Source organism: Bos indicus x Bos taurus, chromosome 4 (assembly GCF_003369695.1).
Source record: "Bos indicus x Bos taurus breed Angus x Brahman F1 hybrid chromosome 4, Bos_hybrid_MaternalHap_v2.0, whole genome shotgun sequence".
In the NCBI taxonomy this organism is placed as follows: domain Eukaryota; kingdom Metazoa; phylum Chordata; class Mammalia; order Artiodactyla; family Bovidae; genus Bos; species Bos indicus x Bos taurus.
In genome coordinates this window covers 105,633,687-105,777,865 of record NC_040079.1, presented here as the reverse complement: position 1 = coordinate 105,777,865, position 144,179 = coordinate 105,633,687, and the positions used below count along the sequence as shown (strand labels likewise).

The 144,179-nt window shown below is 38.5% G+C and overlaps 1 protein-coding gene and 1 pseudogene across 2 annotated transcripts; one reads left to right on the top strand and one right to left on the bottom strand.

Annotated features, from left to right (window-relative positions):
* Positions 1–73,084: 73,084 nt before the first annotated feature.
* On the bottom strand, positions 73,085–98,095 carry SEM1 (SEM1, 26S proteasome complex subunit). Its single transcript, XM_027540104.1, has 3 exons — positions 97,889–98,095; positions 77,694–77,787; positions 73,085–73,282 (listed from the first exon to the last, which is right to left on the bottom strand). The coding sequence occupies exons 1-3, from the start codon at positions 97,962–97,964 to the stop codon at positions 73,240–73,242; spliced, it is 213 nt and encodes a 70-aa protein (XP_027395905.1). The 5' UTR covers positions 97,965–98,095; the 3' UTR covers positions 73,085–73,239.
* A 36,513-nt stretch (positions 98,096–134,608) lies between these two features.
* On the top strand, positions 134,609–135,355 carry LOC113891708 (annotated as a pseudogene). Its single transcript, XR_003510863.1, has one exon. The product of XR_003510863.1 is annotated as a high mobility group protein B2 pseudogene (transcript).
* Positions 135,356–144,179: the final 8,824 nt, after the last annotated feature.

Here is a 144,179-nt window from a genome sequence, read left to right as displayed (position 1 = left end):
AATGTGCAATGCAATGGTTTTTAGAATATTTACACAATTAGTGCAACCATTACCATGCTTTAATTTTAGAACATCTTCATCATTCCAAAAAGAAACCTCATACCCACCAAGAGTTACTCCCCATCTCCATCCCACGTACACAGTCCTAGACAACCATTAATCTACTTTCTGTCTCTAAAGATTTGGACCTTTTATATAAAGGGAATCATACCATATGTAGACTGGTTTCTTTCACTTGGTATAATGTTTTCAAAGTTTGTCCCTGTTGTAGCATGTATCAATCCCTCATTCTTTTTTACTGCAGAATAGTATTCCATTGCCCCACTCCAGTACTCTTGCCTGGAAAATCCCATGGACAGAGGAGCCTGGTGGGCTGCAGTCCATGGGGTCGCTAAGAGTCGGACACGACTGAGCAACTTCACTTTCACTTTTCACTTTCCTGCATTGGAGAAGGCAATGGCAACCCACTCCAGTGTTCTTGCCTGGAGAATCCCAGGGACAGAGGAGCCTGGTGGGCTGCCGTCTATGGGGTTGCACAGAGTCGGACACGACTGAAGCAACTTAGCAGCAGAAGCAGCAGTATTCCATTGTATGACTATAACACTTTCCTTCATCTGTTCATCAGTCTCTATTGACAGGTTGCTTCTACTTTTCACCTATTATGACTAATGCTGTATGAACACTGGTGTACAAGTTTTTTGTGCATTTTCATGTCCCTTGGGTACACACATAGGCGTAGAACTGCTGGTTCATATGGCAGCTCTGTTTAACTGTTTTGGATAACTGCCAAAGTATCTGTGAAAGTGACCACACCGTTTTACATTTCCATTAGTAATATACAAAGGTTCCTTTTCTTGACATCCTTGTTGGCACCTGTTGTTATTGTTTTAGTTATAGTCATCATGCTGCTGCTAAGTTGCTTCAGTTGTGCCCAACTTTTCACGACCCCATGGACTGCAGCCCACCAGGCTCCTCCATCCATGGGATTTCAGGCAAGAGTACTGGAAGAGGTTGCCATTGCCTTCTCCAAATAGTCATCCTAGTGAATGTAAAATGGCATACCATTGTCACTTCTCTCTATGTTTCCTTAATGGCTGATGAATTATTGGAAGTATAGTACCACAGCATTATGATATAGCATTTAACTCAAATTTTTGTACAAATATAATTGATAGCATAGGATGGAGGCAGGGGGGATCTTCTTGGAAGAGGGGACTCAAAACAGGAGGATAGAGTTGGAAGAAAGGATAGAGGCAGAAAGCAGTAAGGATTGTGAAGAAGCAATAAGGAGGCTTTAATGGTGAGAGTGAAAGTATGGTTGAAACCTGTTATTTTGTCTTTTGAAAAACAATATCCTCCACCCTTCTGTTGGGAATTTTTCTCCTTCCCCCCATTCCAATGCTTTCCACAGTTCAGATGGAAAAATCCATGTTTTAATGTGACTTCACCTTCACTCCTGACTAAAGTAGATTGGTCTAGGCATGATCACCTGCCCCAGGCTGGACCAACTAAACACTTTTTCCCAGTAGTTGTGAACTTGAGAAAGAAAAAAACCATGTCAATCCCTTCTCACTGTGATAACCTTAAGTTAAAAATTCCAGCAGCATTTGGCAATCAGTTATTTCACAATGTGAGAGTTAGACTATAAAGAAAGCTGAGTGCCAAATAATTGATGCTTTTGAACTGTGGTGTTGGAGAAGACTCATTTGAGAGTCCCTTGGATTGCAAGGAGATCCAACCGGTCCATCCTAAAGGAGATCAGTCCTGGGTGTTCATTGGAAAGACTGATGTTGAAGTTGAAACTCCAATATTTTGGCCACCTGATGTGAAGAGCTGACTCATTGGAAAAGACCCTGATGCTGGGAAGGATTGAAGGTAGGAGGAGAAGGGGAGGACAGAGAATAAGATGGTTGGATGTCATCAGTGACTCAATGGACATGGATTTGGGTGAACTCTAGGAGTTGGTGATGGACTGGGAGGCCTGGCGTGCTGCAGTTCATGGGGTCGCCAAGAGTTTGACAACACTGAGTGACTGGACTGAACTGAACTGATTTCACAACGTGGAGAACTGTCTGCTATGAAGGTGAATAATATGGATACCAAAGACAAGCCAGATCAGAGAGTACTGGTTGTGTTCAAATTTCTGGCTTAAACTGTTTTAAAGATTCAGCAACTTTTAGTGACAAGATTTTTTTTTAATATAAAAGATTATGTGAATTCCTAAAATTATGCCATAAACCTTGCAAAAATCATGTGTCTCATTGTCTTCCAGTGTAGAATTGGACTTTTTGAGTCTTGGCCAATGGTTCACATAATTTAGAGAGGTTGCCAGAGTCTGTTATCCTTTGTGTAAGATACTAGACTGGGAAACCCTAAGATGTATATGGCACTGCTGTTGCTTTAGGTTGCTTATTAACTGAGAAGGAAGAGACAAAATAGGTAAAAAGGACTGGCCAGTCATCTACAATAATCAGGCTATGGAATATGAGCCAAAAACCATTTAAGTGATGGAAACCAGGAGTGCTGCTTGGAGTTTAGAAGAGGCAGAAAGATTTGGGAGCTATAGCAGGAAGTTAAAGGCAGATTCACAGAGGAATAAAGTGGGTCTGGAAATTGAGTAGGATTCAGATAACCAAGGAAGAAGAAAACGAGACGCCATAGAGATGAGTTCAGTGAGTACTGTTTTTTAAGGATTTTCCTTGTTTATTCTCATAAGAGCTTTTGGGTCAGCCTAACCTGCAAAGCAATCACAGATTCTCCTGTTTAAATAATTTCATCCCATTCTACTCTTGAACAACTCCTATCAAGTGCGGAGATTTTCCATCCAGTGCTAGCTAACCCCAGTTCTATTTCTAAGAAATTACTACCTTGTTTACATTACTGGGCTCCTAAGTCGATCAGACATACTACCTAAAGGTCAATTTATGACTCAGAGATTTCATTAGATTTTTTCAAATACAACAGTTCCTCCCTGTCTGTATCGTGTAAGTTCTAAGACCCCTAGGTAATGCCTGAAACCATAGATACTACCAGACTCTATACATACTGTTTTTTCCTACATATACATCATTTGATAAAGTTTAATTTATTAATTACGCAGAGTAATACATTAACAACACCTAAAATTAAACAGACCAATTATAGCAATATAATGTAATAAAAGGTATGTGAATGTCTCTCACTCTAAAAATGTCTCCTTGTACAAATTTAATGCCTTTTCCATCTTAACTAAGCATTTATCATGACCAATGGTCATAATTTTTGCAGTCTGAGGTAAGAAAATAAAATAAGCACAAATTTCTTTTTCCCTCCCCACAATTTCAAGGACAGAAGATTCTTACTGTAGATCTTAGCAACCTCAGCATACAATTTTTTTCTTTCCTTATTAAGTCAAGAACGTTTCTCTTTTCATTTATAGGAAGCAGTATATGGCTTCTCTCCATCATATATGAATTGCCAGCATCACTGCCCTTGTGTTTTGTGTCCATTATAAATAGAGGTTACCTGAACACAGGCACTGCAATACCACAACAGTCGATCTGAGCAGCAAGGTAGCTACTAAGTGACTAAATGAAGGGATGCAAGGGACAAAGGGATGATTCACATCCCGGACGGGACAGAGCAGGACAGTGCAAAGATTTAATCATGCTACTCAGAACAGCACACAATTTAAAATTTATGAATTGCCCCCAAACCAAGAAACAAGGGCACAATATATAAATCTCAGAGTTGGAAGGAATGTTAGTTACCATCAAGTGAGAGGTGCCCAAACATGGCTGCACATCACAATAACCTGGGTTAGTTTTAAAAAATTTACAAAACCCCAGATCCATCTCCAGACCTATAGACTCAAAATCTTTTGAATTTTGGGCTGTGGACTAGGGAGTTGTAGGGAGCAGTGGTGAGGATATGGTCTTTTAACTTAAAAAAAATTGAACTGCTTTTAAATCAAGAAGAGTACAGAAAATAATATGAAAACTAAAATGAGATGATGTTAACAATTATGGCTGTATAGAGAAAAAGTTATAATTTGATAGAAAACTTTGCACTGGCTAGACTCTATAGAGGAGACCTCTCAGCGTTATCACATGCTGATTCTGCGGAAAGCTACTGTACAACTCTGTGTATTGCAGATAACTGATAGCAATGCAAAATAGTTCTTGTCTATAGACATACAAATTCTGTATCTTCTTTTACCTTGGATAAACAATTTTAATACATACTTCAATTTTCCTGATGTATAGATGTGTCTGTTCACTGAGTGTCTTTTGAATGTGTTATAACATCTGCCTAGTACACTCATTAAGTTAAAGAAAATCTATAATGTATTCATTTTATATCAATAGGAGAGTCAGGATTTTATAGTTTTTGAAAATCATCTTTTAATAGTTTCTTCAAAATTTTTTTAAAAGATTGATTAATCCTTACAGAAAATGTTAATATACACTAAATTTTCCCTTTTGGCCTCATTTCATTTCTCTCTTCCTTCTTTCCTCAGAGGCAGCTCCTTTCATGTATTTAGTGTAAATACAAGTCATGCCTTTATACTTTTCTTAAATATATAATATTCAAAAATAATGTATGGTATTAATTAATTTAAAAACATACTCTATATGACATTCTGCAAACTTTTTAACTTAGAAATAAATATCTGAGATATTTTCATGCCCATCTATGTAATTATGTCTTTAATGGCTAGTAGTGTACTTGGCTTTTTGACCACTTTTTGAGACTAACTTGATAATTTGTTTTTGTAGAAAAATATCTATTCATTTGCTTCCCAATTTTCTAGCCTCAGGTTTTTCATTTGTCTATACTCATTTTTCTTTACTATCTATTATGCCCACATTTTTTATTCCTTAAAGTGTTTACTTTTGCTTTTTCCTGTTTTTACTTGCTTATTTCTTTGTTTGCCTCGAAATAAATACTTGATTTTACTAATTGTTTCTGTTATTTCTGTTTTGGTGACTTGCTTTTTAAAGTTATTAACTTCTGTTATTATCTTGATTATTTCCTTCCTTCTACTCTTTCCTTGTTTACATACAACATGTTAATTACGCCTTCACATTTCAAAATGTATTGCTTCATTGTTGTTCAATTGTAATATTTTGCAATTGTTTTCTTTTAATTTCTTACTTAACCCCTTACATTCTTTAAGAGTTTATTTTTTAGTTTTCAAATATGTCAGTTGGGCTTTGTACTATTTTATATTAGAGTTCTAGTTTAATTGCATTATTGTTAGGAAATGTAATCCACATAAGATATTGATCTTTGGAATGCATAAGACATGAGTTTTAAGAATTTTTAATAAGTGTTTCATTTCATAAAAAGAATATATATTCTCTATGGACAAAATGTAGGCAGAAATATTTCTGTTTGCTTTGTACATTTGCGACAGAAGTAGTAAAATCTCTCACTATGGTTATGTTTCTTTGTGTAATTTTGTCAGTTTTCTGAGCTATGTTGTCAAATGTATACGCTTTCATGATTATTTTTTCTATTGGTGTACTGTTTTTTCTTGTTATATAATGCTTCTCTTTAATTAATACTATTATATGGATTGGTGCTTTTTCCTTAAATTCCATTGTGCCTAACATCATTATTTCTCTACTAGCTAGCTTTCTTTTGTTTAGTGTTTGAATACTTCTTTCTATGGTTTTATTTTCAATCTATGTCACTTTAAGTATAACTTTTGCAAATAGAACATAGATGGCTTTTTGTAAAATCCAATCATATAGTCCTTCTTTTTTGATGCATTTAATCCATTTACATTCACTATAATTCATAATATTTTTACTTACTAACACTAATTCATCTTGTGGTTTCTTCTATTATATTTTATCTTTGTGTCTCATTTCTTACCTTCTGTGGTATTTGTAAATATTCTTTATTTGACTTTTTCTTGGCTGGTTTTGAAGTTGTCAATTGTATTTCTATTGATTTGGCAATTACTCTTAAATTTTTCTAATGACTATGATATTGAGCATCTCTATTTTACTCTATAAAACTATCCATTAAATAGTCCCTTTTTCTCTACCACCCACACTGTTCCATCTTCCTTGTTACTCTTGTCTAGACCAGGCTTCAGCCAAATCTTGCCTGACACCTGATTTCGTATAGCTCATGAGTTAATAATGGTTTTCACATTAAACAGTTTTTTAAATCAAAAGAATATAGTTCATGACATCAACATTATATAAAATCCAAAATTCAGTGTCCACAATAAAGTTATATTGGAACACAGCCACTCTCATTTGTTTACATATTATCTAGGGCTGCTAAACTGACACAATGGCAAAGTTGAGTAGTTACAACAAAGATCAAATGCCCACAGAGTCTGAAATACTCTTTATATGGCCCTGTATGGAAAGCTCTCTCATTCCTAGTCTAGACATCAGAGTGTCATTTTACTTTAAAACTTTTACCTTAACAAATATAAACCAAAAATTATGGTTATTCCTCTCTTGAATAGATTAAAGTTAATAATATATAAAATATTATAAATATATATACATCCAACATAGGAGCACCGCAATATGTAAGACAAATGCTAACAAGTATGAAAGGGGAAATTAACAATAACACAATAATAGTGGGAGACTTCAGAGAAGGCAATGGCAAGCCACTCCAGTACTCTTGCCTAGAAAATCCCATGGATGGAGGAGCCTGGTAGGCTGCAGTCCATGGGGTCGCGAACAGTCGGACACGACTAAGCGACTTCACTTTCACTTTTCACTTTCCTGCATTGGAGAAGGAAATGGCAACCCACTCCAGTGTTCTTGCCTGGAGAATCCCAGGGACGGGGAAGCCTGGTGGGCTGCTGTCTATGGGGTCACACAGAGTCGGACACAACTGAAGTGACTTAGCAGCAGCACCCCACTCACACCTATGACTAGATCAACTAAACAGAAAATTAACAAGGAAACACAAATTTTAAATGATACAATAGACCAGTTAGACCTAATTGATATCTATAGGACATTTCACCCCAAAACAATGAATTTCACCTTTTTCTCAAGCGCACACGGAAACTTCTCCAGGATAGATCACATCCTGGGCCATAAATCTAGCCTTGGTAAATTTTAAAAAAAAACTGAAATCATTCCGAGCATCTTTTCTGACCACAATGCAGTAAGATTAGATCTCAATTACAGGGGAAAAACTATTAAAAATTCTAACATATGGAGGCTGAACAACACGCTGCTGAATAACCAACAAATCACAGAAGAAATCAAAAAAGAAATCAAAATTTGCATAGAAACAAGTGAAAATGAAAACACAACAACCCAAAACCTGTGGGACACGGTAAAAGCAGTCCTAAAGGGAAAGTTCATAGCAATACAGGCATACCTCAAGAAACAGGAAAAAAGTCAAATAAATAACCTAACTCTACACCTAAAGCAACTAGAAAAAGAAGAAATGAAGAACCCCAGGGTTAGTAGAAGGAAAGAAATCTTAAAAATTAGGGCAGAAATAAATGCAAAAGAAACAAAAGAGACCATAACAAAAATCAACAAAGCCAAAAACTGGTTCTTTGAAAGGATAAATAAAATTGACAAACCATTAGCCAGACTCATCAAGAAACAGGGAGAAATATCAAATCAATAAAATTAGAAATGAAAATGGAGAGATCACAACAGACAACACAGAAATACAAAGGATCATAAGAGACTACTATCAGCGATTATATGCCAATAAAATGGACAACGTGGAAGAAATGGACAAATTCTTAGAAAAGTACAACTATCCAAAACTGGACCAGGAAGAAATAGAAAATCTTAACAGACCCATCACAAGCACGGAAATTGAAACTGTAATCAGAAATCTTCTAGCAAACAAAAGCCCAGGTCTAGACAGCTTCACAGCTGAATTCTACCAAAAATTTAGAGAAGAGCTAACACCTATCCTACTCAAACTCTTCCAGAAAATTGCAGAGGAAGGTAAACTTCCAAACTCACTCTATGAGGCCACCATCACCCTAATACCAAAACCTGACAAAGATGCCACAAAAAAAAGAAAACTACAGGCCAATATCACTGATGAACATAGATGCAAAAATCCTTAACAAAATTCTAGCAATCAGAATCCAACAACACATTAAAAACATCATACACCATGACCAAGTGGGCTTTATCCCAGGGATGCAAGGGTTCTTCAATATCTGCAATCAATCAATGTAATACACCACATTAACAAATTTAAAAATAAAAACCATATGATTATCTCAATAAATGCAGAGAAAGCCTTTGACAAAATTCAACATCCATTTATGATAAAAACTCTCCAGAAAGCAGGAATAGAAGGAACATACCTCAACACAATAAAAGCTATATATGACAAACCCACAGCAAACATTATCCTCAATGGTGAAAAATTGAAAGCATTTCCCCTAAAGTCAGGAACAAGACAAGGGTGCCCACTTTCACCACTACTATTCAACATAGTTTTGGAAGTTTTGACCACAGCAATCAGAGCAGAAAGAGAAATAAAAGGAATCCAAATTGGAAAAGAAGAAGTAAAACTCTCACTGTTTGCAGATGACATGATCCTCTACATAGAAAACCCTAAAGAGTCCACCAGAAAATTACTAGAACTAATCAATGAATATAGTAAAGTTGCAGGATATAAAATCAACACACAGAAATCCCTTGCATTCCTATACACTAATAATGAGAAAATAGAAAGAGAAATTAAGGAAACAATTCCATTCACCATTGCAACGGAAAGAATAAAATACTTAGGAATATATCTACCTAAAGAAACTAAAGACCTATATAAAGAAAACTGTAAAACACTGGTGAAAGAAATCAAAGAGGACACTAATAGATGGAGAAATATACCATGTTCATGGATTGGAAGAATCAATATAGTGAAAATGAGTATACTACCCAAAGCAATTTATAGATTCAATGCAATCCCTATCAAGCTACCAACGGTATTATTCACAGAGCTAGAACAAATAATTTCACAATTTGTATGGAAATACAAAAAACCTTGAATAGCCAAAGCAATCTTGAGAAAGAAGAATGGAACTGGAGGAATCAACCTGCCTGACTTCAGGCTCTACTACAAAGCCACAGTCATCAAGACAGTATGGTACTGGCACAAAGACAGAAATATAGATCAACAGAACAAAACAAAAAGCCCAGAGATAAACCCACGCACCTATGGATACCTTATCTTTGACAAAGGAGGCAAGAATATACAATGGAGAAAAGACAATCTCTTTAACAAGTGGTGCTGGGAAAACTGGTCAACCACTTGTAAAAGAATGAAACTAGAACACTTTCTAACACCATACACAAAAATAAACTCAAAATGGATTAAAGATCTAAATGTAAGACCAGAAACTATAAAACTCCTAGAGGAGAACATAGGCAAAACACTCTCTGACATACATCACAGCAGGATCCTCTATGACCCACCTCCCAGAATATGGGAAATAAAAGCAAAAATAAACAAATGGGACCTAATTAAAATTAAAAGCTTCTGCATAACAAAGAAAACTATAAGCAAGGTGAAAAGACAGCCTTCAGAATGGGAGAAAATAATAGCAAGTGAAGCAACTGACAAACAACTAATCTCAAAAATATACAAGCAACTCCTACAGCTCAATTCCAGAAAAATAAATGACCCAATCAAAAATGGGCCAAAGAACTAAATAGACATTTCTCCAAAGAAGACATACAGATGGCTAACAAACACATGAAAAGATGCTCAACATCACTCATTATCAGAGAAATGCAAATCAAAACCACAATGAGGTACCATTTCACGCCAGTCAGAATGGCTGTGATCCAAAAGTCTACAAGCAATAAATGCTGGAGAGGGTGTGGAGAAAAGGGGACCCTCTTACACTGTTGGTGGGAATGCAAACTAGTACAGCTACTATGGAGAACAGCATGGAGATTCCTTAAAAAACTGGAAATAGAACTGCCTCATGACCCAGCAATCCCTCTGCTGGGCATACACACCAAGGAAACCAGAATGGAAAGAGACATGTGTACCCCAATGTTCATCGCAGCACTGTTTACAATAGCCAGGGCATGGAAGCAACCTAGATGTCCATCAGCGGATGAATGAATAAGAAAGCTGTGGTACATATACACCATGGAGTATTACTCAGCCATTAAAAAGAATACATTTGAATCAGTTCTAATGAGGTGGATGAAACTGGAGCCTATTATACAGAGTGAAGTAAGCCAGAAAGAAAAACACCAATACAGTATACTAACGCATATATATGGAATTTAGAAAGATGGTAACAATAACCCTGTGTACAAGACAGCAAAAGAGACATTGATGTATAGAACAGTCTTTTAGACTCTGTGGGAGAGGGAGAGGGTGGCATGATTTGGGAGAATGGCATTGAAATATGTATAATATCATATATGAAACGAGTCGCCAGTTCAGGTTTGATGCACGATACTGGATACTTGGGGCTGGTGCAATGGGATGACCCAGAGGGATGGTACGGGGAGGGAGGAGGTTTCAGGATGGGGAACTCATGTATACCTGTGGTGGATTCATGTTGATATATGGCAAAACCAATACAATATTGTAAAGTTAAAAAAAATAAAATAATTTAAAAAATTAAAAAAAATTTTAATATATAAAATATAGTTTATCAACTTATGTGTTTCCCATTGTTTCTTATATCACATTATATCTTATTCTTTCTAAGTTCACTTTTCTTTCTGCCAAAAAAAAAAAAAATGTTCCTTCTCTTATCAAGAGTTGCTGGATATTTCTGAAAATATCTTTAGTTTGTTTTCACGTCTGAAAGCAAATTTAGCTGGATATATAATTTCAGGTTAGTATTTTCCCTAAGCACTTTGGAGATATTACTCCATTGCTTCAAGTATTTGTTATTCTCATGAGAAATCTGCTTGTTGTCCAGTTGCCTTTCTTTGAAGTTTTGAACATTGTTTTACATCATTAGCTTTTGAGATTTTCTTCTTAAATATGTGAGATATCAGTACTTCTGTATAATAAATCAAGTTGGGTTTATTTTTGTTTTTAACCTCTGTCAGCATTTGGTGTGTACTTTTAATCTGAAAACTCATCCTTTTCTCACTGTTAGAACCCTTTTACCTGTGATATTTCAAATATTATTTCTCAATCATTCTCTCTTTTCTCTGTCCCTGAGATACCTACTATATATACATAGCATATATATACATATATATATGTGTGTGTATATATATATATATGTGTGTGTGTGTGTGTGTGTGTGTTGAAATCTTTCAGTGATTGTCTTTTAATGTATTTTTCATGTTTTTCATAGTTTTATTTCTCTATGTTTAACTTCAGGTGATTTTCTCTATACTATTTTTCAATTCCCTAATTCATTCTTTAACTAAGTCCAGTCTGGAAATCACTCTGCTTAGTGAGATTTTTGTGAGCTTCCCTGGTAGCTCAGTTGGTAAAAAAATCTACTTGCAATGCAGGAGACCCCAGTTTGGTTCCTGGATTAGGAAGATCCCCTGGAGAAGGAAACAGCTACTCATTCCAGTATTCTGGTCTGGAGAATTCCATGGACAGAGGAGCCTGGTAGGCTACAGTCCATGGGGTTACATTTATTCCAAGAACTATATTCTGCATTTTGAGAATTTCTAATTGGTTTTTTTGGCTCGTATCAATTTATTTTACTGCCATAATCTTCTCCCTGGGTAAAATTGTCTATAACTATTTGAGAATCTTAAACATATTTAAAGTCAAATTGAGTATTCTATTGTTTATATTTTGTCATGTATTTAACTCCTCTGTATTTTGTTTTGACTTCAAACTTGATGTCCAATTTTCTAACTCTGAAAATTTAATTTGCATGTTCACTTTGAATGGAAAGTGTTTTCATTGTTTTACGTTCCTGGTCTGTTGTCTGACGGAGAAGGAAATGGCAACCCACTCCAGTACTCTTGCCTGGAGAATCCCAGGGACAGAGGAGCCTGGTAGGCTGCCATCTATGGGGTCGCACAGAGTCGGACACGTCTAAAGTGACTTAGCAGCAGCAGCAGCCAGTACTCTTGCCTGGAAAATCCCATGGACAGAGGAGCCTGGTGGGCTACAGTCCATGGGGTCACTAGGAGTCGGACACTACTGAGCGACTTCACTTTCACTTTTCACTTTTATGCACTGGAGAAGGAAACAGCAACCCACTCCAGTGTTCTTGCCTGGAGAATCCCATGGATGGGGGAGCCTGGTGGGCTGCCGTCTCTGGGGTTGCACAGAGTCGGCACGACTGAAGCGACTTAGCAGCAGCAGCTGTGGTCTGACTCTGTAACATGTAGTTTTTATACTAAAGTTCTCTAGTCCAGTACCAGAACCAGGTCTTAAATAAATAGCTTGAAGCTCCAGTTTCAAGATGCACTATGAATATCAAGATCCATCCACTCAGATAGCAGGGAGTTCTGTCCAGACTCTAAAATTTCTGAATGACATTTTCTCTTTTTTCTTGACATAGCTCATATTTTATGCAAACAGTAGCCAAAGACAGTAGTATTGGTTTTCTCACCCTTTCTTTCTTTCCACCTTCTCTGCCCAGCTCCTGGTTTCAGGCAATGAAACCCAGATTAGGTCTCTCATAATGCATGGGGAGCTTTGGGCTCTCTACAATCTCATGACTACAGAACTTTGTCTCTCTCTTTCCGCACATAGGACCTAGTATATGGGCCTCAGCTCAACTTACAGCTCTAGGAGTCTGTTCCATTTCTGGTCCACAGAGATATTCAACTTGTCTTTTGTACAAGTATATGGCATACAAATACACACATACACACACACAATTGTTTCGTTTAGAAAGGAAGAGAATTTAAGGTATAAGCTCAAGATTTAATTGTTCCTTCTTATAAGCCTATATGATTCTGACCTCTAACACAAGGGTGAGCAAACTACAGCTCATAGACCAAATTTGGCCTGTTCGTGTTTCCATAAATAAAGTTTTATTGGAATATAGTCACATCCATTTCTTTTCATATTGCATATTGCTGTTTTCACTATAAATACAGAGTCGACTAATTATGACAAAGACCATACACCCTACAAAGCCTAAAATTTTTACAGAAAATGATTGCTGATCCTGCTGTAACAACAGAAAGTCTCTTCCCTTCTTTATCTACTCTTCCCCACATGGCTTGAAACATCAAGTACATGATGACAAGTCCCTGAACTTCCTCATTTACTTAGCTGAATATTTCAGTTTGGAGATATACAATAGGCTTCTTAAACTTAACATGTTCAAAACCAAATCCCTGACATTTCCTCTGTACCCTCCCTCCTCTGCATTGAAAGGCTTTCTTCAAGTAGTCTACTCCATGCAGGAAAAAAATTTAATCCTTCCCTTTGCTCAAGTCAAAAGTTTTAGAAACATATTTGACTTCTCTCCTTCTCTCACACTCCATATCTTTTCTACCAAAAACCTAAAAAAAAAAAAAAAAAAAAAGCACTGAAAATCCATGAGTAAGTCATGGAATAAGACCAGTTCCCTCCTCAGGGAATTAATTACGTGTCTCACTTGTGAACCAGGTACCAGGAGAAGAAAGCCAGCAAATGTTGAAGTCAGTCTCACTGGGAAGTTTGATATGGAATCTGTTCCATAACTCAGGCTCAGACAGTCTGCCTGTTGACGTTTTCTTATCTTTATGAGAAAAGGAAATATGCTAGCCTTCTAGTAAAGGCCTTTGGATTAAACTCTCAGAAGGAAACTGGCCTCACCTAATAAACTCACCAGAACATAAAAGGACATGGAAGAGAATAATAAAACTAATGTGCTAATCAGTTCAATAAATGCCTAAAGCAGACCTTAAATCAAATAATAGACAGGAAAGGATGCCTTATTTCAGTGCCTTGAGACACACAGTGATGAGAAAACATTGCCTCAGCTTTGAATTTCTGCAGGGAAAATAGTAACCGATTCAGGAGAAGTAGCCTGACTATCATGAGACACCAGTGGCAGTTTCTAAACAGAATCATTTTCCTTTGTGTCTTCTTCCGCAACTGATGGAAGATCTCATATGCCAAGAGGGTACCTTAGGCTTCCATCCCACTAGCTGCATGAGCAATGTGAAGCCTGTGTCCTTGGAATGAGCAATTCTCTCCAGTCCTCCAGTTCTAGACATCTAGCCATAGGCAAAACTAGAACATAGGTGAAGATTTTCTCTGTCAACCGTCCATCAGCCTCAAATATCCCTTGACCACCTGATCAGTAGGAAAGCCATGTGTATAAAACCAATTCATACCACTGTGTTAGCAACAGAATTCATTTTCCTGACTAGGAATGTGGTATTTTCAAAGGGAATAGGCAACATTCACATAATTGTAAGCATCTCAGAAGGTGGAATTCCAGCCTCGGTGTGCCCTATGTGGAATACAAATGCTTTGGGGTCAGTTCCAGTCGCGAAATTTTGAAAATGAAACTTCCTACTTCTCCTACTTTTTCTAGGCTGCCACAAATCAATTCCAGTTTAGTGGGAAAGAACCCTATTTCACCTTTCTCCAGCTGGAGCATCAACTTAGTATCTACTACAGAAAGGTTCTTAGCAGGTTAGAAGGGTCACTGTTAGCTAAGAGAAACACTATGAGGAAGGAGATGCAGAGGGCCCACAGTGTGTGTGTGTGTGTGTGTGTGTGTGTTTGGGAGTGGAGCAGGAAGGGGTACAGGGAGTAAGATACTTGAACAGGGCAGAGGACACGCCTGGGAGAAAAGTGAGGCATTGATTCTGAAAACAAGGACAACTCCTGGACACTCTCAGGCAATTCCCTAATAGCCATTGCTCAGGGCCTGATTTCTTAGCCTTGATGCTGAAGGACCTAATGCAAATTCTCAAAATACTAAGTGTATATAGGAAGCTGCTTCATGCTAAGTGACTATGACTCAACCTAAGTGGAAATGTTATTTCTCAATCCATGCTAAAACATTTATTTAAGACCAACTCTTTCTGTCTCACAAGGAGGTTGCTACTTGTGGACTTTGGAGGAGGCTCAGGTGTGGCCATGCGATTAGGAAACCCCATTGTTCCAAATGGGAGTGGAGCTCACCCCACTCAAGTGGAGTGCTGAGGCTGCCACCTTCTCCTCCCACATCTCAGGGTGTCTGTGCATCTCAAGGCAATTCACACTTCACATTCAGGGTGTCAGTTCATTTTTAGAGCAAGAGCATGAAGAGTTTTTCCTCTGTTACTTCTCACTTAGCATCATGCTTTCCCTCAACCTCTTGCAATCATCAAATACATGCAAGACTATATATTAGGAACAACAGAAATAAAGGAATTATACCAAAAACTTTAAGATAAAACCAGCTAGAGCAACAGGGATTAAATGCCAAGGAGACAGGGAGCTCCCTAAAAACATCCAGGTGTTTTTTGAAACAACTCTTTGGAACGACTCCACTGTGTTGTTACTTTCTACTCCCCACTCAGTTCAGATCAGTTCAGTCGCTCAGTCGTGTCCGACTCTTTGCAACCCCATGAACTGCAGCACGCCAGGCCTCCCTGTCCATCACCAATTCCTGGAGTTCACTCAAACTCACGTCCATTGAGTCGGTGATGCCATCCAGCCATCTCATCCTCTGTCATCCCCTTCTCCTCCTGCCCCCAATCCCTCCCAGCATCAGAGTCTTTTCCAATGAGTCAACTCTTCACATGAGGTGGCCAAAGTACTGGATTTTCAGCCTTAGTATCATTCCTTCCAAAGAACAGCCAGGACTGATCTCCTTTAGAATGGACTGGTTGGATCTCCTTGCAGGCCAGATCAGATCAGATCAGATCAGTCGCTCAGTTGTGTCCGACTCTTTGTGACCCCATGAATTGCAGCACGCCAGGCCTCCCTGTCCATCACCAACTCCCGGAGTTCAAGGGACTCTCAAGAATCTTCTCCAACACCACAGTTCAAAAGCATCAATTCTTCAGTGCTCAGCTGTCCTCACAGTCCAACTCTCACATCCATACATGACTATTGGAAAAACCATAGCCTTGACTAGATGGACCTTTGTTAGCAAAGTAATGTCTCTGCTTTTGAATATGCTGTCTACGTTGGTCATAACTTTCCTTCCAAGGAGTAAGCGTCTCTTAATTTCATGGCTGCAATCACCATCTGCAGTGATTTTGGAGCCCCCAAAAATAAAGTCTGACACTGTTTCCACCGTTTCCCCCCTAGATGAGTCAAAATGATGAACAAACTCACAAGTCTCAAAGTTCAGGTTCTAAGATGCAAGGCTGAAACCCTTGTCTAGAGAGTGCCACTAAAACTCTCACGTGACAAAAATCATCTACAGATACGGTAGACCTGAGACCCAACGTTACTAACAAGCTCCCAGGTGATGCCAAAGTTTTTGGACCACAAGCCGCACTTTGAGTTGCAACAATATAGAGCACACTGGTTCTCGAATTTGACTACACTTTGGACTTAACCTGGGGAGTATAAAACAAGACTAATGCGCCACAAATTCATATTTGTTCTTGAGTGTGACCTGGAAATTTGAACTTTTAAAAGCTCCCCAGTGTTTCTAGCCTTCAGCAAAGTGTGAGAACCAGTGGAATGGAGGTTGTTGATTTTCTTGAGGTCATGGAGGGCAAGACTCAAAGTGCTTTGCTCAACACCAAGTGATTCTACTGGTTCAACATTAATGTTTTCTGGAGAGCTTTTAAATAATACTGTTTGAGACCCATGCCTGGAAGTCCAGATTTAATTGGTTTAAGGAAGGGCCTAGACAGCAGAATATTTCAAGTCTCAGCTACATGCACCCAGGTTAAGAATCTGTGTCACAGGTGTTATAAGAATGAACTAAAAATCATCTTTAATTGTCATAGAATGAGTAGACATAGTTTAGAAGGAGAATGTATGTCAGTTATGAATACTATATACGTATATTACAGCAACTACTTGCTTTGTTATTTTGTAATAATAAATCTAACTTTTTAGTAGATAATAATGAGGTTAGAGAAGCATTAAACATGGGTTTAGATTTGTACATCAATATTGAAACCCTTATTTAATCTGCTTATTTGCAGAGTTCAATATTGAAACCCTCATTTAATCTGGCTTATTTGTAGAGTTAAAAACAGTACAATGGTTTACACATTAGTGGGTATAAAGTTAATATTTAATGGCCTATTAGAAGATAGGCAATATTATTACATTTTCTTGGGTGAATTCCATACTAAAACAATAAAAATATAGCAGTAATAAGGGTACATTATGCTGCCAAGCTATGAGGGGAAATCACAAGACAGGCTAGAAAATATTAAATGACATTGGGAGGCTTCAAAACTAGGTTTAGGCTGCAAAACTAGGTTTTGATCAGTATCCACATTCAGACTGGCAGAGTTCATCATGGGGATGAGCTGTGGATATGAGGTTTGGATAGGAGACATTACAGCTTCTGGCCTAAGTGCTCTTTGAATACATGTGGAAAAGACATATCCTGGACTTGGCTCTAAAACATGGACAGGAATGAGTGCAGGCAGAATTCCTGTCTAAACCACTTTCTAATCATGATCATTACATAATTAAGACCATAAGCACCAAATTCTAATGAGGCGAAAGCTTGAAACTTTCATCATGTCGTTACTCAACTTGGGACAGGCAAACTATGACAGAAGGTGGACATCAGGGGAATTTTCAAGAAATCCTTGAGACTATTTCAAAACAGTCTTAGTGTACGCCCCTCAAATAAGCATGCCTTAGCTGAAGAAGAGAAACACAGTATAGAAATACTGTTCATTTAACTGAGTGAATGGGGGCAATTGAGAGGACAACATGGAGCTCGACTTCATGAGAAAATAGTGGCTCAATGGAATTACAGATGAACACAAAAAGGTATGAGCAGAGAAGCTCACTTAAGCATTATGCATAATATCAATAAATTAGAAACAATCTAGGTGTCCAATAGGGTATTTAGTTAAGTTTGCTATTGTTTTGTTTTCTTTTTCCCCCTCAACTTCACTCAGGTATAACTGACAAATAAAATTATATACACTTAAAGTGTACTACATGATTTGATATTCATACACATTAAAAAAGATGGTCATAATCAAATTAATTAATATATTTATCAGAGATTTGGTTCCTTAAATTAGGGAGTATTGTATTCTGTGCAATCATTCATAACGGTAATGAAGTAGAATACTCATTACTATGAGAAAATATTAATGATGGTTGTTAAAAGAAAAGGAGATGTAAACATGTACAATATGATCCTAGTTGTCCTAATATATAGAAAAGTAGTTAGGAAGAATAAATTAAACAGCTAATAATAAATGGGGAGATTGTAGATGACTCTATGTCTCTTCACTGGAGCTTTTCTGTATTTTCTGAGTATATCACATGTGCATTTATTCTGTAATTAGAAAAAACATATTGTATAAAATGCAAACAGAGAGGAAAATAGGATGGTCAAATCTAAAGAATAAGAACATCTAAACAAGAATTCGTGGAGCATCTTACATGTTTCTCCAAACAGAGGAGGTTCTTTTTTGCCCTATAAGGGAGAGGTATTTGTGGTACCATCTGAGAATGATGGCGAGCAAGGAGAATGCCAAGGGAATAAAATTAGGTACAAATTAAGCATGAATTCTTAGCTTTGGCCTTCTCTGAAAGGGGCTAACATAATCTTGACCACAAACCATCTTGAAACAGGTAGATTAGAAAAATGTGGCTGAGCAGGACTCATTCATTGAAAATTGAATGTGGAAACAGTGCTATGTGAGAATATTTAAAGTTAGCAAATGATGAGGTGGCCAGGCCAGGCAACAGGTGCAGGCAGTGTCTGCTAATTTACTTTTCATTGGTAGCTGTAAGCTGAGGTCTCTGTGGCTGGTTTGCTAGAGAAGAAGCAAGTTGATGACTCTGCCATTCCTCTTGGAAGCTCAATAGTAATGTATGGATGTGAGAGTTGGACTATAAGGAAAGTTGAGCGCCAAAGAATTGATGCTTTTGAACTGTGGTGTTGGAGAAAACTCTTGAGAGTCCCTTGGACTGCAAGGAGATCCAACCAATCCATCCTAAAGGAGATCAGTCCTGAGTGTTCATTGGAAGGACTGATGTTGAAGCTGAAACTTTGGCCACCTGATGCAAAGAGCTGACTCATTTGAAAAGACCCTGATGCTGGGAAAGATTGAAGGCAGGAGGAGAAGGGGACGACAGAGGATGAGATTGTTGGATGGCATCACAGACTCAATGGACATGAGTTTGGGTAGGCTCCGGGAGTTGGTGATGGACAGGGAGGCCTGTGTGCTGCAGTTCATGGGGTCGCAAAGAGTCGGACACAACTGAGCAACTGAACTGAACTGAACTTGGAAGCTCAGGGAGGATGAGCGTAGAGGAAAAGGAAGGCTACTGACTGGAAGACAGTCTGAATTAATCCAGCAGAGACAGCCAGAGGTACACATCAAGAGTCAGAGTAAGAATGAGTCAGGGTGTTAAGAGAGAAGGAGACAATAGCCAGAGAAAGGGAGTGCTCAGGTCAAACAGGGGCTGTGAGCCCATGCCCAGCTGGTTCACAGGCCGAACCAGACTGAGGGCAGTCATAGGAGAGGCTTTCCTTTCATCTTATGCAAAAGCACACTATCCAGCACTTGAACTGAGAGTGAACTGGGCTGCTTACGATGCTTCACTAAGAACCTAACATCCTGAAATTAACCAGAAAATACAATCAAGCATGTAACCCACTGTCATCAAAATGAAGTTAAATGCTACTGCTAAGTTGCTTCAGTCGTGTCCGACTCTGTGCGACCCCATAGACGGCAGCCCACCAGGCTCCCCCGTCCCTGGGATTCTCCAGGCAAGAACACTGGAGTGGGTTGCCATTTCCTTCTCCAATGCAGGAAAGTGAAAAGTGAAAGTGAAGTCGCTCAGTCGTGTGTGACTCTTAGTGACCCCATGGACTGCAGCCTACCAGGCTCCTCCATCCTTGGGATTTTCCAGGCAAGAGTACTGGAGTGGGGTGCCATTGCATTCTCCGTAAAGTTAAATAAAGGGAAATACTTAAGTTCCAAACAAAGGGGACTTGCCAGCAATTAGAAGAACCTCAAAAGAAAATAGTTTACTTAATGAAAGTCCTAAGGACATAAACATACTAACAGCACCCAGACGACATCTTGCGTGTGTTGGCTTCAGGTTGTGAGTTGAGGATGATCACGAATGCTTGGGACACACAGTTCAATAGTTTGAAAGCTGAGATGAGAATTGCATCCTATATTTTGATCAGGGACAAGGGAAACACGCGCCAGTCTTTATATGAGGGTAAAGAACACACTGAGACAACCAGAAAAGGCATCTGAGTAATGACACTGACATTTAAAAATCTTCCTTTCCTGAGTGTAAGTACACCCTGGCGAGCTCATGGTTTCCTGATAGAAGCAGCACAGTCATACCCTCTCCACATCAGATCATTTTCTCTGTGGCACTTCCCTAGGGATGGTGGAGAGCCAGGGAAAGTAGCTAACAATAGCCTTAGACTCACTGAATCTGAGTCACAAATGAGTAGCATTTTGAATCATCTCTTGCTTACATACTTTTTTTTCCCCACTTTACTCCTCCATCCCACCCAGACAGTACTTATCTCAATTGCAAGGAGGCACCTCCATCCTCTGCTGAGTCAGATGCGGAAATCCGGATCCTTCTCATCTTTGTAACAAGCAGTATGAGGTGGACTTTAAAGTGAATGATGGACTAATCCAGCAGATTGCAAACCCACAGCAATCACAGCTACCATGTAAAACATAGAAAACTAGTGTCTCCACCCAACTCCAGTTCTGAGGTCTCCCTTTTGGGCCTCTTTCACTAACCACATTTCTTTAAACATAATCAGAGCTAACCCTTCTCTAATTAGACTCGGATAAGCTACTTGAGCCCTGGAAACAAGATCCAGGGGGAAAAAAAATCCAGGGCCTTTTGTGAACAGCTGATTATGATCTCCTGTGGTGACTAGAGACACACGTGTGTGTGCACACATTTTAGAGATCCTGGGTTATATATGCTACTTGCTTTTTCTCATTGAATTGGTGAACAAATATTCCTGAAGGAGGGGAACAAAAGGGAGACTTCTGGGTTTCTCCCCTGTCACTTAAATTGCCTTGACAAGCTCAGGGGGTAACCACTGGTTGGTGACCATGTCCTGTGAATTACTCCCACAGAGGTACTGAGGTACAAATTCTGCCCTCCCACCCCAGTGATGTTGCTCATAATGATCAAGTCACCATGATCTTCCCTTCATCAAGCCCTTCCATTTTCAGAGTTTTACTGGATGATCGGTAACCAAGAGTTTCAAGCCCTTGTTTTGACTTCTCTTAGGTGATTTTGTTCCATTTAGGACACTCACCTCACTTCACTTTTGTGTCATTAATCTTAACATTCTCAAAATTCACATCTTTTTAGATAGTAGGGTCATGATGCAATGCTAAAAGTCTACTGAACTGAGTGGATTTAATTTGGTTTGAAACCTTGGAGCCTGATAGAAGGGGCTTCTCTGCTGGCTCCACAGTAAAGAATCTGCCTGTGATACAGGAGACGATCCCTGGATCATGAAGATCTGGAGAAGGAAATGGCAACCCACTCCAGTATTCTTCCTGGGAAATCCCACGGACAGAGGAGCCTAGTAAGCTACAGTCCATGCACAAAAGAATCAGACACGATGTGACAACTAAAACCAAAAGCCTGCTAGAAATGGTTGGTTTTCAGGAAAAGACACTAATTCTTTGACTAAAAAAGAGTATGTACTATGGAAAAATTAAAATTAAAAATATAATTACCAAAGGAAAACACCCATTATCTTACCACTTAGAGATAAGGTATTATCCTTTTGAAGTTTACTTTGTAAAACACTGAAATTAAACTATTTAGTTTTTTTCCCAAATAAGTAAGAAATAATACCAAGATCATTTATAAAATAAGCCTCATTCTTCCAAGTGATTCAAACTGTCATCATATTGGAATGGTTGAAACGCTACTTTACTTATATTTAAAAAGTTGTCGGAAGTAGCAGTCTCCACTTAATCTTCCTATACTTTAATTTCTTCATCTGTAAAGGGGATACAGTAATGGAACACACCTCATTTATTGTTGTGAGAACTGAGTTAATACATGAGCAGATCTTAGAATATAACAGTTCTATGGAAGTTTTTGCAGTTGCTATTCAGTCCTAAAAGTAACCCTACTTTGTCATGTCCTCTTATATACAGCTAGGTTTTCTCATCTGTATTTAGAAGTGGAAATGATGTCCAGGTTTTTTCCCATTATTCAGTTTTTGTCAGGTTTAGTACCAAAATTATATGATCTTTATAGAATGAATTTTGAATTCCCCATCTTTCCCCTATGCTCTGAAACAACTTAGAAGAACTAAGAGTAATGTCTTCCTTAAAATTTTGAAAGAGCTCACTCAAAATTTCCAAGATCAGTTTTTCCGAGGTAACATTGTAAAAGCTTAAAATTTGTTTCTTCAGCTATCAAATTTTCTACTTCCTAATTTTGATAACATACTTTCCTGAAAAAAATTTCAAGATTTTATTTACTGGGCTTCCCTGGTGGCTCAGACGGTAAAGAATCTGCCTACAATGCAGGAGACCTGGGTTTGATCCTTGAGTCCAGAAGACCCCCTGAAGAAGAGAATGGCTACCCACTCCAGTATTCTTGCTTAGAGAAACCCGTGGACAAAGGAGCCTATTGGGCTACCATTCATGGGGTCACAAAGAGTCAGACATGACTGAGTGACTAACACTTTCTTATCCATCATATTTCCTTTCTTATTCTTAATTTTGGCTATTTCATTCAATTTTTCTTCGATTAAGCTAGCTAGAGATTTATTTATTAGTTTTTCCCTTCAAACAACCAATTCTCTACCATCTTTCTATTTAAGAATAATGGGAAAAGACCTGGACATCATTCCCACTTCTAAATACAGATGAGAAAACTCAGCAGTATATGAAGAGGGCATGACAGAGTAGGGTTTTTTTTTCCAGGTAGGAATGAGAGGCTAACAGAAGAACTAGGGAGCTTCTTCAGGAGTTCAGTGTAAGGTGATAAAGGTCTGGACTCAGGAAGCAGAGGTAGCATCTTTTCAGTCTAGCAGAATGCCATCTTTCATGGGTAGAGATGATGATACATCTATCTACTGATTCGTCCATATTTCACTGTCCCAGGAATACATCCCTCCCTATGGCACCCCACTCCAGTACTCTTGCTTGGAAAATCCCATGGATGGAGGAGCCTGGTAGGCTGTAGTCCATGGGGTCACATAGAGTCGGACACAACTGAGCAACTTCCCTTTCACTTTTCACTTTCATGCATTGGAGAAGGAAATGGCAATCCACTCCAGTGTTCTTGCCTGGAGAATCCCAGGGACAGGGAAGCCTGGTGGGCTGCTGTCTGTGGGGTCGCACAGAGTCGGACACGACTGAAATGACTAGCAGCAGCAGCAGCAGCAGGAATACATTCCTCCCTATACATTTGATCATGCCTCTTTCTTACAATGTCCTTCTCCATGGTCTAGACCAGGGGTCAGTAAACTACAGGCTGCATTCAAAACCTGGCCTGCTGTCTCTTTTTGTAAAATTTTGATAGAACACAACTCAGGCCATTCATTTGCCTATTTCTCTCTGGCTGCTTTTGTACTAAAGTGGAAGAGTTGAAGAGCTATAACAGAGACCACAAGTGGCCCACAAAGCACTCTAGCCCTTTACAAAAAAAAAAAAAAAAAAAACTGGTGATCTTTCATCTACTCTAGACTTATCTAAATCCTGCTCATCCCTAAAAGCTCAGTTCAAAGTGCTCTTGAGTCCTCAGACCATAATGACCTTTCTCTTTCCTCTGAATTAGTAGTTGCTACTGTCTGGGGCACATGTTATTTTAGTTCTCTTACAACGTATTTTCTTGAGTTTCTTCTCTTATAAAAAAAATTATAAGCATAGATTTTTTTACACCAATTACAAATATAAAATTTTTTTAAAGATTTTTTTATGTGGACCATTTTAAAAGCTTTTATTGAATTTTATTACAATATTGCTTCTGTTTTATGTTTTATGTTCTGTTTTATGTTTTTTTAATTTTAAATTTATTTTTTAATTCAAGGATAATTGCTTTACAGAATTTTGCTGGTTTCTGCCAAACATCAATGGAGAAGGCACTGGCAACCCACTCCAGTACTCTTGCCTGGAAAATCCCATGGGTGGAGAAGCCTGGTAGGCTGCAGTCCATGGGGTCGCTAAGAGTCGCACACGACTGAGCAACTTCACTTTCACTTTTCCTTTTCATGTACTGGAGAAGGAAATGGCAACCCACTCCAGTGTTCTTGCCTGGAGAGTCCCAGGGATGGGGGAGCCTGGTGGGCTGCCATCTATGGGGTCACACACAGTCGGACATGACTGAAGCGACTTAGCAGCAGCAGCAGCAGCAGCCAAACATCAACATGAATCAGCCATAGGTAAACATATATCCTCTCCCTCTTGAACCTCCCTCCCATCTCCTTCCCTACCCCATCCTTATAGGTTGTTACAGAGACCAGGTCTGAGTTCTGTTTTGGTTTCTTGGCCACAAGGCATGTGGAATCTTAACTCCCTGAGCAGGGATTGAACATACACTCCCTGCACTAGCAAGTGAAGACCTAACAAGCAGAGCACCAGGGAAGTCGTATAAATGTGAACTTTTTTGAAAACAAGGACCATATATACAAAATACTTGCTGGCTGTTTACGATATTCAAGGCACAGTTCTAGGTAATGTGGGGAATGCCATTGCCTACATAGACCCTCACCTCCAGCCTTGTCCCGGATGACATGGGCAATACGACTTTAGGATACTTCCACACAAAGGCAGATATACTTGGAAGATGGCTCTGTGGATTAGTGATGCAATTGGAGCCCTATCTAAGAACCTTGCAATTTATCTCTTTTTACTGTTAATGGCTTCTGAAAAGGTGAATTAATAGATATCTAAAAAGGCTAGTGTTCACTAGCATCATTACTCTCCAAAAATTAACTGCCTAGGTCAATTCTCCAACCTTCACTGACATTCAAGGGAGCTTCCTTTCAAGTAACAGCTGGGTGTTGACAAAAGCCACACATTAAGCACTGGCAGAAACTGGAAAAGTATACAGATAAAGCTCAGCATTCAGAAAACTAAGATCACGGCATCCAGGCTCATCACTTCATGGCAAATAGATGGGGAAACAGTGGAAACAGTGGCTGACTTTATTTTTCTGGGCTCCGAAATCACTGTAGATGGTGACTGAAGTCATGAAATTAAAAGACACTTCTTGGAAGGAAAGTTATGACCAACCTAGACAGCATATTGAAAAGCAGAGACATTACTTTGTCAACAAAGGTCCATCTAGTCAAGGCTATGGTTTTTACAGTGGTCATGTATGGATGTGAGAGTTGGACTATAGAGAAAGCTGAGCACCAAAGAATTGATGCTTTTGAACTGTGGTGTTGGAGAATACTATTGAGAGTGCCCTGGACTGCAAGGCAATCCAACGAGTCCATCCTAAAGGAGATCAGTCCTGGGTGTTCATTGGAAGGACTCATGTTGAAGCTGAAACCCCGATACTTGGGCCACCTGATGTGAAGAGCTGACTCATTTGAAAAGACCCTGATGCTGGGAAAGATTGAGGGCAGGAAGAGAAGGGGACGACAGCGGGTGAGATGGTGGATGGCATCACCGACTCAATGGACATGGGTTTGGGTGGACTCTGGGAGTTGGTGATGGACAGAGAGGCCTGGCGTGCAGCAGTTCATAGGGTCACAAAGAGTCGGACACGACTGAGCGACTGAACTGAACTGAACTAAACTCTTAACATATGTGTTTTAGGCCGTCATATGGAGACATTTACAAAGAAGTCACATATTTCAACTTCTTGTGTGGTGTTCTGCTTCCTCCCCTAATTCTTTGTTTTCATGCTCTCTCCGTCAAGTTTCCTCATGGACTAAATGGCAAACCCCACTAGGGGTATAAGGTATTCTCACTCTACACTCGCTTTATTTGTGAGACAGTTTTGCATACTAACAAAGAATGCAGGGTCTGGAACCAAACCAAGTTCTAAATCGCAGCTCATATGCTCACTAACTTGCCCAGCTTCCTTAACTTCCTTTAATACCTCATCTGAAAAATGGGGATAATGAAAAAATGGGAGAAGATTCATGAGAGTCCCTTGGACTGCAAAGAGGTCAAACCAGTCAATCCTAAAGGAAATCAACCCTGATTATTCATTGGAAGGACTGGTGCTAAAGCTGTAGCTCAAATACTTTGGCCACCAGATGTGAAGATCCAACTCACAGAAAAGACCCTGATGCTAGGAAAGACTGAAGGCAAAAAGGAGAAGGAGGGGCAGAGGATGAGATGGTTGGATAACATCACGGACTCAATGGACATGAATTTGAGCAAACTCTGGGAGATAGTGAAGGACAGGAAAATCTGGCATGCTGCAGTCCATGGGGTCACAGAGTCAGACATGACTTAGTGACTAAATAACAACAAATCTCAGAAGGTGGGTGTGAACTTCCATGAGATAATACAGGTCATGTTCTTAGAATAATGTCTGGAACATTCTATGTGTGTGTTCTTAGCCACTCAGTCATGTCCGACTCTTTGCAACCCCATGGACTGTACCCTGCCAGGCTCCTCTGTCCATGGAATTTTCCAGAAAGGAATACTGGAGTGGGTTGCCATTTCCTTCTCCAGGGGATCTTCTCAACCCAGGGATGGAACCCACATTTCTTGCAACTCCTGCATTGGCAGGTGGATTCTTTACCACTAGTGCCACCTGGGAAGCCCTAAACACTCTGAAACACTTTAAACAATCCATAAATAGCAGCCATTATTATTTTTGTTTTTATTATGAGACAAGTACTTTGTTTCTAGAAATATTCTGTGACTATTTAGTCATGTATGGTTTCTGCCAGATACCGATTTGATGGACTACTTGAAATAAAGCTGGGGATCCAGGATCCTAAATTTATCAGCAGTGAGACCATGACACTTTTTTTTTCTTTTGGAGGATGCACCAGAAAATAGGAAATAAGAGCTCTAATTTTGAAATCATTTGAATTCAGTTGAAATCCGTTGAAAAGCCTCTTGTAAGGACTGTAACCACTATTTTATTTTAAATAATGGGGAAAAAAATTAACAGCAAGGAAAAATAACTTTCCAGTACTGACATCACATCCCTTGAACACATTGTAATTGTTTTTCTTTTCTTTTGAATAAAATAACAAGTATTATGTTAATAAATCCAAAGCCAACCTGGAATGTGTGATCTATGCAGGGACGGAATTGCAAATGTTTGATCAGGATAGCAGGAAGCACACGTTCTGCCACTCTACTCCCAAAATAGAAAACCTATTTAGCACTTTGTAAAACACACTAAATGAAGTTTGCTCTCTCCTGCAGATAGAGATTTTACTTCATTTTGTGCCAGCAAAATTTTTGAAAATTGCATGAGGAGAGAGCAATTTTTGGCACTTTGGCTGGGAGTACAAAATGTTAGCAAATGGGGCTGAAAGGATCTTAAGTGTAATGTTGGAATAATATTCACACAACACTGGCTGCATCTTCATTTTTAACCTATTTACATATTCACAGGAAAAAATGCTTGGCAGTTATTTGTCTAAAGGGACCTATTTAAGGGGAAAACGGCATTCACAATTCTTGAATGCATTAGTCAAAAATTTTGCTGTGCATAACAATTCATAAAGAAAAATATCATTTCAGCTATCATGTAAGAATGTGGAAGGATATAGGTGGAAGAATGCTGGGTGTCAGTGTTAGCTTTGGACCCAGACAGAAGGAAAAAGGGAAGGAAGCGAAAACTACATCCTGAAAATTTCCAGAGTAAGAGGACACTGAGAGACTCAATAAAAAAGCTGAAAGGACTGACAGAAATTTCCGTGTTCCAACATGGCTCTATTAATTTGTGACCACTTCCTCAGTATAGACGGGTTTCAAAAAGAGAAGCATGCTGTCCACCTGAATAAAAAACGTATCATTTCATTCATAACATGTTTAACAGCTGTCTTCTTTGTCCATGGCACAACAGTAGAAACTGTGGCATAGATATAGAAGTCTCTATATAGTTCTTGCTCACAAAGAACTTACAATCAAAGAGAGAATGCAGTATTCATGATTACAGCCTAGATATTTAGGCGTAAAAAGAAGCTCCAGCCTCTGGCACAGACTAGCTTCTCCAGAAGCAGATGCTAAGATTTTGGAATCAATATCTGTAAAAAGGAGGTAAAGGGAGCAGGATTAAGCAAAGGTCAAATTGTTGTTGTTGTTCAGTTGCAAAGTCATGTCTGACTCTTTGCAAGCCCATGGACTGCAGCATGCTAGGCTTCCCGTCCTTTACTATCTCCTGGAATTTGCTCAAACTCATGTCCACTGTGTCAATGATGCCATCCACCCATCTCATCCTCTGTCACCGTCTTCTCTTGCCCTCAATCTTTCCCAGCATCAAGGTGCAAATGGCATTTTTTTTTTTTTTGCTGGTCAATTTTTTTTGCAGACCACTGCAGGTCCAGCTGCAATTCAGGCCTGACAAAGCCATGGCCCACCCAGCGAGGGGTGCTGAAGCACATATTGGCCAACAGAGCTATCTCATGTTGGACCAAAATGGGGAGCATTTTTACTTCTGCCTGGATCAGTCATTGGATGTGAACAATCCTGAGGAGGGTGTGACCTGAGGTGGGCAACTGAGGTGAATCCTTCAGGAGCTGAGAACTGAAGTCTCTGCAGATGGCCCTCCTAGATGCTGGGAAGCAGTGCACATTGTAAAGAGGCTATGAGTGGAGCAGCTCCATGCCTACCACAGTTCATTTGTAAGACTCTTTGAGAACTTCTAATTAAAGAATCTATTAATGGCAATAAATGGAAATGCAGCAGAAAGAGCTAGCAATGAACTCCTGAGGAGTTAACTATATACTGCTGGGTACCACGTGTATATAGAAAGTTTACTGTAGGGATAGTTCATACATGTATATGTATGCCTGAGTTCTTTTGCTGTTTACCGGAAATTATCACTACATTGTTAATTGGCTATACCTTGATACAAAACAAAAAGTTAAAAATTTTTTTGAAAAAAAAAAAAAAGACTATTTAAAAAATAATGTGTTTTTAAACTAGAGCTTAAAAAACTGAGATAATTTTTTGAGGTATGCCAAGATATTGAGATGAAAATATTCCCCCGGTCTATGAAAAGAGTCTCAAAATCATCCACAAAAGATCTCCTAGTCAATGTTAGCTGCTTGGTTGCTTAAGGAGAAAATATCACAAGCCAAAGCTGAGACGGAAAGCTTTGTGTTTTTCCTTCTGAGGAAAAAGTCTACTAAATCTCCACAGTTAATGATCTTGCTTGTCTTTTGAGAAAAATAGAGTTGATTCAGCGTTATGAGAGTGGTTGTCCTATCCTTTGTGACTTCCAGATGGCCAGTCTTGACTGAAGTAGGCCAATTTGGTGGCATAGAAATGCCCGTATCCCTTTCGATTGCGCCAAGCTCACCAGTAAGCTGCTCCTCTAACCCTGCCTGATCACACACAGCACGTATGTGCGTGCCAGGCGGCAGCAGGGCCTCTGTCAGTCACTCTGTGTGCCATGTACCCCATTGTGTCATTCAGTCCCAGAGTTCATTCCTCAAGAAGAGTCAATATTTGACCAAAACTGTGCCGAGCGCTAGTCCCACAGCCTCCCACACACTGCCTCCTTTCATCTCACCAGCAGTCTGTGTGATCAACAGTACTGCTATTTCCTTTTTTTCCAACTGAGGATGAGAGAGGTCTGGAGATCTAAAATTAAAGTTGTTGGGACTTCCCTGGTGGTGTGGTGGATACGCATCTGCCTCCCAATGCAGGGAACACTGGTTTGATCCCTGGTCCAGGAGGATTCTACATGCTGTGGAGCAACTAAGTCCATGCACCACAACTACCGACGCCCGCGAGCCTCGAGCCTGCGCGCCGCAAGACAGACCAGCGCAATGGGAAGCCCGAGCACCATAAGTAAGAGTAGCCCTCACTCACTGCAACTAGAGAAAGCCTGAGCACAGCACTGAAGACCCAGTGCCACCAAAAGTAATAGATAAGTTATTATATTATATATATTTTGGTAAGCAGCAGTTCAATGTGAATGTAGATCTGTGACTCCTAATCTATCCTTCCTATTGTTAAACTAATCCATCTTCCTAACACTGTCCATCAGTACATTCTTTATGTTTGCTGTAGCATACCAGTTCTATGAAATATTAATAACATTTTTCCCCCCAACAAGATTCTGTGGTCAAAAAAAAATTGGAAATCACTAAGCTAAACAGTTAAACAAAGTTTAAAAAAAAAAAAAAAAAAACACAGGAAGTCTCAGAGCATGTTCATGCTAATGTGCGCTGTGAATCTATAAACAGCTCAAAGGCAGAGGTTTCCATAACTGACTTGACCACAAAAATCTTTCCTATGGGCATCTTGTAAAAAACTAAGGGTCCACAGCACAAACGATGGGAAACTGCTGTGCAGCCTTCCCTCAGCCAGATAACAGAAACTTCTCTTTGGCCTGGCATATTACACTGATGAGAAGACAAGTTTTCATTACTGAGGGGCAGTGGTTCCCAAACTCCGGAGCATGGTCTCCCGGCAGTGGGGGAGACACCTTACCAGCGGGTCCTTCGACTGAATCAGTTTGCTCAAGTAGATGCTAGGAGGCAAAGTCATTTGGGGAGACTGAATTCTGACAGCTTTAATATGAAAGAATACAAAGATTTAAAAATCTTTAAATAACTATAAATAACAGTACAACATTGTAAGGGCTCTTCTGTCTCTGAAAGGCATTTCTTAGAATTCCAAAGAGAACCACTAACTTCTAAATGAAAAAAGCAAATGGAAGAACTTACACCACTCACACACTCAGAGCTACAGATAAGATCCAACATTTTCACAACATAAAAAAAAAAAAACTGGCCTGACAGCTATTAACCACTTCAAAATATATAAATTTCTCTGTTTTCCTGTTTTTTAGGCAGCGACTTTTTTTTTTGGTATAAGGTAAGTCTCATCCATGAAATTTGATAGCAGCTGCTTCCCAGAGTTAGTCTGGCAGTCAGCTTGCCTGTGGTGTGTTCAGGTGTGAGGGGCTGAGATTTATGTTTCCATTTGACTGTTGCCTTTGGACTTCTGTGCCTCTAGGTTACTAGGACTGAGAGGAAACCAGTTACTAAGGGAGAAAAATGAAGGGTGGGTGGGATGAATGACAACAAAGTCAAGAATCTAAGATGCCACAGTCTCCAGGTCTTCCAAAAGAACAGCTTCAAACAGCATGTGGGTGGCGAGTCAAGGATTGATTTTTATTAGTACTGCCATAAATTTCCCAAACCTCGTAGGAAGTGTCACCTCTGTGGCCAGAGTGTAATAAATTAGGGATTAAGAGAACTTAAAATTCCACACTGAAAAAAGGTGTTAGGTTCTTCCTTTAAGATCCCTATTTAAAATATTATTTATGTATATGAGTTCCCATATATGATTAAAGTGGCAGGTGGTACTTTTCAAAGATAAACTATTATTACTTAAAAATAAGTACAATATAATAACTGAGGAAGTCTTTCAAGAATAGCCACACTATCAAATATAATTCATGTTAGGTGGATTTGAGAGAAAGAACCATAGACACAGTCAAGAATTAGGTCATGGTAGAGACCAAGGTCTCTGCTCATAGACAATGGCACTTATGATCATCAAAACCAAAAAAGAAGCTTCAACCTACAAGGCCGGTAAAGAACAAGATGGCAAAATGGTTTTAGGATGCAAAAAGATAAGGTCAAAAGTTTTACCAAACTCAAAACATGGGAAGAGATTGAAAATAACTTTGTTCAGGAACTGCAAAGCAGAGACTTCATGTTTGAATATGTAAAAGTTTCTACTTTTTATTTTATTTCATATCTTTTCTCATCTCTTTTTTTTTTTTCATGGGTTTCGGACAACATGTAAAACTGACATAATAAACTTGTTTGAGAAGAATCTCTCTTAATCTGCAGGTTTGGTTTCAATGTAATTGAATCATGAAGAACTTTGTGGTGGGCTTCTCTAGTAGTCTAGTGGTTAAGAATCCCTCTGCCAATGCAGGTGACATGGGCTCAGTCCCTGGTCCAGGAAGATCCCATATACTGAGGGGCAACTAAGTACTGGAGAACATCACAAGTACTGAAGCCCGTGTGCCTAGACCATCGCCACAAATACTGAAGCTCATGAGCCCATGTGCTGCATAGCAAGAAAGGCTACCTCAGTGAGAAGCCTCCACACCTCAACTAGAGGGTAGCCCCAGCTCCCTGACACTAGAGAAAGCCCATGCAATAAAACAACAAAGATCCAGTGCAATCAAAAATCAAAAATAAATAAATGTTTTTTAAAAAGGTGATAGGACCCAGTGCAACCAATAATAAATAAATAAATAAATAAATCTGAAAAAAAAAAAGGTAAAAAAGCATACCGATTCAAGCTTAATAATGATATAACTACATGCTATGTTAAAAAAAAAAATAAGAATTTTGTGGTAAAATACATACCCCCAAGTCAAATAAGCTTCTTATGTTAAAATTAGTGAAAGTCGCTCAGCTGTGTCTGATTTTTGTGACCCCATGGACCCCATGGACTATATAGTCCATGGGATTCTCCAGGTCAGAATACTGGAGTGGGTAGCATTTCCTTCTCCAGGAGATCTTCCTAACCCAGGGATCAAACCCAGGTTTCCCGAATTGCAGGCAGATTCTTTACCAGCTGAGCAACAAGGGAAGCCCAAGAATAGTGGGTAGCCTATCCCTTCTCCAGCAGATCTTCCCAACCCAGGAATCAAATTGGAGTCTCCTGCATTGCCATCAGATCGTCAGATTTCTTTACCAACTGAGCTGTCAGGGAAGCCCTGTTAAAATAGTATTTGTTACTTTATTGTTTACTGGCCATTTGTATTTCTTATAGTGTGAATTTCCTGTTCATGTCTGTTGCCCATTTGTTACATGCGAGCATTTGTATTTTTATGAGCTAATTCTATAATAAGGTTAGTAATCCTTTGCATTTTATACATGTTGCATATATTTTGGTAAAGTACTATGAACATATTGTAGGCATGGTGAAATATCTTCTCTTTTTGCTAAAAATGGAGGAAGATCACAAAAAATAATCATCGACACAAAAAGAAGAGGGTAGATTTTATATTTAATGAGGGTTATTTCAATTTTTATGGTAATCAAATACCATTTTTTACTACTTTGCAAGCATGAAAGTTTTGTGTAGGACTTGCCTGGTGGCACAGTGGATAGGAATCCGCTTGCCAATTCAGGAGACACAGATTCAATCCCTGGTCCAGGAAGATTCTGCATGCAATAGAGCAACTAAGCTCATGAGCTGGGAGTCCTGAGCCTGTGTACCACAACTCCTGAAGCCCAAATATCTAGAGCCTGTGCCCCGCCACAAGAGAAGCCATCACAGGAGAAGTCCGTGCCCTGCAAGGAAGAGTAGGCACGTGCCTGCTCACTGGAGCTAGAGAAAGCCCACTTATAGCAACAAAGACCAAGTATAACCAGGAAAAAAAAAAAAAAAAAAAATCCTCTCCTTTAAAAAAATAAAATAAAAAGATTTTGTGTATGATAGCATTTAAAATCCCCAGTGAAATTTAAACTGCCTTAGAAAATGTTCTTTTTCATCTTCAGTTGTATTTCTCCAAAGAGGAAAGTGAAGTGTTTTTCCCCTTTGTACTCTAATTGCTTGAGATGTGAAATAAAAAGCTAATTGTATGAATTAAACTTAAAACACACATACTCATACAGATGATCATTCAAGCATGCACTGAAAAAAGAGTCTAAGAACAGAATAAATATGTTTCTCCTTTTTCTTTTTTATTTCCACTGTAGTTTTGACAGGACTTCCCTGGTGGCTCAGACGGTAAAGCGTCTGCCTACAATGAGGGAGACCCAGGTTCAATCCCTGGGTTGGGAAGATCCTCTAGAGAAGGAAATGGCAACCCACTCCAGTACTTTTGCCTGGAAAATCCCATGGACAGAAGAGCGTGGTAGGCTACAGTCCATGGGGTCGCAAAGAGACACAAGTGCGCGACTTCACTTTCACTTTGACAGCACCATTACTTGTTGGCCTATAAGAACAATTCAGGTGGATTTTCTAGCAGCTATAGAACCATAGTTTTGGAGATTCCTCAGTTCTAATAACAATAATGATAGAAATGGCTAAGGTCCCAAGCACTGGGCTGCATACTTTACATGTCTTATCTGACTTAATACAACAACCCTATGATGGTGGGTACTGTAATTAGCTCCACTTTCTCGTGAACAAATGGAGGCACCAGAGGTTTAAAGAGCCATTTGACCAAAGTCACATGGCTTATAAATGGCAGGGCCATGAGTCCGATGCAGGGCTCAATGGCTCTAGAGCCATGTGCTGACCATTACATCTCTCTGCCTCTCAAAATACAGAACATGACAATGTGTGTATGCTCAGTCAGTCTAAAGCTTGCCAGGCTCATCTGTTCATAGAATTATCCAGGCAAGAATATTGGTGTGGGTTGCCATTTCCTCCTCCAGGGATTTTCCCCACCCATGGATTGAACTGGCATCTCCTATGTCTCCTGCATTGGCAGGCAGATTCTTTTACCACTGAGCTACCTGGGAAGCCCTACTAATCATTGTTACTGCTACTGCTAAGTCACTTCAGTCGTGTCCGACTCTGTGCGACCCCATAGACGGCAGCCCACCAGGCTCCCCCATCCATGGGATTCTCCAGGCAAGAACACTGGAATGGGTTGCCATTTCCTTCTCCAATGCATGAAAGTGAAAAGTGAAAGTGAAGTCGCTTAGTCGTGTGTGACTCTTAGCAACCCCATGGACTGCAGCCCACCAGGCTCCTCCGTCCATGGGATTTTCCAGGCAAGAGTACTGGAGTGGGGTGCCATTACCTTAACCACAGTGAGATATCAGTTCACACTCACTGGGTTGGCTATCATATTTTAACAGAAAGTTTAAAAACTGTTGGTGAAAATATGGAGAAATTGAAATCCTGTGGACCCTGCTGGTGGGAATGTAAAATGGTACAGTTACTGAGGAAAATAGCACAGCAGTCCCCATCCCCAGCAAATAAAAACAAAAACACAGACTTTCCACCTGATCCAGCAATTCTACTTCTAGAGTGTGTGTGCGTACTCAGTCGTGTCTGATTCTTTGCAACCCCATGGACTGTAGCCTGCCAGGCCCCTCTGTCCATGGGATTTTCCAGGCAAGAATACTGGAGTGAGTTGCCATTTCCTTCTCCAGGAGATCTTCCTGACCCAGGGATTGAACCCGGGTCTCCTGCACTGTAGGCAGACGCTTTACTGTCTGAGCCACCACTGGCTACCTATTAACCAGCAATTAATCTTGATGACAGAAACTTCGGGCCAGATTCCCACAGCTGCTTCTACACAGTCTTTAAAGGACTCATTCAGTAAGGAAACTTGCTCTGGAGGGTACGTCCAGCCCCCTGTCCTTTTGCTCCCCATCTCAAGTCTCCTTGCTTCCTTAGCCTCAGACTAGACTTCTCTCAGAGACCAGCTCTCCTTTGGATAGAAGCTAATAAATGCTCCCTCCACTCTAACAGCTCAAAATCAAATTCCACTGTTGCTGGTGGTGCTAGCATCTGCTACACATACAAGTTGTTTAGTCACTAAGTCATGTCCAGCTCTTTGCAATCCTATGGACTGTAGCCCACCCGGCTCCTCTGTCCATGGGATTCTCCAGGCAAGAATGCTGGAGTGGGTGGCCATTTCTTTCTCCAGGGAAGGAAATACAAGATGCAGCCTAATTTCTCTGGTCTCAGTTCCTGGCCTTTCGTTGCCCAAACCCACTCATCCCCAGTCTCTCCCCCATTCCTACAGTCTTAGCAGTCTGAGTCCCTCATTCCTGAGCATTCTTCCCTCTCATTTTGGCTCATCTTCACAAGTCTGAGTCTCTTGTCTGATCATCACTACTTCAGCTGAATTATTTCTTGTAGTCTCTGATGCACAGAACGTACGATTCCCCACGCCAACATGGCCTCCTTGGCCCATGTGATCTGTCAACAAGCATCCAAATCCCAGCATGACTGTTTAATCCCCTTGTCCAACCTCCTCTGGTCTAATTAATTTTGCATTTAAGCAGCTTCCTTGATAAATTATACATTTTTTCTTTAGTCCTCAAGAGTCAGTTTAGACCTAGTAAAATATAAGTAGAATTCTTTCATCTAAATGCAGGATCCGTGTTTACAAATCTATCTTTATACATCAAAAATCATCTACATTTATTTATTTAGTGATGCAAGATCAAGTGGGAAAAATAACCTCTGAGTCCCATAAAATCTGTGAGTAAGAAAGGGATGAATAAGAATGCCACACTCCAGTACTTTTAACATGTGCTCTTCAACTACTGCAGCTAAGAGTGCATGTTAAAAAATATAAAATATAAAAAGAAATTTAAATATACATATATATAATATATAAGTTTGGCTTATTTACAGCTTGAGCCAATTTATGGGCAGTAGCTGCTACTATAAAATATGCAATCTATAATATTAAATTTTGATTACATACCCCATAGAAATATTGTTTTTAAGCCCTGAAAAATATGAAACATCTGTTATGCATCTCCACAGAGACAAGAAATTTAAATGGCAGCAAGAAAATATAAGTTGGATCATGGAGAACATGGAAGAACAGTAATAATGGTTAAATCAAGGAGCAAGTTAGGGCACCCTTTCTATCTCACCAATGACATGGACATTTTTTTCTTAGATGATTTTAGAAATGCCATTTATAGACTTGAGGTTAGCTCAGCACTCTGGAGGTGATTCTAAACTGGGTATGTCTTATACTTGTAGCGGGTGTATTTCAAATGGAAATTTCCACTGTGGACGAAGAGGCATGCTTAAGAATAGGGTACTTATAGAGATGAATGAACATCCTAAAACTAAATCTCGGACATCTTTCAATTTGTGACCTTAAAATTCAGCATCTTTATCAGGACTTGATGCCAGTCTTTCAGATTTTGGTTTAGGCTATTTCCACCCTAAATAGAAGAGGATTAAAATCTTGGGAAAGGAGAACCACCTCTTGTAACTCCAAAGGTATTCTGAGCTGGGTGGCTGCTCCCAGCTTCACCTCTCACTGGTGAAACCAAACAGAAGGAATTGCAAATTCTTTAGGGCCACCTCTAGTGGGTTTTTCTCAGTTGGCTGGAAAACCTCAAAGGTAAGGATTTAATTAGGAATTTAGCACTGGCTTCGAAAAAGAAGTCACAATCTCTAAGTATTTCACACAGGGGAGAAGTTGAATCACTCACAAAAGAGTTTCCTGCTGAAAATTCTTGACTGGCAAGGAGCATGCCTTGCTAATTGGGGTGGTGGCCAAGGAGACTCTAGGGCCAGCCCCTTGCCCAGGGTGGCTGCCTCCATTAGGAACGGCAATGCGCCCTTTTTGTTCACTCTGAAAGGCGCCCAGTGGGGGGGCCTCAGGAGCCACTGGCCGCCTTTGTGCAGAGGGCAGGTCTGGGCAGGCCTTGGGCCAGCAGGGCTGAGCAGCCACCTGCTGACACGGCCTTTCTTCCTTGTGAAGGAGTCCAGAGGATGCCATTAGAGAAAGTGCTGCTTCCAGCAAGCCGTGGCCACCTTTAATGATTTCCAGGGAAGGAAATGAGTCTCCCAAATCAATTATGACACTCGATTAGGTTATTTAGGCTGATGAATCCCAAGTGAAATCAGAGGATGGGTTGTATGATTCGATGGCTTGCATCTCTTCCAGCTTCAGGGCCCAAGGATTACCATGTTAGTATTTTGCTAATATTTCTCTTGTACTCTCGTAGTACAGTGCTTGGGACCTGGCCAGTCCTTTGCAGTGTTAGTGCCCAGTGAAAAGTGGCTGAGTATAAATCTCAATGCCTCTCTTTTCACTGGGTTTACTTAGTAACTAAGCACCCGTTTGGGTGATCAGAGATACTTGGTGTATATATTTCATATAATGAAAATTGCTGAACATTTGTAATGTACAGTCTTTTCATTGCTTTACTAATTAAATGGTTAAATCACATAGCTGTTTTTCATTAGTAAAAAATGTCCAAACAATCTGTTTTTATATGGACAACCCCCACCCCCAGGAAAGAATGTAGGTAAAAAGAAACAAAGGTTAAATCCATACACAGAAACAACGTAATTCCTAAGATACAGGGCCTATGTCTTGTTCCATTTTAGAAAGTGAGCCATAAAAGGCGGCAGGGTCTGTGTGCAAGTGTTGTTGCCTGTCATCAAGCCATCTCTCCCTTTGTACAACATGAAGATTTCCCTGTTGTCCTGTAGCCCTTTGGGGCTTCCTTCCTATGTCTCTGATCTTGACCCTGCACCCAGTTACCACAGGTCTTACCATTTCAAGGGTGCTGTCCAGCTAAGGGCTTAGCAAGTAACCAAAACCCACCCTGAGCCTACTCCCCAGACCATGCTCTCTGCTCACGAAATCTACTGCCCTGATCTGCGGAAGGGGGCACTTTTTTTCTAATTTGCACAAAGACAATAACTCACTCAACTGAGAGCCTACAGATGTGCTTAGTTGCATTATTGTGGCTGTCCCTCAACTACTTCTAGGAACACAACTTCACTGAAAGCCTTGGTACATGTTAGTACCTGCAGACTACACCAAACACCAGGAAGAGACAAAAGAGACTAGAGAAAGTCAGTATCTAAAATAAAGTCTCAGAATTTTTCAGAATTGAGGAAACATGATGCAGGAAGTATGACTCACACCAAGAAAAATAAATACAATAAGAATAAAATAAAAATAAAAAAGAAATCCCTATCTGATTACATTTTATTGAAACTACAGAACACCAAAGACAAAGGGAAAATCATAAAAGCAACAGGAAATAATGATCTACAAATTACAGGTAGAGTCTCCAAGGCAATGAGGGAAGCTAGAAAACTAAAATAATATTTTCAAAGTGTTGACAGGAAATAAACTACCAACTCATATCCTTAGAACAATTGTCTTCCAAGCACAAAGGAAAAAAAAATTTTTTTTTTTTGCAAACAAAAGTTGAAATCATCACTAAAAGACTTTTACTAGATTTGGACCATAAAGAAGGCTGAGTGCCAAAGAATTGATGCTTTTGAACTGTGGTGCTGGAGAAGACTCTTGAGAATCCCTTGGACAGCAAGGAGATCAAACCAGTCAATCTAAAGGAGATCAATCCTGAATATTCATTGGAAGGACTGATGTTGAAGCTGAAGCTCCAATTTTGGCCACCTGATGTGAAGAGCCAACTCATTTGGAAAAGACCCTGATGCTGGAAAAGATTGAAGACAGGAGGAAAAGGGGATGACAGAGGATGAGATGGTTGGATGGCTTCAACAACTCAATGCACATGAATTTGAGCAAACTCCAGGAGATGGTGAAGGATAGGGAAGCCTGGCGTGCTGTAGTCCGTGGGGTCACAAAGGGTCAGATATGACTGAGCGATTGAACAACAACAACAAAGGAATTTCCAAAGGTGATTATCAGGAAGAGGGATTATCCCAAGAAAGAAATATGGGAGTCACAGGAAGAAAGTGAAATTATTTGTAAAAGAGTAAGAATTCAAATTTGATGGCTTAAAAAAGAGACAGAAACACTAAAGGTGGGTGAGAGAGTGACTATAATTACAATATATTAACGATCTGTGTATGCTTCCAAAGAGAGAGATTAAGGCACTAATTATTGACTTCTTTAAACTTATTTCCAAATTTCAAAGGTGATCACTAAAACAAAAGAAGTACAATGATAAACTTTCAGATAAACAGAAGAAAATGGAATGAAAAAAACCGTATTCCATCAGCCTCCAAAAGGCAGGAAGATAATTGGAAGAGGCAAAGAAAATGTGAATCAAAGAGAAGGAACAAAGTACTATGGTTTTTTAAAAAGCCCAGATACGTCAATAATCACAGTAAATGTAATTGTATTAAATTTGCCAGACTGGATGAAAAGTAAAATTCAACTATTTATTGTTTATAAGTGGCACACCAAAAAACACACCTAAGGAAATGAAACAGTGGAAAATAAAAGGACAGGAAAAACTAGCCATGCAAATATTAATCAAAATAGAGTTGGGATAGCTATAATAATACAGAAGTGACAGACTTTGAAACAAAAAAAGCCATTCTTATGGATAGAGAATATCCCAATATAACAACAGAAGTTTCAACTCCCCAGGAAGATATATAACAGTTCTAAAATTGCATATAACTAATAAAATAGCTTCAAATGATATAAATCAAAAGTTGATACAACCATAGAGAGAAATGGACAAGTCCTTTCTCATAGTGGGAGATTTCAACACACCACTCTCAATTCTGGATCGGTCAGAGAGATTAAGAGAACAACAACAACAACAATAAACTAGTAGAAATATAGTGGCATTTTGTTGTGCAATGATTTCATCTTTAAAAACCAGAAATATAAATAACTGCTACTCTGAACATAAAGACGGAAAGAAGAAATGTAAGGACTGAACATAAGGACTCAATCTAATTCAGGTAAAAAGCAAAGAAACCTTCTGCTTTATTTAAGCTGAGAAGCCTCATGGCTATTGTATGTATGATTTTCAGTAGGTGTTGTGAAATTTTTAAATTATTTAGAGGAACTTCCCCGGTGGTCCAGTGGCTAAGACTCTGTGCTTCCAGTGAAGGGGGCTCAGGTTCAATCCCTGGTCAGGGAACTAGATCCCACATGTCGCAACCAAGAGTTCACATGCCGCAACTAAAGATCCTGTGGCTGCATCTGAAGATCTCGTGTGTCACAACTAAAACCCGGACAGCCAAATAAACAAATACATGTTTTCTTAATAAATAAAATTGCTTAGAGATCTCCCATATTATTAATTCAATTTCATTCACTAATCTAGATAAACTGAAAATACTTTAAATGTATTAATGTAGGAGATTTGAACAACATAATTCATAAACTCAAGTTAATTATTACATAGAGAAATCTGTACCCAATAACTTAAGAATATATATTCTTCTGAAGAACTCATGGAATATTTATGAAAACTGAATGTAAACCATAAAGCAATCCTCAAGAAATTTCTAACAAATGGTTATCTGACCACAACATAATTAAGTTTAAAATCAATATTAAAGTCAATTACATGTCCATGTAGAAAAATGTAATTATAAAAAAAAGGAACCTAGGAATATTAGCAGCAAATACTTGTGTTTCTTATTATTTCCCAGACCTGTTACTCTATGTTTTACATACTAATTCATTTACTATTTACAATAGCCCTTTCTTTACCACTGAGCCACCAAGGAGGCCCAAACAGCCTTTTGAAGTGAGCATAATTATATCCCTACTTTAAAGACGAAGCATCTAATGCACAGGGAGCTTATGTAAATTTACATTTAATAGGTGAAAAATGATGGAGTTCAAATCCAGGGAGCCTGGTACCAGATTCCAAATGCTACGGCGCTATTCTTTACTACTTCTCAAAAGACATGAAAGGTCTTTCTGGGTAAATCCACAAAACTCTATTGAAAGCCATTCAGACCTAATAGTCAAAGAACATACCACATTTCTGATGAGAAAGACCTCCCAAATCATTAAGATATCAATTCCCCCTCGAAATTGTTCCCTAAACTCAACGTAATTGCAATCAAAATCTCAACAACTTGCTTCAAGAAATTCAGCAAAGTGATGCTAAAATTCATATGAAAAGAACAAATGGTCAATAATGTTAACACCTTACTGGAAAAGAAGAATAAGTTTAGATGATTTGCTCTATCAGATATAAAGACTTTATTAATTAGGTTATGGTGGGGCTGGCATAGAAATAGATGAATTTTGTGATTAATTTATTTACTTGGCTGTGACAAGCCTTAGTTTTGTCATGCAGATCTCTGGTAGCGGCACCCTGACTCTCTAGTTGTGGCACCCAGAGCATACGGGTTTAGTTGCTCAGTAGCATGTGGGATCTTAGTTCCCTGACCAGGAATCAAACCTGCATCCCCTGCATTGCAAGGCAAATTGGGAACCACCAGGGAAGTCCCAGAAATAGACACATTTGACCAAAGTGGTAAACTTAGTTTCTGCTAAACCTTGCTGCTATTACCTGGCTATAAAGAGCTTTCCGCTTGTGGGACAACCGTTCCCTCAAAGTAACGAATGAATTTGGTAAATAATTTTTACTTTTATCCTCATAGGTGGGTATATCCTCACTGATTTTTTGAAATTCTAACTAAGACTATTGATACAGTTAGTGTGATCAGTTCCAGTTTAGAAGAATATGGAACTCCAAGACTCTTTTACAGGGGGACTGTATAATTTTTATTTTTATTTTTTTAGCCAAATCAAGGGCAGCTTTGAGAATGAAAGGGAGCCCTATTTATAATTAAGTTATACCTGTCAAACAAGGATGGACACCCTACTTTTACTTTAGTCTTTGTTCTTTCAACAACTAGTCTGTTTTATCAGCTATGCCAACTCTTTCTAGCCCAACTGATACTTTGAAAAAAGTATTGGTCATAGAGTGACTTAAGGATCATGACATATATCTGGTTATGACAAGCCCACCTTGACCAAATAAATCAGCTCAGCACTCACAGTTTGAGCAGTGGATACACAGTGTTGTTTGCGACAATCATCCAGCAACCTCTCTTCTGCTCCTGATTCAATCCAGTTTCCATTCAGCTCTCCCTCATTGACAATCCCGCACCTGCTCAGTGGGCTCAGCATTTGCATCTGGGCTCTCAATTCTGAAACTCTCAGTGTCCCTGCAGGCACTGGCCTCCAAACTTCCCACTGGCCATCTCCATGATCCTCCACCCCAAAAAGGCAGTTCTACATTAGCTTCCCACTGAGAGCCAGTTCCAGACCCAGGCCTCAGGTTGTACTGCCCCCTGGCTTGCCAAACCCCAGAGATGGGTTTCAGACATGATGTGGTCACAGACACCGCTAATCCACAACACAGGGAGCTCCCAAAGGGGAAAATGTATGTGTGTAGGTGGGGTTTCCGGGCAGGGGAGTGATGTATGACAATCTGCTGTGGAGGTATATATCCATCCTTAAAAACTTGCCCTTGGTTTCTCATTCTTGTTCATTGTTCAAATTAATAGATAAAATTGGAGACCTAATAAAATAAAGGAAACAGTAACTTTGAACTCCTGAGAGAGTAAATATGAAAAGCTAGTTCTGTATTTATAAATAGGAAAATACTTTTTATGTTTAATATTTAACTTAGCCATAACTTGCACTCAGGAATTTCTCTAATTCTTTGCTAGACTAAGGAAGAAAACTACCTTTTGCCTAAATGAGATAAAAGTATTATTCAGCATTTACATGTTGGTGCTCAACCTTGGCCTACAATGTAATCACATAGGGAGTTTTGAAAAACTGGATCTGGATTGATGTTCAGATCCCATACCTAGAGATTCTGATTTAAGTGATCTGGAATGTGCCCAGCCATCGGGGGTTTCATAGGCCTCCAGGTGATTCTAAAGGAATTAATGTAATTATTGTAATGTAATATTGAAGACCATTGACAATGTGTCACAGGCTGGATGTGTATATAAGACTTCATTGACTCTTCCCAACAAGCCTGTGAGTTGCTGGCTCTGTAGATGAAGAAAGCAGGGCTCAGAGAGGTTTAGTAATCCTGTGTGGTACCCCTAACCACACAGCTAATAAGGGTCTGAAACAATATTTGAAATTGCCTCTGTATGGCTTCAAAGTCTGTGCACATAACCAGTAAGTGAGGAAAAGCTGTCACTATGAGGAAGGGCACTTGCATATGGATAAGGACCTGGTTAGTAACCTCAATCTCCTGCTATACAGCCATTTCATGCCTACTTGAAAACGCAGCCAAGGCTTAATCTCTAGAATCAATCTTGTTCTTAAAAAACACATTAAGAGTTTTCACACTACATCCAACAGCCTTGCCCCTAAGATTTCATAACTAGGCTCTCATCTTATACCTATGGACTGATATGTCCCCTACTCCAGTGAGGACGAACATAAAGCATGGGCAGTGGTATTGGAGTCTTAAGTTCAAATCCCTTCTCTCTCTTACTGTATCCCTGTGACTTTAGGCAAATTGAGACCCTTCTGAGTCTCAATAACACATTTACATTTATAGAATATGAAAAATAAAACCTATATTGCAGGGCTACAGTTAAGAATGAACAAGATAACAAATGTAAAAAGCTAGCATAACATCCATCCCATAGAAGTTCAATAAAGAGTAGATATTATATAGTTATTATTGATGTTAATGTAATGGTTATTATTACCTGGTACACCATTCCAATGGAGTAAGTGTTTCTTTACTCTTACAAAAATAACTTGAATGTTGACATTGAAACTCACTCTTTGAGCCTCAGCCCCAAAGATGAAAATCCCAACGTCCATGATGTCTGAGGGTTGCCTTACAGAGCTTCAGCCTGGCACCCACGGTCAGAACCCACTTCTGTTACTGCTTCTGGAGACACTAAAGGCTTTCTCAGTGCAAAGTCTATGCCCACTCAGTTCCCTGCAGATCACCCACCTCTGGGCCACTCCAGATCACCATGTGGCCCCAAGAAGTGTGCTCTCTCAGTTTCCAAGTCTCCAATCCTCTCCTCTCTGGCCCATCTTGTTATATCCATGGCAACCTATGTTATGACTTCTGCCAAATAAAAAGCATAATGTTAACACGTTGATTTGTGCATCATGAACTCAACACAATTGGTTTAAAAACTTTGGTCCAAGAGTGAGGCAAACTTCCCAGTTTCCTAAAAGGGACCCTAGCCTAACCCACACCACAAATGTGGTGGAGCCAAAACCCACATTTATTCCAATCATTGCATAATCAACATAGATAAAGAGGCATAATTCCCTTGAAAGATTTTCAAGGTCCTCCTTTAAGTGCGTTTCCCTCACTATTGTGGTTCTAAACTATAGCCACGGCTTCAAGACCAAATTACAGCCTTTGGCAGCTGGTTTTAGTCTGGTGGTTACAGCAATGAATTTGGAGTCAGGAATCCTGGAGTCTCAGCCAACTATTCCCTGGGTAACCACAAGCTAGTTAGCTGCCCTCATCTCAGTTTTTCTATCAGTTAAATGGGGTAATTTTTCCTTTCTTCCAACTACTTCAAAGGCATACATTGTGGCAATTAATTACTCCATGGCCCACTAAATCTGGAACCTTCTGTGCAGCAACAAAGCTATTGTCAGCTTTTTCCTTCAATGTTCAGTAATTTAATCATAAGATACTTTAGGTTTTAAGTGTCCAAATGTTACACCTGAAAGTTAATTTAGGGTATTTATATCTAGGATTACTGAGCCATGTACCCAATTGCCTTAGTGCTGGCTGAAGGAGGCAGAAGCATCTTCCAAAACATTAAACCAAAAGCCTGATTTCAGCTCAAGGGAATAGCAATGCTAAATCACACAGGTTGATTTCTTTAATCTCAAATGCCCTGGCTTCCCCATAACATAAGCATCTGATACTATGTGAAAAATATTCTGAAGAACAGTTGGTATTCACAGGTAAACAAGGTCTGGTGAAATGTTCCCAACTCTATTTCCTGCCCTTGTATAATACCAGTATATTTATTTTCCATGTTTCTATCATTTTTTAGTTCTAAAGGAATCCTTTTTTTCCCCCATACACCATATTTTAATATTTTAACATGAGAAATTCTATTAGCTCCTTGCATACAACCATTAACAAACCTTTGGAGGTGAGAATCTATCTACAAATAGTACTTTTAGAGTGTTTTGAGAGAGGAATAATTTTAGGCTTGAGTTTTTATGGTTGATAAAAGTGATAGCCATTGGAAAAGAAAAAAATATATAGTTAGCAGATACATTATTTTTAAAAGAACTTTAAACAAATTATTATTTATATTACTGATTTTTCTTCTTTAATACTGTTTTGTATGCATGTCACTTCTGAATAAGAAAGTAAACTTTGACAGTTTAGCAGAATATTGAAGTGTCAGTACATAATATAGATTATAAATACTTTATTCTGTTTTCTGGAATGGTTAGCTGACAAATGAAATAGAAAGAAAACATTCATTATACTCATTCTCTCTTAGGTGTAAATAAATAAGAGTCCAGAACTTTAAATAGTATGTTTCATTAATAATGTTTATATATATTTGTGTATATATATAGAGAGAGACTAAAAGGACTCAAAAATGTTCTATATTGTATATACATTAGATGTGGGTGATTAATTTACATTGAACCCATATAGTGTAGTGGAAAGTTTATTCATTAATTAAAATTTTAGATTTCCAGGTTCTAGTCAAGTCTTATGACTTCAAAGTTTTGTCTTGGTTCTGCTACTAACTCTCCTTGTGACTTTAAGTAAATCCCTTCATATTTTTGGAATCTAGTTTCCTGATAGTTATGGGTTGAATTATGTCTCCCCAACCAACCTACCCTGCAAACTAAAAAGATACGTTGTACAGCAGAAACCAATACAACATTGTAAAGAAATTATCCCCCAATCAAAAAATTTTAAAAATAAATTAATTTTTTAAAAAAAAGATAGGTTGAAATCCTAGCCCACAGTACCTCAGAATGTGAACTTATTTGGAAATAAGGTCCTTACAAATGTTAAGACGAGGCCACACTGGAGTAGGGTATGTCCTTATAAGAACACAGTCAGTGAAGCCAGACACACAGGGAGAACACCATGCAACAACGAAGGTAGACTCATTTATGCAGTTGTAAGCCAAGGGACACAAGATTGTGAGCAAACCATTAGAAGCCAAAAAGAGGCAAGGAAAGATTCCTCTACAGGTTTCAGAGACATTATGGCCTGCCCACATCTTGATTTGACACTTCTCATCTCTAGAACTGTGAGACAATACATTTTCGTTGTTTGGGCCACCCAAAGTTTCACGTCTATGATAATTTGTCATGGCAGCCTTAGCAAACAAAAGTACAGTCTTTAAATGAAGACTCACTTCTGAAAGCCTTATCCATAAATATATTTTTATTATTCGAAGTCAGAAGTAAAGGGCCTTTCTGCGAAGGGCCAGATAATAAATACTTTAGACCTTGCGGGTCATGCAGTCTCTATCACAAGCACTCAACTCTGACGATCAAAACCTGTCTCAGACAATATGTAAATACATGTGAGTGGCTGTGTTCCAATAAAATTTTATTTGTGGTCACTGAAATTTGAATTTCATATAATTTTCCTATGTCACAAAATATTATTCTTTTAAAAAATTTACTTTCCATTAAAAAATATACAAACCATTCTTAGCTCTCAGACCATACAAAAACAGACAGGGGGCTGGAGGCTGCAGTTGGCTGAGTGCTGTTCCAAGCTGTTGGTATTAGTACAATGAACTTGGTAGAAAGCATGAGAGAAAAGCAATATGCAGCCTTTGACCCAAGGCACATGAGCCAAGTAGTGCATGACTTTCTGCAGATGATAACTGTATTCATGAAGCTATATCTCTCTACATATAATAAAAATAGCTTTTAAAAACCACCAGAGAATCACATTTAAAAATAGAGTAGTAGGTTTTTAAAAAAAACTCCATTTCATTTCTTCATCTCTTTAGTGGTCAAAATTAGTTTAACAGAATAAACACTAAAAATGAAAACTATTATCACTTATGGAGTACTTAAAGAGTGTCAGGTTCTCTGCTAAATGCTGTAAAGACTTACCTCACTAACCTTACAATAACTCCTCAATTTACATAGTCCTACAACACAAGAGAAGTCTCTACACATAGACATCACCAGATGGTCAACACCAAAATCAGATTGATTATATTCTTTGCAGCCAAAGATGGAGAAGCTCTATACAGTCAGCAAAAACGAGACCGGGAGCTGACTGTGGCTCAGATCATGAACTTCTTATTGCCAAATTCAGATTGAAATTGAAGAAAGTGGAGACAACCACTAGACCATTCAGGTATGACCTAAATCAAATCCCTTATGACTATACAGTGGAAGTGAGAAATAGATTTAAGGGACTAGATCTGATAGCCAGAGTGCCTGATGAACTATGGATGGAGGTTCGTGACACTGTACAGGAAACAGGGACTAACACCATCCTCATGGAAAAGAAATGCAAAAAAGCAAAATGGCTGTCTGAGGAGGCCTTACAAATAGCTGTGAAAAGAAGAGAACCGAAAAGCAAAGGAGAAAAGGAAAGATATAAACATCTGAATGCAGAGTTCCAAAGAATAGCAAGGAGAGATAAGAAAGCCTTCCTCAGTGATAAATGCAAAGAAATAGAGGAAAACAACAGAATGGGAAAGACTAGAGATCTCTTCAAGAAAATTAGAGATACCAAGGGAACATTTCATGAAAAGATGGGCTTGGTAAAAAACAGAAAGCAGAAGATATTAAGAAGAGGTGGCAAGAATACACAGAAGAACTGTACAAAAAAGAGCTTCACAACCCAGATAATCACGATGGTGTGATCACTCACCTAGAGCCAGACATCCTGGAATGTGAAGTCAAGTGGGCCTTAGAAAGCATCACTATGAACAAAGCTAGTGGAGGTGATGGAATTCCAGTTGAGCTACTTCAAATCCTGAAATATGATGCTGTGAAAGTGCTGCACTAAATGTGCCAGCAAATTTGGAAAACTCAGCAGTGGCCACAGGACTGGAAAAGGTCACTTTTCATTCCAATTCCAAAGAAAAGCAATGCCAAAGCATGCTCAAACTACTGCACAATTGCACTCATCTCACACGCTAGTAAAGTAATGCTCAAAATTCTCCAAGCCAGGCTTCAGCAATATGTGAACTGTGAACTTCCTGATGTTCAAGCTGGTTTTAGAAAAGGCAGAGGAACCAGAGAACAAATTGCCAACATCTGCTGGATCATCGAAAAAGCAAAGAGAGTTCCAGAAAAATATCTATTTCTGCTTTATTGACTATGCCAAAGCCTTTGACTGTGTGGATCACAAGAAACTGTGGAAAATTCTGAAAGAGATGGGAATACCAGACCATCTGACCTGCCTCTTGAGAAACCTATATGCAGGTCAGGAAGCAACAGTTAGAACTGGACATGGAACAACAGACTGGTTCCAAATAAGAAAAGGAGTACGTCAAGGCTGTATATTGTCACCCTGCTTATTTAACTTATATGCAGAGTACATCATGAGAAACGCTGGACTGGAAGAAGCACAAACTGGAATCAAGATTGCCAGGAGAAATATCAATAACCTCAGATATGCAGATGATACCACCCTTATGGCAGAAAGTGAAGAGGAACTAAAAAACCTCTTGATGAAAGTGAAAGAGGAGAGTGAAAAAGTTGGCTTAACACTCAACATTCAGAAAACGAAGATCATGGCATCTGGTCCCATCACTTCATGGCAAATAGATGGGGAAACAGTGGAAACAATGTCAGACTTTATTTTTGGGGGCTCCAAAATCAATGCAGATGGTAATTGCAGCCATGAAATTAAAAAATGCTTACTCCTTGGAAGGAAAGTTATGACCAACCTAGATAGCATACTAAAAAGCAGAGACATTACTTTGCCAACAAAGGTCCGTCTAGTCAAGGCTATGGTTTTTCCAGTGGCCGTGTATGGATGTGAGAGTTGGACTGTGAAGAAGGCTGAATGCCCAAGAATTGATGCTTTTGAAGTGTGGTGTTGGAGAAGACTCTTGAGAGTCCCTTGGACTGCAAGGAGATCCAACCAGTCCATCCTAAAGGAGATCAGTCCTTGGTGTTCATTGGAAGGACTGATGCTGAGGCTGAAATTCTAATACTTTGGCCACCTCATGGGAAGAGTTGACTCATTGGAAAAGACTGATGCTGGGAGGGATTGGGGGCAGGAGGAGAAGGGGACGACAGAGGATGAGATGGCTGGATGGCATCACTGACTCGATGGACATGAGTTTGAGTGAACTCCGGGAGTTGGTGATGGACAGGGAGGCCTGGCGTGCTGCGATTCATGGGGTCGTAAAAAGTCAGACACGAATGAGCGACTGAACTGAACTGAACTGAACATCCCCTTTCAGATGAGGTTTAGAAAGATTAAGCAATGTGCCTAAGGCCTCACAGCTAGTACTTAATTGAGCTTAGAATAAATCAGGTGATTCTGACAGCAAGGTTCATAAGCTGTTTTGTATGATGTTGTTAATTTCTTGTTTTGGTTAATTTCAAATGTTCAACTTCCCAACAAATGTGGTAATTTGCTATAATAAATTATGAAGTGAAATTAAGTGAAGTCACTCAGTTATGTCCGACTCTTTGCGACCCCATGGACTATAGCCTACCAGGCTTCTCTGTCCATGGAATTTTTCTAGGCAAGGGTACTGGAGTGGGTTGCCATTTTCTTCTCTAGGGGATCTTCCGGACCCGGGAATTGAACGCGGCTAGGTGTCCCGTATTGCAGGCAGAAGCTTTACCCTCTGAGCCACCAGGGAAGCCCATAATAAATTATAATGTATTATTAACTTAATAACAAAACCTACAATTTTTAGATAATGAATAAAAAACATTGATAATCAAATATACAGTTCAGCAGAGCATGGAAAGAATGAATTGGATAGAAAGAAGATCAAAATAATGGAAGAAAATTATACTTCACTCCTTAAGTTAGATCAAATATAACATTTAATCCCTTTGCCTCAAATACTGGAATTACTAATGGCTCAGTCTTAAACTATTTAGCTCTGGAGTAAAGATTGAGTACAGTGTAAAACTAGATGCTGTCTTATGATATACTCCCTTTCAAAAACTTTTTATGGTTCAGATGGTAAAGAATGCCCTGGCAGTGTGGGAGGCCTGGGTTTGATCCCTAGTTTGGGAAGATCCCCAGGAGGAGGGCATAGCAACCCACTCTAGTTTTTTTGCCTGGAGAATCCCCATGGAGAGAGGAACCTCATGGGCTACACAGTCCATGGGATTGCAAAGAGTCAGACACAACTGAGCCACTAAGCATAGCACAGCCAGTTAACAATGCTGTGATATTAACAGCTTCAGGTGGACAACAGAGGAACTCAGCCATGCATATACATGTATCCATTCTCCCCCAAACACTCCTCCCATATGATATACACTTTTATTACTACCTCATAAAAGAGAAGGTGGGAAAAAAAAAAAACAACTTGTTGATAGCACATGTGATAAAGTTCCTCATTCAAGTATATTGACAGATGGCAGAAAAGAGAAGAAAGGGTAGAGGTGACAGGGAGAGGTAGGATGCTGTAACCAAATACAAAACCATCTGGATCCTGGCCCTCTGTGACCTAGTGTTTGTGTTTAAGTTAAACCTTTTGTATCATCACCTGATAGATCACAGACTGATTCTCTAACCTGAAGCATTCTTTCTGCAAGCATGGAGCACCAAAGTATTCTTTGAGGAAACTATACATTTCATCTATATAAAGGTTAAGTCAATGAAATTATTAAAATGAAAGAACTGGATTTAAAACCTTGACCTCCAAGAATGCCATCATGTCTGGCAAACAGAGAGCTTACAATATGCCCAATGTGAAACATCCACAGAATACAAACCCAACAATATGCTTTGTGTTACTTTCTAATAAATGTCGATGAGAAAAGTGTTTATAACTTGAAAAGCAGGGAGGTTGGGGTAGGGGGATTCAGTAGCTTGCCACATGGAAATATATCTCCTGTCAATTCCAGGAAAATGTCAAATCAGTACATACTGCTCCAGGACTCTTGGTCTTCGCTTCTGCATCAATTAAGTGACAGTGGTGTTTCTGGCATAATGAGCTGCATTCAAAATGGTTGATATCCAACAGTTCAATAAGAATATCAGGCCCCACAAATTTCAATCAATGCAACACAGTCATTTTTCAGCTGTGCAAATTAAGACACGTGGAATAAACATCTTGCTTCAAAACAAGTTAGAAGTCAGCAATACGTTTGAAATCTAGATTCAGTATTTTCTATTTACCTTCGCTGGAATGACTGGATTGTGGAGCTTAATTTTGATTCCATTGTTTCAATGATGGCTATATAGAATCAGTTCCACTTCCAAAGCTCCAAAAGAATTGTGGAACTCTCCCTACATCTTATCACCAGCTTTTACCCATCATTATTAGGCTCTAACTGACATCATTAAGGACTTCCCTGGTGGTTCAGCTGGTAAAGAATCAGCCTGCAATGTGGGAGACCTGGGTTCGATCCCTGGGTTGGGAAGATCCCCTAGAGAAGGGAACAGCTACCCACTCCAGTATTCTGGCTTGGAGAATTAAGGACATCATTAAGGACTTTACTAGATCTAGAGGTGAAAAGGCTGAACAAAAACAGACCCCACCCATGAGGACTTAAGAATTTAATGAAAGGGGGGAAACCCCTCAAAGCAGATAACTTTAATTTAATGAAGCTAAAAAATAAGATAAAGGTACTGAGTGCAGCAGGAAGCACAAGCCCAACCTGGGAATCCAAAAAGAAGGCTTCCAGTAGGGGATAGTGCCCTAAAATGAATTCTAAAGAGTAATAACGATTTCGCCAATTGAAGAAATGAGGAAAGGGCATCCCAGCTTGGGAAACTGCATGGGCAAAACCAGGAGGCAGGAAATATCATAGAATATGCTGGGAAAACATGCTCTGGGGATAGAGAGCAGACCTCATCTGAAAACTATAACCCATGACTAGTGCTAAATGGAAAAAAATTAACTATCTGGATAATACTGTTAAAAAGCTTTAAGTTCACAGTGTACACCGAAGCTGAGAAACCTATTGCTATTATATGATGCCCAGATCAGGAGGGAGAATTTTGTCCTAGAGCTATCTTATATAAAAGTGGATTTATTTTTAGAAAGCCAAAACACTCCCCGTCTCCTGGTTGGTTACATAGCTCACGCCGGTTCTCAGGTCAGTGCCCTCATCGAGTGAAACTTGCTTTGACTCCAGGTAAGACAAATAGAAACTCAACGGTCTCTCAAGTATAATTCCCTGAAAGTTATTTACTGAATATCCTGCACATCTGGCATTTCTTCCCAGGGCTTCTAGGTAGTTACCTTGCACTTGTATCCCACAGTCACTTACTATGTGGAGGAAAAAAAGGTGGGCAGAAAACCGAGAATGATACCCTCTCTGCCCCAAGGTCACGACTGGGTGCCAAGTTATTGAATTCGGCAGACAACTACTCAAAAGTTTGGAGGGGAGAATGTCAGACCCACCTAGGTTTTAGTACTGAGGGGAAACACGGTATGTGGGGAAGGGCAGTTGTTCAAGAACCTCCAGCTTCATCCCCACTGAGTTTTCATCCCTCTGGTTTCTGTGCTTTAATGATGGGTCCCTGGATGGTGCTTCTATGACTTGGGCACTAGAGCAGTACAGGGCACCTTTTGGTCTCCAACCACAATAGGATGAAGCTTCCAGAAATACTCAATATGAAAGACCAACAACAAGAACAGCAGGACAATATCTAGTTACGCTAACAAAGTAATGGCTTCTCACCATCCCAAACTGAATTCTCAGGATAAACACTAACCCCCAAAGGCCATACAACTCCATTAGCACCTTACACTCATTCCTTTCTCCTGTCCTCCACCTTGTGCCTGCCAGATGCAATAACACTTTCTCTTCTACAGGGTCAAACACCTGGTCCCCAAGGCCCTTTCTGGCCAAGACCAAGGAAACATTTTCAGTCTGCTTTAGAGTTAGTGGTGAAATGGGCCCTGAGTCAGACTGCCCGAGTTTGAATACCAACTCCATCACTTACCTGCTGTGTGACCTTAAGTAAATCTCTTGGCCTTTTTGTACCTGTTTCATCTGTAGAATGGGAATAATAGTACTTAAACTGAGAACATGCATATACTATATATTCAGTTCAATTCACTGTCGTGTCCAACTCTTTGCAACCCCATGGACTGCAGCACGCCAGGCTTCCCTGTCCATCACCAACTCCCAGGTCTTACTCAAGCTCATGTCCATAGAATCAGTGATGCCATCCAACCACCTCATCCTCTTTCATCCCCTTCTCCTCCTGCCTTCAATCTTTCCCAGCACCATGGTCTTTTTCCAATGAGTCAGTTCTTCACATCAGGTAGCCAAAGTATTGTGGTTTCAGCTTCAACATCAGTCCTTCCAATGAATATTCAGGACTGATTTCCTTTAGGATGGACTGGTTGGATCTTCTTTCAGTTCAAGAGACTGTCAAGAGTCTTCTCCAACACCACAGTTCCAAAAGCATCAATTCTTCGGTGCTCAGCTTTCTTTATAGTCCAACTCTCACATCCATACATGACTACTGGAAAAACCATAGCTTTGACTAGATGGACCTTTGTCAGCAAAGTAATGTCTCTGCTTTTTAATATGCTGTCTAGTATGGAAGTGACAAATAGGTTCAAGGGATTAGATCTGATAGACAGAGTGCCTGAAGAACTATGGACAGAGATTCGTGACATTGTACAGGAGGCAGCGATCAAGACCATCCCCATGAAAAAGAAGTGTAAAAAGGCAAAATGGTTCTCTGAGGCCTTACAAATAGCTGAGAAAAGAAGAGAAGCAAAAGGCAAAGGAGGAAAGAAAAGATATACCCATTGGAATGCAGAGTTCCAAAGAATAACAAGGAGAGATAAGAAAGCCTTCCTCAGTGATCAATGCAAAGAAATAGAGGAAAATAAGAGAATAGGAAAGACTAGAGATCTCTTCAAGAAAATCAGAAATGCCAAGGAAACATTTCATACAAAGATGAGCACAATAAAGGACAGAAATGGTCTGGACCTAATAGAAGCAGAAGATATTAAGAAGAGGTGGCAAGAATACATAGAACTATACAAAAAAGATCTTCATGACCCAAATAACCATGATGGTGTGCTCACTCACCTAGAGCCAGACATCCTGGAATGTGAAGTTAAGTGGGCCTCAGGAAGCATCACTATGAACAAAGCTAGTGGAGGTGATGGAATTCCAGTTGAGCTATTTCAAATTCTAAAAGATGATGCTGTACTCTCTCTCTCTCTCTCTCTATATATATATATATATTTTTTTTTTTTTTTAATTTGACCTATGTTTTATTAGGTTCATTCTGACAGCTTGGTGGAGAATACAATGCAGAAACCACAAGTTGGACAGTATAAATGTATATATTTATATATACTTATATATAAATGTATATGTTTTTATATTTATAAATATAGCATATGCATGTTCTCAGTTTATTCTAAGTACTATTATTCCCATTCTACAGATGAGGTGGCTTAGTGGTACGGAATCCATCTGCCAATGCAGGAGACACAGGAGATGCAGGAGACCCATGTTCGATCTCTGGGTCAGGAAGATCCCCTGGAGGAGGAAACGTCAACCCAATCCAGTATTCTTGCCTGGAGAATTCCATGGACAGAGGAGCCTTTAAGGTTGCAACCCATGGAGTTGCAAAGAGTTGGACACAACTGAGCACATATTTATCACAAACAGTATAATATTAGTAATCATTAGTAGTTATCTCTTTCCCATCTAGGACTCTAAGATTTTGAAGCCATATTTTTATATGAAAGACATGATTTTGCATTAACTCTGGTAACTGAAAGAGTAGATGGTGTCACACCTCAACTGTGCGTCTTCTACACAACTACAGGAAGTGGCATGATCTCTTACAACCCAACAATACTGCAGTATACTGACCAAAATCTTACCTCAAAACTTTCCTCCAGGCTGCCCTCTCTGCCTGGAATGTTCTAGCTCTTGCCTCACTCCTACAGACTCTGAGATGGAAGTGACTCATGCTCAACAATATACAGCTCTCTACTCCCTCCTGAGCATTCCAGCTCTTTGTGCTTAGGTAGGGCTGTGAACACAGTGGAGAAAAGTACCATATAACCTTCCCCCCATTCGGTAGAGAATGTGGCAGCTGTATGTGGAGATGGGATTCCATGTGATGGACCTGACTCACCAAGAATACAGCTGTCTCACCCAACATACTTTATGTAAGCAAGAGATAAACTCTTAAGTGTTCAGCTATGATGATCTGGGGGCTACTTGTCACTACAGCTTAAGCCTGGCCCATCTTGAATAATATATACCACTTACATCCCACCCGCACACCAACCTTACTTCCCCCACCCTTGACTCCTACCTCCCTATCCACCTGTATAAAGGTTCCTTGTCAATTTTCAGATCACGATTTACCTTCCTCAAACTCATCGTTTCTTAAGCAGGTCCCAGCATCACTTACTCAATGGATATGAATTTGAGCAAATTCCAGGAGATAGTGGAGGACAGAGGAACCTGGTGTGCTGCAGTCCGTGGTGTTAAAAAGAGTCGGACACGACTTAGCAACTGAACAACAACAACAATACTATTTTTATTATTGAGCCCATTTTTCTTTAAAATTATTTCCCTCATAATTTGTAATTACATATTTACACAGTTGTCCACTTGTTTTTTCCTGGTCTCCACCACTAGACTATAAGATATGCAAGGAATCTATAAGAACATATAAGTTTTACTTTCCAATAAAACAGAAAAGTAAACTAGGGCTTAGAACATCACTAGGTCTTAGGACAGTGTTTTATTCTTTTTAAATAAATGAACATCAACCCATCAAAAGAAGTATATACAAAGGAGCAGGAATTTTGTTGTTTCATAATATGGACAATGGTATTATTGGAAGAAAGACAAAACCACTGGATTACGTGCCAGGCCAGGAACCTGTACAGAGACTTGACTACAAAAAGGTTTTGTACACAGAAGAAACTCAAGGACATGAAAAATTCACAGTTTAAGAGAAAAATCAGTAGAGAGTCACGGGTAACAACTGAAAAACAGAATCACTGTCAGCCTCTCTCCCGTTCTGGTAACCTCATCTAAAAGCAGCAGCCATCCTTTACAGCAGGAAGGAGCAGAGAAGGGTCGCATAGAAGGCTTGGAATCCTACAGAAGCCTAGGGTCACAGCATCTCGCCCCACTCCCAGCAGATCACTTTGTTGATTATAACAGGCACTTCTTTGCTATTCATGGATATGGCAGAAAGAGGAAAGAAAAGGTAAAAGGGGAAGAAAAAAGAAAGAACACGAAGAAAAGGAGAAAGTAAGGAGGGAGGGAGGAAGGGATGGAGAAAGGAAGGGAAAAAAAAAACAGAAAGAAAGGTAGAAAAAAAAAAGCATTTCTATCTATGAGAGAGGAGATAATAGAAATTCAGGATCTTTCTTAAAGAAAATTGTCTTCTGGCCTCTGAGACAGAAAACAAAGACCTAAGAGGAATCATGAATTCACAAGATTACTTCTTGAGTATTTCACTACACATTTTCACCTGAGATTCTTCTCTTCTGGGTCATCCATTTCTGCCATCACTTCTGTACATAGAGAAAAGGACATGCACTCCAACACCAGGTCAGGAAAGCTAGTTTCCTACGTGCCTCTAGTTAGCACACTTTTTATGTGCCTGTCCTTATAGCGGTTTTGTAACTGCTTGGTCTAGATAATACTTTATTAGATAACAACAACAAAAAAAAGCAGATGCTATTACTAAGCCCTACACCAGATATTTACTATTTTGTAGTTACCCAGCACCCAGCTCTCTCCATACATAACACACCTTCCTAATAGCCTCCAGGCCTCCCCGTGGGGATAGTTTGAATGGTATGTAGTCTCAGTGGGAGCTCACCAAGTGCCACCTCTCATTGCCAATTCCCAATTCAGAAGTGGGGGGCTTGCTCCTTCCTCCACCAGCTTCCTGGTATACCCAGGGTCCAGGCAATCAAACACCACTCCTGGGGTTGTAAATCCTAAGTGAGCAATACAAAAGAAGAGCGCACAGGCCAAGGTCAAATTCATTGCAGCACTTGGGACCCAAGGACCAGAAAGCTACTGAGTTGAAGTGAAGTAAAGTGAAGTCGCTCAGTTGTGTCCGACTCTTTGCGACCCCATGGACTGTAGCCTATCAGGCTCCTCTATCCATGGAATTTTCCAGGCAGGAATACTGGAGTGGGTTTCCATTTCCTTCTCCAGGGATCTTCCCCACCCAGGGATCGAACCGGGTCTCCCGCATTGAGTTGAAGCCTTGGTTAACTCCTGATGCCAGAGAAGCCCTAACTCTTGTCACTTTCTCAGATTCCTGCTGCCCCTGGTATCCTGCCCAGTAAATTTCCCTTTGGCTTAAGATATTTAGGGTTAATCTCTGTTGCACACAACTAAGAACTCAAATCAGGGCTGTTATATATAGCTATATAGGATGTAACTTTGTATAAAAGAACCTAGTGAAAGAAACCAGGAGAGCTGAAATCCAGCCTGTGTTCTACTTGCCAAGGGGCTGCATTCTACTGGAGCAAAGGGTAGCATTTTCCAGTTTCCATTGAGGTATTGTAGAGACAGGCAGTGGCCTTGATACATCCAAACTTATTGGCCTGATACATCCAAACTTATTTCATTTATAAAAGAGGCCTAGAGACTAAGTCATTGACGTGTAAACTGTGATTACAATAATGCAATGGTATTTCACTGGGCTATTCCGCTGCCTTTTTCTCTGTCTATAACTACCTATTTACTGCTGCAAGGAAAATCTGAAATGAGGAGTGTTCTTGTAATGGCCCATCTTTCTATGACAAGGCCTAACACAGTCATGGGTACCTGTAACTTGCCTATAAGTATTAAAGGATTAGAATTTTAATTTTAAAAATATGTACACATATCTAACATTCTGTGCTATGATATAGTTTTTAATACTTAACCCTTCATATTCATCACCACTGGCGGGGCGGGGGGAAGACTCAGAGAACTTGAGAACTTTATACATATCTCAATTTCCTACAAGCTAATTTTCCCAATTTTACAGAGATTATGGAGAGGGAAAGATCAAATTATGCTGACAAAAGCTCCATTCTAATCTCTTCGATTTTTCCACCATTGTTCTATGTCTCCCACATGTCTTTTTTCTCCCAATTTAGATCACAAATTTATCTGGAGGGTTTGTGAGCTAGTAGATACACCATGCCTAGCATGTGAATGGCATTTACTGTTGAAAAGGAAACTAGACCACCACCACTCCTTCCATTAGGAATCTAACAGTCACATTTCCTTTCCTCTACAAAGTTTCCTTTTACCATGTGAAGTCCGCCAGTCTTCCTTTCATGTTACTTTAAGACGCTGATCAAAATCTTTGTTCCTATTTCCCCTCCCCATAAAAGAAAATTAGATTTGTTTCCAGGCTTTAATCCTGCTAGGATAAAGTGAATCAGCTCTGTTTTCATTACTGTCCAGTCATCTCATCAATCACTGAAGGGAATCACTAAAAGCAATCAGCGAACAAGGTCAACAGCACTCAGTAGAGGGCCGGTGAGATGGTACTTTAACAGATCAAAATGAAGAAAAGGATGACAGTGCTTCACAGCCCTAAGAGGCCTTGTGCCACTCCATAGGAAGCAGCCTTTAAATGAGAAGGCAGAAGATGAGTGAGAGAAGGGAATAATCTTTATTGCATAACAGTTCTCCTGATATCAAGCTTGTTAATGTAACAAAGAGCTAAATGGTTCATTCAGGCAGTTAGAATTGTCACTTCTTCCTACAATGACTCAGGTTTTGGACTTTGAGACAAAGAACCTAACTATCCGTAGCTCCTGTTCTTCTCTACCCACTTGTGTTGTTATGTCCAAAGATATCAGTTGGGATTAAACAATTATAAGCGCTAGAAACCAACCTTAATTAACATAGGTTTGGCTTCCCTGGTGGCTCAGTGGTAAAGAGTCCACCTGCAATGCAGGAGCCACAGGAGACACAGATTCGATCCCTGGGTTGGGAAGATCCCCTGGGGCAGGAAATGGCAACCCACTCCAGTATTCTTGCCCGGAGAATTCCACGGGCAGAGGAGCCTGGTGGGCTACAGTCCATGAGATCACAAAGAATCTGACACAACTGAAGTGACTTAGCATGCAAGGGAATTTAGTGAAAGGACATTAAAGTTATGAGAATCAAAGATAAGCCTGAAACGCCAGGCTTCAGAAGGATACAATGTGGATGCTCCATCAAGGAGAGGATCTCAGAAACAGGAACTATTCTGTGGTCAAGACAGAATGAATTCTGACATCTTTGTATCTCTCTGAGATAGAAGGTCCTAGGATACAGAGTTTAACTGGCCTAGAACCGGCTGCATGTTTTCACCCATTTGCTTAGAATTGGACAGATGAATTTGATTTTTAGCCCTCTGAAGGTGGAGAAGTTGGGAGGAGAGATGGAGTAAAGAGGCAGTGGTGTTAATTACCTATAAAAAATCTGGATGTTATCAATACAAAGGGCAAGGTATCCTAGGTGGTCAAGATGAAATCAATGTGCAATACAGTGTTAACACAGAAATTATTTTAACCCTCAAGGCTAGGAGTCATCTACTTAACTTACATGAACACTACACACTGCATAGAGCACATGTAGAGATTTTATATGTAAGTTAACAGCCTCATTTCAATAAGTAACACGCTACCTGATGCCTCTTGAGAAATCTGTATGCAGGTCAGGAAGCAACAGTTAGAACTGGACGTGGAACAGACTGGTTCCAAACAGGGAAAGGAGTATGTCAAGGCTATATATTGTCACCCTGCTTATTTAACTTCTATGCAGAGTACATCATGAGAAACGCTGGGCTGGATGAAGCACAAGCTGGAATCAAGATTGCTGGGAGAAATATCAATAACCTCAGATATGCAGATGATACCACCCTTATGGCAGAAAGTGAATAACTAAAGAGCCTCTTGATAAAGTGAAAGAGGAGAGTGAAAAAGTTGGCTTAAAGCTCAACATTCAGAAAACTAAGATCATGGCATCTGGTCCCATCACTTCATGGCAAATAGATGGGAAAACAGTGGAAACAGTGGCAAACTTTATTTTGGGGGGCTCCAAAATCACTACAGATGGTGACTACAGCCATGAAATTAAGATACTCCTTGGAAGGAAAGTTATGACCAACCTACACAGCATATTAAAAAGCAGAGACATTACTTTGTCAACAAAGGTCCATCTAGTCAAGGTTATGGTTTTTCCAATAGTCATGTATGGATGTGAGAGTTGGACTATAAAGAAAGCTGAGCACCGAAGAATTGATGCTTTTGAACTATGGTGTTGAAGACTCTTGAGAGTCTCTTAGACTGAAAGGAGATCCAGTCAGTCCATCCTAAAGGAAATCAGTCCTGAATATTCATTGGAAGGACTGATGTTGAAACTGAAACTCCAATACTTTGGCCACCTGATGTGAAGAACTGACTCATTGAAAAAACCCTGATGCTGGGAAAGACTGAAGGTGGGAGAAGGGGATGACAGAGGATGAGATGGTTGGATGGCATCACCAACTCAATGGACCTAAGTTTAAGTAAATTTAGGGAGTTGGTGATGGACAGGGAGGCCTGGTGTGCTGCAATCCATGGGGTGTCAAAGAGTTGGACACTACTGAACAACTGAATTAAACCTGATGCGTGGTAGCTCTGCAATATTTTTTGAATGGATGAATTTCTTCTGCAATATTATTTGCTCTCATCCTTCCCTGTATGCCATTAATATTTCCTAATATTTAACAAGGGACTTATCAGGTGATTCAGCGGTAAAGTATCAGCCTGCCAATGCAGGAGATGCTGGAGACATGGGTTTGATCCCTGGGTTGGGAAGATCCCCTGGAGAAGGACATGGCAACCCACTCCAGTATTCTTGCCTAGAAAATCCCATGGACAGAGGAGTCTGGTGGGCTAACCGTCCATGGGATTACAAAAGTCAGATACAACTTAGCAACTAAACAACACACAGACACACACACACACAGACACACACACAGGAATTCACTGGCAGTCCAATGGTTAAGACTCTGCACTTCCAATGCAAGGGGCACGGTTTGCATCCCGGATCAGGGAACTAAGATTCCACATGCTCTGTGGTATGACCAAGAAAATACATATATTGGGGGGAAAAAAAGTCTTGATGAAATAGAACCTCTAAAACAGAAAGTTCAATGCAGTGGAAAGAATATTGGAACAATCTTTTCTTGCTTCTGTCCAACGTGACCTTGGGGACAGGTCACAATTGCTTAGGGTTTATATCTTCATCTATTGTAGAGGCAGATGCTCTTTAAGAATCTGTCCAATTCTACAGAACTAAAATCATAGTCACAAATATATAGATAACAGAGACTCAGCAAACTTAGAAAAAATGTTCATAATTTTCACAGTATGAAGTGGCTCTACCCTGAATCTGGACAGAAAGTAAAATCTAACTTACTTGTTAGTATTTAGGAGAAATTGCCAATATTGTAGAAAATCTAGATCACTGTTATCAAACGTTAGAAGAAAGGCAGCAGAATCAATTTTGCCAAGTAAAATCTTACACTGAATCCCAATGGCTAAAGCAAAAAAGGTCAAAAAACTTATGACTGAAATAAAAAGGGATGTGTGGATCCCCATCCTCACACCACGCAGGCTCCCAGGACCTGTACCATCTGACAGTTCTAAAAACAAGACTACTAATTTCATTCAAACAGGAAAAATTAGGGAAAAAAATTTCCCAAGGAAAAGTATATATGTTGTCTTCTAGTGACTTTAAAAATACTTGGATTATTTATTAGTCTATCAATAACCAAATATAATTTGAAAAACAATAAAATCAAACAGAAATCAATCCCTTACACTATTGACAACTAGTAACTATATATAGACGAAGACTACTGGGTCAAAGAGTGGAAATATAGCTTCCAAAACATTTTACTATTTTAACAAGCTAAATTGCAAAATATGAAGAAAACTCTCCAATATATAAATCAATAGCATTTAACATTTTGCTTATAATTGATAAATTTCAGCAAGACATTCTTCTCCTGTATAATTTTTTCTATAGAATTGCTTCAGAGGAAAGATAAATATGTCTCCAAAGCTAAAATAATTTAGCATCTATCCATTTTTTAATTACCAAAGGGGAAATTACTGACAAATTAAATGACATAAACAAATTATCATCTTTGTAGTTAGTGATAGTGATCTTAGCAAAGAAAAATTGCTCTTCTCATAAAATCAGTGTTCTGTCCATTCCTCTACTTAGAAATATCATCAAAATCATGAAGATACTTTCAATTACCTTGGACCACAGGTTTCTACACATAAAATGCCAACCATAAAATTCAAACATTCTTAGTAAAATCATCTTTATTTACTTATTAACACTAATGTAGACAAAAGCATATCATTTATCTTAAACGAGACTAATCTTGAAAATATAAACACGGTTCAATCTATTGAATCTTACTGGGTTTCAATGATGCCATATTTTAGACAAAGTAAAATGTTATGAAAATTTTTCTGCAACGTATTTTCCTGAAGGTAGCAATTAAATGTCTATTTACTTATTATAAAGATTTGTGCCTGATAACCAGAAGACTGGCAAAAGTTCTCTCTTATTGTTAAAAGATACAGTATCTCTATTCTACTTCCTGGTCTATGCTGATTCTGTCAATCCTTCTGATCTCCGAATCAATGGTTTCAAGATTTTTAGTAAGAACGTGTCTTAAAACACATTAGGTACAGCCGAGGGATGTGCAGTTGTTGCCAGTGTCCCACCCTAGTCCTTCATCACTTACCATTTCCAGGGATGACAGCCCCTTTTCTAACTGTCAGCAGCTATGATTCTGCCTGAAATCCTTCCCTGGCAGCCAGAAATCTACTCAACATGCACATGGGCTACACCATGATTTCCTGGGAAATTAACAATTTCCCTCCCTCAGACTAACGCTCAACCAATGATGGACTGCAGCTGGTAGATAAATAGCCTGCCTGCAACGTCTTGGTTCAAGTAACTGAGGTATGTTGTAAACAGCTTCCCAAAATTCCCAGGTAAAATTAAGGTCTATTTGGTCACTGTGGTAATTTGCTTGATATATACTCTTTATTACCTTCCCTCCATTTCTTTCCTTACTCCCCCAGTTTTTCATGACTTCTGTAATAAACTACTCACATTCAAATCCTTATCTCTAGGTCTGCTTCTGAGAGAACCCAAACTAAGACGAGGAAGTATAAGACGAATATAAAAGGGGTTCTACCTTTAAAGAATTCACAACCTAGACTAGGATATCAATAATAAACAAAGGACAAAAACAATAAGAAAAATACACAATATTACATTATAAATAAAGGTGTGCTGGCCCAGTAAGACAGTAGGTGTTGCAAGAGGGCATCAGAGGGCAGACACACTGAAACCATAATCACAGAAAACTAGTCAATCTAATCAAACTAGGGCCACAGCCTTGTCTAACTCAATGAAACTAAGCCATGCCTATGGGGCCACCCAAGACATGCGGGTCATGGTGGAGAGGTCTGACAGAATGTGGTCCACTGGAGAAGGCAATGGCAAACCACTTCAGTATTCTTGCCTTGAAAACCCCATGAACAGTATGAAAAGGCAAAATGATAGGATACTGAAAGAGGAACTCCCCAGGTCAGTAGGTGCCCAATATGCTACTGGAGATCAGTGGAGAAATAACTCCAGAAAGAATGAAGGGATGGAGCCAAAGCAAAAACGATACCCAGCTGTGGATGTGACTGGTGATATAAGCAAGGTCTGATGCTGTAAGAGCAATATTGCATAGGAACCTGGAATGTCAGGTCCATGAATCAAGGCAAATTGGAAGTGGTCAAACAAGAGATGGCAAGAGTGAATGTTGACATTCTAGGAATCAGCGAACTGAAATGGACTGGAATGGGGGAATTTAACTCAGATGACCATTATATCTACTACCGCGGGCAGAAATCCCTCGGAAGAAAAGGAGTAGCCATCATGGTCAACAAAAAGAGTCCGAAATGCAGGACTTGGATGCAATCTCAAAAACGACAGAATGATCTCTGTTCGTTTCCAAGGCAAACCATTCAATATCACAGTAATCCAAGTCTATGCCCCAACCAGTAACGCTGAAGAAGCTGAAGTGGAACGGTTCTATGAAGACCTACAAGACCTTTTAGAACTAACACCCCAAAAGGATGTCCTTTTCATTATAGGGGACTGGAATGCAAAAGTAGGAAGTCAAGAAACACCTGGAGTAACAGGCAAATTTGGCCTTGGAAAACAGAACGAAGCAGGGCAAAGACTAATAGAGTTTTGCCAAGAAAATGCACTGGTCATAGCAAACACCCTCTTCCAACAACACAAGAGAAGACTCTACACATGGACATCACCAGATGGTCAACACCGAAATCAGACTGATTATATTCTTTGCAGCCAAAGATGGAGAAGCTCTATACAGTCAACAAAAACAAGACCAGGAGCTGACTGTGGCTCAGACCATGAACTCCTTATTGCCAAATTCAGACTGAAATTGAAGAAAGTAGGGAAAACCACTACACCATTCAGGTATGACCAAAATCAAATCCCTTATGATTATACAGTGGAAGTGAGAAATAGATTTAAGGGCCTAGATCTGATAGATAGAGTGCCTGATGAACTATGGAATGAGGTTCGTGACACTGTACAGGAGACAAGGATCAAGACCATCCCCATGGAAAAGAAATGCAAAAAAGCAAAATGGCTGTCTGGGGAGGCCTTACAAATAGCTGTGAAAAAAGAGAAGCGAAAAGCAAAGGAGAAAAGGAAAGATATAAACATCTGAATGCAGAGTTCCAAAGAATAGCAAGGAGAGATAAGAAAGCCTTCCTCAGCAATCAATGCAAAGAATAGAGGAAACAACAAAATGGGAAAGACTAGAGATCTCTTCAAGAAAATTAGAGCTACCAAAGGAATATTTCATGCAAAGATGGGCTCGATAAAGGACAGAAACGGTATGGACCTAATAGAAGCAGAAGATATTAAGAAGAGGTGGCAAGAATACACAGAAGAACTGTACAAAGAAGATCTTCATGACCAAGATATTCACGATGGTGTGATCACTCACCTAGAGCCAGACATCCTGGAATGTGAAGTCAAGTGGGCCTTAGAAAGCATCACTATGAACAAAGCTAGTGAAGGTGATGGAATTCCAGTTGAACTATTCCAAATCCTGAAATATGATGCTGTGAAAGTGCTGCACTCAATATGCCAGCAAATTTGGAAAACTCAGCAGTGGCCACAGGACTGGAAAAGGTCAGTTTTCATTCCAATCCCAAAGAAAGGCAATGCCAAAGAATGCTCAAACTAATTGCAGTCATCTCACATGCTAGTAAAGTAATGCTCAAAATTCTTCAAGCCAGGCTTCAGCAATACATGAACCGTGAACTTCCAGATGTTCAAGCTGGTTTTAGAAAAGGCAGAGGAACCACAGAGCAAATTGCCAACATCCGCTGGATCACTGAAAAAGCAAGAGAGTTCCAGAAAAACATCTATTTCTGCTTTATTGACTATGCCAAAGCCTTTGACTATGTGGATCACAATAAACTGTGGAAAATTCTGAATGAGATGGGAATATCAGACTACCTGATCTGCCTCTTGAGAAATCTGTATGCAAGTCAGGAAGCAACAGTTGGAACTGGACATGGAACAACAGACTGGTTCCAAATAGGAAAAGGAGTACGTCAAGGCTGCATATTGTCACCCTGCTTATTTAACTTCTATGCAGAGTACATCATGAGAAACGCTGGGCTGGAAGAAGCACATGCTGGAATCAAGATTGCTGGGAGAAATATCAATAACCTCAGATATGCAGATGACACCACCCTTATGGCAAAAAGTGAAGAGGAACTAAAAAGCCTCTTGGTGAAAGTGAAAGTGGAGAGTGAAAAAGCTGGCTTAAAGCTCAACATTAAGAAAATGAAGATCACAGCATCTGGTCCCGTCACTTCATGGCAAATAAATGGGGAAACAATGGATACAGTGTCAGACTTTATTTTTTTGGGCTCCAATATCACTGCAGATGGTGACTGCAGCCATGAAATTAAGACGCTTACTCCTTGGAAGAAAAATTATGACCAACCTAGACAGCATATTAAAAAGCAGAGGCATTACTTTGCCAACTAAGGTCCGGCTAGTCAAGGCTATGGTTTTTCCTGTGGTCATGTATGGATGTGAGAGTTGGATTGTGAAGAAGGCTGAGCGCCGAAGAATTGATGCTTTTGAACTGTGGTGTTGGAGAAGACTCTTGAGAGTCCCTTGGACTGCAAGGAGATTCAACCAGTCCATTCTGAAGGAGATCAGCCCTGAGATTTCTTTGGAAGGAATGATGCTAAAGCTGAAACTCCAGTACTTTGGCCACCTCATGCCAAGAGTTGACTCATTGGAAAAGACTCTGATGTTGGAAGGGATTGGGGGCAGGAGGAAAAGGGTATGACAGAGGATGAGATGGGTGGATGGCATCACCGACTCGATAGACGTGAGTCTGAGTGAACTCCGGGAGTTGGTGATGGACAGGGAGGCCTGGCGAGCTGCAATTCATGGGGTCGCAAAGAGTTGGACACGACTGAGCGACTGAACTGAATTGTGCTGGCCCAGGTGAAGATATCAATTTAGAGTTTTCAATTTCCCATGTACCACTCCAATATTAGCTCATGGTCCTGCCTACACCTATAACTATTATCTCCAATGGGGGGAAAAAAATTACAAGACTATCTCTAATAGTCACCTTACTCTAAGATGTCATCCTGCCTTATTGCCATCACTGATACTGTTCTAATACTTCCTGAATAATAAACAGTAGTCGAAGGATAACAAGGAGGGAAGAAATATTAACTTCATTTAATTCCATGACATCTGTGGAACAAAGAGTAATAATATAGTGATTCCACCTGACAAGTGGATTCAAACTATAGCTACTATAAAATGAAACCCACCCAAGGCAACTACATAAGAGAGCAAAGCCAAATCAATATTCTGGTCATTGTTCACCATTACTTATTCTGAAAACATACATTTCTAATCCTTTTCATTGCAACATTTAATGGAAAAATCATTATTGAAGAGCATTTTTTTTTTAAAAGCACGTAACCTCTTTTGGATCAACTACTTTAGACTGGATTTAGACTGGAGGTCTTTCTAGTCAAGGCTACGGTTTTTCCAGTGGTCATGTATGCATGTGAGAGTTGGACTATAAAGAAAACTGAGCACAGAAGAATTGATGCTTTTGGACTGTGGTGTTGGAGAAGAGTCTCTAGAGTCCCTTGGAGATCCAACCAGTCCATCCTAAAGGAGATCAGTCCTGGGTGTTCATTGGAAGGACTGATGTTAAAGCTGAAACTCCAATACTTTGGCCACCTGATGCAAAGACTGACTCATTTGAAAAGACCTGATGCTGGGAAGATTAAGGGCAGGAGGAGAAGGAGACAAGAGGATGAGATGGTTGGATGGCATCATCAACTCAATGGAGATGAGTTTGGGTAACTCCAGGAGTTGGTGATGGACAGGGAGGCCTGGTGTGCTGTGGTTCACGGGGTCGCAAAGTCAGACACAACTGAGCGACTGAACTAGAAAAGGCAGAGGAACCAGAGATTAAATTGCCAACATCAGTTGGATCACAAAGAAAGCAATTCAGAAAAACATCTACTGCTTCACTGACTATGCTAAAGCCTTTGACTGTATGGGTCACAACAAACTATGGAAAATTCTTAAAGAGATGGGACTACCAGACCACCTGACCTACCTCCTGAGAAATCTGTATGCAGGTCAAGAAGCAACAATTAGAACCAGACATGGAACAATGTACTGGTTCCTAATTGGGAAAGGAGTACATCAAGGCTGTACATTGTTGTCACCTTGCTTATTTAACTTATATGCAGAATAGATCATGTGAAATACCAGGCTGGATGAAACACAGCTGGAATCAAGATGGCCGGGATATGCAGAGAAATATCAATAACCTCAGATATGCAGATGACACCACCCTTATCACAGAAGGCAAAGAAGAACTAAAAAGCCTCTTGATGAAAGTTAAAGAGGAAACTTAAAAAACTGGTTTAAAACTCAACATTCAAAAAATGAAGATTATGGCATCAGGTCCCATCATTCATGGCAAAATAGATGGGGAAACAATGCAAACAGTGACAGACTTTTTCTTGTGCTCCAAAATCACTGCAGATGGTGACTACGGTCATGAAATTAAGACGCTTGTTCCTTGGAAGAAAAGCTATGACAACTTAGACAGCATATTAAAAAACAGAGACATTACTTTGCCAACAAAGGTCTGTCTAGTCAAGGCTATGGTTTGTCCAGTAGACATGTATGCATGTGAGAGCTGGACCATAAAGAAAGCTGAGCACTGAAGAATTGATGCTTTTGAACTGTGATGTTTGACAAGATTATTGAGAGTCCCTTGGACAGCAAGGAGATCCAACCAGTCCATCCTAAAGGAAATCAGTCCTGAATATTCATTTAGAAGGACTGATGCTGAAGCTCCAATACTTTGGCCACCTAATGCGAAGAAATGACTCATCAGAAAAGACCCTGATGCTGGAAAGATTGAAGACAGCAAGAGAAGGGGACTACAGAGGATGAGATGGTTGGATGGCATCGCTGACTCAATGAACATGAGTTTGGGCAAGATCTGGGAGTTGGTGATAGACAGGGAAGCCTGGCCTGCTGCAGTCTATGGGGTTGCAGAGAGCGAACACTACTGAGTGACTTAGTGGCTAGGAAAGGCCTGACTTATAGATGAAGAAGGCAAGCATTCCAGGCGACAGCTCATAGGCCCCTCCCATGTTCAAGCCAACTATCTGATCATTTTCTGCTTAGGTGAGCTTTTTTAAAATTCTTCATTAAGTGACCAAAATATGACATTACTGAAAATTAAGTGATGTAAGTTGAGATAAGAAGCCAAATTATGTTGGCTTTATAAGCTTTAGATTTCATGCTGCTTTAAGACGCCCCTGATGGCATTTAAGGGGCAACATGATCTAAATTTTAACAAGACCACAATGTTTTTCCCACAAGACTGTCGGGCAGAGAAAGCATAACAGAGACCAGTTAGGTGATCATTGCACTAAGTCCTGGTGAACAACGGTGGTAGATTAGACTAGTAAGTGGAAATAGATAAGATTCTGGACATACGTTAGAAACCATATCTCCAATCTAAGATGTCTTAAATGTCCAGGAAATTTGTAGGCTTTTTACAGGAAGCCTAGCACTAGAGCAGTTCAATGACATCAAAGAACCGTTTTCTCCAGGCTTTCTAATCATTTTAACCCTCAAACTGGTATGGTTGCTAGATGACTGTCACTTCCAACTGAGATCAGATGCTCCCTTATTCATATGCAGAGGAAGAGCCTCCCTTTATGTGCTACTTCAAGAGCCAGAATTCTTCTTTGCAATTTTGACTCTGGCCCATTGTTTCACTAGCTCACACTTGGAAAGTCAGTCCATCCCTCATTCATTCATTTATACAGAAGATGAACTGGGGTTGGGGTTGGCTTGCCTGGAGTCACGTGGTCTATGTGAATGAAGGATGGATATCTGAGAGGGGGAAATGTGTATCTGTTAGAAAAGAGAAGAGGGAAATGGACGCTGCTAGTAGGCAAGCAATGATAGCTACACAGGATATTCTTTGGAGACAATTGACAAGAATTTTTCAATGGGCTGAATACTGGGAGAAAAAAGGATTCAAGAAAAGTTCTAACAGGGCTGGCTTCAGCATGGGGATTAAGGAGCCACCCACTGAGATGCAGACAACTGGAGGAAAGATCAGGTTTGAGAAAGATTATCAAGGCTTCTCTCTCCACCAAGTTATCTTTAAGATACCCATTAGACACTGGAGAGCTGATGCAGCTGTCAGCTGAATAAATGAGTTTGAGTTTGAATATATGTCAGCTGAATATATGAGTTTGGGGCTTCAGGGAGAGGCCAATACTGAGAATAGAGAATCAAATCATAGAGCTATTTTTGTTGTTGTTTTAAGCACCTGAGACGGGATGAGATTATTAATGTACAGATAAAGCAAGAAGTGGACCTAGGGCAGGGTCTGGACTCATACCAAGATTTAAAACTGGAGTACAACAGAAGCCACTAAGGTAGCTAGAGAACTCTAGTCCAACTCTTTAATGTCATATATGTGAGTGGATTGCATGCATATTCAGTCCTGTCTGCCTCTTAGCAACCCTATGGACTGTAGCCTGCCAGGGGATTTTCCCTCCCAGCAAGAATACTGGAGTAAACTGCCATTTCCTCCTCCAGGGGAATCTTCCTGACCCAGGGATGGAACCCGAGTCACCTGCATCTCCTGCAGTGGGAAGCGGATTCTTTACCGCTGAGCCACTGGGGTGGACCATAAGTACTGCAAATTGTCAACTCACTGCCAAAGGGTGAATAATGTTCCATCATTTAACTTAAGGTTAAGCATGGGAGAGATAAGATACAAATACCTTTAAAAAATGAGGCAGATCTTGAAACACAAAAAAAGCGTTATTAACACACTATATTTTTCAAAAAAGAGGGCTCATTATCATAGTCCTCTAAGTTAAATATTCAGTGGGAGTAGTATGGCATCCAATGGCAACAATTTTAATCCAAGGCCTGATGAAAATTACTGACCATCAGGGATTTCCCTGGTGGCTTAGTGGTTAAGATTCCAACACTTCCACTATAGGGAGCAGGGATCTGCAGTGTGGCCAAAAAATAGATAAAATTTAGAAAAAATAAGAGGAAAACTCTTTAAGAAAAAAAACAGAAAACCTGACCACTATTACACCTACAATTTTAATTTAAAATGATTCAACTAGAATTAAGTGATTATGAAAAATTAAAAGGTTAAAAACCTGTGTTCGAGTCTATATCTGACAATTCAAAAGCAACCTTGGACCCTTTCATCTCTTATTTTTCTGTGAGATCTAGTTTTCTATTTGATAAAATGTCTACAACAAACAGGCCCTTCTTGCTTGTTTCACAGACTCATTGTGAAGATCCAAAGTTAAAGAATATCAACTAACCGTAAAATCCATAAACAGAACTTTCTTCAGCTGTCTGGCTGGTCTAATCTTCTACCACTGATGTGCTTCATCATCCAGATGCCAAATACCAATTATCAGGTACTCAGAGAAAGCCACCTAAACTGAATATTGAAAACTTATTAAGAACAAAACATTGAGAAACTAGAGGTAACCCATTTAAAATCTCTGCCCAAATCCTATGGAATTTCAAAATTGTACCTCACCAATTTAAATTCAAGGCATAGGAGATGGCCCTCCCTCTGTGTGCTAATCTGACACGGTCAGGTGACATGGAGTCTAATGATGCCCTTGTAATCACTGAGCATAATACTGAGGAAATGTACATCGTATTTCTTCACAAGCTACATTAGTATGGCTGCCTGTGCTTCATTATATGATTAAAAAAATCATTTAAAAAAAAGTTTCCAAATTCTGTCTTATTCTTTATTCCATCTGTTCATCTAGTAGTTCCATCTAGTAGACAAAGCAGAGGCATGCTTGTCTTAGAAGAATAAAATTATCTATGTCCAAAATAATTTCAAGGCACACCTCAAATGATATTTCAAGTGCCCAACCCTCTTTTTCATGTCAATATTATCTCATGATACATAAATTTTAGATTTTAAATTACTCAAGAGTACCAATGATTCTACTTGTAAACAAATAACACATTAAAATTGGAAAATATTCCTAATAAAAGCTATATATATTATCTCCATTCTGAATGTTATAAGAATCCTTTACCAAATTAAATCTCCCCATTCACAAAAGTAGATGTGGCAATAGTAACCACTGTGCAGAAATTTAATTGTACTAACTGAATCTGTTATGTAGTATATGAGGATGTATATATGTTAACAAAATATCTGAGTCCACTTCCTCAGTTTTGACAGAGACATCATTCTTAGAACTGTGGTCAAACCACTCTGGATGTTAAGTACTAATAATATTTTATCAACTATTAATATTATTAATGGCTCAGAAACTAATTACAGCAATTTAAAATGACTAATATTTTAAAAACACAGGTTATGAAGGGTCACCTTAGAAATGTCAGTAAATGCCTAAGCTTTCAAAATATAGATGAAATTAAAGTTAAATGTAACTTAAAAGAAGTACCTTATAAATAAGACCAACATTTAATCTATGTGGTTTAAGAGAAGTACTGAATTGGCAATCAGATGAATTCTAGCCTCAAAATCACTTAACCTCTTAGAGCCTCAGTTAACATTAAAAAAAAGAATTCATTAAAAAAAAATTCATTACAAGAAAATTTTGCTGTCTATAATAAAGTTCTGAAAAAAGCACAATCAGAAAATTAATGATTACAGTCAAAAGATGAAGACTTCTGAACCAAACCAAAATTAGATCAAAACATTTATTTTTTTGCATTACAAAAACAAAGATAAATCAAAGCAGGTAATGAAATAAACATTTGTAGGTATCCCAGCCTGGGTTCTCTGTTCTAGAATTTAGTAAACAGTTCAGGTGTAGGTTGCTTCAACACTTCTTCTGGATGCTATGAAGTCTCCATCTTATACCCATGTTTCTCTAGTTCAGCTCTATAAAGACAGACAAAAGAACATCATCACTAGGCATTCTTTATGATAAAGAAAAAAGATAATTTTTTAAAATTACACAATTAATAAATAAATGAGCTAACAGCCTGAACATCAATTTAAAATACTACCAAATAGTTTTACTTTAGTCCCTAAGAAGGAAACTGGATGTGTATCAACATAATGACAATAAAACTGCTTTCCCATTAATAAACCTGTGTTTTATATTCCTTATTTCTCTGATAAATGTATTTATGGAAGAAATGTGAGGGAATTAGTGATATTCTCCAAATACTGTATAATTATTCTATTCATAATAAATATTTAAGCATAAATTTTAAGTATCATTAACCATATGGCTAAGAACACTAGACACTGCTACCAAACTTTCAGGGATTTTTATAATCATACTGTTATTTATCCATAAAGAACAAAGAGATTACTTTTCATACTGACATACGTATCACCGTAACCAAAAGTTATTAATCAAATTTAAAGGTGTGTGAGAATTATTCTGTTAACTATACGTAGGCAAAATAAATACAGTAATATAAAGTATTAAATAAGACTTCTTTTTTAACTTATTATTAACTGAAGGATAACTGCTTTACAATATTGTGTTAGTTCCTGCCATACATCAATATAAATCGGCCACAGGTATATATATGTCCCCTTCCTCTTGAACCTCCCTCCCATCTCCCACCCCTCTAGGATGTCACAGAGCCTGGTTTGCGCTGCCCAAGTCATACAGGATTTTCCCACTGGCTATCTATTTTACCTATGGTATATGCTTCCATGCTACTCACTCCATTCGTCCCACCATCTCCTTTCCCTTTCCTAACTTTAAATATGGATAAAAATTTCAAAAACGTGTACTGGCACAAACACTGTTAAAACATACTTTTTACAATTTTAAGTAATTTTTTCAACCTGAAATTTCAGTCCTGCTGATTTGCACTGTATAAACATTTGCAAAAAAAGGTTTTTAGTCGTATAATCAGTTTCAGTTATTTATTTAAACTACCATTCCAAGTATCACCAGGAACTGATCTGCCACAATTTAGATTTTATAAAAGTTCACAACAAAATTACATGAGGGCCAATTTATAAAACACTGTACAAATGTTAAGTATGATTAATGTGCACAACTATATCACTATATCTAAGATAAAAAGACATTAGTTCTCAAGCGTAATTTAGCTTAGACACTATCACACAATCTAATGTAAATGCAATGCAAAAATTACACGTTAGGAAAAAAAATACATGGTAGGAATGATATATATTATTCATTTCCCCAAACTCATTTCCTTAAAATTTTTAGGTATTTATAATATAAATACTGACCTAAAGTCCATGAATAATATTAAAGCTAGAGCTTATTCATATGAATCATCTTTGTCTTCTGCTCAGGTATAGAGGATGGTATGGGCTGGTGCTGAAACACTGGATTAGGAGTCAAGAGATCAGCACAAGTTTCTGATTCTATCCCTTCCTTTGCTAAATTTAACTAAAATGTTTCAGTTTTCCCCCACCCCAGGAAATTGAAGATTGTAATGCCTGTCCTTCACATGTTTCCTATTTAAAATGAATGTAATATCTTAAACAATAGCTTCTGCTGCCTTTAAACAAAATCAATGTAGATTATTCATTCTCCCTTATTTTACAACGACAACAACAACAAAAAAAACACCCAAGATTCAATCTAAGATTTAGGTAGTAAGTCACCAAATTCACTCAGCTTTGTGTGTGTCTTTTCCCTCATGACAGGAGGTAGAGACCAATTATATTTATAAACTCTCTACACATGGACATCACCAGATGGCCAACATCGAAATCAGACTGATTATATTCTTTGCAGCCAAAGATGGAGAAGCTCTATATAGTCAGCAAAAACAAGACAGGGAACTGTCTGTGGCTCAGATCATGAACTCCTTATTGCCAAATTCAGACTGAAACTGAAGAAAGTGGAGAAAACCACTAGACCATTCAGGTATGACCTAAATCAAATCCCTTATGACTATACAGTGGAAGTGAGAAATAGATTTAAGGGACTAGATCTGACAGACAGAGTGCCTGATGAACTACAGACGGAGGTTCATGACATTGTACAGGAGACAGGGATCAAGACCATCCCCCAGAAAAAGTAAAAATGTAAAAAAGCAAAAAAGTAAAATGGCTGTCTGAGGAGGCCTTACAAATAGCTGTGAAAAGAAGAGAAGTGAAAAGCAAAGGAGAAAAAGGAAGATATACCCATTTGAATGTAGAGTTCCAAAGAACAGCAAGGAGAGATAAGAAAGACTTCCTCAGTGATCAGTGCAAAGAAACAGAGGAAAACAATGGAATGGGAAGGACTAGAGATCTCTTCAAGACAATTAGAGATACCAAGGGAACATTTCAAACAAAGATGGGCTCAATAAAAGACAGAAATGGCATGGACCTGACAGAAGCAGAAGATATTAAGAGGTGACAAGACTACACAGAAGAACTATACAAAAAAGAGCTTCACGACCCAGATAATCACAATGGTGTGATCACTGACCTAGAGCCAGACATCCTGGAATGTGAAGTCAAGTGGGCCTTAGGAAGCATCACTACGAACAAAGCTAGTGATGGTGATGGAATTCCAGATGAGCTACTTCAAATCCTAAAAGATGATGCTGTGAAAGTGCTGCACTCAATATGCCAGCAAATTTGGAAAACTCAGCAGTGGCCACAGGACTGGAAAAGGTCAGTTTTCATTCCAATCCCAAAGAAAGGCAATGCCAAAGAATGCTCAAACTACCACACAATTGTAAAGTAATGTTCAAAATTCTCTAAGCCAGGTTTCAGCAATACGTGAACCCTGAACTTCCAGACATTCAAGTAGGTTTTAGAAAAGGCAGAAAAACCAGAGATCAAATTGCCAACATCTGCTGGATCATCAAATAAGCAAGAGAGTTCCAGAAAAACATCTATTTCTGCTTTACTGACTATGCCAAAGCCTTTGACTGTGTGGATCACAATAAACTATGGAAAATTCTGAAAGAGATGGGAATACCAGACCACCTGACCTGCCTCTTGAGAAATCTGTATGCAAGTCAGGAAGCAACAGTTAGAACTGGACATGGAACAACAGACTGGTTCCAAATAGGAAAAGGAGTACGTCAAGGCTGTATATTGTCACCCTGCTTATTTTACTTATATGCAGAGTACAGCATGAGAAACGCTGGGCTGGAAGAAGCACAAGCTGGAATCAAGATTGCCGGGAGAAATATCAATAACCTCAGATATGCAGATGACACTACCCTTATGGCAGAAAGTAAAGAAGAACTAAAGAGCCTCTTGATGAAAGTGAAAGAGAGTGAAAAAGCTGGCTTAAAGCTCAACATTCAGAAAACTAAGATCATGGCATCTGGTCCCATCACTTCATGGCAAATACATGGGGCAACAGTGGCTGACTTTATTTTTTTGGGGATCCAAAATCACTGCAGATGGTGATTGCAGCCATGAAATTAAAAGACGCTTGTTCCTTGGAAGGAAAGTTATGACCAACCTACACAGCATATTAAAAAGCAGAGACATTACTTTGCTAACAAAGGTCCGTCTAGTCAAGGCTATGGTTTTTCCTGTGGTCATGTATGGATGTGAGAGTTGGACTATAAAGAAGGCTGAGTGCAGAAGAATTGATGCTTTTGAATTGTGGTGTTGGAGAAGACTCTTGAGAGTCCCCTGGACTGCAAGGAGATCCAACCAGTCCATCCTAAAGGAGATCAGTTCTGGGTGTTCACTGGAAGGACTGATGTTGAAGCTGAAACTTCAATACTTTGGCTACCTGATGAGAAGAGCTGAATCATTTGTAAAGACCCTGATGCTGGGAAAGATTGAGGGCGGGAGGAGAACAGGACGAGAGAGGATGAGATGGCTGGATGGCATTACTGACTCGATGAACATGAGTCTGAGTGAACTCCGGCAGTTGGTGATGGACAGGGAGGCCTGGAGTGCTGCAATTCATGGGGCCGCAAAGAGTCGGACACGACTGACTGAACTGAACTGCACATGAATATGAAAAAGTACATTCCCAACACGTCAATCTCCATCCCTGTTTGAGAATCACTAATACATTGGGTCTGAGTACTTCAAGATTCTAATTTCTGCTGATTTGTTCAATATTGGTAGAAAATTAAAAGTGACAGAATTAAACCCACAAGGATAAAAAAGACAAATATGCTTCTATTTAACTACTTTTATAAAGAAACCAGAAAGAACAAAAGTTCTATGCAATTACCCAAAGAGTTCATGTTTAGAAACATAAGAGATGAAGGCAATGTATCTTACTTTTCATAATTCAGAAATATTTCAAAGGTCAATTTCATATATTTTACAAATTCCATACTTAGAATACTAAGCTATATAAATTTTGAGTTAAACTTACCTTAACTGATTGGAGAAGTCATCCTCTACGTTGTCATCATCCCAATTATCCTCCCAGACATGTGCATCTTCATCTTCATCTAAACCAGCCCAGTCTAAAAAACAGAAACAGATGCTAAGCATTTCTCATACATTATTTCCATAAAGAGAAAAGCTTCAGAAAGCTTGCTACTTAAGAATCTCTCAATTCAAAACATCTAAAACCATATTTATGAGATATAGAAATCTTCCTCTTTACATCTCAATTGATGCTATCTTGTCTTCTCAATTTTTGAATTTGCAGATAATCTAAAATAGTAGTTAATACAAAAAATTCTATTTGCCATGAAAATTTATTATAACTTCAGGAGGATATTTTACTGTTGATTTTTCCTTGGGCTTATTTTTATAAGGTCTATTACACAGTCGTTCAAAACACAGCACCAGTAACACTAAAGTAAGTTGAGCAGCAGGAAGAGATCAGCCTGGAATTCAAAACTGCTAAAAAAAAAAAAGAAAGATAACTCAGGGCTTCCCTGGTGGCTCAGTGGTGAGCCAGTGCCCATGAAGGAGACATGAGTTTAATCCCTGGTCTGGGAAGATCCCATATACCACAGAGCAGCTAAACCAGTGTGCCCAAACTATTGAGCCCATGTTCTGGAGCCCAGGAAGTGCATCTACTGAAGCCTGCACACCCTAGCATGTTCCACAGAAGACAATCCACTGCTATGAGGAGCCTGTTCACCATAGCTAGAGAAAAGGGCATGCAATATAGAAGAACTAGCAAAGCCAAAAATAAATAAAAAGATAACTCATACACAAATAGTAAAAAGCAGAATATTTTCTTAAATACGGTTGTAAAATTGTCTTAGAGAATGTCCTTATTAAGATATGCATGCTGAAATATTTAAGAACCAAGTGTCATTTTGTTGTGTTTACTTGCAAATGCTTCTCAAATATATATATACACACACACACTGCTGCTGCTAAGTCGCTTCAGTCGTGTCCGACTCTGTGCGACCCCATAGACAGAAGCCCACAAGGCTCCCCCATCCCTGGGATTCTCCAGGCAAGAACACTGGAGTGGGGTGCCATTTCCTTCTCCAATGCAGGAAAGTGAAAAGTGAAAGGAAGTCGCTCAGTCATGTCCAACTCTTAGCGACCCCATGGACTGCAGCCCACCAGGCTCCTCCATCCATGGGATTTGCCAGGCAAGAGTACTGGAGTGGGCAAGTGCCATTGCCTTCTCCAATACACACACACAAATATATATATTACATCATACTTTGATAGAAACAAAGTAAATATGAGAAAATGCTAACTAATGAAATGTGGGTGTTCACTGACCTTTTTTTGAGGTATAATTGACATATAACAGTAGGTGTTAGCATACATTATTTGACATTTGTATACACTGAGAAATGATCACCACAATGAGTTGAATTAAAATCCATAACCAGCATACACATTTTTTTCCTTGTGATGAGGACTTTTAAGATCTACTCTCCTAGCAACTTTCAAACATGCCACAGAGTATTAGTAACTACAGTCACCATGCTATACATGACATTCTCATGACTTAAATAACTGCAAATGTGTACCTTTTGATCCCTTCACCCATTATACAACCCCTTTTTGTGCCCTCAAAAACTTCTACAGGGTTCAAAGTTTCAAAATCTGAGAAAAACAGCTTTTAAAAAACCAGTCTGGATATCACCTCTGGAAGCCTTCCTAATTCCCTCTCTTCCTTCAGTTAAGGTCCCCTCTTTCATGTATATCTCTATCACAACACCTACACACTGTACAATCCTAATTCTCAGTTTATATGTCTATATCCATTCCGAGCATCTGAGCTCCTTAAGAGTAAAAATTTTTATTTATCTCTATACTCTTAGCTACATGATACCTGTTGTGCATATGCTTATGTTGTGAAAGATTCAAAAGAACTAAATCGATCTTGCATATTTTTGTTTGATCCCATCCCCTCCAAAAACAGTAAGCATGTGTCACACTCACTCTTAAATGTGTCCTACTAGGGCTTCCCTGGTGACTCAGATGGTAAAGAATCTGCCTGCATGTGGGAGACCTGGGTTCAATCTCTGGTTAGGAAGATCTCCTGGAGAAGGAAAGGGCAATGAACTCCAGTATTCTTGCCTGGAGAATCCCAGGGACAGAGGAGCCCGGTGGGCTACAGTCCATGGGGCCACAGAGAGTCCGACACGACTTAATAACACTTCAATAGTTCATGAAGGAAATAATCTCTTTTAATTTAACAAAATGGCAGCAATAATAGGGAGGGGGAGAGTAAGTAGATTTTTGAGTTGAAATGAAAAGGACTTAATGAATAATTGTGAGAGTTGAAGGAGAAAGGATAACTAAGATGCCTCCCAAGTTTCTGGTTTGGAAAACCAGGTAAATGGAAGTATTTTCTTCTGTATGTTGACAAATGGCATTTAAAATTTTTTGTTAGGTACATAATATGATAAATATAATACCAATATGAACCATTGCTGAATAGCTTAAAATCTGTATGTGCTTTATAAGAAAAGCCTAACTCATTCCTTTTCTTATTGGTTTTTTTTTAAGATTAAAATGTTCTTAGCTATGTTTCTAATAAGTAACTACTATCATGAATTATTAGTGGTCTTTTTCTGTCCTCCTTACTCTATACTTACCTTCCACTGATGCCCAAAATGACTACCACTATTTACATAAGCAAATATTCAAACATTCAGGTAGGAAGCATATTTTATTAAATTTGGAACTCTAATATCTAGAGTTGAGTACTGGGCACATAGTGTGTTAGCTGCTCAGTCACATCGGACTCTTTGCTACCGCATGGACTCTAGCCCACCAGGCTGCTCTGTTGATGGGATTCTGCAGGCAAGAATACTAGAGTGGGTAGCCAATCCCTTCTCCAGGGGACCTTCCTGACCCAGGGATTGAACCCAAGTTTCCTGCATTGCAGACAGATTCTTTATCATCTGAGCCACCAAGAAAGCTCAGAGTAGGCACTCAAAAAAATGTTGGATAAATGGAACTACGTTTCTCAAATTCTCTTCCTCTGAGTGGTCAATCTCAGGGCAGTGGGTGGTTCCAGTGGAATCAAGAGTATAAATTTCAAGACAGAAGAGATAATAATATCATGTGTTGTGAATGAGTCATGTAAAATTCTCAACTGTATTTACTGTAAGAATACATGATCATCTCTTTCAGTGCTCCCTGAAGAGAGATCATATGGGAAATTTCTTTACGATATCAGTGCCTAAAAAGATGGAAGTTTCTCTCAAGCATTTTATTTCAGGTTCCTAGGAAGTTTAGGCAAATGTATTGGCAATGGCAATGTGTGTGCTCACTTGTGTTTTAATCACCTATATAGGGTAGTGAATAAGGCATTCATTAGTAAACTTTCAATAATGGAAAATACTGATTTTTATCTGCATAAATATTTTTGCATATTCCAGAAATATTATTATTCTCAAAGAGGAAATATTTTTAATGATCTAAATTCAAATCCTATTACTATTCTCTGAGGTCCTTAACAACAGTAATATTTAACAGTACTAAATATTAACTACATCTCAAAATTAAGTTGACTGGGCTAGAGATACCCTTACATGTTCTCCTTTCTTACAGAAGTACCTTTCAAATTAAAATTTTTTATTCTGTTTATGAATCCACCTATAGTTTATAGTGAGTACAGATTAAGAAGTTAGAGAAAAGAAAATCACATTTAGGATTTCCTTCAGTCTATGGGAAGAGCGCTCAGAAAGCTAACGCAACCAAATTTGAAAAAAAATAGTGTATTGAGGGACTTCCTGGGAGGTCCAGTGGTTACGACCCTGTGCTTCCACTGTAGAGGGCACAGATTCCATCCTTCGTCAGAGAATGAAGTCCTGGGGCCACACAGTTTGGCCAAAAAAGAAAAGGATATCTATTTCCAAGGTTAAAGATGAAAAAATAACATTTCTTAACATTCATGAACAAGCAAACTGACTTAGTTAAGTCAAGAGTTAATCGTTAGGTACAGGGATAAAAGAGTACTGTTATTCTCATATTGTCATTGCAATCAATAAACTGTTTACTCCCTAAATTCTTATATACAAATTTTCTTTTTATTCTTCTAAGAGCAAAGAAATCTCAGAAAGAAGGGAGCTGTTTTAAGGCAAAAAATAAAGAAATTGCAGCATTACGTATACAACAGGAACATTAAGATAGTATGGGTTGCAGCCTGAATCAAATTTTAAATTAAAAAGGAGCTCAGAGTAGATATATTTCTCTAAAACTAAATCACCAAAAGTCAACCTCATGATTTTATCTTTTAATTAAAATTCAATAAGGGACTTCAAATCACAGAAATTCAAATTCTTGAATGTTGAACCTATAATGGAAAAATGCAATCCATTATCTCTTTTATGACAAACCTAGACAAGTGTGTTAAAAAGCAAAGACATCACTTTGCCAACAAAGGTCCATCTAGTCAAGGCTTTGGTCTTTCCAGGAGTCATGTATGGATATGAGATCTGGACCATAAAGAAGGCAGACCGCCGAAGTATTGATGCTTTTGAACTGTGGTGCTGGAGAAGACTCTTGAGAGTCCCTTGGACTGCAAGGAGTTCAAACCAGTCATTCCTAAAGAAATCAACCCTGAATATTCATTGGAAGGACTGATGCTGAAGCTCCAATAATTTGGCCACCTGATGTGAAGAACTGACTCACTGGAAAAGACCCTGATGATGGGAAAGATTAAAGGCAGGAGGAGAAGGGGACTACAGAGGATGAGATGGCTGGATGGAATCACTGACTCGATGGACATCAGGTTGAGCCACCTCCAGGAGTTGGTGATGGACAGGGAAGCCTGGCATGCTGCAGTCCATGGGGTCATGAAGAGTCATACATGACTTGGCAACTAAAAAACACCAAAATCCCTTTTACAGCAAGTGAATAACAACTATAAAATGTTATTCATCCTCATCCCCTCCAGTCTTCCTATAACCTATAGCTCTGAGCTATCTAATAGTACTAATAGACAGCTTAGGATTTTTTGTTTCTTGATTTAATTTCACTAACACCTTCCAGTATAAAAAATCCATACAAAATCATTTTATTAAATCAATGTAGCAAAATTTGGCTTTATACCTCAAATTTTTATAAAATGACTGAAGATTATTTAAAATTGCAGAATTTTGGAAACAGAGAAAGCCTTAGAGATCACTATATAGCATACCGCTCTTTGGAAACCACCACCATTACTACTACCAAAAAAAAAAAAAAACAAAGAGAGAGAGAGAAAGAGACTATTTTACCAGAAAATATTTACTAACTTTTTTTCTAACATTATTTCATGACCTCAAATTCCAGATTTTAAACATATTTGAGTTAAGCCTAGAAATAGGAATTGTTAAAAGAAGCATCTATTTTACTAATATTTTAAAGAATCTTTATAAAGATATCTAATAGAGTTTAATGTTCCAAAAAATAAGTTGAGTATATTATGATTTGATTAATTTGATACATAAATACATTAATTAGAATATAATACATGATCTTGAGTAAAAGAGATGACATAGGCTCAAGTCACAACTGATCTTTAAGGTTCTAAGACACCAAACCTCACATCTGCCTGAACCACTTCTAACTAACCAGTTTCCTAAAATTTTAAGAAAATGATTATATATCAAAAGATTCAGGTCAGAAATATAACAAGAACATTTATTTCACATTTCTCTCTTAATCTTGTAAGTTTACCCTTTCGAGAACAATTAAAATACAGGGCCCACAGGAACTTTTAATCTAATTATGATTTGATTTAAAGTGTTGATTTCAGGGAATTCCCTGAAAGTCCAGTGGTTAGGACTCCATGCTTTCATTGCCAAAGGCTGGGTTCAATCCCTGGTTGGGGAACTAGGATTCCACAAGCTGTGAGGTGTGGCCAAAAAAATAAATAAAAAATAAAACACTGATTTTAATATTGTTATTACTTGTGTCACTAAATTATCTTCAAGATGGCTTTAATTCTTTTAACCTTAAGAGATTAAAAAAAACTGTTAATTTGTACTTTATTGCTTCAGATAAGAAGCAATCTAGAATAAGAAACATAAAAGATTCAATAACTTATTTTGTAGGAGGTCCAATTCTTAACTCTTTCACATACTAATAATATGGGAAATATTAGTTTGAACACTATCTTTTTTGGGGGGAGGGCGTCACTGCAGCATGCAGGAATCTGTTTCCTGACCAGGGATCAAATCAACACTCTCTGCAGTGGAAGTGTGGAGTCTAAAATACTGGACTGCCAGGGAAGTCCCTGAACAGTGTCTTTTTAAAAATTTTAAGACTAGCACAATTTTCACTTTATCAAGTTGAATTCTGATGATTATTTAGCATAAGAGTCACACATCTCTTTCTCTGTTAACAACTCTTTCATTTAACTTTAATGGCAAGAAAAGGAAAGGAAAGTAGAAATAAAGTCCCAAGAAAAAGAAACTGGCTCACAAATGGAGAAAAAACAGTATTGCGATCAAGATTTTAGGTAGAACACACACACACAAAGACTCATGACAATAGCTCTATATTTCTTAGGTATTATTATATAGTACTTTATAATTATGTCTGACACTAGGGAGCATACAAAAACAAACCAGAATCTATAAACTATTTTAAACGAAAACTGTAAATAAAGATTTTCTTTATTATCTAGGAATGTACTGAATGAACTATATTACATAAAAAGTTTAAATAGGGTATAATATCCCCAAATTTATTTCCAACTCTTTTAAGTCCTCCATACAATACATGTCACAATATATATAAACTACAATATATGTAAATGCAACTAAATGAGTATGCAACATGAAAACGTGATTGATTAATCTCTGAATTTGGCAGACTTCTCTTGCAAAAAATCTCTGAACTGTGTTTACTTTTCCATTATAACACTGCATTGATAACCACGCAATCTTAATTACTTTTAAAGCATTAAACTCACAAATACTTTTTTTTTAAAAAAGGGCAAAATAATAAAAATCAAACAAGGGTATCTGATTTATGTCTAATGCCCTCCTTCAATACACAGATGACTATAAAGTACACACTGTATCTTCAACACTAAATGCACTGCCAAGGTTGTGATTAATCATTTAAATAACCACAGCTGTGTTTACTTCAGTGTGCAGACCTCCAGATGTGTACTGGTAAAAAAAATTACCATATTTTAAGAAGTCAGAATTGGAAATAACCAATAACAGATGCCTAATACATAAGTTTCTAGCAATCCTTAATTATTTGAGACTTTGCCCCAAATTTGGCTTTGTTCACAGTTGCCAGTGAGAATTATATCTTTGACTAGCTTTAAATTTCAAAAATCAGAGTTATCAAAGATCCCAATACTTCATCTAAGTATTACCTTGACATTTAAGTATGAAAAAGTTTTTCTCTCAATGTTTTTAAAAGTATTTACTCTCCCCACTCTCCAACATACATTCGGAAATTTCTTGAAAGTATGAAGTATATCACTTGGGAGAAAAGTAAAGAGGAAATTCTATTTATACCAAATAGGGTTGCAAATGTTCTATTTTACAGCGATTTTCAGGAGCATCAAACTCTCATTCATTCCTTAACAGTAAAACTACTCTGAATATAAACTAACTAATCTCCAACAAAGTTCCTTCAAATAAAAAATGTGCATGTATATACAGAACATTACAAGAAGAAAAATATAAAAGAAACAAAGGAAAGTTCAAAAAAGTTTTAAATTGTACATTCATCACCATAGGTGAGACAGCAATAGTTGCAAATAGCATCATTACAGTCATAAATATGATAATAAAGCCACACTACATTTGGTCATTCTGAGATAAATTTATACATGTTCCTGCTTAAGTTGCATAAAACATATCACACTTTTTTTTATAAAATTTCATTTCTGTAGGTTATCATGGTACAAAAACATCTCCATACCCAGTAGCTAGGAAATCACCGCCAGCATAGCACCATTGTACTATACCTAAATTTTCTCCAACAAGGATCAAAAATGTCAGTGGAGAACTTCAGAGCAAACAACAAAGTCTTAAACGATGTTGCTACCAGACTACTGGTGAGTTTTCAGTTGTTTGTGGTTCAGAATCTGAAACAGAGGCCCAAGATAACTTACATCAGATCAGATCAGTCACTCAGTCGTGTCCGACTCTTTGCGACCCCATGAATTGCAGCATGCCAGGCCTCCCTGTCCATCACCAACTCCCGGAGTTCACTCAGACTCATGTCCATCAAGTCAATGATGCCATCCAGCCATCTCATCCTCTGTTGTCCCCTTCTCCTCCTGCCCCCAATCCCTCCCAGCATCAGGGTCTTTTCCAATGAGTCAACTCTTGGCATGAGGTGGCCAAAGTACTGGAGTTTCAGCTTTAGCATCATTCCTTCCAAAGAAATCCCAGGGCTCATCTCCTTGCAGTCCAAGGGACTCTCAAGAGTCTTCTCCAACACCACACTTCAAAAGCATCAATTCTTCGGCGCTCAGCCTTCTTCACAGTCCAACTCTCACATCCATACATGACCACAGGAAAAACCATAGCCTTGACTAGATGAACCTTTGTTGGCAAAATAATGTCTCTGCTTTTGAATATGCTATCTAGGTTGGTCATAACTTTTCTTCCAAGGAGTAAGCGTCTTTTAATTTCATGGCTGCAGTCACCATCTGCAGTGATTTTGGAGCCCAGAAAAATAAAGTCTGACACTGTTTCCACTGTTTCTCCATCTATTTCCCATGAAGTGGTGGGACTAGACGCCATGATCTTCGTTTTCTGAATGTTGAGCTTTAAGCCAACTTTTTCACTCTTGTCTTTCACTTTCATCAAGAGGCTTTTGAGTTCCTCTTCACTTTCTGCCATAAGGGTGGTGTCATCTGCATATCTGAGGTTATTAATATTTCTCCCAGCAATCTCGATTCCAGTTTGTGTTTCTTCCAGTCCAGCGTTTCTCATGATGTACTCTGCATATAAGTTAAATAAACAGGGTGACAATATACAGCCTTGACGAACTCCTTTTCCTATTTGGAACCAGTCTGTTGTTCCATGTCCAGTTCTAACTGTTGCTTCCTGACCTGCATACAAATTTCTCAAGAGGCAGATCAGGTGGTCTGGTATTCCCATCTCTTTCAGAATTTTCCACAGTTTCTTGTGATCCACACAGTCAAAGGCTTTGGCATAGTCAATAAAGCAGAAATAGATGCTTTTCTGGAACTCTCTTGCTTTTTCTATGATCCAGCGGATGTTTGCAATTTGATCTCTGGTTCCTCTGCCTTTTCTAAAACCAGCTTGAACATCAGGAAGTTCACGGTTCACATATTGCTGAAGCCTGGCTTGGAGAATTTTGAGCATTAGTTTACTAGCATGTAAGATGAGTGCAATTGTCTGGTAGTTTGAGCATTCTTTGGCATTGCCTTTCTTTGTAATTTTTCTTACATTTTTTTAAAAAGGAAGTTCAAACATAATTCCTTTCATCAATAATTAAACATACCTGGCTTAAAACTCAACATTCAAAAAACTAAGATCATGGCATCTAGTCCCATCACTTCATGGCAAATACATGGGGAAAAAATGGAAACAGTGACAGACTATTTTCTTGGGCTCCAAAATGATTGTGGACTGTGACTGCAGTCATGAAATTAAAAGACACTTGCTCCTTGGAAGAAAAGCTATAACAAACCTAGACAGTATATTAAAAAGCAGAGACATCACTTTGCCAAGAATGGTACATACAGTCAAAGCTATGGTTTTTCCAGTAGTCATGTACGGATGTGTGAATTAGACCATAAAGAAGGCTAAGTACCAAAGAACTGATGCTTTTGAATTATGGAGCTCCAGAAGACTCTTGAGGGTCCCTCAGAGCAAGGAGTTCAAGTCAGTCAATCCTAAAAGAAATCAACCCTGAACATTCATTGGAAGGACTGTTGCTGAAGTTCCAATACTTTGGCCACCTGATGCGAAGAGCTAACTCACTGGAAAAAGACCCTGATGCTGGGCAAGATTGAGGGCAGGAAGAGAAGTGGGCAACAGAGGATGAGAAGGTTGGATGGCATCACCAACTCAATGGATGTGAGTTTGAGCAAACACTGGGACGGGGAAGCCTGGTGTGCTGCAGTTCATGAGATCACAAAGAGTCCGACATAACTTAGCAACTGAACAACAACAATATATGTTGTGTGTGTGTGTGTGTGTGTGTGTATCAGATTCCACTACAAACACACTGACTTTGATCCTCTTTGTTGATTAGTGCTTTAGTTCTCTTGAATTCTATAAAATTCCCCAAAGCCATTAACTATTCTTATCTTTTCCACCATCGGTCTTTCCACTAGTCATGGAAGTGCAAAATCACAATCCCTGATTTTTCCTATTCCCACACTCTGTATCAAACTAGTTGCCAAAGCTTCCTTGCTATTTCTGAATCATTCTTTCCTAATAACAACCTACTACAGGCCCTTAGTCCTAACTAAGCTATTTGAACAATTTGCTAATTAGCTTCCCTGACTCTTTCTTTCTATCCTTTCAAATTAATTCTGCTGGGTTAATTTTTCCTAAACTGCCTATTGCCTAAGGAAACTTACACATATCAAACAAACAATCCCCCCCTTCTCATCTACCTAAGGATCAGGTCCAAACTGGTCATGTGGCTTAAAGCTTTCCATGATTAGGCCCCAAACTACCTGCGTGTGCAACTATTTCACAGTCAAATGAAACACACGTACACACTGATTTTATACCTCCAAGAATGTACTCCTCTTTTTTTCTGGAAATCCCTTTCCTACATTTCTACATTTTGAAAGCTCTGTTCAAATGTTACTGCCTCACATGGTACACAACTGGAAATAATTTCCCTTCTTTTAAACTGCTGCTGCACTTTACTATCAACGGCTTAATCCCACACCACCAGTAATTCTCCTTCCACTGGTAGGAAACCAAGCAAAATCTTACCCAGAAACCCAACAGATAAACACAGTCAAAAGCAAAGGTGTTCTGGTTTAATTGGAGGTAGGGAGAGAAAGGCTTGGAGCCCTCCCCATAGGATAAGCACCTGCAAAATACTAAAAAGCGCAAGCCTGGCATGAAAACTTACTGATCCATATCTCCACTGACATTTATATCACTAAATTCAAAGGCAAATATCTACCTGAAGAGTCAAATTTGACTCAATGCAGCTTCTAGTTAACTTTGTCCTTGGTTAAGTTATTTTGCTGAACCCCAATTATAAAACTGTCATTAGGCTGCTATGAGGATTACACAAGACTATTTAAAGCACTTTGTACTGATAAATGGCAGCTAGAATCATTCTCATTCTGCATCTTTCAGTGCCAGATTTATAGGAAACACTCTACAAACATATATCCAATTAGTAAGTTATTTATTACATGCTAACCACTGCAAGGAAACTTAAGGGGTGATTGAGGTAAAAGAGAGAAAATGGGTCCAGAATAAAGATAATACTATTTCTACCAAGCATTACATCAATAATAGAACAGAAAATTGGAAAAAAAAAAGTATTTGGTGAATTTTTAATACTACAGAAGAGTATAAGTATAGTTTTTGAAACTTCTATTTTTCCCTCATTTTCACTGTTCATCACATCTTTCAATGGATTATGCTTAAAAACATTACTACTTAACGCTGAACACTATTTAAATCACAACTGCTTAATACTTCTTCATTCCACTAAGTTAAATAAATAAGCAAATAGTTTTTCCAAGTAGTTTTACTGTTTAATATCCTGAGTCACACCTCTCACAAAGCTCTGGCAAGCACCAGTATCTTGATTTGGGGTTTTTTCATTCCACTGTATTTCTTTATATCTCCTGTACACATTCTTAAAACAATGTATGCCAGTATATATCTTCATATTTTATGTAAATAACCAACTATTTTTTAAAGTACTTTTGGAAAAACTTTTGACAATGTTTTTTAATTTGTAAGTTTTTAATACTAAAAAATAATCAAATAACCCACAAACTCAACAAGCTTAATTTTGGATACATCTAAAATTACAAAATATTTATCAAAAATGGTTCAAATTAAATAAATACCAAACATGCAAAAATCCAAATCCTTAAGATTAGGAGGGAGAAAAAAAGGGGGGGACTAATGTTCACTGAATACCAACTTTGTGCCAAATTCTATGCTGTACATAAAATATATCATTCTTATGGACTGAATGCTTGTGTCAAACCCTGAAATTTATAAGTTGAAGCCCTAATCACTCTCATTGTGATGGTATTTGGAGATGGGGACTTTAGAAGGTAATGAGGGTAGTATGAAATCATGAAAGTAGAGTCCTCATAATGAAATTAGTGTTACTAGAAGAGAATCCAGAGAGCTCTCTCTCTATCCTGTAAGCATATGGTAGGAAGGCAACAATCTGCAAGCCAGGATGAAAACCCTCGCCAGGTACTGAACAGGTATTGAACTTAATCTTGGACCTCTCACAATCCAAATTGAAAGAAAATTAATTATTATTAAGTCACTCAATCTACAGTATTTTGTTATGGCAGCTCAAACAGACTAACACAATCAAATAATCCTTACATGTCTCTAATCATTATCCACAAATTATACGAAGGAACTGAGGATTAAGAAGGTAACAATTCAAGAAAAAATGCAATGGTTAATGTCACTCAAAGAAATAAATCCAAATCAAAATGATGCAATTCCATTTTCATCCCTCAGGTTTGTAAAGACTAAAATGTTTAATATGGAGTGTAGGGAGCCTTCTGAGGGAAAAGGTGAACTATAGTTGGAGAAGGAAATGGCAATCCACTCCAGTCTTCTTGCCTGGAGAATCCCATGGACAGAGGAACCTGATGGGCTACAGTCCATGGGGGTTTGCAAAGAGTCGGAAACGACTGAGCACCTAAACACTTGTAAATGGCAATTTGAGACTATGTCAAAATTCAAAAGGTATCTGGTTCTGAATAAGGTGTCAGAGCCCAAGCAGAGCCAGGAGTGCATTCCTGTGGAGGGGCAGTGTTGTGTGGTTGCTGTGTCATAGCCAAGACAGAGTGAAGAAACCATCTAAGACTAGAGGAAGGAGAGGTGACAGTGGCCTGGCATACAATGTTGAAGCCCAAGTGAGATAACAAGGGGATTTGTGGGGTGGAGAGGGCAACAAACATTGGTTAGGAAGGATAATCACCCAATAGACAATTATTTATGATAACAGGAGCCAGGTTTCTCACTATTGGGGAAGAAAGTCACAAATGTGGAAAGGGAATAAACTAGAATGAGCTCTATGGTGTTGAACTGTAAACTAGAGATATCTATCTGAACTTCTGGTTTAATATAAGCACATACATAAATAGATGTAAAAGAATACACACACACACACACACACACACACACACACACTTGTGTATTTCCTAGCTCCTTCCATTGAGAGTGTCTCAAAAGTCATTAGCACAACTGGAGGTTAAGACCTTGCCATCCAAGTATTCTCCACCAAAACGAATGCAGCTTAAAGGAATGGTTGATTCCAGGACTGGAACAGGAAAAGATAAGATTAGCTTGAAATAATTTGTTGTATCAGAATGTTATGAAATGCACAAAGAATGATGATGACATCAAAAGGTCACAGAAGACAGCTTGCTGGGATTTCTGATGTTCAAATTTGGGACAACCTAAAGATCAAAATAAATAATAGCCACAAATTATAACCAACTGAATGAGAATCCATGAATCTGTACTGATACAAATATACAAACGAATAAACTCAAAGTCTGATAATGAGTGGAAAACTATATTTACATAGGTTCAAAGTCCCTCTCGGTAAAATACCTATTAATTACAAAGGGAAAATGTGTAATCTAACAATGGAAAAGAATCACAGATGCTAACTTAATAAAGAGATTATCAACAATGGAATAAATGAGTGTTAATTTATTCCATTGTTAATAGTTGGAATGATAGTTGGAATAACTATCCAACTATCCTAAGAATTTATCTTACAAATAAGAACAAAAGCAAAGATATAAGGATATTCATCTCAATATATTCTGTAACAGAAAAAACAAAGCATAAAAACAAGCAAACAAAAAACCTAAAACTACCTAGGTATCAATAAATACTTATAGAATATTTAATGTGCATACAATGAACTAGTAGAACACAACTGATAACTATCATGTTGGATAGTTATTCCAACTATTCCGTGTTAGTTGGAATAACTATCATGTTCCACCTGACAGGATGCAGTGGAAACACAACATCACTACTATGATACTCCTACCAAGGTACAGAACCTCAATCTACTTATATAGAAATATGAGCCAATCCTAAGTTGAGAAACATACTATAACTTGCCTGTAATCTTCAAAAGCATCAAAATCATAAAAGTCAAACAGAGACACCTGCTGTAGACTGAAGAGGACAAGAGGTACACAGAAGAGACAACTGAATGTAATCCATGATTTTAATCAAAATATTACTGTAACAACTGGAGAAATCTGAAAGGTACCTGTGGATTAGATGATAGTTATACATCTGTGTGTTAATTTCCAATTTTGTATATTGTATTGAGGTTATGTCTTTGTAGGACATACACATTAAAATATGTAGAGGTGATGAACATCAGGTTGGCAACTTACTCTCAAGTAGCTGGGGTGGGGGGAGTTGTTTGTATTATACTTTCAATTATTCTGTAAGTTTGTAATTTTTTAAAATAAAAATTATATTTCAAAATTAAAAATGAATTTTGAGTTGATCTGACAACTTCTAAGAATTTATCTTACAAGAACAAAAGCAAAAATATAAGAATATTGACCTCAATATATTCTGTAACAGAAGAAAACAAAGCATAAAAACAAGCAAACAAAAAAACCTAAAACCACTAGATATCAATATTTATAGATTATTTAATGTGCATACAATAGACTAGTAGAACACAACTATTAAAAAGCATGAGATAGATGTTTATATTAATGTGACACATGTCCAAGATATAAACGTAAAAGCAAGTAGAAAAACAGTATATAAAATACTGTCCTTTGTGAGGAAATATACAAACACACACACATATCTCATATATAAACTCTAGAAGGACATTAAAAGAATTGTTTAACTGGTTATACTGAAGCATGGGAATTGTTTTTGGGGAAAGCAGGAGAAACAGTGCTTTCACTTTTAAATTTATACCTTTTTTAGGTTTAACTTTTAAATAAACAGCTACTTATACAATCATCCTATATATTCTGCTGCAAAAATATTTTAAAGAATTTAAGTAACTACTACAAGTTGACACCTTGAAAGTTGATGAATGGTGGATTCTGAACCTAAGTCTGATCCTAGATTCCATCTTGGGGCTCAAAAACTTTCTTCTTGCATATGATTACCATGAACAGAAATCACATATGGACTTTAGCATGTATTGTATTTATTTTTAAAATATATATATAAGACTGAGGCATGGCCCGCTCTTTTTAGTATTATTATTTGGCTGCGCCGGATCTTGGTTGTGGCATGCGGGATCTTTAGTTGCAGCACTGGAACTCGGTTGCGGCATGCAGGATCTAGTTTCTTGACCAGTGATGGAACCCGCACCCCCTGCACTGGGAGCTCAGTCTTAGCCACTAGACCACCAGGGAAGTCCCTCACTATTATTTATCTTTTTTCTTAAAAGATTTTAGTTAACATAATTCTACGTTTCTTGCTACTACCATGCAATTAATTTAAACATGATTTAATTTATGTGTCCATTACACCAAAGCCCTTCTGGTTCTAAGTAAACTGACTAGTATAGTATCTGGCATGGGATTAGCTGTATCTACTTGCAACATTTAAGATTTTAAGGAACCTTCTTGTTGAGAATTTAGCTCAGTTGGTATCCAATGTTCACATAAATATTTCTCAGTGACATTTTTCATAGGACAACTCCTCCTTGAGCAGGACTGGTCTATGCATAGCAGGTATTTAAAATCCTTGATCTTTATCCACTATATGCTAACAGTTATTTTACTTTCTCACTAGACAAATGAATGTGATATCCAAAAATACTCCCCTGGTTAAGAACCACACTATAAGATATCCTACTTTGTTAGGCACAGGCCAAAGTGCCTCAGTTATTCCACAATGCTAATACTAGCATTAGGGAACCATCAGACACATGTTCAATCCCTGGGTTGGGAAGATCCCCTGAAGGCGGAAATGGCAATCCACTCCAGTATTCTTGCCTGGCAAATCCCATGGACAGAGGAGCCTGGCGGGCTACAGTCCACAGGGTCGCACAGAGGCAGACACTACTGAATCAACTTAGCACACAGTCTGCTTCAGCTAGCACAGCAGTTCCACTGACTTATAGAAAAGTTACAGACTACTAAGTGTAACAGTATTTTCTTGTAAACATCATTGCTTCTGAAGGCAAAATCAGGTTCATTTTAAATATTCTTTTCCCTCAAAAAAGGGGGGGAACCTCTCAATTCTGGCACAGGAAGAAGCGAATAAAAGAACTTAAAGGCCCACTTGCACTTCCCATTTTTATTCACACCACTTCTCACTGTTAGAGAAATGAGATTAATGAAAATATTTTAATAGCTTTTATGTCTGATTTGCAATGTTTAAAATTTCAAATATATTAGAGTAGTTCGATTTTAGGTGCCACCCTGCTACTACTAACCTAGCTATAAGATCTTGACAAATGCTAGCTTCTCTTGACTTTAAGTTGCTTTCCAGTTCTAAAATTCTAACCATTCCAAGCCTCCAAAACTATTAAGATCATTCTCAAAATGTGGAAAGTCTTCCAATAAAGCCTATACTCAAGCAGTTTAAATAGTCAAGAAGCTGCAGAACTCACAAAGATTCTAAACATGATTTTTAACAGTTTCTGTTTATGACCAGATTACATATCCACCATTAGAATCGTGAGGACTAACAATGTAATACAGATCCACAGTTTTAAAGTTTAAAATAGTCCGGAGAGTAAACCCTTGTGTGTCCCTTCATTTGTAGATATTTTCTCATCTGTAATCTTTTTGTTTAGTTTATGGTTTCCTTTGCTGCAGAAGCTTTTCAGTTTAATTAGATCTCATTTGATTATTTTTATTTTCATTCTAAATTATAAAAAGGAGCATTTGTTCCCTCGCACCTTCAGAAAATCACATGTTACACCTCACCCTGAAGAGCACCTATTCAGAAGAAACAAAGAAGTCTCCATGAAAACACCTTATTTTAGTTTCCTTTCTAAAACAGAAATTCCCTTTCCTTATGATTGAATTGACACCCTACCAAACACATTCTTATCCAGAATGAGATGAAGCAACAACACCCTCAAAAGACCTACAATCCTTTAGTCAAACCAAAGATACACAATTTCAGTAATGGCTTTCATGAAATGGGCTCTTAACTGAAAGCTACCCTAGATAATGGACATCATCCACTTTCTGGAGCATAGAACCCAACAGGCTATTGAAAGTAAGACCTCCTATAAACCAAACAGATGATTATAGGCAATTTTAAGCATTATCTGCTAGCAAGTTTATCAATGGCATATTTACCATAAAAACAATCACAAGGAAAAGAATCTCCAAAGAAGGGAAAAGACTTGAAAAGTAATTCAGGGCGCTAATAGCTGATCTGAAAACTGAAATACTGAAAGATTCAAAACGGGCCAGTTTCAAAGTAGTGCTTTCAACAGTACATCTCTGACTCTACCTGTTTGAAATATAAGCTGGAGAAAAAACAAAAATCTGAACGTGCAAAGGCATTTCAAATGTTATTTCTCAATCTCAACAGAAAGTTTCCTGAATGAATTAAGTTCTACATATTCAAACCTAAAGATGATAAATTTTCTGTTAGGTGACCAATAAATGGTGAGTTACTAATGCTAACAAACCAGTCTATTGTGAGAGAGAAAACCAGTCTGTTTAGAGGGAAAAAAATTCTTTGCTTTTCCTTTTAACTTTAATAAGATTTTTTTTTAACATATGTAACTACCAATATTTTGGATAAATTGATGCTCACAACATAAACTTAGTACAAGAATAACATATTCTGCAAAAACTGATCAAAGTTGCTGAAACATCATATGTATCATCAGGTACACAATTACCTTTGAAAAAGTGAAAGTGAACTCGTGCCTGACTCTCTGCAACCCCATGGACTGTAGCCTACCAGGCTCCTCTGTCCACGGAATTTTCCAGGCAAGAGTACTAGAGTGGTTTGCCATTTCCTTCTCCAGGGAATCTTCCCCACTCAGGCATCAAACCCAGGTCTCCCACATTGTAGGCAGATGCGTTACCATCTGAGCCACCATACTTTTTAAGCAGTCAATTCTCAAGTACTAAACATAGGTTCATTCATTCAACAAGCATTTACTGACCATCTACCATGTCCCAGGCACTTTGCTAAACGTTAGGGATTTAGGCTGAACTTTGCTTGGGTTGGGGACTCAAAGACCTTTCAGATGCCGACAACCACTTAATGACACACTTTTACAATCTCTGAGCCTCAGTTTCCTTAGAGTTGTGAAAATTAGAGTATAAAATGTAGATAAAGTGCCTAATATTGTATCTTGTATCTGATAAACAATGAATAAATGCTGCTGCTACTGCTAAGTCACTTCAGTCGTGTCCGACTCTGTGCGACCCCATAGACGGCAGCCCGCCAGGCTCCCCCGTCCCTGGGATTCTCCAGGCAAGAACACTGGAGTGGGTTGCCATTTCCTTCTCCAATGCATGAAAGTGAAAAGTGAAAGGGAAGTCACTCAGTCGTGTCCGACTCTTAGGGACCCCATGGACTGCAGCCCACCAGGCTCCTCTGTCCATGGGATTTTCCAGGCAAGAGTACTGGAGTGGGGTGCCATTGCCTTCTCTGGAATAAATGCTAACTATATCAAATATTAAGTTTGAGTTATAAGCAGATACTAATCTCAATAAGCCAATTTTCTACTAGGCAGCTGACAGTTAAGGATTATGAACCAACCTGAAAGTGAGATCAAGAAAATATGTCTGGACAGATAAATCCACTACCAAAACAAAACACAATACAAAATGAATCCCAGAACTGAAAATAAATGTACTTTTGAGTTAGTTTATGAGTTTGTGTAGTATGTGCTCTAATGTCGTCTTCCACTAAACAGAATACACTATAAATTAAAATAACAAATGCTACAGCTATGTGGTTTTATGCACAGTAGTACAACTTGGGAAAATTTTGGTGACGCAATAACTGTTTAACAGATTTGTTCAACATCAACCCCAATTCTCTACCACTTTCAGAAAAGCCACTCCTGTCATTAGGAGACAAAATTTACCCTATGCATAACAATTAGTCCATAAAACCCAATTAATTTTGGAAATCTAACTGGCAACAACGATCTAACAAACAGAAGCAATACGGCTAAAGAGTGCTAGTGTCAACTGAACCACCTGTCCATTTTTTCGAGCCAGTTATGCAACACTGGGCACGTTTCTTAACTTTTCTAAGCTTCTGTTTGTTTATCTGAAAAATGTTAATGCCAGTTACTACTTACTAGACTTGTGAAAATGAATCAAGTTAATACAAGCAAAACACTCAAGACAAGCAACCACTCAATCACTGTTACCTATTTGCTATTACCTACAATGAGATAACTAAAGTTCCTCTTGGCAACCAAGAAGCTAACAAAAATGCAGACGTCTTAGGATTTTATAAATCCTAAAACTTTAAGTGATCAAAAATGAATGAGGAACAAGAGAAAGGCAATAACGGGTATTAAGCATCGACACCTGATCCTCCCATTCTACTCAACAGGCTTCATGTGTGAAATCCTGAAAATAAGCAGCACTGGTCTAACTAGGAACAATTTAACTCTGGAAGGGTTCAAGGCAAAGGAAGACTGCTAAAACAAATAACAACAGTAACGACAACAATAAATAAAGGGAAAAGAGATTACGTAGATACGAACTAGGTGGCGGGTAACCGAGCTGAAGCGTAATAGGACACACCACCCCGGATTTGGGCTGGGGAACCACCGTGGCTCCTCCCAGTGAGGAAACAGAACATTCAGCCTCACTGCTGAGGTGAATCCCACCGTGACACTCCGCCCCGAAGCCAGCCGTGAAGGGTCGAGCGAGCAGAGAGCCTCGAGTCCCAACAGCACGGTCCTCACTTCCCACCGGCGCCCCCCGGCCGGGCCCTTCTACTCGCACCGCCTCCACTCGGAGGCCTGAGTCACGGTCCACGAGGCCCAGGGGCCGCGGCCTACCTTCCGCAGGGAACTCCTCGAACTCGTCGTCCTCCTCCAGGAGACCCAAGTCTACCGGCTGTTTTTTCTCTGACATCGTGACCCCAGGAGCCCTAAAGCTCTCAGGCCAGTAAGAAAGTTCGAGCCCTCGTTCTTCCTCACCGCAGCGACCTCCGCCGTTGCCGCCTCTATGCTGACTCTACCATAGAGATACGGGAGAAGAGCAACCGGGTAGCGCAAGGAATGCTGGGATACTGGAGGTCCGCCCAGCGCTTCCTGCGGGTTTAGCAGTTATTCAGAGTTATAAAGATGGATTGTTTTGTGCCTTTACTATTTTACCCGGACTCCCTGACTTGACAAATTGAGAAACAGGGTAGGTTTCTCTGACTGGAAAAGACTCATAATGTGTGGAAAAAATAAACACCGTTACTTGGTTTAGGCTGAGGGATGAAGTATCGGCTAAAGTTCGTCAAAGGTCGGCCAGCCAAGTGCAGGTTCTTAAATTAGATTAACTCCACCCTTAAACCAGTTCCCTAACCATGAAATTAAAAGTCTCCACATCACAGAAAATTCAGATTCAGAAAGAACAGCCTGCATCACTCAGGTAGTGCTAAACAATCCAAAGGCAAGTTTGTTTGCCTGACTTTAATCTCCAAGCTTTTTCATTGTTCAGTTTTCTTCTGTCTTGTGCTTAAGCTATGGTAAATACCCTGCTAAACAGTGTGCTGTGTATATGTGTATGTAGTAACTAATTTACAAGGTATTAGAATACTATGTAAAACTATACATGTGACATTTTTTGCTGTTCTAAATATGTCGTTTTTAATTTTTCAAATATGGAGTATTATTTTAAATATAGTAGTGAACTACATAAAACTTTAGATGATATGTGTATATGTAGTATACAATGTTGGGCTTCTCTGGTGGCTCAGACGGTAAAGAATCTGCCTGCAATGCATTAGACTTGGGTTCTATCCCTGGGTTGGGAAGATCCCCTGGAGAAGGGAGTAACTACCCATTGCAGTATTCTTGCCTGGAGAATTCTATGGACAGAGGAGCCTGTGGGCTACAGTCCATGAGGTTGCAAAGAGTGGATGTAACTAAGCAACTAACACAGGTAGTAGTATAGAGGAGTTGTTTTATAATACCCTATTAATAATTGGGTATTATTGTAGGTTTTGATGTATTGTTATGTATTTAAGTCACATTCCTTCATTCAACATTATTTTACATGATGTACCAGGCAGTGTGCTGAAAATCAAACATAGAGGCCTTCCTTCAAGGAGTTCATATTCCACTCAGAGACATGTAAACAGGTAAATCATAGTGAAATGTAATACATTTGAATCTTTATTTTAAAATAAAATTGAGAAATGAACAGAATGCATGCACATACAGACAATGGAGCAATGAAATAAGAGCACAAATTTGGACCAGAATTTGGGGACTTCGATGTAAATTTTTTAATAGGTTCTTATAATACTGTTTTTATTTGTGTTGATTACTGAAAACATTAGCTGTCTTCAAATTAAGTTCAAAGTGTATGTAATTTGGCATGTTATATAACTAAATACCAAATTAATGAAAGAAAAGATGAGGAAAATTTAAAAGTGGAAGTAAATGTAGACAGTGAGGTCTCTTAGAATTTCATACTCTCTATTGTACCCTCGGTTATACATATTACACATGCCCCTGGTAACCCACACACCAAGGCGAAGTTTTGGGCAGGCAGTTTCATTTAAGCAGCAAAGAATGAAAACCAGATCATATATCTGAGACAGCCATTTTGTGCATAGATAAAAGATATTCCAAAGGACATATCTGAAGAGATAGAAACATTAATGACTACTAAGAGATAGATAAGGGAGATTTGGGACTAACTGCTGATAGGAGGAAGGTTTCTTTGTGGAGTGATAAAAGTCCACACTGGATAGTAATAATGGTTGCAGGATAGTGAATGTACTGAAATCCACTGAAGTGTACACTTCAAAACGGTGAACTTTGTGTTATAGGATGTATATCTATCTACATTTTTGAAGTGCTATAAATTTTTTGACCAAGAAGTCAAGAGTTTCTAGTTGCTGGACCTATTATTTAATCTGATATATCATGACATTTATATCAGTTTTTAACCAGAGAAAAACTGATGAGTGACATAGGATGATTCTCTCCTAAAATAGAATATATTCAATTTAAAGGAATTAATTTTTAAAAAACAACCCTACATTAAATCTCCAATTTAAAAAAATGTACTGATTCATTAAATCCAGAATGCTGGAACCACTGAAATAACTTTTCATTTTAGTCATCATGGCATGTGGCACAATGAACAACTTCTTATTTTAATGGTTATGGCATATGGAAAAACTTTGGGAAATGGTAGCTATTAATAAGGTATAAGCAGCATTATTACTTAGTTAAATTGAACACATGAGAATATGTGTTTGATGGACCAATTCCTACTAAACAGGAGTTTAGGCAAATCACTTGGTTTCTTTGAAGTACATTTTAAATACCTCAGATTCTCCATACCAACCCTAAAAGTCTCAGACTGTGGGTTTTGTTTCTTAGATGATATCTTGGTGATATTTTGCAAGTAAGTCAGGTCCTCCACAAGTCAATTATATTAATAATAATAAAATAATAATAGCTAACAAGTATTCCCTGGTGGCTCAGATGGTAAAGAATCTGCCTGCAATACAGGAGACCTGGGTTCAATTCCTGGGTCAGGAAGATCCCCTGGTGAAAGAAATGGCAACCCACTCCAGTATTCTTGCCTGAGAAATGCCGTGGACAGAGGGGCTTGGTGGCCTATAGTCCATAGAGTTGCAAAGAGTTACACAAGACTGAGCAACTGACACTTTCAGATTTCAACAAATATCAAGTACTGTGCAAAGTCTTATCTGTGTATTTACTCACTGAATTGTCCTCACAACTGCCCTATGAAGTAAGTAGAAAAAAATCCCTTTTATGCTTATAGGAATTGAGGCACAGAGAGGTTGTGATGTGGCCAAACTCACAGTGCTAAGAAGTGGTGAAGTGCTAAAGGGTTTTCATAGGATAGGAAACAAACTATCTCAATGTGTGAAGAGGTCGACAGTTGACACAAGAACCCCTGGAATCATTTCTTTCTACCACTACTAAGCATACACACGTAGGAAAATGGCAGAAACATAAAATGCAGGTAGACTTGCAGAGGGCAAGCAGTAGAATGAAGAAGAAAACAACCCTTAGCATTGACTCAGCTCTCTGGAGGGGAAACCCTTCACAACTCTAATGAGAAGCATCGTATTAACAGTTAAAACTATGCCTTTACCTACACATCAGATGATGTTATCATAGAGGAGGGCCAGGTACCGCCACCAGCGCAGGCTGTTGCTGTGTCTGCCGCAGTTACCTGGCAACAGTTACCCACACGACTGTTAGCAGCGCTCAGCCATTGGTCAGGCACCACAGTGGGCGCCTCCCTGAAACGAGCAACTGTCACTGAGCGACCGTTAATGAGGCCGTTCCACTTGGCTGGTGGAGTGGTGGATTGGAAGTGTGAGGTAAGAGGTGGCTCCTGGCTGTCTCCCAGGGACTCTCCAGCTCACATGGCTTATGGCTGGCAGCTGACCTGGGGGGCCCAGGGAACAGACTGAAGCTGTGTCCTGCAGGTCTCCAGAGCCCTCACCGAGGCCACCCACTGGCCAGGCCCAGGCCTTGAGGCAGTGGTGAACCTCTTCCCTGTTCCTGCCTCTGTAACCGAATGGCGGGAGCTGTCTGCCTGGGATCTGGTTTGTGGGCCCAGCCCCTGCCCTCTGGGCAGCCTGAGGAGGCCAAGGACCAGTTGGGTCCTGGGTACCTGGCTCCCTCAGCAATGATGGCTGGGTGGGTCCTGGGGACTTGGCCCTGAGGGAGCTGCCAACTGAGATCTGCCTCCTCTCAGCCAGGCGTGGACTTTGGAGGGTGAACGTTGTGTCTGGGGACCTGGCCCTTGTTGTCAGAACAGAAAATAACATTTGTTTGGTGGAGATTGGCAGGAACATGTTACCTGACCAGATGCTGGTTCGATCCTTGGGTTGGGAACATCTGCTAAAGAAGGAATTGGAACCCAGTCCAGTATTCTTGCCTGGGAAATCCCATGGACAGAGGAGCCTGGTGGGTTACAGTTCACAGGGTCACAAAGACTCAGACATGACTGAGCAGCTGAGCAAACATGCAAAATACCTGACCATTACCTGACCTCAAGTACCCAGGTTCTGACACCAGGAAGTTTGCAGCAACTCATCACACCCTCCCCAACCTTTTCTAAGTTTGGGGTTTTTAAGGCATGGGCCACCCGTCTACTTCCAGGGCCCTCAGTATACCTTTCTCTGTTCCAGGTGGGCACTACTGTGGGCTGTTATTACCTATGCTTTTCCAGGCAAATGTTACTGCAAAACCATTAATATTATTAAAGGTATTGTTTGGCCTCACTGTGTGTCAAGCACATGGACTTGTGTTTTGGTAACAATATCTGTGGAGAAGGCAATGACAACCCACTCCAGTACTCTTGCCTGGAAAATCCCATGGATTGAGGAGCCTGGTGGGCTGCAGTCCATGGGGTTGCTAAGAGTCAGACACCACTGAGCGACTTCACTTTCACTTTTCACTTTCACTTTTCACTTTCATGCATTGGAGAAGGACATGGCAACCCACTCCAGTGTTCTTGCCTGGAGAATCTCAGGGACAGAGGAGCCTAGTGGGCTGCTGTCTATGGGGTCGCACAGAGTCGGACACGACTGAAGCAACTTAGCAGCAGCAGCAACAATATCTGTAATTAGTTGATTACATTTAACTTCACAGAAAGTCAAGTCAGAAGCAGGTTTTACAGTAGATGATTCCCTTTATCTCAAGCAAATGAAACCTAAAGTTCCTGCCCATTCAGTTCAGTTAGTTCAGTTCAGTTGCTCAGTCATGTCTCACTCTTTGCGATCCCATGGACTGCAGCATGCCAGGCCTTCCTGTCCATCACCAACTCCCAGAGCCTACTCAAACTCACATCCATCGCATCGGTGATGCTGTCCAACCATCTCATCCTCTGTCGTCCCCTTCTCCTCCCGCCTTCAATCTTTCCCAGGCATCAAGGTCTTTTCCAGTGAGTCCATTCTTTGCATCTGGTGGCCAAAGTATTGGAGTTTCAGCTTCAACATCAGTCCTTCCAATGAATATTCAGGACTGATTTCCTTTGGGATGGACTGATTGGATCTCCTTGCAGTCCAAGGGACTCTCAAGAGTCTTCTCCAACACCACAGTTCAAAAGCATCAGTTCTTCAGCACTCAGCTTACCTTATAGTCTAACTCTCACATCCATACATGACTACCAAAAAAATCACAGCGTTGACTAGATGGACTTTTGTTGGCAAAGTAATGTCTCTGCCTTTTAATATGCCATCTAGGCTGGTCATAACTTTTCTTCCAAGGAGTAAGCATCTTTTAATTTCATGGCTGCAGTCACCATCTGCAGTGACTTTGGAGCCCCAAAAAACAAAGTCTGTTACTGTTTCCACTGTTTCCACATGTATTTGCCATGAAGTGACAGGACCAGATGCCATGATCTTAGTTTTCTGAATGTTGAGCTTTAAGCCAGTAGTTCCAACTGTTGCTTCCTGACCTGCATACAGATTTCTCAAGAGGCAGGTCAGGTAATCTGGTATTCCCATCTCTTTCAGAATTTCCACAGTTTCCCACAGTGGATCACACACTATGCTTTGGCATAGTCAAAAAAGCAGAAAGAGATGTTTTTCTGGAACTCTCTTGCTTTTTTGATAATCCAAAGGATGTTGGCAATTTGATCTTTGGTTTTTCTGCCTTTTCTAAAACCAGCTTGAACATCTGGAATTTCACGGTTCATGTACTGTTGAAGCCTGGCTTGGAGAATTTTGAGCATTACTAATGTGTGAGATGAGTGCAGTTGTGTGGTAGTTTGAGCATTCTTTGACATGGCCTTTATTTGGGATTGGAGTGAAAAGTGACCTTTTCCAGTCCTGTGGCCACTGCTGAGTTTTCCAAATTTGCTAGCATATTGAGTGCAGCACTTTCACAGCATCATCTTTTAGGATTTGAAGTAGCTCAACCGGAATTCCATCACCTCCACTAGCTTTGTTCTTAGTGATGCTTCCTAAGGCCCACTTGACTTTGCACTCCAAGATGTCTGGCTCTAGGTGAGTGATCACACCATCGTGATTATCTGGATCATGAAGATCTTTTTTGTATAGTTCTTCTATGTATTCTTGCCACCTCTTCTTAATATCTTCTGTTTCTGTTAGGTCCATACCATTTCTGTCCTTTATTGAGCCCATCTTTGCATGGAATGTTCCCTTGGTAGCTCTAATTTTCTTGAAGAGATCTCTAGTCTTTCACATTCTATTGTTTTCCTCTATTTCTTTGCATTGATCACTGAGGAAGGCTTTCTTATGTCTCCTTGCTATTCTTTGGAACTCTGCATTCAAATAGGTATATCTTTCCTTTTCCTTTGCTTTTCGCTTCTTTTCTTTACACAGCTATTTTTAAGGTCTCCTTAGACAGCCATTTTGCTTTTTTGCATTTCTTTTTCTTGGGGATGATCTTGATCCCTTTCTTCTGTACAATGTCACGAACCTCTGTCCATACTTCTTCAGGCACTCTGTGTGTATCAGATCAAATCCCTTGAATCTATTTCTTACTTCCACTGTATGATCCACGGCAGCTCAGCTGAGGAGGACTGCTGGTTGGCAGATCACAAGCTGAAAGAGTTAATAATGGCAAAACAATTACAGAAGACCCTCCTCCTGCAAAGAAAATTCGAAAATGTCACAGAATGAAAAAGGAGCCTGTGGCTGAAGGAAAGGCAGGTAATGACAGGACTTAAGACAGATAAGAGTCTGTGAAGAGCTTGCTGTTAAAGGGCAAAGCTCTGGTGGACCCAGAGTGCACAGCCAGCGTGGGAAAGGCCCATGTATACTGTGAAGGAAATGGTGTCTATGATGTCATGCTAAATCAGACCTATCTCCAGTTCTACAGCAAGTATTAATCTGATTCAGCTGTTAGAAGATGATGCCCAGAGAAACTTCAGTGTTTGGATGAGATGGGGCCGAGTTGGGAAGACAGGGCAACACAGCTTGGTGGCTTGTTCTGGGGACCTCAACAAGGCCAAGGAAATCTTTCAGAAGAAGTGAGTGCTGAGAAATGAGTACAAAATAATATCTTTCATCTTCTTGGATATGTCATCTTTAGGAATTTCATAATAAGTGTGAGTTGGCTTAAGTGATAGTGTCTTTCCACCGTGACATTATATGACTGGAACACCAAACTGATCCTTAGATAGTGATTAAATCGCTTGGAACCAGAAATTGACTAATAGCAGAAGAAGCTAACATATTCAGCACATGACCAACAATTTAGGAAATTTGGAGAGAATGAGATGAGACTCATGGTTTCATTGAGTTAGACAAGGCTGTGGTCCATGTGATCTGATTGGTTAGTTTTCTGTGATTGTGGTTTTCAGTCTGTCTCACCCAAGATGGACAGGTCATGGTGGAGAGTTCTGACAAAATGTGGTCCACTGGAGAAGCAAATGGAATGCACATAAAACTTAAATCAAAAATACATGAATGCTTAAGCTGTGGAGTTGACCAGTAATGAGACAGAATGGATCATCAAGATTGTCCTTTCTGTATTTCTTTCCAGGTGAGGGATCATCAAATGGCTGATATCTAAAGGAAGGACCGATTTCAAAGGCACTTTCTTTTTGATTTTAGGAAATAACAGCTAGTTGACCAGCCATGAAGAACTGAAGAGGCCGACATACACCTCAAGTCTATGATGTCCGTTCAAAGTATGCAAAAAGCTTTGGCTCCAGGGTCACCCTCCCTTAGTTCTGCTACTAAGTTAGGTCACCCAAACTCAAATTCAGCTACTTATCAGTTGAGAGGTCCTAGAAAATTATTTTCCTTCTTGAGTCTCAGTTTACCCATCTTGGAAGTGGGAGTAATATATTACCTTCCCCATAAGGTTGTTGTAAGGATTAAATGATCTATTTCATATAGAATACTCAGAAGAGTGCCTGCTGCTGCTGCTAAGTCGCTTCAGTCATGTCTGACTCTGTGCGGCCCCATAGACAGCAGCCCACCAGGCTCCCCCATCCCTGGGATTCTCCAAGCAAGAACACTGGAGTGGGTTGTCATTTCCTTCTCCAATGCATGAAAGTGAAAAGTGAAAGGGAAGTCTCTCAGTCGTGTCCGACTCTTCACTACCCCATGGACTGCAGCCTACCAGGCTCCTCCGTCCATGGGATTTTCCAGGCAAGAGTACTGGAGTGGGGTGCCATCGCCTTCTCTGAGAAAAGTGCCTGGTATATGGTAAATAGGCAATAAATAGTAATAGTTTGAAGTAGAAAGGAGAATAATGCTGATTCCCACCTTACATCAATGCATAAAACTCCTCAAGGTTAGAAGAAAAGTTTATTTCCAACAGCATCCATGTTTGACATCAAAGTTCAGTAATGAACTTTTTGCCTTGTTGTAGCTATCTTTTTACCTGCCTTTTCCAACCACCAGAACACAACCGTTTGCTGCAGCTTCTCCCTGTCTTCAGAAGGCGGGTTCTAGATGAGATAAATCCATGAAGCACAACTTTAGGACCTTCCTCTCCCCACCAAATTCATAATATACGAAATTTTACGTACATTGGTAATAAATGCAAATGTAACTGAGAAAACAAAAATATGAAAGGAGGTGGGTCAAACCAAACCACTTGCAGCCGTGGAAATAAAGCAGGGGAAGTGTAGAAAGGATGAGATATTAGAAAATAAAGATGAGGATATCTCTGGGTTACAACACTGGGCACTTGCAGCTAGCTCTGAACCCTGCTGTGATCTATGTTGGGTGTTTTTGTTTAATTTGCTGTGGTAGGAACACTTAACACAATTTTAAATGCACAATATAGTATTGTTAACTATTGCCACAGTGTTATTCAGCAGACCTCTAGAACTTACTTATTTTGTATAACTGAAATTTTGTGATTGAAAAGCAGTTCCTCATTTCCCTCTCCTCCCAGCTCCTGGCAACCACCTTCTATTCTCTGTTTTCATGAGTGTGACTACTTTAGGTACCTCATATAAGTGGAATCATTCAGTGTCTGTCCTTCTAAGACTACTTTATTTCACTTAGCATGAATATCTTCCTGATTCATCCATGTTGTCAAATATGGCAGAACTTTTTAAAGGCTGAATAATATTCCATTGTGCATATATGCTACACTTTCTTTATTCTTGCATTCATCAATAGACATCTAGGTTGTTTCCATATCTTGGCTATTGTGGTTAATGCAGTAAACGGGAAGTGCAGCTATCTTTTCCAGATCCTGATTTTTTATTCTTTCAGATAACTGTCCACAGGTGGGATTGCTGGATCATATAGTAGTTCTATTTGTAATTTTTAAAAGAAATCTCCATTCTGTTTTTCAGAGTGGCTGCAACTTTTACATTCCCACCAGTATTATATAAAGGTTACAATTTCTTCACACCTTTGTCAATACAAGTTACTTTTTGAGGGTTTTTAAATAAAAGCCATCTTGACATATATGAGAGACTATTTCGTTGTGGTTTTGATTTTAATTTCCTTGATAATTTATTATGTTGATAACCTTTTCACACACCTGTCACTCTTTTGTATGTCTTCTTTGGAGAAATGTCTTCTCAAGTCATTTGCCCATTTTTAAATTGGGTTATTTGGGGTTTTTTTTTTTGCTGTTGAGTTGTAGGAGTTCCTTGTATGCTTTGGAGACTCACCCCTTGTTAGTTATATATAGTTTGCACGTATTTCCTCCTATTCTGTAGGTTGCCATTTCACTCTACTGTTTATTTTGCTGTACAGAATTTTTTAGTTCAATGTAGCACCACTTGTCTATTTTTGCTTTTGTTGGCTGTGTTTTTTGACGTGATATCCAAGAAACTGTCTAGACCAATGTCATGATGCTCTTCCCTATGTTTTCTTCTAGGAGTTTTGTATAGCTTCAGGTCTTACATTTAAATCTTTAATCCATGTTGAATTGATTTGTATGCATAATATATTTTAATGGCTTGGCTTATGGGGAGTGGGTGAAAATAAGAGAATGTTTTCTTTTAAAAACAAAACTTGAAAAATTTTTTGAAATTTTCAAAATTAAGGAGTTTCGCCAGTTTCAAAACTAAAGAGATAATTTCCATTCTCTTTTCTCAGACTTATTTAATTTTGTTTATGGATTCTGCTCTGAGCTACATGCTGTGCAGACGCCACTTGCAGACATGGTCTTTCTCCTTTTAGATTTACATCCTGGACAGTAGCTTCCATCAGTCCACTAGAATAAAACTAAATTCTTCTGGAGCAAATACTTGGGACTGGCTGTGTTTCTAAACTCTAATGTGTGTTCAGGCCTATATTAACCTTGTCTGCCTAGGGCCTGAGATTCTACATTTTTAACAATCTCACAGGCAATGTCAGTGTTACTGGTTTGGGGACCACCTTTTAAGAATCAAGGGTTTCAATGAAATGTAAGGTAAAATATCTGAGTTTCTGCAAATTGATCCAGCTATCAATACTGTGTGACTTGTCCATAACTTGTTGTGTTGTCTTTAACTTTGTAGGAGAGAAAAAAAAAAAAAAGGTCCCTCTACTCTCCTAGGGTCAATAGCTGAGTCTATAAAATAAATTGATGACAGGCAGCTTAGTAGCATTAAAGATAAACACATTTATTATTTTTTATTATAACACGCAGCAGGGCATCACAGGAAAAAAAAAAGGAACACCTCGAAAAGCACTGAGATTTGAGAGCTTATATACTCTTATTATAATAGGGGAAAGTGGGGGACATGGGCAACCAAGGAGAGAGTAAATGGTTTTTAAGAATGATAAATGGGCTCTTGAAGAATAGAAGGGAGATAGAGTTTGTGACAATTTGTCTGGATTTGAATTGGACATCTAGTCTCTTCTCAGGTGATGAGAGTCAATCCTAGGGAGAAGATTTATGACAGTTGAGTTCCTTCTGGAGGATTTGTCTTTAGGCAGGTAAAGTTCAAAGAAAGCTTCTCCATTGTCTTGTCATTTTTCATGTGCCTTCAAGCTTAAAATCAATATACCAAAGCAGTATATTTTAGGGTGTTATGTCCAGAACTCCTTCAACAGCCACACTAAATTCAAGTGTTTGCTTCTCATTTTTGGGACTTTTCCTCTGAAATTTTCTTGCTCCTTAAACACTAGGAGGCTTAGCTCTTCTTAGAGGGATGTATATCTCTGTGAACAGCTAACATTCGCATCTTCATTAATATTATGAGTAGTCTATACTCAAGGATTGGTTCTGGACTTTGAGAAGAATTACAATCCCAATAAAAGATTTCTTGGATCTTTTATCATGACAAAATTCTTGGACAAATAAAAACGTGAAAAACCGTAGTTGTAAAATAACTCTCTAAAATCTCTAGATCTCATTGTCGAGCAATTAATAATGAATAGAGAAATGATTACGTAAAATTCAAATGCTGGTAATGATAAGTACTTAATCTGCCATAAAGAAAAAGGCCTAGCCAATAAAAGATCCATCCTGCACCAAAATACATGTTAAAAAATTGATATTTGCATGCCCAAGACTTGTTTGAAAAGGCAATTATGGTCTCACAAGTAAATCATAAGAATTTTTAAAATTTTGTAAATGCTGTATTTATATGACAGACAAGAACCACTCTGAAGGAATCATTATGGTTTGGGAAATGATATGCAATTTCAAAATCATCTAAATCATTTCAATTGCCTGTATTTACATTTATATAATGGGTATTTATAATGGTGATTATTTTAGAACTTACCTTGTTTTCCTGGATCTCACATTGGTTTCTATGGGAACAAGAATGGCTGTGAAGAGGAGCATTTTAAGAACTCTTTTCACATTCAGTGACTGCTAACTGAACTGCAAATTCTGTTTGTCTGTTAAATGGTTTTTAACTCTTAAATTTTAACACAGAAATAAAAGTTGGGCATCTAGCTTCATAAATCATTTTAAATAATGAAAACTATTTTTATGAAACATCTGGTACATTGGAACATTTGAAAACAAAATAACTAGCTTTAAGAGCTAATAATCTGTTCACTTTATTAAATTCATTAGTAATTAATCCACATTAGCTATATGCTTGCTCTTGGAAAACTGTGTAAAGAAAACTTCATCTGATACATTGTTTTAATATACTTTTCTGATATTGATACATATTATGTGTGTGTGTGTGTACTTTTTCCTTACATTTGTAAAAACCCCTTTAAAAAGAAGTGTAAGATGTCCTGTATTTAAAGTTTTCCACTGCCAATGCCTCACTCATCCTCTGCTATTATTTACCCTGGTGCTGTATTGTACCTTTCCTATGTTCTCAGACCAGCTGGAACTTATTTTTTACTGTTTTTCAAACAAGCTCATAAGTCTTCAAATTTCAGTTTTCTTTTTCTTGGAATAGATTCTTAGATCCTAAAAAGCTCAGTGTCTAACTTATGCATTACATTTGTGGAGTTTACTGTATTTAATATTTCCCCACATTTCATGTTTTCTCATAAATTTTATTTTTTTAGTTCCCTGGAGAAATGATAGTTTAGTATATTTTTATTTAATTCCCTCTAAAAGTAATTAAAACCCACTAAAAGTAAGAGAAGTTTATTTCAGAAAAGAGTGCTAAAACAAAATTTTTGTTATACCCAAACTGTAAAAGATGCCAGTTGAAAGCACATGGCATCCCATAACCAGCTTATGTAATAGCCACTCTGGTTATTGCTGACATATAATCTGTGTCTTAAATCCAAAAGGTACAGATTGATGGCAGAGTGCCAGACAGGGTGAAATAAGTGAGAGTGTTTTTTAATCTTTCCTGGATTGATGGATTTCTGCCCACTGTCAGTGTGGCCTTGGTCAGGACTGCTAGAGACTAGTGAGAGTTCCAGAAAATGAAGCTACTTGCATTTGTGACCAGGAGACCATCCTATAACTCAATGACCTGGTATAAATGCCAAGAAATTGCTTTTTTCTTTCTTAAAAGTATTTTTCACTCATATTTGATTTTATGAAATAAATTCAGGATTACTACATGTTGAAAAAGTGAACACAAATAAATGGAAAACACATAACTGGATGTTTGGGGGAAATAATTAATTGACTTTTCTATTTTTTAAAAGTTGACTTTGAAGGGAAGCAACAGACAAGCTGAATAGTAAAAGCAAGTATTATGTTAACCATCAGAAGAGACATATTTATGTTGAAAAGTATCAGAATCTAAATGTAAGGAGTTTAGCCTTGATTCTTCATCAAGGCTACTCAAAATGAGGTCCAGGGACCAGTGCCCATCTGAGACAAGATAAAAACAGAAAGTGTAAATTTGAAAATTTTAGAGCAGTTGACATTACTACTTTACCCAACCTGTGATTTTGTATTTTACAAAACTCAGTCCATGGCATTTGCAATTTAAAAAATTTTCACTTTAGTATAATTAGTTACAGATACATTGATCTAGCATAAATTACTGTAAACAAATGAAAAAAAAAAGTGCCATTTGAACTTCATAGTATTGAAAATAATTTAACCTGTGTGATTATGTCTGAAAGCTGGGAAATCTTTTTTATCTCTGAAAGATCTCTTTCTAGTCCTATAGTTATATATTTACTATTATAAGATTATAGCAAAGGAGGCTAAAGCAGATATTCTCTCCTTTTGCAGACATAAAAACAAAAGTTCAAAGGGCTTCAATGAGATATCTGATATTACACAATTACAATCCAAATTTTAAAGTCACGTGAATAGCATCGCACAGAAATTATTTAATATTCTAGTGAATAAATACACCCTAGTTGATTACGGCAATGAATTGTATATATTTGCAATTTCACATGGTAGATGGCAAGTGCTTTGTCTTCAGGTTTCAGAAGGAGAAGCATTATGTTACAGTAGTTCAATGGATGACCAGTGAAAGTACACATACTAATAATTAAGATGAAGAGTTTGAAGGAATTCAATAAGCAAAAATACAATTAAAGAGAATATAAAAAGATTAAGGGAGGGACACATGTATTCAATTGGCTAAGGAACAGAGCAGAAATGTAAGTCTACACTTCTCTGAAAGGTATAAAATCCCCAAAAAGAAAGGGCTTGCTACCTTGGACTACCAATAGGAAAAATAAAATGAAAATATGAAAGGGAAAGTTTAGACAAACATTGAGAATTTTTGTTAATTGTTAGGAGTATTAGGTTGGTTGAGTGGGCGCCCAAAGGAATCTCTGAGGACATTTAAAACCTCATTCAACAAAGCCGTGGACATTGTATTGTGGTAAGCAAGACTTCAATGGCAAGGGGGATAGACTGGATCAACTGTGAGTTCTTTTCCATCTCTAATTTCTACTATTCCATAGCTCTGAGAAGAATAGTTGCTAAATTGCTTGATCAACACAGAAAAATAAAACTCAATAAAAGAATAAAGCCCCAGGCAAAACAGTAAAGTCAGTCAAAATTGAAACAGGCCCATCCAAAAAGAAAAAGAAAAAAAAAGAACCTAAATCTTGCATCATATCCCAAGGTGGACAAATTCAGGCTCTGGCAATTTGCCCAACAGAAAAAATTCCAGAGACAGGACCCTTCAGTGAGCAAGCCCAGCCAACAGATTGGGAGAGTTCAACTTTTCAGACAGGCTCACAAAACCTCCCAGCTGATCTTAATGCTAGAGAAATCTCAAAAATTGAAAAGGAAATCTATTACAGAGCCTGGTCTATGAGTGAACTAATTCATTTACTCATTCTACAAGGATATGAGCCCCTACTATATAGGCTAGCCACTGCTCTAGGATAGAGTACATCAGTGAACAACAACAAAAAAACCGAGATCTCTGCTCCTGTGGCTTTTATTAAACATAGTAGTGTGTGGAACAATGAACAACATACTGATAATCAGTTTAAGGTTGGTAGGTTGGTGAAATGTAAGGAGGATGAAATGTAAGGAATCTAAGGGGGATGAAATGTAAGGAAAATGAGCGGCAGAGGTGGAATCCAGGTGCTTACTGTATTCAATGTGTACATTCGGGTAAAACTTGTAAAGGAAATACATCAGAACAAGACTTGAAGGAAGAAAAGGAGGTAGCCCAATGTATACTGGGGGAAGAGCAATACAGTCCAAGGGAACCTAAAGCACAGGAGGAAGGTTGAAGCAAACCTGGTGTGTCTGAGTAGCAGGAAGAAAGCCAGTGTGGCTGGAGGGGAGTGAGCTTAAGGAATATTACTACAGAGAGGTCTGGGAGGCCTTATAGGTTGTTTTTAGGACCTCATCTTTTACTCTGAGTAAACTTCACATACCATCTTGCTTCAGGACTCCTAGGAACTCAGAGAAGAAACTAATTCAAAGCAGATACCGGTCTCTCTGGGAAACCACTCCACCCCAACATCAACAGTGTTTCTTCATGCTCCTTCAGTCTGTATGTTTTAATAACGTCAGCATTATCCAGTGGTGTGGGCCCTTAATGTGTAAATGTGTCCTCGCTCACTCGCTCACTTAGTCGCTTCAGTCGTGTCTGACTCTGTGCGACCCCGTAGACGGCAGCCCACCAGGCTCCCGCGTCCCTGGGATTCTCCAGGCAAGAACACTGGAGTGGGTTGCCATTTCCTTCTCCAATAAATATGTCCTAGATTATACTATGAATAAGGAACGCTCATCAATATTGAAACTCTAAGACATTTGCTTCCTTGCTTCCATTTATTCTTAGGCCAGCAATAGAAAAATCCAAACAAAATTTTGTTTGTAATTTTTGTATGATGTCTGTACATATATGAAATATGTATTCTGTCATGGAAAATAAACTCCTAATATCAGCAATTCTGTTATGGGCTCATACTCTAAGAAACCTGATCTTTACTAGGGGCTTGATAAATATTTTAAAATAAGAGCTTAAAAATCAATTTAGAAGACAAAAATGGATCTGCTTTGTGAGAAGTAAGGGCAATATTAAAGGAATTATTAGATGTTTTCAGATATTTGAAAAAATGGTAATAAAATTAAGAGGTTAAGTTAGAAAAGCATTGTTCACTTATTTAAAAAAAAAAAATCTGTTGAGTGTCTGCTCTGTGCCCGGCAAGTTTTCTAGACCCTGTGAATACCACAGCAAATAACATACAAAAAGCTGTAATCTGCCACTGTATTAAGATTCTCCTCAGGCAGTTTACATGATCATTCTTGTATAATAATATGTAGTTGAGAACTTGTTGTCATTGTTATTGAGTCACCCAGTTGTGTCCAACTCTTTGGGACCCCATGGACTGCAGCATGGCAGGCCTCCCTGTCCCTCACCATCTCCTGAAGTTTTCCCAAGTTCAAATCCATTGCATCGGTGATGCCATCCAGCCATCTCATCCTCTGACACCCTCTTCTCCTTCTGCCCTCAATCTTTCCCAGCTTCAGGGACTTTTCCAATGAGTCAGCTGTTTGCATCAGGTGACCAAAATCCTGGAGCTTCAACTTCACATCAGTCCTTCCAATGAGTATTCAGGGTTGATTTCCTTTAAGATTGACTGGTTTGATCTCCTTGCTGTCCAAGGGACTCTTAGGAGTCTTCCCCAGCACCACAGTTTGAAAGCATCAATTCTTTGGCTTTCTGTCTTCTTTATGGTCCAGTTCTCACAACTGTACATGACCACTGGGAAGACCATGGTCTTGACTCTACAGACCTTTGTAGGCAGAGTAATGTCTGTGCTTTTCAACACACTGTCTAGGTTTGTCATAGCTTGTCAAGAAGGAATCGTCTTCTGATTTTATGGCTGCAGTCACCATCCACAGTGATTTTAGAGTTCAAGAAGAGGAAAGCTGTCACTATTTCCACTTGTTCCCCTTCTATTTGCCATGAAGTAACAGGGCTGGATGCCATGATCTTAGTTTTTTTAATATTTGGTTTTAAGCCCACTTTTTCACTCTCCTCTTTCACCCTCATCAGGAGGTTCTTTAGTTCCTCTTTGCTTTCGGCCATTAGAGTGGTATCTTCCACATATCTGAGATTGTTGATTTCTCCCACCTATCTAGATTCCAGCTTGTAATTCATCCAGCCCAGCATTTCTCAGGATGTGCTATAGGTTAAATAAACAGGGTGACAACAGACAACCCTGTCATGATCCTTTTCAATCCTGAGCCAATCAATTGTTCCATACAGGGTTCTAACTGTTGCTTCTTGACTCACATACAGGTTTCTCAGGAGATAGGTAAGATGGTCTGGTATTCCATGTCTTTAAGAGCTTTCCACAGTTTGTTATGATCCACATAGTCAAAGGCTTTAGCATGGTTTATGAAACAGAGGAAGATTTTTTTCTGGAATTCTCTTGCTTTCTCTAAGTTAAGTCAAGTCAAGTCGCTCGCTCAGTCATGTCTGACTCTTTGCGACCCCGTGGACTGTAGCCCACCAGGCTCTTCTGTTCATGGGATTCTCCAGGCAAGAATACTGGAGTGGGTTGCCATTTCCTTCTCCAGGAGTCTTCCTGACCCAGGGATCAATCCTAGGTCTCCCACATTGCAGGCAGATGCTTTAACCTTTGAGCCACCAGGGAAGCCCACGATTCAACAAATGTTGGCAATTTGATCTCTGGTTCCTCTGCCTTTTCTAAACCCAGCTTGGACATCTGGAAGTTCTTGGTTCACATAATGCTGATGCCTAGTCTGGAATCTTTTAAGCATGATCTTACTAGCATGGGAGATGAGTACAACTGTCTGATGTATTGAACATTCTTTAGTATTACTCTTCTTGGGAATTAGGATGAGGATTTACCTTTTCCAGTCAAGTGTAAAAGACCCGCTGCTGGGTCTTCCAGATTTGCTGACATATTGAGTGCAACACTGTGATAACACCATTTTCTAGGGTTTTGAATAGCTCTCCTGGAATTCCAACACATCCACTAGCTTTGTTGACAGCAGTGCTTTTTAAGGCCCACTTGACTTCATACTCCAGAATGTCTGGCTCTGGGTGACTGACCACACCATCATAGTTATCCAGTTCATTAAGATCTTTTTTGAACAGTTCTTCTGTGTATTCTTCCCATCTCTTCTTGATCTCTTCTACATTTACAAGGTCTCTACCATTTCTGTCCTTTATTGTGCCCACATTGGGCAAAAAGCATGTGTTGAAGGCTTGTCTGTAACCAGCATCACCTGTTAAGATGAGACATGGTTAGGAACACCATGTCTTGACCTGTGCCCATCTGGCCATCCATTCCTCGAAAATCCTTGGGCAGAGACTATGTGCTGAAGGCACAGGAACTTTAGAGAGGGTAAACAGCTCAGCATTTGTGTCAGAGTGGTATTTTCCAGTATGATAGTCGCCAGCCACAAGTGACTACTGAGCAATTGAAATGTGGCTAGTCTGTATGGAAAAGTTCTCTAAGTATAAAATACACTGGATTTCGTTGACTCTAAAAAGAGAATGTAAACTATCTTAAACATTTTTTACATTGATTGCTTGTTGAAACGCTAATATTTTTAATACGTTGGGTGAAATAAATTATTATTTTGTTTTTACCTTTTTATGTGGCTGCTAGAAAATTAAAACATATATGTGGCTCAATTCCCCCAAATTAGGGGATCTGCATTTGATTGATAGAATAATAGCTGATTCTTACTGAGTATTCAACTCATTAAGTGGCAAGCTGTCTTCCAAGCACATTACTTGTATTTAAATATTTTATCCTCATAATAACTTTGTTAGGAACCATTTCTCCAGATGAATAATTTGAGGCACAGGAAGGTCAAGAAACTTGCCAAAGTTTACGAATCTGGTGAGTGGAGGAAGAGCAATGAGGCCTTAAAATTGTATCTAACCCAGTGGCTTTCAAACCTGAGTATTCATCAGAATCACCTGCAGGGCTTGTTAAAACAGAGTCCTGAACCCAGCCTCCGGGGGTTCTGACTCATTTGACCTGCATGTAACCTAAGAACGTGCTTCGCTAACAAGTTGCCAGGTGATGTTGACGCTGGTGACTTGCAGACTACATTTTGAGACCTATGGGTTGAATCAGTCTTAAAGTTCTCAACCTTTTTAAACCATAATTTCTTTACCTTAAAGTGTGGGGACTTCATATACCTATCTCATACCATAAAGGTTACTGTTTTAAAGTGTACAGTTCACAAGTTTTTAGTATAGTCACAGTTTTGCAACTATCACGCTAATTTCAGAATATTTGCATCACTCCAAAAAGAAACCCAATACCCATTAGCAGTCACTCCCATTTCCCCTTCCACCAGGCCCTGGGAACCACTAATCTACTTTCTCCAAGTACTCTCTCTAAGATTTACCTATTTTAGACTTTTCATACAAATGGAGTCATACAGCGTATGGTTTTTGGTCTGACTTCTTTCCCTTGGCATAGCCTTTTCAAGGTTCATCCATGTTATAACATGTATCAATACTTTCTACCATTTTATGGTCAGAAATATAACATTGCTTGAGCACAACACATTGTGTTTATCCATTCATCAGTTGATGCTCATTTGGGTTGTTTTTCACTTTTTGTGTGTTATACATTTATGTGGATTTATGTCTCCATTTCTTTTGGGATATAACTAGGAGTGGATTCTGTAGGGGTGGATTTGTTGACTCAAGTAGTAACTCTTTATTTAACTTTTTGAGGAACTATCAAACTGTTTCTAAAGTGTAGTACCGTTTTACATTCCCATCAGCAATGTTTGAGGGTTCCAGTTTATTCACAATCTTGGCAGCACTCGTCATTGTCATTTTGATTATACTCTTTCTCATGGTTTTGATGTAGTATCTCATTATGGTTTTGATTTGCATTTCCCTAATGATTAATAATGTTCACTTGTTCAAATGCTTATTGGACATTTGGATATCTTCTTTGGAGAAATATCTATTCAAATCCTTTCTCCATTTTAAAATTGAGTTATCTTTATTTTTAGCTTTTCAGATTAGACATTTATTGGTCAGTAAGATTCTTTTTTAATTTTATATTGGAGCATAGTTGATTAAGAATATTATGTTAGTTTGAATTACATTACCATATGTAAAATAGATAGCCAATGGGAATTTGCTGTATGGCTCAGGAAACTCAAACAGGGGCTCTGTATCAACCTAGAGGGGTGGGATGGGGAGGGAGATGGGAGGGAGGTTCAAAAGGGAGGGGATATATGTATACCTATGGCTGATTCATTTTGAGGTTTGACAGAAAACAACAAAATTCTGTAACACAATTATTCTTCAAAAAAAATAATAAAAAATATTATGTTAGTTTCAGGTATACAGCAGAGTGATTCAGTTGTACCTATCTATTCTTTTTCAAATGCTTTTCCCATTTAGGTTTTTATAGAATATTGAGCAGATTTTCCTGTGCTATAGAGTCAGTTCTTGTTGGCTATCTATCTTAAATATAGTAGTGTGTACATGTCAATCCCGAACTCCCAATCTGTCCCCCACCATTCTTCTCCAGTGGTAACCATAAGATTATTCTCTAAATTTGTGAGTCTGTTTCTGTTTTGTAAATAAGTTCATTTGTATCATTTTTTAAGATTCTTCATATAAGCATTATCATATGATATTTGTTTTTTCTTTCTGACTTACTTCACTTATGATAATCTCCAGGTTCATCCATGTTGCTGCAAATGGCATTGTTTCATGCTTTTTAATGGCTGAGTAATATTCCATTGTATATATGTACCACATCTTCTTTATCCATTCATCTGTTGATGGACATTCAGGTTGCTTTCATGTCTTGGTTTTTGTAAACAGCGCTACAATGAACATTGAGGTGCATGTATTCTTTCAAACCTCATTTTTCTCTGGATATATGCCCAGGACTAGAATTAGTGGATCATATGGTAGGTCTATTTTTAGTTTTCTAAGGAATCTCCATACTATTCTCCATAGTGGTTGTACCAATTTATCTTCTCACCAACAGTGTAGGAGGGTTCTCTTTTCTCCACACTCTCTCCAGCATTTTGTTTGCAGATTTTTTGATGATGGTCATTCTGACTGGTATGAGGTAATATCTCATTGTAGTTTTGATTTACATTTCTCTAATAATTAGCAATGTTAAGCATCTTTTCATGTGTTCTCTTGGCTATCTGTATATCTTTTTTGGATAAATGTCTATTTAGGTCTTCTGCCCATTTTTTGATTGGGTTGTTTGATTTTTGTATTGAGCCTCATGAACTGTTTGTAAATTTTGGAGACTAATCCCTTATTGGTTGCATCATTTGCAAATATTTCTCCTATTCTGTGGGTTGTCTTTTTGTTTTGTCTATGGTTTCCTTGCAGCCATGAAATTAAAAGATGCTTACTCCTTGGAAGGAAAGTTATGACCAACCTAGATAGCATATTCAAAAGCAGAGACATTCCTTTGCCAACAAAGGTTTGTCTAGTCAAGGCTATGGTTTTTCTTGTGGTCATGTATGGATGTGAGAGTTGGACTGTGAAGAGTGCCGAAGAATTGATGCTTTTGAACTGTGGTGTTGGAGAAGACTCTTGAGAGTCCCTTGGACTGCAAGGAGATCCAACCAGTCCATTCTGAAGGAGATCAGCCCTGGGATTTCTTTGGAAGGAATGATGCTAAAGCTGAAACTCCAGTACTTTGGCCACCTCATGCGAAGAGTTGACTCATTGGAAAAGACTCTGATGCTGGGAGGGATTGGGGGCAGGAGGAGAAGGGGATGACAGAGGATGAGATGGCTGGATGGCATCACTGACTTGATGGACATGAGTCTGAGTGAACTCTGGGAGTTGATGATGGACAGGGAGGCCTGGCGTGCCGCGATTCATGGAGTCGCAAAGAGTCGGACATGACTGAGTGACTGATCTGATCTGATGGTTTCCTTGGCTGTTCAAGAGCTTTTGAGTTTAGTTAGGTCCCATTTGTTTATTTTTGTTTTTATTTCCCTTATTCTAGGAGACTGCTTGAAAAAGGTCTTGGTGTGATTTATGTCAAACAGTGTCCAGCCTTACATAGGTCTTTAATACATTTTGAGTTTATTTTTGTGCTCGGTATTAGAGAGTGTTGTAATTTCATCCTTTTACATGTAGTTGTCTCATTTTCCCAGCACCACTTTTTTTTTTTTTTTCCGGCTGCACTGCAGTATGTGGGATCTAAGTTCCCTGACCAGAGATTAAACCCATACCCCCTGCATTGGAAAAAGAGAGTCGTAACCACTGGACTTCCAAGGAAATCCCCAGCACCACTTTTTTTTTTTTTTTAACATTTTATTTCATATTAAAGTATAGCCAATTAACAATGCTGTGACAATTTCAGGTTCATGGCAAAAGGACTCAGCCATATGTATACATGTATCTATTCTCCCCCTAAAATTCTCCTTCCATCCAGGCTGCCACATAATATTGAGTAGAGTTCCCTGCCCAGGACCACTTATTGAAGAGACTCTCTTCTCTCCAATGTACATACTTGCCTCCTTTGTCATAGATTAGATGACCATAGATGGGTGGTTTTATCTCTGGGCTTTCTATTCTGTTCCATTGATCTATATTTCTCTTTTTATGATGGCATCATACAGTTTTGATGACTATAGCTTTGTAGTATAGTCTGAAGTCAGGGAATCTGATTCCTCCAACTTTGTTTTTCTTTCTCAAGATTGCTTTGACTATTTGGGGTCTTTTGTGTCTCCATACAAATTTTAAGATTTTTTTTCTTCTAGTTCTATCAAAAATGTCAATTGGTAATTTGATAGGAATTGCATTGAACCTATAGATTGCCTTGGGCTGTATAGTCATTTTGACAATATTCATTCTTCCAGTCTAAGAACATGGTATATCTTTCCATCTCTTTGTGTCATCTTTGATTTCTTTCAGCAGCATCTTATAGTTTTCAGGTCTTTTGTCTCCTTAGGTAGGTTTATTCCTAGATAATTTATTCTTTTTGATGTGATGGTAAATGAGATTGTTTATTTAATTTATTTTTCTGATTTTTTGTTGTTAATGTATAGTAGTGCAACAGATTTCTGTGTATTAATTTTGTATCCTGCAACTTAACCAAATGCATGGATGAGCTCTAGTAGTTTCCTTTTAGCCTCATTAGGATTGTCTATAATATCGTGTCATCTGCAAACATTGACAGTTTTACTTCTTTTCCAATTTGGACTCCATTTATTTCTTTTTCTTCTCTGATTGCCATGGCTAGAACTTTCAAAACTATGTTGAATAAAAATGGCAAGAGTGGATCTTGGAGGAAATGTTTCTCCAATATCCTGAGTATAATGTTAGCTGTAGATTTGTCATATATAGCCTTTATTATATTGAGGTATACTTCCTCTATGCCCACTTTCTGGAGATTTTTTTTTATCATAAATGGGTGTTGAACTTTGCCAAAAGCTTTTTCAAGTTTTTTTTTTTTTTTTTTTTTATTATGAGTTCTTTCTATATTCTGAGAAAAGTCACTTATCAGATATATGATCTGCAATTTCTCCCATTCTGTGGATTGTCTTTTCATTTTCTTGATGATTCCACTAAAGCCAAAAGTTTTAAATCTTCCTTATTTGTAAATTTTAATATAAAAGCTGTATATGTTTAAGGTGCACAAAGTGATGATTATATATATATATATATATACACATTGTGATATTATTACCAAAGTTAAGTTTATTAGCATATCATCTCATATAGTTACCATTAAAAAGTTTTTAATCTTAATGAAACCCAATTTATCTTTTTCTTTCCTTTTATCTCTAGAGCTTTTGAGTCCCATCTAGAAACCATTGTTTAATCCAAGGTCATGAAAATTTAGGTCTATGATCCATTTTGAGTTAATTTTTGTATCTGGTATAAAATAAGGGTCTAACTTCATTCTCTTTTAAAAACATGCATATGCAGTTATCCCAGCACCATTTATTGATTCTAGGAGCACTTTAAAATTTAGGTAAAAATACTCCAGAGGCTATGTTTATTCCAACATATTTATTAATATTATAATACAATTTTTCCTCTCTGGGTGCTTTCCTGCCAATGTATCAAAGCTTTGTAAACACTGTATTTAGAACAAAACAAATGTCTTCTGAATTAAAACCTCAAGTCAATAATGACTGACCACATGATAGGTTTGTTCAACTATACACCCTCACTTATTGTTGTATATTAAAGTACTAAGGATAATATAATTATCCTGTATTTATTTTCCTATTCACACATATAGAATGAAGACCAAAGCAATGTTTATCCTAGATGCTAGTTCTTTGTAATTTTATAACACCATTTCCCTCATTTGTGCTTCTGACACCCATTCAACTGAAGATATAAATACAAATTTGAAATGTGGTGAGTTACTCTTATATTGTACTAAAATAACTGGATCTACAAAACAGACCAAAATAAGCTAGAAGGTAATTGGAAAAAAAAGGTGAGTCCTATTGTGGACTAACAGAAATGAATATACATAGATACTCCCTTCTCTTCCCATAGGAAGTCAGGTAAATGGAATGTAAAACACATTATCCAAATGTTATAAAGAGAGTTGCAGTGGGATTGAAAATGTAGAATTCAAAAGATGTGGGTTCATAAGGCATCTGGAAAAATGAAAACTGTAAAGTAAGAATTTTTTGGTATATCCTTAAACCAAGAACTCCTAGACCACTGATAGTATTGTTTAGGCTCCTGGGCAGATGTAACTCTGTCATGTCGCAATTGGAAGAGGAAGTGTCAGCTAGCTGTCTCAGCTTCAAAACATTCTCTTTGCTTTGTTCCCTGATTCCATAAGTATTAAACCCAAGGTTGTCCTTAGTCCATGAGTTCCATATCTAGAGGAAAAAAATAAACTTTCTTAGTGTAAATATTTTTGCATTATCTGGTGGCTTTAATGGAACATAAGCCTCTGTTAAATGATGTTCTGAATCTAAGGACTAAGTGAAGAAGAAAATCCTAGACCAACTTTGAGTCCACATAACATTGCTGAGCAGAGATATGGTAATGAAATTGGAAACCAAGCCATGCAGTCTTGTGCATTTGTTTCAGAATCACATTTATATTTAATAAAATTCTGGTTAATTGCTCTTATGAGTCAAATGATAAAAATAAAATTTGAAGTCAAATTCTTCTTTGTTCTGTATATTGATTGAATAACTCCTTAGCATTCAGAAAATTCTGGGAAGGGATGTGAGTATCCCAGTATGTTCATAGGAGTTGATTCCTGTGTTGTGAAAATGCCCACTGAGTTTGGTAACATACATATGAGATTGCCTGAAAAATAACTATTACCCATAAATAGGAACTCAGTCAACACTTTTCCTTATTTCTTCTGAACTTGATTCTTATAAATAAGAACTGAAAGCCAAATAGTGTCATCATAGCCAAAGGGACTTTGACTGGAAGAATTTGATATAATTTATTAGCTTTTACAACTTTCCATGCTTATTACATTCTTTTCTGGTGTCATCATTCCTGTAGTACTTAGTCTAAACTTTTAAAGCAGAAATGGTGTCCATTGCTTATACAGTTCACAAAAAATTACAGAAGAGTACATGATTCACTCACAGACTCGGAGTCCTGGAGATGAGAAGAGAGAGGAGTCTCTAGGGAAAGATGGGTAAGAACAGTATTAAAGAGAAAAGAAGCGCAGGCTATAGCATTCAGTATTATAACTTTCAAGTCATGTAATACTAAAACTCAAGCCACAAAACTGGGTGAATTTATTTTCCATAAAATTCTTGTCAGTAGCTACCATGAGTCTATCAGCATGAGTTCCACAGGCCTACACGAGGGACAAAAAGGTGCACTTGCAAATTACCTTGGGCCAGAGACTGGAGGTAATTTGTTGGTTGGTCCCACCAGGTGATATTCTCTTGAATCAGGCAGTGATAGCAGAAACCCTAAGAACAACAGACAGCATAGAATTGATGACCATACCCTACCCCAGAAGCTAGGCTGCCTAGTTTCTGGCATAGACCCAATCAGGTCTCCTTTCAGAACCTGCAGTTGCCCTTACCATCTTGTGACTTCTGATTACACATGGGGTTGTTTCCACACTCATACCTGTGACTGAATCGAACAGCTGATTGCCTCACTGTACCTCATATTACCTGATGAGATCAAGCAATGGTGTATTAACTTCAAGGGCACAGGGCTGGTGAGCAAAGGCAAAGCAAGCACAAATACGAAAGCTAGTGCCTAGGGTCTTATGAAAAGCATGCATTTTTAGGATATTAGAAAAGTAAGTTGTAGTTAGCTTAATTCTGAATTCTAGGGCTGATTCTAAGCAAAGCAAAATTCCCAATTTCCTGGGCAGAGTAAGCCTGTACATGGGGTGGCCTTGATATCTTCTCCATAGGCAATCACTTCTCGTACCTTAGAACAGCACAGCCAGGTTGCCAAGGACTTTTTCCTCGCATCAAGGGGCTGATTCATGAAACAGTGCCTTGCTGGGTTACACTGTGTCCTGGATTTTAAAAACTGAGCAGGAGCCAGGGTGTGGATTGTCTATGCAATTCTTGTGTCAGCATGTCCTGGTATTTAAGCAGTGTAAGTGCATGCTCATTTGTGTGAAGAAAATCCAACAAAGGAATAAAATCATTATAGGCTTCTTTGCTGACAGCAAAGTAAAATCTTCTGGTCAGCTGTAGAAATGGATGAAAACCGATTATATTTAAAGGCTCTGATATTAGAATGTGCTAAAGTAATTATTTTTTTTTAATTGGAGGATAATTGCTTTACAGTGTTGTGTTGGTTTCTGCCGTACAACTATGTGAATCAGCCATAAGCATACGCGTGTCCCCTCCTTCTTGAGCCTCCCTCCCACCTCTCACCCATCCCATGTCGCAGAGCACTGGGTTGAGATCCCTGCATCATGCGGCAACTTCCCATTAGCTATTTATTTTACATATGGTAATGTGTATATTTCAGTGCTTAAAGTAATTCTTTTCATGCACTATCTGTTTATTTCATCTCATTAAATTTTATAAGCCTCCCACATGGCAGAACTTTATCTGTTTTACAAATGGAAAAATGATTTTTTTTAGAATCATAATTAATTAACAGTAAAGTTAAAGAAAAATAGCCCTGAATTTCTTAATGTCTGTTCATGATAGAAGGATGGGAATAGTCTAATTTATTACACTTCCATGATAAACTTATTTCCTATGAATTAAAAAAGATGCTATTCTTCCTGTGTTCTTAGAATTTTTAAAAAAACATGAGAACAAGAGAAGGAGAATATACATTTTAAGGAATTTGTTCAAAGCAAGAACCTACATACATGCTCTTTTGTTTTAGTTTTAAGTAAACTTTTTTTAGAACAATTTTAAATTTATAGAAAAATTATGAGAATACTATGGAGAGTCTCATATACCCCATACCTAGATTCCCCTGTCATTAACATCTTACCTTAGTATGGTATAGTTGTCATAATTAATGAACCGTTATCAATACATTATTGATATTGTAATACATTTATTGCTAATTGAAGTCCATACTTCATTGAGATTTCCTTAGTTCTTACCTACTATCCTTCTGTTCCAGGATCCCATCCAGGATATGAAGTTGTATTTAGTCATCACGTCTCCTTAGAGTCCTCTTTGGCAGGGACAATTACTTAGACTTTCTAAGTTTTTGATGACCTTGCTAATTTTGAGGAGTGCTAATTTTTTTGGTTTTGGCTATATCTATATTTACGTTAATATTTTAAGAATGTCCCTCTTTTGAGTTTTTTTTTTAGTGTTTTTCTCATAATTAGGCTAGGATTAGCATCTTTGAGAGCAAAACCACAGCGATAAGGTGTCATTTTCATCCCATGACATCAAACGTGCTATCAACATAACTTATCACCATTAACGTTGACCTTGATCGCCCTGGCTGAGGTAGTGTTTGTCAGGTTACATGCTCTTTTGAAATATTATTTGATTATACAGAGTGATCTCTTCATTAAAAATTATTGGCTTCAATTTTAAACATAATTTATCTGAGTAGCAATAGAATTAGAACTAGCTGTACAGATTACAATACGTAAGAGATGACATTGCATATTTAAGACAGTGACAGGAGGAGGATTTACACAACAGAAAAACTGGTTTAGTGAATCTTAAAGTTCATCATGTGCACTATTCCTAGGAATAGGTCGATACTCTTGGTTCTTTACTGATCTATTTTACTTTGTAAAACAAGTTGCAATCATTCTTTGTTTTTTTTTTTCCCCCACAACACTCCTAATAAGAAAGCAAAATAGGGCATCCTTCATTCACTTCCAACAAATAAATAAAGGAAGAGCTCTGGAGTCAGAGAGACTTGTGTTTGATTTTGAACTTAGCCACTTTCTACTCTGTAATCTTTGGGAAAACTTTTTGGAGCACCTGGGCTATAAAAGGGGTCAGTGACTATACATACAAGAATACAAAATGAGCAATGCGAAGTAGGTTGAGCAAGGAGACATGGGTTACTACAAGGTGGAAACTATGAATTACATGGCTCTTATACATCCATAAAAATCTTTGTTCTTAATGTCCATATACTTTATGGCACAACAGAAAATACAAAGCAGATATTTTGCTGAGGCCTTGTGTGTGGTGGAAAGACTCAAGCCCACTAAGTAATCGTCTTATCATCCCGCAGTTAGGTGAATGACACTTTAGGAGCTCAGGATTTAGAGTCGAAAAACCTGAGTCTATACCTCGAATCTGTCACTTCCAACTGTGTGGCATTGGGCACATTTCTTAACATCTCTTTGCCTTGTAGTCTATAAAATGAGTGTAATGTGGGGATTAAACAAAAGCATCTGGCACATCAATGAATATTAATTATATATGAATTTTAATCAGCTTTGGAGAAGCTGAGTCAACTTGCCTCTCTAGCAGAAAGCTACAGAGCATTCTTAGCTGTACTTTCAGTGAAGGAACTGGGCTCATACTCTCCTAGAAGGCCATCACTTTGACATTTTGTTAAAGGCTCATTCTCAATTTGACTCAGTTATTTTAGGCAAGAATGTTTTCAAAAGACCTAAGTGATGTTATTAACAAATGGGTTACATCTTCTCTTCACAGAGTTAAGCCTCTAATTATACCTTGAGCTGATTTATTAGTACTACAGGCTTAAACATTTCCTAACTATTAAAGCTGACTACAGACTTGGGATAACTGTCCACATGCAAGGGATCTGAATGGTAGAAACTCTGCAGAGGAAGAGATGATACCTGCTGAATGAGTCACAAGGAAAGGCTCACAGAAAGGTATTAATTAGGGTAATAGGAAATTATAACAAGTAAAATATGGGTTAAGTATCAGTGAATTTCCCTTAAGGACATACTTCCTATGATAGGAGGGAAGAGTCTTTTAAAAGAGATGATTAAAACCTCTAAGCTTAAGACCTTTAAAACGAGACTGAACAGAGTCCTTATGAACATACCAGAGAAAAGAATCCTGCCCTGGTTGGGGGAGTTGGGAGGCGGTGGGTGATCTAATACCCCTTTGCACTGCTAAGGACTTTGAGTTGCCGATCTACCCAGGAACTGAACACACTGCTAACCATTAAGTACACAGTTGCTTTTCTTGAGCTATGCAATTGTCATTCCCGTGGGCACTATTTTCTTTCGGGGCAACCTTCCAGTATTGCTGATATTAACATAAAAATTCTGTAAGTCTGTCTTTGTTTTTAGTTGTTATGAAGAAAAAATATGAAGAACGTATTTTCATTGTTCTTCCAGCAAAGGAAATTTTATTTCTCAAGACATACAGATTAAATATCACTTTCAGTTTCCTCAAAAGGAAGATCATTTTTTAGAGGGTGTTTAAAACAACAGAAGTTTATATTCTTGGTTTGGGGGTCTGGAAGTCTAAAATCCAGGTGTTGGCAAGGTTGATTTTCTTTGGGGGTTTCTGAGGGAGAATCTGCTTCATGCTTCTCTCTAGTTTCTTGTAGTAGCCAGAAATGCTTGTGTTCCTTGGCTTGTAGCTGCATCACTGCTGTCTCTGCGTCCTTTATCATCACTCTGTGTTCAGGAAGATAATTTTTTAATGCTAAACTGACTTTAACTTTCTCAGACTTAATTCTTTCATTTTTTAATGAAGTATTGGAAGTTTGGCAACATCAAATAAGTAGGGATGAGCTGCATCTCTCAGGAACCTCACCAGTGGGTGTGTATTTAAGGAAGAAGGAGTTGTTAACAACTATAACTATACTAAGCCCAATTAGGAGAGAATGCACAGAGACCCATAGTCTTATCTTTAGCAGCTTTGTGTCCCGCCTGTAGTAACCACAGCTGGGTTGATCTGTGTCTCAAGCATCACTGAGCCATAGCATTCCTCCTAGGCCCATACCAGCTTGAATTTGGCCCCCACACCCATCACATCACATGAACAGGCTAGATGGCCACCATGGTAGAGTGGTTTCAGGGTCCTGGGAAGGTCCTCCTTACATGCCTGGTTGGTGATATGTACAAGCATTTTTGTTTAATTAGCATCAAGGTGTGGCATCCTTTCCCGACCACCGTTCATCATGCACCTCTTCATCCAGCTCCTATCCTACTCTTCTCTTCTCCATCTCTCCTCTTTCTCCTCCCAGGTTCCCCAAACTAGTGACACCAATATTTGCTTTGTACCCTTATTTCACTTACTAACCAAATCCTGTTAAATTCACTTCCAAATATCTCTGAAAATCATCTACTTTTCTCCACTACCCTAGTCTGATCCACATTCATCTCTCTCTTGGATTATTACAATAGCCTCCTGAACTGGTCTCCTTGTATCTCTTTGTGTCTCCCTTTAATCTATGGTCCACAGAGTAGACAAGGTGATCTTTTAAAAAATTAATCCATTTTAAGAGATTTAAAACAGGAGAGAATATGGAGAAAAGGGAACACTTGTGCTCTACTGGTGGTGTTGCAGGAAGGCGGACCCCTTCCAGGGCCCAAAACTGGGCTCTTGTCTAACACTCAGAAATGAATTGTCCGAGGAGACACATGTGCTGGCAAAGCAAGAGATTTTATTGGGAAAGGGCCTCGGGTTTTATGGTGATGTGATTAGTTTCCGGGTGGCCTTTGGCCAATCATTCTAATTCATAGTCTTTCCTGGTGGCACACGCATCACTCAGCCAAGATGGATGCTAGCGAGAGGTATTCTGGGAAGTGGACGGACACACGGTGTCTCCTTTCGACCTTTCCCAACTCTTCCAGTTGGTGGTGGCTTATTAGTTCCATATTCCTTATCAGGATCTCCTGTCATAAAACAACTCATGCAAATGGTTACTATGATGCCCGGCCAGGGTGGGAGGTTTCAATCAGTGTGCTTCCCCTAACAGTGGGAGTATAAACTGGTACAGCCACTATGGAAAACAGTGTGGAATTTCCTCAAAAAATCAAAAATAGAACTACCATATGATTCAGCATTCTGCTTCTGGGAACTTATCTGAAAAAAATGAAAACGCTAACTCAAAAAGATATCTGCTCCTCCATGTTCACTGTAGCGTTATTTATAATAGACAAGACATAGAAACAACTTAAGTGTCCACTGATGGATAAATCAATAAGGAAAAATATATATACTATATTATTGTATAGTATATAATTATATAACATCATATACACACAATGTAATATTATTCAGCCATAAAAATGGAAATTCTACCATTTACAAACCTTGAGTGAACCCTGAGGGCATCATGCTAAGTGAAATAAGACAAAGACAAATTTAATCTGACCTTTTTTTTGGAAATTTATTTATTTTTAATTGAAGGATAATTGTTTTCACTATTGTGTTGGTTTCTACCAAACCTTTCTTATGTGTAGAATCTGAATTTTTTTAAAAAGCGAAACTCATAGAGAATAGATTGGTGGTTGCCAGAGGGGCTACAAAATGTGTGAAGGTAGTCAAAAAGTGCAAACCTCTAGTTATGAGCTAAACAATTTCTGGGGGTGTAATATTCAGCGTGGTGCCAATAGTTAATAATACCATGTTATATATTTGAAAGTTACTAAGAGAGTAGATTTTAAAAGTTCTCATTCTAAAAGGAAACTGTAACTACGTGTGGTGATGATATTAAGTAGACTTGCAGTGATTATTCCACAATATATATATAAATACTGAATCACTGTATTGTATACCTGAAACTAATATCATTTATATTTCAATTCTATCTTAATTTAAAAAACAAAACAAAGCCTCTGGCAATAATCTGATTTGTCATGCCCTTGCTTAAAGATACTGCTTACTTCCCTGCTGCCATCAAGATGAGTTTCAGCTCATATTATATACAGCTTTCCTCTCCAGCCTTATCTCCCTCCTCTTTCTGTCTCACATTCAGTGCCTCAGCCACGCTGAATTGCGGGCAACTCTCCAAATATTCTGACTCATTCTTGCTCGTCTTCGTTCCTTCTACCCTTAATGCTATCTACCAATCCTTTTTCACCTGAATAACTCTCTATAATCATACTGATTTAACAATAGACAATTTGTTCTTCAAGTATTTTCCATAGTCCCCCAAGACAGGATTAAATGCCTGTCCTGGGTACTCCTGCACCCACTATGTTCATCTCTCTACAGCTCTGTCACACTCTAACATTCCCCAAGAAATTGTTATGTTGGACAGGGACAGGGTCTTTTTCCCTGTGTTATTTCTTCCCCACCCAGAGATCAAGCCCGAATCTCTGCGTCTCCTGCATTGGCAGGTGGATTCTTTAACACTGCACCACCAGGAAAGCTCAAAGGATGTGACAGTGGTACAGAAAGTAGTCAGGGAATGATTAAGACATACTTAGAAAGCCAGATTAATAGGGGGAATAGGTTCTGGCCATAATGAAATAAATTTAGATGTCAAAAACTGCAAAAAAACAAAACAAAACAAAACAAAACCCTGACTCTAAAAGCCTTTTTCTATATTGAATGAATTGAGAATATCTGAAGAAAAAAATCTGAGGTAAATGAATAACATTATCATTACTGAGAAGCAGTTACTTTCTCTTTGGGGGTAGATTTATTTTTATTCACCAAGTGTGTGCTATTTGCATTTGCAAAGGCCCTTATTTGGTGAAATCCTTCTTTGGAAAGTATAACAGTCAATTATCTACTTACAAAGGAGGGAAGATAATATCATTAGAAACATTTATTCTTGTGAATTTACATAAATGTAGAATGCAAACAAAATAACATTTTCTGGATAGCCTCATGCAACTTCGCACTTGGGGAGAAAATAAAAATTGACTATAGATTTCAGGTATTTTTCTTTTATAAACTATTAAGTAATTTGGAGTGACTAATCCAGCTGTTGTTACTCAATCATCTGGCTTGCTTCTGGCAAGAAACACATTAATGGGTAGAAATCAGAGGGGACATTATAATTAGAAGAGCAAAGAAGAACCATATAATGCTCTCCTTATAAGAATCACCTATTGTTGGGGAACTTATATTGTAACACTTTAATTCTGGAGTCAAATCAGTCACCCTCATCTGACCAAAATGTTTCTCTTTGCCCTTTCACCAAACTTCCTGCTGCAGATCTGCTTTTACCTGAGTCCTCCTGTGTGGATTCATGTTGCCACCAAACAGCTTCTGATTATTTTACATTCAGGGGATGGGGGGTGGCTGGAAAGGAGAGAGAGGGAGGGAGAGAGATGTGGGGGTCAGGGAGAGAAGAAGGAAAAAAGAAGGAAAGAAAGGGGGAAATGAATGAAAAGTCTCTGCAGAGGTACTGGAAGCCAATTCATATGGTTGAGGTGTATGTGCTTGTCAGGGCCTACCATCTTGTCCTGGCTCTATTCTTTCTGAAACTTCAACACCTTGGCATAAAACTGTCACCTCTGTAAAACTTCTTGGGTGAAAGATAGCCTGAACATATTTCTGGGAGAAATGTTTTCTTAGACACATTTTATAAATGAGGATACAGTTGGGAGTTCCCAGAAAGTACTTGGCTGGTACTGGTCAAGAAATTGATCTAGCTCTAAGTTCCCTGACCCACTCCTGAGGATGCCAAGGGGGAAGAAAAAGATTGAGGAATCCTAGAACCCGACATTCAAACTGTGAGAAACTCCTGGGAGGACAGAGGTAGGTTAGGCCTAGGTGAGAGGAGCATGGTAGCCTAGAGCAGAAGACCATTCTGTCCTCTGAATCAGAGTCAGCTGAGGGGAAGCTTTTTATCTTGGGTGGACGCTGATATTCTTTCCTCCCTCTCCACTTCCTATTTCCCATAGAATAGGTGGTTGCAATTCAGAGAGGCAGCTCTTGGAAACAATAGTTCCGTAAGCCAAGGCACAGGAAGATTTCAAAGCAGTCTGCCTATTTGATGGTCAGGAGAGCAAGCAGAGTGAGTGATAGGAGGGTGACATAACACCATAGACCTTCCTTGAGGAATATCTCCTTCCTGGTGCCAAATACACTCTGTGAGGTTCTGGGTAAGGTCTAGGCTTTTGCTCCTTCAGTTTGGAAATGTTACCAGCAAAAGTAGTAAGTTTTTGAGGTGTAAGCCTTTGAAAAGAAGAAAAACTGAACAACTGGCACTAGATGAAGTACAACTAATACACTAGAGAGAAGAAAAAAATGAAGCCAAATGAAAATCATTGAAGAAATTAAGGGAGATTATTAGGAACACAAAACACAGATCTTTATAAGAACGAATCAGTGGAAGAAACTTGGACATCAGAACATAAAAGTTAAAATAAAGAGCTCAATACACTTGAAGATGAATTAGTGAACTGGAAGATCAGATAGAGAACTCTCCCAGGAAGCACAGCCAGGAAAGTATAAAGCAAAGGCATAAGATACAGAAGATAGAAATTTGTTTCAAAAGTTGAGATCTATATAACAGGAGTCTTGGGAAGAGGGAACAAATAAAGGGAGGAAGAAAATTTTGCTACTTGACAACATGGATGCCAAGTAAAATAAGTCAGAGGGAGAAAGACAAATTATGTATGACTTCAATTATATACATGAAATCTAAAAAAGTTGTATTCATACCAACAAAGAGTAGAGTGGGGACTACATGCTAGAATAATGAGGGAAAGAGGGAGATGGTGGCCAAAGGGTACAAACATCCAGTTATGAATAAGTTCTAATTATCTAATGTACAGCCTGGTAACTATAGTTTGTAATACTATATTATATACTTGAAAGCTGTTAAGAGAGTAGATCTTAAATGTTCTCACCACAAAAAAAGGAAAAAAAAATGGTAATCATGTGAGGTGATGGATATATTAACTAATTTACTGTGGTAAGTCATTTCACAATATATGAGTGTATCAAATCATCACATTGTACACCTTAAGCTTACACAATGTTATAAGTCAATTATATATTACTAATACTGGAGAAAAACCAGAAGTCAAAACCAAATAAATGGAGGAAAGAAAATATTTGAAGAAATGATAAACTAGAATTTTTCAGAACTAAGGAAGTATATAATACCTTAGATTTAAAAAAACTATGGATTGGTAAATTGAATAGATGAAAACAGAAATAAAAAATCAAACCTGGGAGCAATATACTCACACTTTAAGACCATCAGCCAAAAACAAAAAATTCTACAGACTTTCAAAATGGGGAAAGGAATGGGGACAGGAAATTATATCTATAATGGAATAAGAATGAGATTGCTATCATTGACATTAAAGGAGTTAATATATGCAAATTGCTTAAAACATTCCCTTGCACATAATAAGCATTCTATAAGTAGTAGCTATTGTTATTATATAACTTCTCAACAACAACCTTAGATGGATAAGATAATAGGGTAATATTTGTGTTACTGGTTAACACAAAGTGTTAAAAAATCTCTGAACTTCAGGTTTTATATTCTCAGTGATGTAAGACTGAGAAAATATATAACAGAAGATTCTCATTAAATACACTCTTGGACAAATATTTACAGAGGAAGAGAAATAGATCTTGCAGGATTCTATAGCTTTATAGGGAGTAAAGTTTGACTTCATATTAAAAAGAAAGAATCAGGGGACTTCCTGGTGGTCCAGTGGTTAAGATTCTGGTTCGATCCCTGGTCCCACATGCTGCACAATGTGGCCCAAAAAAAGAAAAGAGAAAATGCAAGAATCAGGAAGAGAAACAAGATGCGTCTATAATAATTCCAGACAAATCCTATGTAATACCAAAATCACCAGAAGCAGAGCAACCAGAGAAAAGTGAACATATGCTGAACTAAATCTGTTTTTTGTAAATGAGAGAGTGGCAGTTATAGATATTATTAGCTCATGAAATTAATGAGGAAAACATTCATTTTAATAAATTAAGTATCAATGAAAAATAAAATGCTATAGTATGTAACTTTCAAACTGGCTGAAGAAAATTCCATATTTCTAAGCAAGTTAGGAGTCTTAGGCTAGGTATCCCTGAGAAAGCAGAATCTGACACAAGGGCTTAATGCAGATAGTTTATTTGAGAAAGGGATTGCAGTGAGTAGGAGTGGGGGACTGGAGGAGCAAAATAGAAAGAAGGGAGGAAAAGCCAAAATGCATTATGGAGCTGTGGACAGAGACAGAGTGGTTCTCATGGGACATTTTAAGAAGCTGTGGAAAATGTTCCTAGCAATTGTCTGCCTCCCCAAGGACTGAAAGAAGAGATGTAGTGCTCATGCTGCTGTATCAGATAAGCCTTGGGGCAGAAAGCAAGAAGCAAGAGTTAGAAGATGCAGCTGAGTCAGGGCACTGTTAGGACACACCCCTGTAAAGGTGATCACTTCAAGAAAGACTGGAGTAAAATGTAGGGTGAGAATATGTAAAACAAGGCACAAGAGCTACCTGATACCATAGGAAATAAAGATAAAACAAATAAGACACAAAATAAATACCTGCCGCGAGGAGCACAAGAAGAAGCATCCCGACTCCTCAGTCAATTTCGCAGAGTTTTCCAAGAAATGTTCCGAGAGATGGAAGACCATGTCGGCCAAGGAAAAGTCCAAGTTCGAAGACATGGCAAAAAGTGACAAAGCTCGCTACGACAGGGAAATGAAAAATTATGTCCCTCCTAAAGGTGACAAGAAGGGAAAGAAAAAAGATCCCAACGCTCCGAAAAGGCCTCCATCTGCCTTCTTCCTGTTTTGCTCCGAACATCGCCCAAAGATCAAAAGCGAACACCCTGGCTTATCCATTGGGGATACTGCAAAAAAATTGGGTGAAATGTGGTCTGAGCAGTCAGCCAAAGATAAACAGCCGTATGAACAGAAAGCAGCTAAGCTAAAGGAGAAATACGAAAAGGATATTGCTGCATACCGTGCCAAGGGCAAGAGTGAAGCGGGAAAAAAGGGCCCTGGCAGGCCGACAGGCTCCAAGAAGAAGAATGAACCAGAAGATGAGGAAGAAGAAGAGGAGGAGGAAGATGAAGATGAGGAGGAGGAGGATGAAGATGAGGAATAAATGGCTATCTTGTAATGATATGTGTGGAGTGTGCGTGTGTGCTCAGGCAATTGTTTTGCTAAGAATGTGAATTCAAGTGCAGCTCAATATTAGCTTCAGTATAAAAACTGTACAGATTTTTGTATAGCTGATAAGATTCTTTGTAGAGAAAATACTTTTTTAAAAATGCAAGTTGTGGCTTTTTGAGGGGCTACTACATACAGTTAGAGTTTCAAGCTTCTGATGTTAAATGTTTCTAAATATTTAATGGTTTCTTTAATTTCTTGACTTGTGTATGGTAGCACAGCAAACTCATAGAAATTAGCATCAATAGCAACTTTTGGGCTTTCTAGAATGAGAATGTTGCATTTTTTGTTTTTGTTTTTTTTTTAATTTTGTAATAAAATTATATATATTAAAAAAATAAAAAAAAATACCAAATAAAACACAAAAACAATGATAAAGAAAACAGAAAATTGTATTTTAGAAATGGTGATGATTTAGTTCCTAAGTCATGTCCAACTCTTGTGTTCCCATGGACTATAGCCCACTAGACTCTTCTGTCCTGGCATTTTCCAGGAGAATACTGGAGTGGTTTGCCATTTCAGTCCTAGTAAATAATAATGAGGCTTCCCTGGTGGCTCAGATGGTAAAGAATCTGCCTGCAGTGTAGGAGACTCGAATTTGATCCCTGGGTCCGGAAGATGCCCTGGAGAAGGCAATGGCAACCCACTCCAGTATTCCTGCCTGAAGAATTCCATGGACAGAGGAGCCTGGCAGGCTATAATCCATGGGGTCACAAAGAGTTGAACATGACTGCGTGATATAATTAAGATCAATATGAGTAAACTCACCAGTAAATGTTCAGATTCAAAAAGAGAACAAAACTGAGCAGCATGTTCTTAAGAAGAAAGAAATTTAAAATGAAAAAATCCAAAAATGTTGAAAATGAAAGATTAGAATAATACCTATCAGGCAAATTTCAAACCATTGAAAGTAGTACTACATGTGAAGAGTTTTTAAGACATAACTCAGTACAGTTACTCCTTCAAGAGTCAAAAATAAGAAACAACTTACAATATTTAAACAGCTAATATATTTGAACTAATAGATATGTACAGAAATTTATGCCTATCACACAAAAAATGCATATTCTTTTAATTCTATTTATTATTATTTTGTTGAGTATAGTTGACTTAAAATATGTTTCAGATATACACATATTGATTTGATATTTTTATTATATAAATTTTGAGAAAAGCATAAAATGTATAATTGGCCCAAGAAGAAATAAAAAAGTTTAATAGACTAATACAATTAAACTTTTATGGTAATCAAAGCATTTGTGCAATTTTATAGTAGAGTTTTATTGAATTATTAAAGAACTGTTCAGCTTTATATAAGTTATTCCAGAAAAATAGAAAAAGAGGGAAAGCAGCCTAAGTAAACTTACCATGCTAGCAAGATCTTGATTTCAAACCCAGATGAGAATAGTGTAAGAAGCAATATTACTTATAAACATAGATGAGAAAATTCTAAGCACAGTTTTTGCTAATAGAACTAGCGTATTTTTAAAACCAGAAATATGATCAAGAAGTTTTTGTTTTGAGAATACAAAGGTGGTTTAACATAAAATCTACATATTAAGGGACTAGAAAAAAATTTTGTTGTTAAAATTGCTGGAAAAATAATTTGGTAAGGACTATTTTTAAAAACCTTTTTTAGAAGTATATTTTCCCTAGATATAAATATAGGTTTTATATCTACTAGCTACTTTATACCCACTTTATATCTACTAACCTTTATAACCAACATCATACTTTATAGAGAAACTATGAAGGTTGGCTACAATCATAATGTGATATGATAACAGGAGTTCTGGCCATACAGTAGTACTCAAAAATAACAGATATAGGATTAGAAAGGAACAAATAACTGCCATTTTTCAGGTCTATATTAAAAAATTTCAAATGAGTCAGCAGACAAAATATTGAAATATTTAAAGTGTTGTGAGAGTTCAGCAAATTTGCCAAACAAAATCAACTTAAAAACTTCAACCAGGAATAATTAGCTAAAAATATTAATAGAAAGGAGATACCATTTATGGTAACAATAAAAACTGTGGTTTCTAGACACAAACTTAACTATATAATACACAAGAACTCATGGAAAATTTTAAAGCTCAGTAAGAATGTAAGAAGAGAATCTGAGTAAACAGATAAAATAACAACAAAACATTTTTCTCTTAATATTGACCTAAAAATGTTACTGAGATTCCAGCAGAACGTTTTCAGATTTTAAGATTTAAATGGAAGAATAAAAGTCTCCAAATTACTAGGTAAATTTTTAAACAGAATACCAAAGCTAGATGACAGCTTAGACTTTACGATACACTTCCAACCTTAGCAACAAAAGCAATGTCGTATTGATATAAGAATAGACAAAGAGACCAATGTGATTGAACAGAGAGCTTATAAACAGACCGATAGGTATATAAACCTAGTTTATGATTGAGGAAGCATTATAAAGCAGTAGAGAAAAATAAATTTTTAACATATTATTCTGGCTGTGCTGGTTTACCATGTGAAGAAGAATAAAGTAGCTTTTTACTTTACACAAAGTAACTCCACACAAAGTATACACAAAGATAACTCCAAATAAATGAAAAACCAAAAAGTGCAAGGTTAAACCCTAAAGCTAATATTTAGAATGTAAAGGAATATTTTCTAACTCCATCCTAAGGAATGGCTTCTTGGATGAAGTACAAATGATGCTGCCCAAAACTGATGGCTATGACTATACAAAATTTAAGAATTTCTGTTTAGTGAAGGGTACTATAGACAAAGCTAACAGGTCACTGGATGTGACCTGTTATGTGCTAGCTCTAAAACTAGAATAAACAAGGAACATCTCTAGTAACTACAAACCAAAAAATGCAGGGGGGTAAAAAGAACCATGGCTATAGAAATAATTCACAAAATGAAAAATCCAAAGAGCTAATAGGTGTATAAAAAGATGCTCAACCTCACTAGTAAGCAGGAAAAAGTAGAAATTTTAAATAACTGTTTAATATTATATTTTACTGATTTGAGAGGCCAAAGTTAGAAGAAAGATAATATGAAGTAAAATCTAGGTGGAAACAGGAAAAGGGAAAACTGGAAGTAGGCTTGGAAACAAGAAGAGCCATTCTGGAGAGCAGTCTGTCACTACTTATGTTTAAAAAGTATACAGATAAAAATAAATAAATAAAAAGTATACAGATAGATATAGCTCTATCCATTCAGTTTCCTATAACTCCTGTTCATTTATACCCCACAAAATATTCTCACAGACCCATAAATAGTTACCTACTGGGTGATATATAAAAAGAGTGGGGACAACCCTGCTGCAACCACTTGGGGAATACATAAATAAAATGTAACCAATGAATATTTGGAATATCTTATAGCAGTTAGAATCATACCCTAGACATACGTACAGCAACATGGATAGGTGTCATAAACACACTGTTAGTGACAAAAGTGAGGCACATATTAATGCGGTTTTCAAAGATATGTGCATATCAAACACTATATTAAGCAGATTAGAATGTCTATTGGTGAATGGAGTGGGTACTGAAGTTGAAAGGAGAAAAATAAGAAATAAAACATGAAAAAACATCTGCATAAAGCCAGGAACCCAAGAATATATTAAACATAACCATGTTTCCAGAGTCTGAAAGAAAAAAAATCCAGTGCCTTATTCTCTAATTTTTCATACAAACTCTCCCATAATTCAAAATATAGGATGTAAACACATATACACACACCCTGTAAGAACCAAGCCAGAACCAATTATTTTTAAAGCCTTAACTGGAAAGGTTTATTTTTGCTTCTAACAACCAGTCAAATCAATTAAAACATTTATGCGCATTTGTACTTTTATTTTCTTCTCCTTAGGCAGATTTCTCTGCACAGTCAGCACCACACCCCCACATCAGTTACTCTGCACAACTTGGGTGAATCAATAAAATTAAATGCTGAAAGTAACTTGTAAAACTAAACATAAATTAAAATTAATTTAGCCAAGTGTATCTCCTCCAGGTATTGAATCTTTGTACAGGTTAATTGGAAAATCAGGTAATTAGACAGCAATTTTGACTAGTAAATTGCCAGCATGAAATTAAACATGGTACTTCTCTTGCTTAGTAGCAAAGTTCTCATCAGAAATGTCAGGAAGGTTTTTTACCAAAGTTGTTGAAAGAGAAAGCTCAGTTTCCAAACAGAGTTTATTAACTTCTTAAGAAACTGAAAAAAGATAATGGTTAACTAGAGTATGGCTACCCTCCAAAACAATACCATTAAAAATATTCAAATGTAAATAGTTAACATTTAGTATAAGCTTACTGGGTTCTCTGCAATAGTTAAGTGACTTATAAGGTAGTTGCTGTCATTATCTTTTTTACAAAAGAGGGAAACAAGGCTTAGAAATGGAAAGCATTTAGGTGAAGATAACATGGCTCCTAGGTGGCCAAAATGATAAAAAGCAGCCAGTTTTTAACAGCCATCTCCTCATGTCTGTAATAGGGCAGAGCAGCAGTTTCTGAATTGCAGGGTTAGTAACAGGTTAAAAGCAGGTGATGTGTGGACACACCCCCTTTCCTGGGAGATGAGATTCTGCTCCCCTGATGCCAGTTTGCTTACCTGGTGATCATTTTGGCCTTAAATGAAAATGCACAATTTTCCTGTCCTCTGGAATTCATGATATAAGACCCCAGCTCGTTAGACCTGTCCGAGTGAGACCCAGTGCATACATAAGCAGCCCTGGGGACCTGCAGTGGTCTGGGGCTAGTTCTTTTTTCACCTAAGGAAAAAAGAACATCCTCAGAAGCCCTTATTTTCTAAGAACTCTGTGTTAAGGCATAATGTACAAGGAACCTCTCCCAAGGTCCGTAATTATTACTCAGTCACTGTATTGTCTGTCAGTCTTGTTTCATTTATTTTTTCTTTCTCCTTTGCTGTGATCAGGTCTCAGGAAATGGCAGGCAGTTTCTATAACATACAGGAGCTAAAGCTGCTTAAGAAGCAAGACAGGCTCACTAGTGAGTAGAATGTCATGATAGTTAAAACCTCAGTATATTTGCTAAAAAAGCAGATTAAACCAGGAAACAGGAGATCTCTTTTTGATCCTTGCAGTTTTCTCTGGTATGGAACAACCGACCTATTTCTTTTGGGTCTTCTTCTTGTCATCTGTAAAATAATGCATTGAATAGATAATTTGTAATCTGGCTATTAAATTTTAATGTAGTCTTGGTAAATTCAATGCATAATTAGAAATACAATCAAACTGGAATGAGATTAAGGAAACACTCAGAATACAATATTTGAGGGCTACCTATGTGTCAGAAAGGCTACCCACTCCAGTATTCTGGCCTGGAGAATTCCACGGATGGTACAGTCCACGGGGTCACAAGAGTCGGGCATGAGCGACCTTAACTTTCACTTATATGTGTCAATTCAGTAAATGTGACCCAAGGGTCACAAACAATAGCAGAACAATGAAAAAGTCAAAGGCGGGAGCCTCTGGGTGTGAAAACAAGCACTTGTGGCTCTTAAGTTTGGGGATAATGAGTCAGAACCACAAGGTAATCCTTTCATGGCAGACAGGTACAGCCAGATGTTTCCTGGAAAGAGGGCTGACACACTAATTATCAAGGTATAATTTTTAACTAGTGTGTTAAATGTGATTGCTAACATTATTGGAGCAGTAGCCTTCTTTTGGGAATCTGATAAAATCTAGGTTCTCTACTCAGAAAAATGCCAATATGAACATACTTTACATGGAATTTTAGAAAATCACAGACACCACACATCCCACCTTCAGATTCACAGCCGTAGGATATAACCAGTCACTATATCATTTAGAGATTTGGTTGACTATTTCCTTGTGGTTTTAATTTTTAATGGCCTGACTCATTTATTCATTAAGTCTTTCAACAAAAGTTTATTTTTCACCTCTAAGTACTGGAAATCCAAAATTAAAACACATAAATGCCTGCTTTGGGAGACTCTACAGAGTTAAGGTGGGCGAGCACAAACGAGGGGCAATGTATGCCTCGGGCAAGGTTTCTCCGCCTTGGCACTACTGAGTGTTTGAGTCAGATAATTATTTATTGGGGGAAATATTCTGTGCATTGTAGAATGTTTAGCAGCAGCCCACTACTGACTACCACTATGCCAGTAGCATACCTACTCCCAATTAAGACATTCAAAAATGTCTCTAAACATTGTCAAAATTCCTCTGGGGTAAAAAAATTACCCTTGTTTGTGAACCACTGACAAGGGAAAGGAGCCTCTAAATCTCTCACTAAAAGCTAGAGGAGGATGCACATAAGAGCAAGAACTGAAGTGAGGCCTGAAATCTGTTATACAGGACTGCCTTTCTCCCACTCCTGGTGTCCATGTGAAAGGATGTTTTAAAGCACATTCCTGGCCTCTCTCTGCCTCTTCACTTACTCTGTCCTCGTGAGCGGGAAATGACTGATCTAGATGGAAAGTTTACAAAACATCACTGGGTTTACCAGGGCTAGTTTCACTCTTCTTCCTGCTGAGATCCACTGCCTGCAGGGCACACAGGTTATCGTAGTTCTCCAGGTCCCCCTCAGTCACTGGAGAAGGCTCTCCCCTGACCACCAGGCAGGGCTAAGTTCCCCCCGGTGCTGCTGCAGTGAGCTAGTGAGCTGTCCAGCTCTGGCATTCCTTATGAGCATCCTCACTGAGTTCATAGACCTAGAAGCTGTGACCTCTAGTCTGAGCTCCAAGAGTAATCAATATGATATTTTGATCTCCCAACCCCTTCATCTTTTGCTTTATTTTTCAATTTATTCAGAACTGAAATAGGGAAGAAAGATATTCTATATTAAGTCCCTTCCAAGACCCTCCCCCACCCCCCACCAAGATCTGTAGGCAAGCAGATAGGTCGGGAGAAGATGGTTAGGCAAAAGAAGCATCATAAACAGAAATAAGCAATTGTAAGGATGTGGTATACTCATGAAGCTGTAGTTAGTTCAGTAAGCAGAATCTAAAGTACAAGGCCTGAGAGAATAAGGTGAGGAGTCAAGCTGGACAAGGAGATAGAGACCAGATTAAGAAAGGCCTTCTGTGTCATCCTGAGAATCCAGATTTTTTTCTGAGGTAATGGTGGTCAGTGTGGAAAAGAACTTGAAGGGTTTGTGATGAGACAAGGAAACTACTTGTAGCTACTGCAGAAGTCAGATCAGGTGAAGCTGGGGGTCCTGAATTGTCGACGGAGCTGTTTTGTGATATTATCCTAAACTGATATAAAGCAGACTCTGTGCATTGTGTTAATTATGAGACCAGTTTGTGGTGGCAGATAAGAATGGATGTGTGTGTGTTTCTCCATTTGTCTCAATGAAGTGGCCTTACAGGTATCAAAACTTGTGCCCAGGAGAGAAATTCTCACTAAAAGGATGCCAGTCTTGAGCACAATTGACAGAAGAGCCACAGAATTGTTGGCTAGGGAGCTGGTGAATCCAAACTTGGAGGAAGAGTTAGGATAGCTAGAATGATTCAATTTGGAGAAGAGATTAATTTACAAAAGGTGCCAATTCTACCCATTTTCACTGAAAGCAGACACAAAGAAATAGGCCAAAACACTGGCCTAAAAGTCTTAGAATAGTGTCTTAGTCCATTCCACTCGCTATAATAAAATGCCACAGGCTGGGTAGCTTATAAAAACATAAATTTATTTTTTTAGATTTATATATATGTATGTATTTTGTGTGTGTGTCCGGGCAGTGCTGCCCTGGGTCTTCATTGCCGCGTGGCTTTCTCTAGCTGCAGCGAGCAGAAGCCACTCTGCGCTGCGGCGCACAGGCTCCACACTGCAGCGGCTTCTCTGCTCGCAGAGCGTGGGCTCTAGCACACGCCGGCTCAGTCGCTGCAGCCTGTGGGCTCCAGAGGAGCCTGTCTCAGCAGCTGTGTGCAGGCTCAGTTGTGCCTCCACTTGTGGGATCTTCCCCAACCAGGGATTGAACCTGTGTCCCCTGAATTGGCAGATAATTCTTAGCCACTGGACCACTAGGGAACTCCAAAACATAAATTATTTTTCACGGTTCTGGAGGCTGAAAATCTGAGATCAAGGTGCCAGCATAGGGGAGTGAGGACCATCTTCCAGGTTATAGGTTTCTTCCTGCTTCCTCACATGACACAAAGAGGCAAGGGCATTCCGTGGGATCTTTCTTTTTTAATTAGAACACTAATCCCATTCATGAGGGCTCCCCTCTCATGATCTAAGTATCTTCAAAGGTTCCACCTCCTAATTCCATCACATTGGGCATGAGGATTTCAACATGTGAATGTCAACTTGGGACACAAATATTCAGACTGTAGCAGATGGGCTGGAATAAAAAGATTATGATAATGAGAATTATATAGTAGAGTTACTGAGAGAGTTGTGGAATCTCCTTCTATAGAGACCTTTAGAAGTAGAACTTCTACATATAGTACACTATATTTAGTATAAATATAGTTTGTATAAATATGGTTTAAGTGATCCCTTTAAAAATACATATGTAAATAAAGATGCTAGGCGTATAAGCTTTACAAGCATTGATTTTGTTTAAAAAAAGAGATGACTTTGAACTTTCAGTATAGAAACAACAAAATACATTCTGTTCTGGAATTTTGCTTATATTATCTAAAGATTCATTCACACGACTAATTTTTTTGAGTGCCAACTATGTATTAAAAACTGTTCTAGCTGCTAGGGATATAAGACTGAACAAACATAAAAATTCATGCTATGTGGAGCTTGCAATCTTAGTCATAAGTAAATGAGATAAATTAGTAAAATATATAGGATTTAGATAGGTATCAGAGCTAAGGAAAAAACAGAAAGAGAAATGGGGATTGGATATATCTTTTGTGGGAAAGCAGTTGAGGATATGTGGAAATTTAGATAGAATGGCTAGAGAAGGCCTCATTGGAAAGGCAAAATTTGAGTAAAATCTGAAATTTAAGGAGAAAACC

Excerpts from the sequence above, each read along its gene's own strand:
- SEM1 (XM_027540104.1), bottom strand. The coding sequence starts at position 97,964 with ATGTCAGAGAAAAAACAGCCGGTAGACTTGGGTCTCCTGGAGGAGGAC. Across the intron at positions 77,788-97,888 it reads CGAGGAGTTCCCTGCGGAAG|ACTGGGCTGGTTTAGATGAA; the intron begins GTAGGCCGCGGC and ends TCTGTTTTTTAG. Across the intron at positions 73,283-77,693 it reads GACTTCTCCAATCAGTTAAG|AGCTGAACTAGAGAAACATG; the intron begins GTAAGTTTAACT and ends CTGTCTTTATAG.